The 144,179-nt window shown below is 34.9% G+C and overlaps 9 protein-coding genes and 1 long non-coding RNA gene across 22 annotated transcripts; 5 read left to right on the top strand and 5 right to left on the bottom strand.

The window, feature by feature from the left end:
- Positions 1-12,296: 12,296 nt before the first annotated feature.
- LOC104894040 (hypothetical protein) lies at positions 12,297-13,562 on the bottom strand. The gene is made up of 3 exons (XM_010680206.4): positions 13,386-13,562; positions 13,116-13,177; positions 12,297-12,740 (listed from the first exon to the last, which is right to left on the bottom strand). The coding sequence occupies exons 1-3, from the start codon at positions 13,474-13,476 to the stop codon at positions 12,603-12,605; spliced, it is 291 nt and encodes a 96-aa protein (XP_010678508.1). The 5' UTR covers positions 13,477-13,562; the 3' UTR covers positions 12,297-12,602.
- A 6,665-nt stretch (positions 13,563-20,227) lies between these two features.
- Positions 20,228-21,040, top strand: LOC104894086 (uncharacterized). The gene has a single exon (XM_010680251.1). It carries the CDS (start codon positions 20,228-20,230, stop codon positions 21,038-21,040), a length of 813 nt encoding a protein of 270 aa, XP_010678553.1.
- Positions 21,041-42,115: 21,075 nt separating this feature from the next.
- LOC104894039 (cyclic dof factor 3) lies at positions 42,116-45,414 on the top strand. Of its 3 annotated transcripts, none has more exons than XM_048644291.2 (2): positions 42,116-42,442; positions 43,832-45,414. In XM_048644291.2, the coding sequence occupies exons 1-2, from the start codon at positions 42,317-42,319 to the stop codon at positions 45,020-45,022; spliced, it is 1,317 nt and encodes a 438-aa protein (XP_048500248.1). In that variant the 5' UTR covers positions 42,116-42,316; the 3' UTR covers positions 45,023-45,414. The 3 variants fall into 3 exon arrangements, with proteins under 3 accessions (XP_048500248.1, XP_048500249.1, XP_010678503.1); XM_048644292.2 differs by having other exon boundaries at positions 42,118-42,442; positions 43,815-45,414; XM_010680201.3 differs by having other exon boundaries at positions 42,119-42,442; positions 43,823-45,414.
- Positions 45,415-62,696: 17,282 nt separating this feature from the next.
- LOC104894038 (hypothetical protein) lies at positions 62,697-76,943 on the bottom strand. The gene is made up of 4 exons (XM_010680200.4): positions 76,530-76,943; positions 71,478-71,516; positions 64,477-64,561; positions 62,697-63,213 (listed from the first exon to the last, which is right to left on the bottom strand). The coding sequence occupies exons 1-4, from the start codon at positions 76,896-76,898 to the stop codon at positions 63,125-63,127; spliced, it is 582 nt and encodes a 193-aa protein (XP_010678502.1). The 5' UTR covers positions 76,899-76,943; the 3' UTR covers positions 62,697-63,124.
- A 4,327-nt stretch (positions 76,944-81,270) lies between these two features.
- On the top strand, positions 81,271-90,760 carry LOC104894037 (plant cysteine oxidase 3). The gene is made up of 5 exons (XM_010680199.4): positions 81,271-81,630; positions 87,696-87,847; positions 88,445-88,607; positions 89,785-89,985; positions 90,074-90,760. The coding sequence occupies exons 1-5, from the start codon at positions 81,513-81,515 to the stop codon at positions 90,190-90,192; spliced, it is 753 nt and encodes a 250-aa protein (XP_010678501.1). The 5' UTR covers positions 81,271-81,512; the 3' UTR covers positions 90,193-90,760.
- An 814-nt stretch (positions 90,761-91,574) lies between these two features.
- On the bottom strand, positions 91,575-97,146 carry LOC104894036 (protein NRT1/ PTR FAMILY 2.8). Of its 5 annotated transcripts, none has more exons than XM_048644294.2 (5): positions 96,588-97,146; positions 96,469-96,486; positions 95,057-95,213; positions 94,504-94,721; positions 91,575-93,314 (listed from the first exon to the last, which is right to left on the bottom strand). In XM_048644294.2, the coding sequence occupies exons 3-5, from the start codon at positions 95,157-95,159 to the stop codon at positions 91,848-91,850; spliced, it is 1,788 nt and encodes a 595-aa protein (XP_048500251.1). In that variant the 5' UTR covers positions 95,160-95,213; positions 96,469-96,486; positions 96,588-97,146; the 3' UTR covers positions 91,575-91,847. The 5 variants fall into 5 exon arrangements, with proteins under 5 accessions (XP_048500251.1, XP_048500252.1, XP_048500255.1 ...); XM_048644295.2 differs by having other exon boundaries at positions 96,632-97,146; XM_048644298.2 differs by lacking the exon at positions 95,057-95,213 and having other exon boundaries at positions 94,548-94,721; positions 96,632-97,146.
- An 82-nt stretch (positions 97,147-97,228) lies between these two features.
- On the top strand, positions 97,229-98,526 carry LOC104894035 (uncharacterized). Its single transcript, XR_002040013.2, has 2 exons — positions 97,229-97,908; positions 98,005-98,526. It is a non-coding gene; the product is annotated as an uncharacterized LOC104894035 (long non-coding RNA).
- A 13,956-nt stretch (positions 98,527-112,482) lies between these two features.
- Positions 112,483-120,169, top strand: LOC104894033 (agamous-like MADS-box protein AGL65). Of its 7 annotated transcripts, none has more exons than XM_057395193.1 (13): positions 112,483-112,802; positions 113,066-113,112; positions 113,254-113,518; positions 114,114-114,173; positions 114,263-114,281; positions 114,397-114,461; positions 114,552-114,567; positions 114,657-114,718; positions 114,882-114,978; positions 115,379-115,426; positions 115,527-115,654; positions 116,133-116,520; positions 118,438-119,695. In XM_057395193.1, the coding sequence occupies exons 3-13, from the start codon at positions 113,334-113,336 to the stop codon at positions 118,561-118,563; spliced, it is 1,194 nt and encodes a 397-aa protein (XP_057251176.1). In that variant the 5' UTR covers positions 112,483-112,802; positions 113,066-113,112; positions 113,254-113,333; the 3' UTR covers positions 118,564-119,695. The 7 variants fall into 7 exon arrangements, with proteins under 7 accessions (XP_057251176.1, XP_057251175.1, XP_057251177.1 ...); XM_048644299.2 differs by lacking the exons at positions 112,483-112,802; positions 118,438-119,695 and adding exons at positions 116,597-116,694; positions 119,722-120,169 and having other exon boundaries at positions 112,814-113,112; XM_057395192.1 differs by lacking the exon at positions 113,066-113,112.
- Positions 120,170-120,331: 162 nt separating this feature from the next.
- LOC104894032 (chlorophyll a-b binding protein 4, chloroplastic) lies at positions 120,332-121,736 on the bottom strand. The gene is made up of 3 exons (XM_010680190.4): positions 121,386-121,736; positions 120,872-121,287; positions 120,332-120,671 (listed from the first exon to the last, which is right to left on the bottom strand). Exons 1-3 carry the CDS (start codon positions 121,589-121,591, stop codon positions 120,535-120,537), a joined length of 759 nt encoding a protein of 252 aa, XP_010678492.1. The 5' UTR covers positions 121,592-121,736; the 3' UTR covers positions 120,332-120,534.
- Positions 121,737-128,824: 7,088 nt separating this feature from the next.
- Positions 128,825-132,719, bottom strand: LOC104894031 (expansin-A10). Its single transcript, XM_010680189.4, has 3 exons — positions 132,457-132,719; positions 131,390-131,702; positions 128,825-129,612 (listed from the first exon to the last, which is right to left on the bottom strand). Exons 1-3 carry the CDS (start codon positions 132,590-132,592, stop codon positions 129,306-129,308), a joined length of 756 nt encoding a protein of 251 aa, XP_010678491.1. The 5' UTR covers positions 132,593-132,719; the 3' UTR covers positions 128,825-129,305.
- Between the last annotated feature and the right edge of the window lie 11,460 nt (positions 132,720-144,179).

Here is a 144,179-nt window from a genome sequence, read left to right as displayed (position 1 = left end):
GATTCAGAATGTTATAAAGAAGTTGTGAATTCGAATAATTCATCTGAGTGGGAGTTAGCCATGAAAGATGAGATGCAACCCTTGAAAAATAATAAGACAAGGGTGTTGTCTAAGTTTCCTTCATAAAAGAGAGTACTTAGAAACAAATGGGTCTTTAGATTGAACAAGGGGTCTGATGGGAGTATTAGGTACAAGGCGATATTAATGGTTAAGGGGTTTATGCAACATGAGGGTATTGACTACAATGAGATATTTGCTCCACTTGTAAAACTTACTACTATTCGCATTTTGTTGGCTACTATTGCTTCAGAAAATTTGTTTCTAGAACAAACGGATGTAAAGACTGCGTTTCTACATGGTGATCTGGAGGAGGAGATCTACATGAAGTAACAGGATGGGTTTAAATTTCTCAGGAAGGAGAATTTGGTGTGCAAGATGAAAAGAAGCCTTTTATGGTTTGAAGCAAGCTCCAAGACAATGGTACATTAAGTTTGACAGCTTCATGAGTAGTAGTGGATTCGTTAGAGCTGATAGCTATCATTGTTGTTATTTTGAGAGGTATGAAAATTATTATGTTTAGTTACTTCTGTATGCTAATGATATGCTGATTGCTGGTATAAGTATGGTGGTCTTAATAGTGTAAAGGAGAATCTGTCAAAGAAATTTGAGATGAAGGATTTGGGTGCAGCTACATAGATATTAGGCATGAGGATTTTCATATATGGTTCCATAGGTATGTTGAATTTATCTCAAGAAGCGTATATTTAGAAGGTGCTTAATAGGTTTAATATGCAAGATGCTAAGCCTAGGAATTCCCAGCTTCTGAGCGATCTCAAATTGACAAGGGAGGATTCATCTATAACAGATGAAGAAAGTGAGCAGATGGCCTCTCTGTTCCTTATGCTTATGCAATTGGTAGTTTGATGTATGATATGGTTTGCATCAGGCCCGAAATTGCTTTTGCAATGGGAGTTGTGAGTAGGTTCGTTTCTAATCCTGGATTAAAACAATTGGGAAGCTCAAAAGTGGTTACTCATATACTTGAAGGGTACTTTTAGTATGGGGATTTGCTTTTGGAAGAAAGGAGTGAAGCTTGAGGGGTTCGTTGATGCTGATCTTAGTGAAGATATCGTTACAAAAAATAGCACTATGAGGTACATGTCTATTGTTGGTGGTACTACAGTTAGTTTGAATGTTTGATGCCCAAATTACAGAAGTGTATCTCTTTATCTCCTACAAAGTATGAGTATGTGGCTATGTTGGAGGCGAAAAAAAGGAGATGAAATGGCTTATTTGTTTCTTTGACGAGATGGGAATATGTCAAGAACGAGTTGTGCTTTTACAGTGATAGTCAAAGTGCGGTGCATTTGCCAAGAATCCTATGTATCATTGTAAGACCAAGCACATTCGATATCGCTTTCACTACATTCGTAGTTTGGTGGAAGAGAAGGTGTTGGGTTCTAAGAATCCAACGAATATGTTTACCAAGAGTGTGACTGCTGACAAACTAAGGTTGTGTAGAACCTTGATGGCCTCTGGTAATTGTCGAAGGAGGTTGTGCATTAAGAATTGAACAGATGATATGATGGTGATTATGTTTATATTTGATGAGTTTGTCTCCACTTAGATCGATCTCCAAGTGGGAGATTGTTGGGTATTAGAGTGTGTAGGGTGTGCACGGTCAAGGACTGACGGCCCGATGGACCGGAAATCTTGTATTTTTTGGACCGAGACGAACAAATTTCGGTCCGATCTAGACCAGTTTTTCATGGTCTGGTCTGGTCCAGTCTTGGACTTGTTAATTGAACCGAAATTTATATTTTTTATAGTAATGAATAGTAGGTTTTTAACTTACTAAATTTCTACCTTTTGAAACTTTATTTAACCTATAAACTTTTTTTTTACTAAAATAATAGAATTCTGATCCAACTGGTCATGACCGGAATTTTTCGAGTTTGGACCGGACCAGACCAGGCTGAAAACTCGAAATCATGATTTTTTTGGACCGAGGACCGAACCGTAGATTCCGGTCCGATCCTGGTCTTTGCACAATCCCTAGAGTGTGGAGATGGTAATTGGAACATGAAGGAGAAGGAATGAAGTGGCGTGAGATTCATTGCATAGAGGGAAAATATGTGGTGTGTGTTTGTGGCAAGACGAAGCATGGATGAAGGCTTTGAGCTCATAGCAGCCCGCAGGTTTGGGCGAGCCAATTAAGAGCTCAAAGAATCTGGCATCCCGAAGGTTATGTTCCTGCCGCCACATGATTCCACGCCCCGCACCCGCGTGTAGCAACTAGGCCAAGATTGTGGGCTTGGATTGTATGTTGTACGTTGCTTAACATTACTTGTTTTACTACTTTTCCTATTTCTCTCATTAACATATAAATATGTTTAGAGTTTATTCATCATTATTACTCTAACATTAGAACCAAAAGCTTTATGAAAAATCCTTAAGACCTTGTATTCAGCATCAAAAACTTATTTTTCATTCCTAGTGTATATTCGCGATATTTCTCTCGGTTCTCGGATTTTCACGTTAAAATTCCTTTGTGTCTATTTATTGCTTTCTTTAATTTTGTTGTTCTATTATTGTTTGACATTGATTCTAGATTGATAGGCATACATACGTTAGAATTTACAATAGTAGCACCTAGCCATATCAATAAACAGATCAAAAAAGTATTCTAGAGGTTTGATAAACGAAAAGATAGAAGGAGAGAAGGACTATAAATGGTGTAACAAATATTCACAATTAATAATAATTATTAATATGATCAATTAATTTATCAAATTAAATTAGTCTCTTTGAAATGTTAGGCAATTTACCATTTTTAATTACTCCCTCCGTCTTTTTTTATTTGCTACAAGCACTTTTTCACAAAGACCAAGGAAAAGGGTGGGGACCACTGTGCAGAGGGTGTGCAGTTGGTGATTTAAAGAAAAGTAATGGTGCTTAATTAACTTGTGATAAAGCAGATTAAAAGGCAAAAAAAGCAGTTGGCCCACATTCTTTTAAAAGTAGGCGCCACATATATTGAAGAGGGATTTCATTTCCCTCCAAAATTTTTATACAACAAAGGAACTAAAATTTTCTGTTACAATTATACAACCAAAGGGAACTAAAATTTTCCCTCCAAAATTTTTAAGCTAGATTACATAACAGGGTTTGAAAATTTCCCCAAAAATTCGAAATTAAGGGGGAATTGAATTTTCCCCCAAAAAACATGAAAAAAAATCCTAACAAACTGTGGACTATATATACACAACACTTTTGCACTTGCATTTAATTTTTTCACCACTTCCATCAACCAAACCAAAGACACCAACCAGCAGCCTAAACCACCATAAAAAACACCAAACAGTAGCCATTTCCTTGGGGGGGGGGGGTTGGGTAGATTAACTCTCAGATAAATCATCATAGAGTTTTATAAGCCATTTCTGATTTCATAGCTTCACTTGAGGAAGTGTGGAAGCTTTCTCAGCTTGAACATGTCTGGCATCCATAGCTTAGCTATGGCCCCCTAGACAGTTCTATTGATAACACTTCAACACCATCCCCATCAGCTCTTAATTCACCACCAAATTACCCAACTTTTGATCTGAATGACCCACTGCCAAAACCAAAACCAAAACCAGTACCACAACCATTACCAGAATTACAAGTTCAACCACAACAAGAGGCTTTTGCTTAACAGAGCACCAGCAGCATCAAGGAAGAAGAAAATTTCTTCACAACAATGGAACATGGAAATGGTGAAGATGAGGTTGTTGCTGAGTGGTTAGATGATGACTCAGATGTCACGTCTCAGAATATGATTGGACAGATAGTGAATCAGATGAAGAACATGAAGAACAGCAACAGCCAGAACAAGTGGTCAATAGGACCCATTTTTTGCACAACCATTCAAGATGTCATGTTGCAAACAGGCTACAACAAGTAGCTTACACAAAAGTTAATGGCAGATTCACTATACCTCAGGGGGTTGTAAAAAGAATTGCAATTGAATTGAATACTTCAAGGTGGACAATTGGAAGAATATGGAAGAATGTAAGACAACAACTTCAAGAAAATGCAAGAATAGATGTGAATCACAGAAAAACAGGGAGGGTAGGAAGAAAAAGAATTCAATTGGATCCTCAAAGGTTAATGGCAATTCCTCTAAGAAAGAGGACTACTAAGAGCAACAGCAGCACCTAGGATACACAGGTCTACATTGCACAGGTTGGTGAAAAGGGGGCAATAAAAAAACACACTAATGCCATAAAACCACATCTGACCACAGCACATAAGGTTGCAAGGGTGTGTGGTGTTTGGGTTCTATCATACCAAACACTATCCAAACAATACCAAAATTCAGCAACATGTATAATTTGGTTCATGTGGATGAGAAATGGTTTTGCATGAGCAAAATTTCTCAAAGGTACTACCTAGCTCCGGGTGAAGTGAGCCATATAGAAGATGCAAAAGCAAGAGGTTCATAGTCAAAGTCATGTTCATAGCTGCACTAGCAAGGCCACACATTCATGGATGGAGAGGTCAGTTTTGATGGGAAGATAGGAATCTTCCCATTCATAGAAGAGGTGGCAGCAAAGAGGTCAAGTTGTAACAGAGATGTGGGTGTTGAAACCAAAGCTCAATTAAGCATCACAAAAGATGTCATAAGGGAGAAGTTCATAAAGCACATACTACATCTATAAGAGAAAGTGGCCAGAGGATGGATGCAAGCAAATATGGATTGTCCAAGACAATGCAAGGCCACACATAGCAAGTAATGATGAGCAGTTCATGTTGGAAGCACAAAAAGATGGTTTTGATATCAGATTAATCAATCAGCCAGCACAGTCACCAGATATGAATGTGTTAGATCTTGGTTTTTTTAATGCAATTCAAACCTTAAAAGATCAAATAGCACCTAGAAGTGTGAAACAGTTGGTGAAGGCAGTGAACAAGGCATTTGACAACTATGATCCTAAGCTATCAATCATATTTGGTTAACTCTACAACAAGTGATGAAGGAGACTATAATAGTTAAGGGTAACAACAATTACCACATACCACATATGGGGAAGAAATCACTTGAGAGGAGGGGTGAGTTACCAACAGTATTGTCATTAGCCCACAATTAGTAGAAGAGAGCAGAAAATGGGCAGAAGAAGGTCATCTTAAGATGACAAGAAGAAGCAAACTATGGGGATGAAGATTCAGATGATGGTATTGGGATAATATAAAGCAAAAACAGCAAGCAATGGGCATTTGAAGGCCATTTTTTGGGCATTAGAGTGCAAGAACATTTTGTAAGTAAAATACAACATATATAGGTTGTTAAACATTTTGTATATGTAGTTAAAACATTTTGTACTAAACTTTACATTTATAATATGTAAACATTTGGGTTATGTTAAGTTAAAAAAAAAGAAAAACTTCATATAACATCCATAATAAAAACAGTTAGTAAAAAAAAAGTTCAGTATGTAGGTTTAAAAAACAGTAGTGATGTAGTATTTCATGTTAAGTTAATAAAATAGTTCATGTGAAGTTATGGTAAAAAAAAAAGGTTCATGTGAAGTTAAGAACAAAACAGGGTATCATTGTATCAAACAAATGATTGAGAAAAAAAGAAAATCAAATTAAACATTGTTGCAAGAAAAATTCAATTAGATTTCATTTTTTTCTCAATCATATTTAAGACAAAATGATAATGAAGGCCAATTTTTAAAAAACACAGTTAAGGCATGATTAAAGTTCCTCTCAGGGAGTCCCCACTCATCCATAATACTCAACACATGCTATTAAAACAGAAGAAAAGTTGAAAAGAAGAGCACAAAAAATTGGTGGCAACATGAGTATACTGGTCTTAAAAGGCATAATGTCCAAAGTATAAATCATCAGACCTCATTTATCATTGAGGAACATAGTGCACCTCTCATGTAAACTTTCTATATGTCATTAAAACTCTATTGGACAGCCAAAAAAAAAACCAAAATATAACACATATGCCTCATCAATTCTTTATACTACTATTCTAATCATTTTACCACTGATTAAATGCAAAATGGAGTAAGAATTTGGATGTAACATCCTATTTCATCATAGAGGATCACACCAACACACACACAAAACTATTAGCCCAACTAATACCCAACCAACCCATGTAATCCCCCAAGACCCCTATTTAATCCCCCAACTCCCTTTATAATCCTTCCCTCCAAACACAACATATAAACAGAACAAATGAAGGCCAAAAATAACATGTTTTAACAGTTCAAGGCAAACACAACATATAAACAGAACAAATTAAGGCCAAAAATTACATGTTTTAACAAATAAAGGCAAACACAACATATAAACAGAACAAATGAAGGCCAGAGAAATAACATGTTTTAACAGATCAAGACAAAGACAACATATAAACAGAACAAATCAAGTCCAAAAATAACATGTTTTAACAGATCAAGACAAACACAACATATAAACAGAACAAATGAAGGCTAAAAATTACATGTTTTAACAGATCAAGGCAAAATAACATATAAACAGAACAAATCAAGGCCAAAAATTACATGTTTTAACAGATCAAGGCAAACACAACATATAAACAGAACAAATGAAGGCCAAAAATTACATGTTTTAACAGATCAAGGCAAAATAACATATAAACAGAACAAATCAAGTAAAAATAACATGTTTTAACAGATCAAGGCAAACATAACATATAAACAGAACATATCAAATTACATGTTTTAACAGATCAAGGCAAAATAACATATAAACAGAACAAATCAAGTAAAAATAACATGTTTTAACATATCAAGGCAAACATAACATATAAACAGAACAAATGAAGGCCAAAAATAACATGTTTTAACAAATCAAGGCTACCTAAATATATTTTCGAACAAATCAAGGCAAAATCAACATGCGTATGAACAAATCAAGGCAAAATAACATTTATATAAACAGATCAAGGCAAACCTAAACTTATTTTCGAACAAATCAAGGAAAAAATAAACAAATCAAGGCTACATAAACTTATTTTCGAACAAATCAAGGAAAAAATAAACAAATCAAGGCCAAAAATTACATGTTTTAACAGATCAAGGCAAAATCAACATGCGTATGAACAAATCAAGGCAAAATCAACATGCGTATGAACAAATCAAGGCAAAAACAAGTAAAAAACACAAAAACCTATACATGCAATCTAATCAAACGCAACCCCACAGGCAAAGCATGTTAAAAAAGCTTCCTAAAATTGTAAAAACAGAGATTTAAGTTAAGGAGTGGACCGGTCTGAGCCAAAATTAGAAAGGGGACGCTGGGAAACCATTTCGAGATGGTTTTTTACCAACAGAGGTAAGATCGCCATGATTTAAAGCCTTCCGGTGGTGGATCTTGCGAGTTTTCCATTTTTTTGCCCTCAACTACACCACCAAATTGAAGATCTGGTGGTTTTCTTGAAGGCGCGCCACAAGCCCAACAAAACGAACCAAAATCCAAGGGTTTTTTTGAAACCCTAGATTTTTTTGCCTCAGCATCGAACTCGTCCATCAAATCAAAGAGCCGTTTCTTTGAATTCGGAGTTAACTCATCCATCATATACCCAAAAAACACAAGAAACAGGGGACTCGCTTTTCTTAAATCACTCAAAAACCACAAAAACTAGGTTTATAATGATCGCAGAAAAGAGTAGAGAATTAATCTACTGTTTTTTTCAACAAATTTGGAGTGTAAAACCCTAGATCTAAGGGTTTGAAGAAGAAGAAGAGAGAGGAAAGTGAGCGTCAGAAGGAGAGAGAGAGTCAGAAGGAGAGAGAGGAAAGCGACGGAAGAAATGAGTTTAGGGTTTGGAGGGAAGGATTATAAAGGGAGTTGGGGGATTAAATGGGGGAGTTGGGGGATTTAATGGGGAGGTTGGGGATTAAATGGGTTGGGTGGGTTTAGTTGGGCTAAATATTTTGGGCTGATGTTTTGAGGGATTTGGTTTATTATCATTTGTAGTAAGATTGGCAAATGTAGCAAATAAATTGAGACACCTCTAAATGGCAAAATGTAGCAAATAAAAAAAGACGGAGGGAGTAGTAGCTAATGCGGCCAAAGATAACTTAAGAATATACTTCCTCCGTCTTTAATTAGTTGTTATATTGTTGTCATGTTGTTGGCACAAGTATTTAGGAAAGGATGAAAAGTGTGGTGGAGACCATAACTTTATGGAAAAATGAAAAAATATTTGAAAGTTATAGGTAGGAAAATGACAAAAACAAAATGAAATATTGGTACTTTTAGTGGACCATGATTATCAATAAAGAAATATAGTATATAAAAAATGACATTTATTTATGACAAATGTAGCAAGTAAAAAATACCGAGCTATGAGTACTTGAGAGAGCTTAGTAACCTAGTGCATGGATACAGGTAAATGCACCTTGCACCTTGCACCTTGGTGTATGATGATCAAAATCTAATAGATTTAACAAAAGCTAAGTAAATTATACTCCCTATGTTTCTCAATAATAGCACTAATCATCTGACTTTCACGTTTGTCAATGTATCTCTAAGATTAATCCGACAATATTTTACTTAATAACATATGTAGCTTATACTTTATGATAAAAAAAAGTTATAATCAAAGTTAATAGATGAATAGTACGAAAATCAAACAGTTGCAGGTATGAAACTAAGAAAATTATTATTCTTGACAAGGGATTGCTCATTGACCAGTTAATCTGTTAAAGAAATAAAGTTGAAGCCCTTTTATACTTGATAGTCAACAATACTATAAGCAAATGAAAGAAGTCAATAATAATCATTATGAAATTATTCATAGTGGCAAAAAAGATGAGGGGAGAATAATTACAATGTAATTCCTTTCAAATTCTTTGACATGTAATTCCTTTCAAAAACATACTCTAAAGACATATATAGTGACAAATAATAATGAATCAAAAGAGAGACAAAATGACTAAACTTTAGCAATAAAATTGCAACTTTAAGCATGCTCTGTAGCTGTGGGCTGCCTAAACTTAAACTGTTGAGATTGTCATTTTCTTCACATTTGCTGGCAAAAGCTGAACCGTTCAGCCCCACTAAAGAAAAGGATTCTTAAATTTATACAACTTTATAATGGTTTTTGCATGTGATAGATACAAGTTTAGTGAGTGAGTACTGAGTGGCCATAAAAATCCTTGAGACAAAAAGAAGTAGAAACTTGTAGTGGTCACACAGTGGATTAATACTCAATTTCCACTTCTCCACTTACTTCATAAATTATGTAATCACAAGAGATACGTTTTCAGATATTTTTACAGCTGCTTGCTTTCAAACCACTTTCATTCAGATAGTCTACGCGTTAATTTCGTATGAAATTTCGTCTGAAAACTTTACATTGTGCTATCGCTATCCATGTGCATTATGAGCAACTTATTAGAACTATATGTAAAATGCGTTATTGTTTACAAAGTACCATAATTATGAGAAACGTATGATGTTCTAAGTTCTATATATATATTTTTTTTTGACAACGGCAAAGCGTACAATAAAAGAAAAACCTAAGAACAAACCAAACCGGAACTTAAAAACCTAAGTTCTATATTATGCTTGTACGTGTGTGCATATATATATTAGAAAAGTGGGCATCTTTACAATGCCAAATCGATATGTATGACGGACCCCTAAGTATAAAATGTATTATAGTGTGCAAAATACCATAATATGTTCATTTAATTAAAACCCCTCATTCTACTTATTTGCTCATTTAGAGCGACAATAGTTTGACTAATTATGAAAAATGTATAATGTTCTAATCTTTATATGTCTGTGGGGGTGTGCACATCACATATATAAATGATGTGTTCCATACACTCTTAATCAATGAAGTTATTTGCTAAAACTTACCACCTTCGTTTATTAATACTTGCAACCTATTCCATTCACAATACTTATAACATTTATCTTTTGGATAAATTTTCATACTAGTAACACGTTATTTCATTGTTGATCATATCACATTGGTCATGTCTCACTTAATAATGTAAACCATTTGACAAGAGTTGTAGCATAAATCATGTCGTTTTCTTTGTCTGAACTTCGGTCTAGTTATACCATTATATGATTTACGGACTCTACTGTGTGAGAAAATTATTGAACTTTGCGAAGTTGTAAAAGGTGCTACCTCTCACTCAATTAGATTTTCTTGTTAATGTGACTTTTTCTTATCAATTCTCTTTTAGCTAGTATTGTTAAGTTATTAGACTGTACCACATCAGCTTTCCACTAACTTTTACCTACTTTTTATTCTTCAGAGTCACTCCAGACTCATTCCAGTTTTACACTCTATCCCTCAAACTCTCTCCGGACTCTCTACCAAAAGTTTAAAATATTATTTTATATTTAATCATTTCATGTTTTTTTTTTCTATAACATTATAAACTTAATATATGTCATGAGAATATATAGTGTAAATATTTACCGATCATTATAACATTAAAATTACAATTTAATTATATGGTTATTTATTTAAGATTTTTAAGGTTATCTTAATCTTATATAAATTATGGGACAGAAATTGAGTACATTTGAAATAATGACATAATTTAAAGGCATTCATAAACATTATTAGTTGCATGTATAATTGATAAAACATAAAAGAAGTACAGCCACACGAAATAGAAAATCACACACGAAATTTAATTAAAAGCAACCTAGTCATCAAAAGTCCATCCATATAAAAATATAATAGATGAATTTTTTTTTAGATGATAGAGAGAAAAGGAAATTTGATATGAGAGAATATAGGATAATGTAAAAAAAAGGTGTACATAGAGTTATTTATAGGCATTATTACAAATTATTATATAATAAATTATACAAATTATGACCTTTTTTATTAATAAAATTTATAATTGTTGCAATTTGTGCCATTGAATTTGTGCAGTTGGAAGGAAATATCCGTTGCATTTGTGCTGGTGGGACATGGCAATAGTGCCATCAAAGACAAAGTGAGTCTTTGTTAGAGTTATGAAAACCAAAACTCTATCCAAGACTCATTCCACTTTTGTTGCACATTATCACATGAGACTTTGTCAAGTCTGTGCTTCAAACTCATTCTTCAGACCGCGATAGATACATTCTAAATTGTAGGATTATCAACTTAATATTAGCTTATAGTCTATGAAGATAGAGCTGAAAAAGATTGACCTGACCTATCAACATGACCCAAATCTAACCCAAAATGACGTGTTAGGGTTGGGATTTTCTGCCCAGGTAAGTAATAGACACGACTTTCCCGTTTCATTAAATAGGTTAGCTAAATGTTGATATTTTCAACCCGAAATATCCCGTTTAAAGCTGCTTAACTAATTTTTTACATATAAATTTCCTACAAAATTTGTTGAGATTAGTGAAAATTTAAGAAATACTAGTTGTAGAAAACATTTACTAATAACAAACTCTAATCACGTATACTTTTAGGTGAATTTCTTGTTGAAAAATAATTACTTAATTAAATTTTAATAATAAGGAATATATAAACGGGTTAAATGAATGAATCGTTGAATAAACAAGTCATTAGAGTTGAGTTTTTCAACTTGTTTAATAAACAAGTTAGATTTAGATTGAAACATATATAATATTCAACCTATTTATTGTCAACCTGAATTCAAACCCAACCTCACCTCACCTCATCTCATCTGTTAACTAGCTCTGATGCAAGGTGATATATCGTATAATCATGTTGCTAGAGCTTTTGTCATAAAATAAGGCGGTCCGAATTTGTTTCCTCATCAATAATAAATATAATTTTACTTCATAATAAACTAAGATGAAACTCACTATAAATTAAACAGTTTCTTTTCTGTCTAAAGGTCCTTCCCGAGTTCCCGAACACATGCAAGAAGTGTTAATACTTAATTGTAGTTATTAAAATATAAACGTACAAGGTCTTACTTGATGAAAATTATTAAAGTACAAGTCGATTATTATTAGATTTTGTTAATTGATGCAAAAATTGTACCACATTACAATTTTTGATTAAGTAGTACTAGATATTCACTGTCAATTATAAAATAAAAAAATAGAAAAATAATCCGAAGTCTGTTAAAGGATGGAGGGAGTAATTAGATAGAAGTAGAATTAGGGATGGATGGGGTGAGTAATGGGATAGATAGAACACAGAAGTATGAATGTAGATAAAGCAAAGTTCACGCGCATGTGAGTTGTGAGAAGAAGGGCATTCAAAATAAAGCGGCAGTATCAACAAATTTTCAAGCCAAGAGTAAATTGGTAGTAATACTCGTATATAAAGAAGACAACTTCTCATACCAAACTAGCATAACCTTACGCTGATTAACCTGACAATTAGAATTAATACAAAAGTACAGGTCATTTTTTAGACTCAACCAACAATTATTATTTGCTGATAATAAGTAAGAACATTTCCCTAATATCACTTCATATATATATATATACACATATACTATACTAGTATCTAACACCGTACCATACATAATAATATTGATGGTATCAAAAATCACTACTACAATAAATTATTAATGCATCACATAGTAGAAATAATTATAAAGAGTAGTCTATTGAGGTATCAAACTCTAACAATCAACACACTCTCTAGACCTTGGAGTATGGCGGTTGTTAGCTCCTGAACCAGGGTAGTCTTGAAGCTCGATGGTCTGCTGCATCTTTCTTTCCTTTAATATATTTCCGTCTTGCATTGCCTCTACAGCATCCTGCTTTGGCAGCATGTAGTTTCATTAATACTCGTATAAGAGGTATAATACATATATATACTAGTCCTATATGCACGCGATGTATGCGAAAACAAACAAAAGGTCAATTGCGTAACAATATATAAAAAATAAAGTTTATTATATATTTTTCTTCTGTTTTTTGAAAGCCAATAAATGAATAATAGAGATTGAGGGTAATTAAACTTGGGCTTGTCATATTTTGGTGTCCTATCCATCTTCACATATATAATAGATATATAACCCAACACACAAAACTTTTTAGGGTTTATGAATACTTTGTTTTAGTTAAAATTAAACAAAAAGAACAAGCCCTAATTTGTGATTAACAAAATAAGACTAAGGAAGGAAACAAACCAGGTGAGAGTTCCTTGAAGCTCGGAAACTTGCAAGATTTCCATGCATTAGACTCTTTGTTCCTACAAAATGATATAACATTATCAATGACAATGAATGATGATTAAAACAAACATGTTTTCAGCTACAAGAGGAGTTGTGAAATCTATTACATGAATAACTCAGGTTTTGATTATTTCTAGTTTCATTAGAATAAAAATGATTATGAGGGTGAAAAAATGGAAAGAATAGAAGTAATAAAATGATGTCTGAATAAGAAGAAATTCTTACTTGTAGTAGGGACAGCATTTATGCCAATTATGCATGAAAATCCTAGAAGAACTATGACAAACAAGCGAAGAAGAGATTTTGCCAATGCCATTTTGTAAAAAAATATGTGTTGGCTTTGGTCATCTTAGAGCAAAGTAGTTCAATTTATATACATGCTACATATGTGGGTTAAAGAATGTGTATGTTTGTGAGGTTGGGGTAAGCAATCAATATCATGAAAAAAAAAGTCAATAAAAAGTTGTGATAAACACAGCTAATGAAAAAGATTGTCTTAAAAAATCAGACATTATACTATTTTTCTTGAGTTGATCTTTTGCCAAATCTAGCTTTTTATGAATTGTCGTCTCTCTTTACATATTGTACGCACTAAAAAGGTCAAAGATGGGTGTGAAACTGTGAATGTGTTAAAAAAATCATCATGCCTAAAGATGGTGAAGGAGGGCATCAAGATGCAAAAGTAGTCACTATTCAAGTGGATCCTGACAAGAGCATGATGATGGATGCATAGCAAGTTGTTCACAACCTTGATTTCTCTATTCCACGCTTAGAATCATTTTCTTTTGATCTTATTTGATTTCTTATTCAAATTATCAACTTCTATGCTGTTATCTCTAATCAAGGTACGTGGATCTAATTAATCTAAATTGGGATCTTTTTCACTGATAGTTTGATAGGCTGTAACGAAAAATGATAGTAGTATTGCTTGGTTATAGATTCATGAGTATCTTTACAGTTCCCTCTAGGGTTTTCTTGTGAGGGTTTCTAGGCGATTGTTAGGGTTTCCGGTGGTTTGGTTTCTCGAGGCTAACTCGAGTTGTGGGCGTCGCTTTTGAGGCTATTTTGAGGTGTGGGTGCAGGTTTTTGACGACGCTCAGGGTAGGGGGGTTTCCTAGGCCCTCTACAATTGTGTGGAGCAATGGATTTACGGGACAAGGAGAGGAGTTGTACTAGGCCTGGCAATCAGGTCGGGTTGGGTCAGGTTCGTGTTCGGGTCACCTATAATCGGGTTGACTAACACCTGACCTGAACCCGACCTGTTTATATAATCGGGTCAAAAACAAGAACCCTAACCTGATCTGCAACTAATCGGGTCGACCCTAACCTGACCTGCTTGACCTGATTTTTTTAACGTACTTTTTAGTGGGCTAACCTGAACTGATAGACTTGTTATTATTTCAATTTGACCCGAACCCATTAACACATATAACCTGATTTTAGGCTTTTCTACTCTCTAAAAAAAATCAAACAAAAAATATTGTTGCTTTTTTAGAAGATTATATACAAAAGATAAACAAGTATCTTTAGAAAAAAAAATGGCAGAACTTGAACAAAAACACATAATATTAGTACCAGCATCTGTAGGCATAGAATTTACAGAGAAAAAAAAAACGTAAGTTAAAAAATACAGAAAATTCAATATTGAACTTACTACTTCTTGATTACTTCTTGTAAAATACATAAAATCAAAATAAAGTAAAAGAGTAGTATAAAAAAATGAACACAACAACACAAACAAACACTCTTACACTCATACATAGCAATTTAAACATTCTTTAAACGGAAAAAAAGGAGGAGAATTGCTATGGTCGATTGAAGCAAACGAAACAAGCGAAGCTTCTTGAAGAGCAATCGTTTGAAGTGCAGCAAGTTGTAATCCGAAGAGGAGAGAGTAGATAGAGATACTGAGTGCAAGAATTAGCGCAGAAGAATTAGTTAGGTCATATGAACTTCTTCAATCAAGATCTGCGCCTTCTCTCTAGTTTCTACCTCTCACTTCACGCACATCAACGACGCTTAATTGACGGCGTTGCAGCGGTTTTCATGGCGGTCATATAAGCATAAAGGAGAGGAGGGGCTGAGAACTGAGAAGGAGAGGAGGGGCTGAGAACTGAGAAGGAGTGGAACGAAGAGGAGAGAGAGATTGAGAGAGTGACGGCTTTTTGATGTAAGTTAGGTTAGGTTATTTTTCAAGAAATATGAGTAAGAGATTTGGCTGGTCAAATGAGGCCCAATTCTAGCATTTAAAGTTTGACTCTTAAAAAATTCAGGTTAGACGGGTCAATTTCAGGTTGAAAATTTCGACCTTAACCTAACCCATTTATTTTTCAGGTCGGGTTCGTGTCGACCCATTTAACTAATCGGGTTGAAAAACTCAACCCAAACCCGCTATTTTCATGTCGGGTTCGGGTCGGGTTATCAGGTTGGGTCAACTTTTGCCAGGCCTAAGTTGTACTGACCAAAACAATATAGAAAAATAATTCTTTGATCATTGATCAATCCACTACAATCCAGAACCCTACGGATGACGCGATTGAGTGGAAAGAGGATGATGGAGAGGACGAAGAGGCTCGAAAAGAACTCGGGCTTGTGGGGAAGATATGGACAAAGCGAACTATCAATGCTACGGCCTTCATGAATAACATGAAGAAGTTATGGCAGCCTATGCATGGATTGGACATTAGTAGTATAGGCGAGAATACGTATGTATTCCAATTTCACCATTGGAGAGATAAATTAAGGGTTGTTGAGGACCAACCCTGGCATTTTGATCGTCACGCTATTCTGTTGAGTGACATAACAGGCAACACAAAACCATCCCAGATGGAGCTATTCGAATTGCCCATGTGGGTTCGAGTCTACAATCTCCCCTTCAAAGGAAGGCTGCAGAGGGAGAACGTGGAAGCCATGGCTAAGAAAGTGGGTCGCTTTATAAAAGCCGATATGTCGGGATCGGTGGGCATTGACAAATCCATTCGCCTTCGGATTGGTATTGATGTCCGGAACCCGTTGGTGCAAAAAATCAAAGTCAAAATGAGGGGAGGGGAGAAAGAATTTTTTGAGGTTAAGTATGAGAAACCGCCGCTCTTCTGCTTCTTCTGTGGCCGAATGGGACATGGTGTGAAGGACTGTTTGGAGTGTAGAGATGAGGAGGAACCACAGGAAAAATTCGGAGGATGGCTCAAGGCTTCACCATGGAAGCGGGTGAGTGAAGGATGGGTTGGCGGTAGTAGAAAAATGCCGAGTAAAAGCGCACGAAGCCTGTTTATCACGAGAGCAAGGCAAGCACCAAGTGTGAAGGTGTGTGCTAAGGTAACTGAAGTTGAAGGTAGGCTGAGAGTTTGCGGGATGGATCAAGAGGGCAGCGGGGGCAGCAGGGAACCAAGTAGGGATGGTGGGACGCATGTCAGCGGGGACAAAAGCGGATGTAGTGAAGTTTTACAGAATAAGAAGGCAGTGGAGGAGAGTGATGAGGGGGACGAAACTATCCTGGAGCTGCAAGAGGCAAGCAAAAAAAATAAAGGGTGGAAGAGAAGAGCTAGAGAGTTGAGTGTAGGGGGCATAGGGGAGCTGAAGGTGAGTGGGGCTAGAAGAAAGTGGAGAGATGGGGAGAATATACAGGAGGAACTTCAGGAGGGAGAAACTTGTGGTATCAAAAAAAAATTGGGCTTGATAGCTCGATATTATGCATTGACCCGGGAATGATTGCAGCTGTTGAAGTGGCGGGCCCCACGGATAGGGCCCTCGGTGATCAATGAGTCACATCCTCGCTTGGAACTGCCGGGGGTTGGGGAGCATGCCGGCAGTCAATACGTTACGGCGCGTTGTGATACATGAAAAACCTCAGATTATATTTTTGCAGGAAACAAAGCTCCATCAAGCTGAGATGGAATGTATTCGGAAGAAACTGAAGTTCAAAGGGATGCTTGCTGTTGATTGTGAGGGGGAAGGGAGACGGAGAAGGGGAGGCATTGGCTTAATGTGGACGGAGGACTGTGAGGTTGACATTCGAACATTTTCTCTAAATCATATCGATACTTTGCTAAAGATAGATGGGGGTCACCAATGGCGTTTCACGGGAATCTACGGTTTCCCCGAAACCGAGAACAAAACAAAGACGGGAGAGCTGCTGAAGGCTTTGAGGAATATGGAGGATATGCCGTGGGTGTGTGGGGGGGATCTCAATTTGATGTAATGGTCGACTGAAAAAAAAAGGGGGCAACGATTTTGAGTTTGAAGAAGCTGTTATTTTAAGGGAAGCTTTACAGTACTGTGGACTTGAGGATATGAATCATGTAGGCTAATACCCTTATACATGGACAAACAACCAAGGGGGGTGGTGGATAATATTCAAGAGAGGTTGGATCGCTTCACTGCTAACCTGAGCTGGATGGAAACATATGAGGGATCCTTTGTCACTCATCTTGAGAAAAAAAAGTCTGACCACCTCCCGATAGTGCTAACTATTCGCACGCGGCTTAATCCTGCTACGGGGAGGACAAAAAAGCGATTATTCCGCTTTGAAGAAATGTGGACAAGGGAGGAGGAATGTGGGCAGGTGATTGCGGAAGCGTGGGTGCGAGGGGAGGGTGTGCTGGGCAATATGGCGAAGACCACTCGTGAGCTTCGGGAGTGGAGTAAACTGAGGTTTGGTGATTTTGCTAAGGAAATGAGGCAGTGCAAGCAACAAATGGGGGCCTTGATGGAGGCGGAGCCCACTTCGAAGGTGATAAACCAAATGAAAGCGATTGATGCTAGGATGGATGAACTTGAAAGAAGGGAGGAAATTTTTCGGAAACAAAGGAGCCGTCTAGAGTGGTTGAAGCATGGAGATAAAAATAAAAAATTCTTCCACTCCAAAGCGAAACAGCGAGCTCGCCGTAATGGCATTAACAGGATGAAGGATGAGGCCGGAGTAATTCACGAAGAGGAAGCGGACATAGCTGAAGTTCCGGTGAACCATTTTGAAACGCTCTTTAGTGCAAATAATGAGATTGACGCGGGGCCGGTTGTGGATAAAGTGGAGTGCCTACTGCCACCCGAAATGAGTGAAAGGCTGGCGGAGCCCTATAGAAGAGAGGAAGTCACTGAAGCCTTGAAGCAAATGCACCCAACTAAGGCACCTCGGCCGGATGGTTTGTGCGCCATGTTCTACCAGCAATATTGGGAGACGGTGGGCGAAGATGTAATGACACAGACTCTCGATTTCCTGAATAATGGAGGTAATATCAATTCGGTTAACCATACTTTTCTCGTGTTAATACCGAAAAAGAAAGAGTGTGAGACTCCCGCAGATTATCGTCCAGTTAGCCTTTGTAATGTTATTTACAAAATTGCCTCCAAAGTGCTTGCCAATAGAATTAAAAAAGTTCTCCCAAAGATTATAAATGAATCTCAGAGTGGTTTTGTCCCTGGGAGACTCATTACTGATAATATATTAGTTGCATATGAGTGCTTTCATTATTTGCGGAAAAAAAAGACAGGGAAGGAAGGGTTTATGGGGATAAAACTAGATATGAGTAAAGCATACGATAGGGTTGAATGGAGGTTTCTTGAAGAAATGATGCAGAAGTTGGGGTTTCCGGGAAATTTCATTCGACTCATTCTGGAGTGTGTAACTACAGCCTCGTTCTCGATATTGCTCAATGGCCAACCCACGCGCCAATTTCGGCCAACCCGTGGGCTCCGGCAGGGAGACCCACTATCACCCTTTCTTTTTATCATTTGTGCAGAAGGTTTCTCTACACTTCTAAGGGACGCAGAAGCACGAAAAGAGATACACGGATTAAAGATTGGAAAAAAAGTGAATGTCATATCTCACCTTTTTTTTGCAAATGATAGTCTGTTGTTCACAAGAGCAAACGAGGGAGAGGCCGAAAAGATTCTAGAAATCCTAACCACCTATGAAGCGGCTTCGGGACAAAAATTGAATATGGAGAAATCGGAGGTGACTTTTAGCCGAAATTTAGAACAAGAAAAGAAACACTTGCTTCAGATGAAGTTATCCTGTAAGGCCGTGGAAAGTCATGAAAAATACTTGGGTCTACCTACATTTGTTAGTGGTTCCAAGAAGAAGATTTTCAAACATATTCATGAGCGTGTGCTGAAGAAGCTAAAAGGGTGGAAGGAGGGTTTTATGTCTCAAGCGGGACGAGAAGTGTTGATCAAAGCTGTAGCGCAAGCACTACCAACATATGCCATGCAGTGCTTCAGATTACCTGTGACAATGTTAAAAGAGATTGAGGGCCTGTTTCGGAGCTTTTTCTGGGGGGTAAAAAAAAGATGAAAGGAAGATGGCTTAGGTAGGGTGGACAAAAATGTATGAGTCAAAGAAGAATGGCGGGCTAGGTATGCGAAACCTTCAGGTCTTTAATGAAGCTTTGTTGGCAAAACAAGCATGGCGTATATTACGTTACCCTGATTCATTGATGGCCAAAACGCTGAAAAATAAATACTTCCCGAACACTAATTTTTTGGAATCCAAACTGAGCCCGACAGCTAGTTTCACGTGGCGTTCGATTTGGTCCGCTCGAGGCCTACTGCAAAAAGGTGTGAGGAAGGTGGTGGGGAGGGGACATAATGTGGACATCTGGAAGGACCCATGGGTTCCTAGCTTGATAAACTTTCGACCTATGCCAGTGGATAGCGAAACTCCGGAAGTGTCGCAACGAGTGTGTGAACTTATGTGCAATGGGCTGTGGGATACGAGCAAACTGCATTCCCTCTTTCCACCATGGGAAGTAGAGGCCATCATTAGCATTCCAATACCGCATGTAGTGATTGAGGACAAATGGGCTTGGCATTTTACGAAGCATGGCTAATACACAGTGAAGAGCGCGTACTTCCAGGCGCTCGAGGGAGAGAAAGTGGCAGCAGCCTCCTCCTCGACGAGAATTGGAGGCAAAGTTTGGGAGAAGCTGTGGAAAGCTCAATTACCCACAAAAATAAAAAAATTTGGATGGCGAGCCCTTCACAATGGTCTTGCGGTGAAGGACAATCTGTGTTGCCGGGGTTTGAGCGAAGATAATCGATGCCAGGTGTGTGGAGAGGGACCCGAAACCACTATGGACACCCTCGTGATGTGTGGTGAAGCTCGGATGATATGGCGACTCTCTACCCTCCGCCTGGAAATTCCAGGGGATGAGAGGAGGGATTTCTCTCAGTGGTGCGAACACCTTGCGCAAGCTGTGGGGGAGGATAGCTGGTGGGATATCTTTTGGAGCTTGCTTTGGGGAATTTGGCTAAGACGCAATGCGTGGATCTTTGAGAGTAAACGAGTTGAAATACGGGAGGTAATAGATCGAGCCCTTAAATGTACTAATGAGTTTAAGGAAGTGAATGTGTGTAGTGGAGAAGGGATGGGAGGAGAAAGTAAAGGGGGCAAGAAATGGCAGAGGCCTAGGGAAGGCACTTATAAGCTCAACTTTGATGCAGCAGTGTTTGAGGAGGGAAGGATTGGATTTGGCGGAGTAATCAGGGATGCTATGGGCACTATAGTGCTGGCGTGCTGTGGTACGTTGGTGGGAAAGTATTCGGCTGATGTGGCGGAGGCATTAGCAGCTCGAAAAGTGCTGACGATAGCGGGGGAGGCGGGAATTCGTGTGGATTCAGTTGAGGGAGACTGTCTCAAATTGATCGTGCACTTACAGAAGCAAACCGCAGAACTGTCGAGCTTTGGCAACTTAGTGCAGGACATTCTAGCTCTTAATGTAGTAGGGTCTTGTCCAGTTTTTCAGCACATTTGTAGGAATGGCAACAAGGTTGCTCATTGTCTTGCGAAGCTAAGTAGATCTTTTAATACCAGCCGTGTTTGGTTGGAGGATCTCCCTAGTGAAATCCAGACTTGTATTTCGGATGATTTGGTGATTGATGAATAAATGTGGTGTGTGGCTTTTCCCGTCAAAAAAAAGATTCATGAGTATCTTTGTTGGTAAAGTATGTGTTTATTTCAAAAAATAATTATTCACAATAGATATGAGCATGATCTTAATGAATGATAATGGATGTTTGAATTAAAAAGAACGACTATGGAATAATAGACGAGTCTTGTCATGGAAATTGAAGTGCGATTTTTAAAGAAAATAATATACTTGATTTGTTCTGATATATTTTCTCCATTCAGTTTTAAATGAAATAAAGTCTTGATACGGAGATTTATGAGAAGAGAGATATAGAGAAAGAAAAAGAGTGACATTTTTTATGAAGAGAGAGATAGAAAGAAGTAAAGTATCAATATAGTAAACGTTTAATTTAATTTGAAATGGATTATAATAATAAGTGTTTAGTAACTTATATATCATATCTTCTTGATGTATATTCTCACTATAAAAATGTCTTATATTTTTTTTATCTAAAGATAACTATAAATCTATAATATCCAAGATGAAAGATGTGTGTGTCTTATAGACTCTAAAAACTCTAACATTACATGTAGTGTTGAACAAAGGAAGCATAAAGTAATTACCACTCTATCGATATTTAACGGGTATCAAATGAGATACAAGTGGCCAATGGGAGGTTTGGCCGGGCTAGGCAGGCTCGTCCTGGCCAAGACCATACCACGAGTTTCGTGGGCTGGACTGGATGGTTTGGTGGGTCGGTGTGCTCGATGCACGACAATCTCGTCTGAGCTTTCGTGATTCATGGATTAGGTTAGGCGAGCCATGGGTTTGATGGGCTGGATTGAGCAAGCGAATTTTTTTTTATAAAATAAGATTGTTTAAATAAATTAATGAAGCATGAGTAAATGAGTAACGTTAATGATATATTAATATATAGCATTTATTGTATAATCTTGGTCTTAATAAATTTTGTATCATAATATTGAGTGTTTTAGAGTTGGAAGTAATTTAAATAAATAATGATTAGTAATTTTCATGATTAATAATATTTATATTTATTATCATTACATCTTACTCATTAAAATCTATTTTCATCGTGATTTAAACAAAAATCAATAGAAATATTAAAGGTTTTGAGGGTTGGGCGGTTTTGCCAGTGGCCTTTCATGGGTTGGGCTAAAAAATTCAGCTTGTAGCCCGACCAGTAATTTAATGATTTTCACGGTTTTGAACTGGGTTGTTCACAAATGGCCCGCACGGTACATGAGGAGGCCTAAGCTGGGTGGGCTGGTTTGGCTCGCACCATTGACCACCTTTAGAATGAGATAGTAATTGGTGTGTCATTTGTTTTAGGAGGAAGACATGTAGGATTGTTTGAACGATGTGAAAGTATCTACAAAACACGTCAAAAGATAACCTTGGGATGGTATTTCAGAAAACCTTTGTTGGTGCCTAAATCAAAGTATGATCTTCTTAGGTAAGTGTGTTTGAGGTGCTACAAATGATTAATATCTAATCATTAAATGTATCTAATAAAGTTTGGGTATATAACCAATAGTACTTATGCATAAAAAATAGTGCTTGTGTATAAAAATGTAGTGTTTATGTTGTTTTTTCTTACTTTGCTACTTTAGAAGTAAAAACAATATTTTATTAAGTACAAAGGTTATTTGTTTACACTCAAATTATATTTGTTATTCAAACAAACTTTATTATGTGTATCAAACAATTAGGTGTGTATAAATTCCTCATAAATTGACATAAATTGGCATCTTCGCATACAAGGTGCTTAGTGAGAAGAATTCTTTTCCAACTTCGGGTGTATCATGTCTGACACATGGTACAACCTACCAATCATACGTTAGTTTGAAAATTGAGGTTAAATCCACATTCTAAATTTTGCGAAAAAATATCTAAAACCCTTAATTTTTTTTTGTGAGAAAGAGGGCAAGGACCAAAAAAAAAACAAAGGAAAACTATTCCTTACAGAATTGTGAATATTTTGCAGTTTGAAGGAATTTTTTTTACTTCATAAGAGTGAAAATATATACTTACACGCACCAAAGAAAAGCAAACAAAACAAAAGCAAATAAAATCAAGGAGGAACCAAAGAAAGAATGTGATTGGTGGATTGTACCACTTGTTAAATTGTCCACAAATATATTACTATATGTGGCCAGCCACATCTATAACTTTATGTATGACTGGCCCATATAACAAACCTAGGTGGAATAATCGAGGCTTCTACTTCGCTCCTCTAGGTTAAGAGTTTAAGAACCATATTACATTTGTTGTCATTTACTCATTTTCCATTGATTGTGAGTATGCGAAATAACATTTTCGTCTCTCAACACTTTCAATATTCTTCTTACTCGATCACAAGTCACAACCCCAAACACACCCTTAAAAAAAACCACCATGAACAAACAAAAAAAGCTTCAGCATCACTCTAGGAAGAAGTTGGACAAGAAAAAACAGCAACAAATTTATCTCTAACTCATCAACTTCTGCAATTCATAGATACTCGTTTTTGTCTTTACAATTACTCTTGATGTCGTTGATTCTCAACAGGCCAATCACCGGGAAAAGGTGCAGGGAAGGGAGGAGTAGTAATTGCAGGAGAAACGTTGAGTGAAGAGATTGGTAATAGTAGTAATAAGAATTGATAATTACTTTAGTTCTCCTGAGGAATAGAATCATAAAATGATGAGATAATTAAAAGGGGAATTCGTCTCTTTTGGTAAATTATGGTATGTGGTATTGTGGTGTACGAGTTGGATGAGATTTTATCTAGACTTACTTTGTTAATTTAGGCTCACTAGGTAAAATCTAAAATATTTTCCTTTCACTACTACCAATCTTGGCAAAGTGACCACTAATAAAAGACAAACTTAATCTAACTGTGGTTATTTAATAAAAAAACTAAGGTTATTTAATAAAAAAAACCTTACTTCTTGAAAATGAGGTATCTTATAATATAAGGAAATAAACCTCACCCACACAACTAAAATAAGAAACCTTCATTGACATAAAAGTGGTTTCTTTGATACCTCTAATTTAAAATTAAATATTTATAAAACCATCCCCTCAAAAAAATAACTCAACTAAAACCCTATATGGTCTCGAATGACGACACCAAGGCCTGAACCACAGTCCCCAAACATTGCACCATCCGTGTTGATTTTGACAAAATTATCAAGAGCGAGCTGCCACATTACATTTTCCCTTCGAAGTAAAAAAAAATAGATTAACAATTGACTAGAGTGATAATGAAGTCAAAAAATAAGTCATGATTAGTGATGGCAGGTGGGTATAATTTGGCGGGTTTCGCACCGCATCCGCCCTAGTTGGGGCGGGTATGGATATGACTTTGGTGGGTAGTGGGTGGGTATGGATACGAAAAGTCAAATCCGCCATGGGTGGTGGGTAGGTGGTGGATATGAGGTCACATCCGCCCCAAATCCACCCGCCCCCAATATCCGCCCGCCCCGCCCCATATCCATCCGCCCCGTATAATATTACTAATTTACCCTTTATAAAATAAAGAATTATGTTCATAAATCTAAAAAATTGTAAAAATAATTAAGAAATATGAATACTAAGAATGTGTATTTTGTTTTCTTTGAAATGGATGTTTGTAATAACTAATTTATATAATAGATTATATATAAAATAAATCAGGTGGGCGGGTGGAAAATCCACCTAGGTGATGGGCGGGTATAAGTGGGTAATGGATATCCACTTGGGTGGTGGAGCGGGTGTGGGTATAACCTTATACCCACGTGGGCGGAGGTGGATATGGAAACTTGTACCCGCCATGGTTGGCGGGTAGGTGGTGGGTATGGAAAATTTAGGTGGAGGTGGGTGTGGATTTAGGGGTATCCGCATTCGCCCCGCCCATTTGCCATCCCTAGGCTCATGATTGAAAAAAATGAATAAAAGGAAGGTAAAAAAATAATTTAATTAAATAAAAAAAAATTAATAATAGGATGCATCTTAGAAAATTAAGAATAGAGTGTGTATCTTGTAAAAATCCAAAAAAAAAAAAAAATTAATGAAACTAATTAAAATTTCCAAAGCAATTGAAGTAGTTACCAGGAGTAAACAATTCTATTATATAAACGTATACTAGAACCCATTTACTAGTTACTACCTTGAGAGTTTTTCCCATGTTAAACCCACATTTCCCATACTCAAAAGCCAAAACCCATAACACAGTTTTTTTCTCTGTTTTTCGTTTTTGTTTTCTCCCTCTCCAAGTCTTCAATGGCTACTTTTACAAAAACTTTACCATGTCTGTATTGATGTATACAAACATTTATTTTGTTACCTAATCTTCCACCTTTTAACTTCCCACTCCATGATATTAGACATGACGTCAATCTAGGAGTCGTTGATGTACAAACACAACAATCCGGGGAAACAGTTTCCGATACTTCTTGGTTGGAGACCGCGGACTCCAAGTTCATGCTGTACTCCAGTATTCTTGGAATTTTTAGAGGGTTCTCTTTATACCTTTCTGTAGTAGTGTGTATATATTGCCTACAAATACCACAATACTAATAAAAATCATAACAAGATCTAATTAAAAGAAACCCCTTTTATTTATAAGGCTAACTCTTTTTACTATTATTATGTAACCTTAAAAAAACTATATGATAACGTCATTTATTTATACTAGTAATTTCACTTAATCATATGAGTGATTCTATTTTGTTTTCATAAGTTAATAACTCCATTTTATTTATAAGAGTAACCCCTTGTTACACGTAACTATATATAAAACATTAGATGAGTAATCTCTTTCTTTTCTTAAGTAACCTCGTTTAATCCCATGAGTAACCTATTTTAATCATATGAATAACCTAGTTTATTCTTATGCGTAACCTCATTTATTCATATCATTAACCCCGATTGTTCACAAAAGCAACCCCATGTATCAACAAGTAATCTTATCTATCTATTCATATGAGTAACTTCAATTATTCACAAAAAACAACTCTCATTTTTCAATATGAGTAACCCTATTTATTCATAAGAGCAACCTCATTCGTTCATAAAAGTAACATTGTTTAATCATACGATGACGTTATATTATCATACAGGTAAATCCAATTGTTAACAAAAGTAACCCCATTTATAGATACAAGGAACCCCATTTATTCATACGAGTAACCAGCTTGTTTAATATATGAGTAACCTATTTAATCATATGATTAACCTAATTAATCTTATGAGTAACCAATTTTAATAATATGAATAACCTAGTTTAACCTTATGAGTAACCTCATTTGTTCATACCGATAACCCCATTTAATCATATGAGTAACTCCATTTTGTTCAAATAAGTAACCCCATTTTGTTTATAAGAGTAACCGCTTGTATTGTTACATGTAACCTTAAAATATTATATATAAGTAACCTCATTTGTTTTAAAAGTAACTTCGTGTAGTTTTTGGAGTAACCTTGTTTAATCCAATGAGTAACCTATTTTAATCATACAAATCATCTAGTTTAATCTTATGAGAAACCTCGTTAGTTCATACTAGTATTCTTATTTATTCATACCAGTAACCCCATTTTAGTCATATGAGTAACCTCATTATGCTCACATAAGTAACCGATTTTGTTTATAAGAGTAACCACTTTCCTTTTTACATGTAACCTTAAAATACTATATAAGTAACATCTATCGTTTAATTTTAAAAGTAACTTCATTTAGTTTTTGGAATAACCTTGTTTTATCCTATGAGTCATCTATTTTAATCATACAATTCATCTAGTTTAATCTTATGAGTAACCTCATTAGTTCATACTAATAATCTCATTTGTTCATATCAGTAACCCCAATTATTTATAAAATTATAACCTCCATTTATCAATATGAGTAACATTATATATTCATACGAGTAACTCAAAAAGTTCAAAAAACAACCATCATTTATCAATACGAGTAACCTTATTTATTCATAAGAATAACCCTATTTCTTCATACGAGTAACCTCATTTAATCATATAATTGTTCACCTAAGTAACCTCATTTCTTCATACAATGTAACCTCACTTCTTTAATCATATGAATAACCCAAATTATTCAAAAAAAGTAACCTCATTCTTTCATACGAGTGATAACCTAAATCATTCAAAAAAGTAACCTCATTCTTTCATACGAGTGACCTCATTCGTTAACATGAGTAACCTCATTTAATCATTAATCATACGAGTAACGCCAATCATCCACAAAAGTAACCCATTTTCTTCATACAAGAAACTTCATTCGTTTATAAGAGTAAGCCGGTTAGTATTCCCTTTTGTTATAAAAGTAACCATATTTATATATAGGAGTGACACCCTTTTATTGTTAAGAGTAACCATATATCCCTGCAAGTAACTTCATTTGCTCATAAAAGTAACTTCATTTGTTCATAAAAATTAACACACAAAGGTCAACTTCAAAAGGTCATATCTCATAGCACACTCGATATCTTTGGATAATTCAAGTTGGAGATAAAAATCTGGCTCGATATATTTCCAACGATTGATCAAAAGCTCAATTCGGATGAAAAACGAGTAATATATGACTTTTTGAAAATAAGTTCGCTGGCTAACAGACGTGGCCATGCTGCCACACCCAAGACGCACTGTAAATTGTCATGGTACAACCAAAGCTGCAAAAAACTTCTGCTTGGTGAGCCTATTGTTCAAATGGGCTTTGAGATGTAAAAGTCCAATATGGAAACCTATTTGGCACCCAAAAGATACGCCTCAAACTTGATTTATTTAATAAAATGGGCAAGTTTCTTGGTAGGTTGAAACTTGAAATAAGACCCTAATGGCCAATATGCCTTCAATTAGTACTTGTGCATGTATTCTCCCGAGTATAAATTTTGTCTATTAGGCTTCATTCGGGACATGAGACAATTTTTTTATTTTGAGGGGAGCCATGAGAAATTTGGACATTGATTTATATGTACAACTTGGGCCATCAAACATTTGGACATCATCTATTTTGGACAGACCGCATAAAGATATATAGTTGGGCTGCTTTAATAAACATTTCGATTTGTGAATATATTAGCCCATCATCCATCATTTGCATTGTAGTATTATATCCAAAGGCACGCATGGCGACATGGGCATAACCTCATATATATTCCATTAGTTTTTTTTTTTTTTAACATATATTCCATTAGTTAGATTACCCGATACTAATAGAATCTATACAAATATATTAAAAGGCGTGCATAAACAAGAAACTGTGTCATGTGGCGCTCTTCCTAGGGAATTTTAGCTCATGTAATCCATGTACAATAAAAAATTTAGCAATCCCATAGTATAGGGTTTGATCCCGAGACCTCAAGTACATATACTAAAGTTTTAACCACTAGACTAAGTTGTATTTAGTGTTATTATTATAAAGTATTATATTAATAAATGAAATTTTTTCTTACCCGCAGCGTAGCCCGAGCCTAATAACTAGTTTAATATAAAATAAAATCCAACTTAAATTTACTTTCGATTATTGATGATTATTACCCTTGTAAGTTTTAAATTTACAATAACCGCTTTAACAAAATATGATAAATGTTAGCATTATTTCAAATGACTAATTTAAGGTTAAGCAAAAGTCCAATTCATTCAACTCAAATTTGAATGCACTCAATATTTGCTAAGAACTCTAAACGAGTTGAACTTGAAATGGTCCACATAATAAGTTGAGCTGACCTGGCTCAAATTCAACCCAACTTGACTTGAAGTGAACTTAATCTAGGGAATATGAGTGGATTTTGTCAAATGACTAGAATTGTTGACGACATTAGTTATGAATAACATATGGTGAATTGTGACGAAATTGAAGGGTGTAAGATGAATTTTGAAAAGTGTGAAAATATATGGTTAATTGATAAGTGCGTTTCTAACGCACTTTATGACCTCCTTTTGGTTTATTTTGGTCATCCTTATTCTCTTTTCTCCCCTCTTTTCTCCTCATTTCCCTTTCTACTTCCTCACTTGATCATTGATTGATTATAGTGACATTTTGCTAGATTTTCGATCTGTTTTGATCGAATTTCTAGTACATATGCTTTCACCATGTCTTCTCGTGTTTTTATTGCAGGTATGACCCTTTTCGGGGCCGAATAACTCGAGATATAGTTTAAGGGGGCGAGCTAGAGAATGCGATGGAGCTTGAGGTGCGCTTGGAGACACCCGCACACAATGGTACGCCTGCACATACAAGTGGTGCGCCCGCACAAACAAGTGGTGCGCCCGCACATACAAGTGGTGCGCCCGCACTTCAGCAGTTTCAGAGAAAAAAAAAAAACAAACCACATTGGTGCGCCCGCACCAAGCATAAGGTGCGCCCGCACCATTTGACGAGAGACGCAAAGTTTGAGGCAGAGAGGTTAGGTGCGCCCGCACCATGCATTTTCGAAAAGAAAAATCGCGACTTTATTAAATGATAGTTTTTGTTTAGTGGACACTAATGCTTTTATTCTTGTTTTTAGAGAGTATTTTTAGGGTTCATACTAGAGAGAAAAACACTTGAGTTTTATTGAGATTTGAGATCTAGTAATCGTAGTTCGTGATTCCGATAACATTGAAGGTACTTTTCATTGAATTTAATTTGAAGATTCAGTTTTTAATTCATTTTATTCGTCTTTGTTCTTGTTCTTAGTTACTTTTAGATCTTCATTCTCATATTCTCATAATTGTTATTTCTATAGCTTAATTATCTCTTAATCATGTTTCGACTTAGATTAGTCATAGATTTTGTGTAATTAATTGCTTAGAATCCATGATTAGTGAGTAGTTTCATATCTAGGGTTAGGGTGAAAGTATGAATTAGGGTTTTAAATGTTTTGCTGATGAGATTGTGATGTTCTAAAGAAAGTTATGCATTGATCTTGGTGCTTTGAAACCTTAGGATAGATATTAATCGCATTCATACTTTGGTATTTTGAATTCAAATATTCTTAAATCGAATTTTGAACTCTTTTATCATCCCCAAGAATCAACTTAATTTCTAGGTCAAGATATTGGGTAGAAATTAAGGGGATCCTTTATTAGGGGTTTTCCGAATTTATTGAATTTCTTAATCAATTGACTAAAGACCATTCGAGAGAGGATTTAGTAAATTGATTAAGTGATTATTCTTGAGGATCATTTGATAGAGGACTCGAGTATTTAAGAGGGAAACTAAACCTTGCATAATCATCTTTGTTACATCACAATCGCATTAACATTCATTGTATTCCATTTTTATTCATACTAGTAACCTTAACTCTAGTGTTTTCCTATTTGATATTTAAACTCGTGTTATTTGCTAGTTCTAGTTTTTAGCTAGTCATAGTTGTTACCAAACCTTTTCAAACCCCAAATACCCTTCAATTAGGTAAATTAGACTTGATAAACTTTAATTAATCTCATTTTTCTATGGATCGACCCTTGACTTGCCCTTACTATTTTCTTAGTAATTGCTTGTCAGGATTTATAAATATTATTTGAAAAGTAATTTTTGGTGTCTTAACGACACACTAAAAACCTCTTATCATTAATAAAGAAAATTATCGAGAGTCTATGAATCCGAATAAAATATTAGTTGTCACCTCTAAAATAATGCTTTTTTTTCAATTCAAACTTAACAAGCTAAGAACTTTGTATTTGGGGAATATGAATGGATAGGAGACGATAAGTATAAAAAGGGTAAGACTATCAGCAACAAAAAGCTACATTTTTTATCACTTTGTCTATCCTATCAATAATTTCAAACTACATTTCCATGTTAAATATTTCTCAAGCTTTTTAATTTAACACATATTCCCTCCGTTTCTTTTTTCTTTTTAGTCTATTTTTTAAATTTACAAACTATTACTTTTTCTATTATTGGTAACATTTTGTTTACTTGGTAAGAATGAATAACCTCTGGCCCACCCTAACACAAGGCCCAATCCAAAGGTCTAGGCGCTTGAAATGACGGGAGTTGTATGTAAGGGGAACTCTACTCCAAGTTTCCCTCATTTAGTGAGATTCGAACCCCTAACCTTCAAGTCATGAGGTGGAGTTTCTGTCAAGTGAGTCAAGCTAAGCTTGGTTCTATTCTTGATAACATGTCACATCTACTTTCTCCTCTTTTTTCATACATGTCATCCACTTTTTAATATTTTAACTCACTTTTGTCTCTCTTTCTCACTTTTTTTTTCACCTTTTTCATTTTATCTATTATACTTTTGTACTTTCTGATTAATTATCCAAAAAAAAAGTGAGTAAATGAAAAAAACACAAGGAATACTCATTATCCTTTATCCACAATAACAAGAACTAATGAGATGCAAAATCCAGCCAAGATTGGCCTACCTCTTAGGCTCTAGCTCATCCTTGACCACTAGTATGCCAAAACTAAATCATTTTGCATATTGAGATCTACCAACAAGTATGACAATACTTGGTTCACATGGGTTCTAAGTTTCAAATAACCCTGTTCATGGGATTTTGACCTAAAGCAAATGCTTAATTAACATGTCAAGATCAACTTTTCCTTTTTCATTTACACCAACTACACAAAGCTTCAGCCTTAAAGGCCTGTGCCTTTAATAACACACTTGGCCATCTCTTATCATCTATCTTAATTTTATCATAATCTTTTCATTAAAATATGATTATGTGAAATTATAAAGGTATCTTTACACTGCTTATGTGGAAATCACTTTTGGACTTTGGAGTTACTATTCTCTTAAAATATACTTAATTCCTTCATGATCTTTGGATTATATTATAAGTTATGATATTCATATAAAATTTTGTAAAACTTATAATTACGCCACGATGAATGCATCTTTAAATGCCCAATGAGAAAAAGATTATGGTGACACTTTATCAACATTGGAGAATATTTTTTTTTAGTGGAACATTAGAATTATTGATTAATGCAAATGCAAATTCTTACTGTATCTTTCAACAGGGACACGTGTCAGTCCACTGTGTATGTGTTTTGGCTGTGACTTGTTCTTTGTTAGATATTAAACACTTGGATTAAATGTAGACACGTGTATTCCGATGGATATATTTTTCCAGGTCGATTGAGTCTTTGGAGTCTTCCTTTTTATATTAAAAGTCAGTTTCAAAAAAAAAAAAAAAAAAAGGTCATTTTCAATTGTTGAAAAAAAGAAACAGAAAAATGGAACAAGGGGGTCTTTTTACTCTTTTTACAGTTGGGGCGGCTTGGACGCTCACAGAATTAGGTTAGATGCTTAGGTGTTAAATATATTTAATTGGGTCTTTTTATATTTATACTATAGCGGTCAAGTCGGTTATTCAAGTCGGGTTCAAGTTAGGTCATCTCAGATTTCAGGCCATATTCTGTCAGGTCGTGTCAGTTCATCATACCCAACAGGTCGGGTGCGGGTTGAGAACGGTCGTAACTCGATGAGATCTGCCTCGTTTTGTTTCTTCGGTCGGGTTCGACACGATCAATTTTTGTGTGGGTCATCTTTCGTGTTCATGTGGTGTCGGATCGGGTTTGTGGCAGGTGCTTTTAGGTCATTCGTGGGTCGGATAGTTATGAGGTCAAAACATTAACGGTTTGGGTCATTAACAGGTCCGAGTCAAGTTCAAATCGGTAGTTATTGGGTTGTGTTATAATTGGGTTGTGTCATAATTCTTTTGGGTCACTTTCGGATCGCTTCGAGTACAAAACGAGCCATAAAAAATGTGTGGCATTGCTTCACATTTGTATCATTATCTAAGGTTTCATTGAAAATCAATGTTTGAATAGTTCATCTAATTTACTAATTAAGAAACCACTTAGTTAGAAACTGCTTCCCAGATGGTCTCTAAGGACTTTTTAGGGGATCTTCATATATGCATTTTTCTATTAGTGTTAGTTTATGATTCATGTTAATTACTATATGGTGAAGTCAATGACAAGTCGAGTTATCAACTATACGTATGTTTGTTACTTTCTACGTTTAATTCAATTCCTAAGTCTCAACTATTCTACCACTAACATGTATTTTGACCATAAACTGATATGTAGTTTCTCCAAACCTCATTTATCTAACCCGAAACTCGCCCACCCGATCCATTGGACAAGCCTCATGGCAGCCTCTGCTTAGATTAATTTATGGTATCTAGGGTTTTGAAGTGAAAGTAGAGGGGGAAAAAGAAAAAAAAATCTAAGTTGTTTATGCTTGCATTTGATTGTATCTCGTACTTACTTCTCTTTCTTATTTATTATAAAAAAAGATAACACTATATATTTTTCCTCATCCACACAACATATCTCTCTTTTCCAGTTTTTCTTACTTTACCTACATAACACTAAATCTATCCTCTTACCATAATATACATGCAAATAGTAACTAACACTAATTTAAAAGAGTAAAGAGATCATATATATACTCATTACACTCAGTTTCCAAATAATCTAAACGCTTGGTCTAACATGTTTTCTAAAAAGGATAAGTTGTTATGTGGTTATGAAATGTTATTTTATTAAAATATAGGTGTGAAAAGAGTTAGTGAGGTTATCTCTATTATATAAGGGAAGGGGGAAGCAATGATGTCCTCTTTTGAAATGCCTATTTTGCCTCCCTTTCCTTTTTAAATTACAAAAGGAATGTCAAAATCAAAATCGGCACTCAAAGAAAACTACCGAAAATTAATTTACAACACTCACTCACAAATCACTTACAAGAAGAACCTTTACAAATCACTCATACAATTGACAAAATCACGTTATAAAAATCACGCAAATCACTCAAATAATCAGGAAACTTTATTAAAACTTTAAATTAACATACAAACTAAAAATAATAACCTAGAACGTCAATACATACAAAAACATTTACAAAAATTTACTTACAAATCACTATTCTCAAGAACCATTCACAATTAATGGCAGGTCATGATAAAAAAATAGAGGTGTATTTGTAGTAAAAAAAATTAGAAGTTAGACAAGGAATTAAAAACATTATTTACTTTTTTTATAGTGTTTCCTATATATAATGAAACTTTTACATATATTTGGACCTATCTTTTTCTATTATATAATAGCGATTAATTATCAAGGTAAAAAGATTTATGTAAAATGTCATTCAAGAATTAAAGTACAACATATCTCTCTTATATAAGGAAAGGGGGGAGCTATGGTGTCCCCGAATGAAGAGACTATGTTACCCCATTCCCATTCTAAATTACAAATTCACTTACAAATCAAAGGAGCTTCAAACAAAAATACCAAAAATATAATTATAACAATCACTCACAAGTCAACTAAAATCATAAAATTGCATAATTTACGTTATGCAAATCACTAAAATCATAAAATTGCATAATTTACGTTATGCAAATCACTAAAATGAGAAAACTTTACAAAAACTTAAAAATTCACTTACAAACTACAACCTATGAAAAAATCAACTTGAAATCAAAGTGCCCACTTTCTTTACAATTTATGAAGTACTGTACTTAATTCAAAAATCAACTAAAAAATTATAATATTAGAAATCATAAATAAATTCAATAAAATTTCTATTTTGTTCATAGAATTTGACTTTGAAAAGTAAAAAAAAAAAAAAAATCAAAATGAATGGTGAGAGACTTAAGTGACATAAACTAAACCAATCAAAGTTTGCAACTAAAAACAATTATACTTCGTATGTCTAATGTTCAAATTTTGACTCTTATGCCGAAGAAAATCGAGTTTCGATTTTGAAAAAAATTCAAGCACGCATCGCGTGCAAAAAATTATAGTTGTTTCTTCTGTTGGAAGGTGAGAAAGTTGGATATTTTCTATTGAAAAAGATAAAGTATCCATGTAATTTTACTTTTGGGATAAATGAGTATTAGAGCATGTCCAGCCATGACGATTCACCATCCTTATGGCACACTCTCTCGATCTCTCCTCTATAATTAAGGAGATTCTATTGATAAGGGAAGAGGTGGTAAGAGCAAGCACACCCATGGGGATTTACCAAACCTCATGATGTTTATCTCTCCTTCCCTCCTTCTAACACCTCACTTTGTCTCTCCTCCTTACTCCTCTTTTCTTAAGGATATCCTTACATTTTCCTCATTCACGAGGATCCTCATTGCATTCTCTCTCCAATTATAAACATATCCTACCACAAAATAAAACCAACATGAACTCTACATGAGTCCAACAATAATTGGTAGTTCATTCCATTATAAAAATGTCCATTTTTCCCATTTTTGATACAAAGGTCGAGCAACACGAATTCTCCAAAAATAGAGAATCCCCTATTTTTTCTCCTCCATCCTAATGAAATGAGTATCCTCATCAACTCTCCCCCATCCATGAGGAACTCCTCATATAGGAGAGAGACTGCCATGAGAATGGTAAATCCTCATGGTTGGGCATGCTTTAAGGACCCTCATGAAATGAGAATGGAGGAGATAAAGAAGAGGATCCTCCATTTTGGAGGATCGGTTTTGCTCGGTCTTTATGCCAAAAAGTGGGCCATGTGGGATTTTTATTTTTTATAAATACCCATTAGTTGTGGATCCATATGGAGAAAATTCATATTTTCATTTGTTGTGGGGTATGTAAGGAGAGAGAAAGATAAAGTGTAAGGAGGGAAGGAAAGAATAAAGTAGTGTAAGAAAGAGGGAAGAATAGAAAAACACCATGAGGATGGGTAAATCCTCATGGTTGTGCATGTCTTATAAAACTAATAGTTTCTTCATTCTGAAATAAATGAAACGCTTTTTTTTTTAATGTGAGAGCTTTTCTAGGGAACCATATCATTTGTTTCAAAAGGGAGAAAGTATAGCAAAAGAGGAACCAAGCCAAATTGCTAAAGTGAACTTATTCAAACTAATATAGGACAAACAAAAAAAAAAATATTCAAACTATTTTAGAACGGAGGGAATATTTGTTAATCTCCCCTTATTGGATTCCCACTCGACTATGCTTTATTTTCAAATTTGGTTCATTATCATCATAATTATATTGTGGAAATTTTTTATTTGATTGAATTAGATCATCCTTCATTTTCTTTATTATTGATTATAGATGTTGCATAACTTTCAATTAATTAATGAAATATATCTTTTTCATTAAAAAAATGTTAGTTAAGATAGTGGCGGATCCAGAAAATTCAAAATAAGGTATAACTTATTATTACAATTAGTGAAAGAAAAAGTCGATCTCTATATTCATAGAAAATGAAGGGTTTCGAGAGTATATTAAAATGGGTTTCTGTTAAAGATCTAAAAATAAAGGTGTTGGTACTTTATTTTATTTTTTGCTTAATATTTCTAAACGGTTTTTTCACCAAATACCCCCGAGTTTTCGGTTTATTCATGAGGTACGCTCGCACTTTTGAAAATACACGGGGTACTCCTCAGTTTCATAACAATACATTTGATAGGCTGTCGTACACCCGTCAAAAATAATTCCTGCAAAACCTTGTAACATTGTAGTAGGGTAAGTAGGGTCGAATCCACAGAGAGATGGTCGTTTTAATCTAGTTTATAAGGTATAGAGAAACTAAACAAGATCACAAATATTTGAATTAAAGTTCTAAACTAATCAAACTACGAAAATCAAACTAAAAAGGATCTAAGGCAATGGTTCACCATGTTTATAACTATAATCTATCAAAATATCATCAATGGTTCAATCAATCATATATCTAGAGCTCAGATTAATCCTTGGTCAGGCATTAACACTCTCAAATCAACATATGCTAGTAAGGTCGCTCAATATAATCAGATTTGCTAATTGTAGGTAAGCCTCTAAAGAGTACTATCTCTCGATATATGACTCTATATTAGCAAAATTTAATCAGACAATTGATCAGATTGCAAGATTAACAATAAAATACTAATCAATTAGATAAATCAATAATTAATCAAACCATGAATAAATATCAATCAATAATCATATCATATAAACATGTATTCCCAAACCCCTAGAAACTAAAACTATTCTATCATGAAATAAAGAATAAAACTACATCTAGAAAGAGAAAGGAAAACATAGTTAAAAGAAATCAATGAAAGAGAGAGAATGAAATAATAAAACTAATGAATTAAAGAAGAACATGAAAAACTAGGGTTTAAACTAAAGAGAGGGAAGGAAAGGAGAAAACTAAACCTAGGACTAAGAAAAATAACGTGAGAGAGGGAGGAGAGAGAAAAAGAATGAAAACCTATCTAAATGATATTCAATAACCTAAAATGACTAGGAAAGTAATTTTGCAAGATAAGGAAAGTCTTAATTAAATCATTAATGGGCAGAATAGTCATCCGCCCGTACGCGTGGCAGATTCCAGCAGAAACAGTGCAATCTTCCGAAAGGCATAACTCCTTGACTAGAAGTCTCCTCGGGGCGTGCCACCTATCATTGGAAAGCTCTTCAAGTCTAGTTTTCAAATATGCTGGAATTACTCGATTTTAAGGAGCACATCAAAAGTTATGATCAGAAGAGTAGACGTGACTCTTTTTCACATTTCTTCTAATGATTTTCCGCTTCGTTTTTGCTCAAACTCGTACTATGACAAATCCATACGATCCTTATGCATTGTAACTCCTTTCCAAGTGCTCGTAATCCTCAAATTTAGCTAATCATAATCCAAATACATTCTCAATGCCTGAAATTCATCAAAAACAAGAAAACATACCGAATAGGAGTAGAAATGCAAAACTTAAGAATATAATGCAATAATGAATCTAAATATGAAACTAAATGCTCTAAAATGCAACCTAAATGCACCTAAAAACTATATATATAAATGACTTATCAACAGTCAAATACCCTTAATGACTAACGGTGGTTAACTCTGTTAGTCATTAACCCTTATTTTGGTATTTCAACCTAATTAACCACTAACACTAACCTTAATCCTAACACCTACCCTTAAACCTAACCCTAACACCAATACACCACTCCTCCCTATAGCCGGCAAAATTGGCTCGTACTCGTCGACCTGACCCGAAATACCTGACCCAAAACCCATTTTCACCCGAAAATAACGTCCCGAATATGACCCGAAACTCGAAACAACCCGACCCTGAATTAAAATAGACCTGAATACGACATGAACCCGAATCCCCCCAAACCCGAATCTACCGGACCCAAAATTGTCTCGATAATGATGACCACAACCTGAACCCGACCCGAAAAGTTGTCATATTAGTTACTTTTTAAACAAAATTAAGGAAAATATTGTCATGAAATATTATATATGATTTAGCCACTGTACATTAATTATTTAATTTACTCTCATTAGTCTTATATGTGTTTTATGTATTTGCGACATTGAAAACTCGATCTAACCTGACACGTTCTAACCGACCCCGATATGACCTAAAATCTCATGGACCCGATATTAACCATTACCTGAACGAACCCGACCCGAACAAAAACTTGACAAGATTATGAACCGACCCGTTGAATCGTTTGCCACCTCTACTCCTCCCCCACCCTCACACCAACCCCGCTACCCCCTCCCCCTCCCACGCAGCCCCCCTCCACTACCCATGTCGATTTCCGCAGCCTTCCCCTCCCCCATCGATTTCCGCAGCAAACTCCCTGCCCTGCCAATTTTTGCAACCCACAGCAGGTGGGTGAACCGACTTCCGCATCCCACAGTTGGTGGTTGCGTTTTAGGACCGATTTCTGCAGCGTGAGTAGAGGAGGGAGAGAAGAAAGTTGCACCAACCGTCGAGGGTCGATGGGAGAGGATAAAAAATCTGGGCTGCGTTTTAGAGTTGATTTCTGCAACGTGAGTAGAGGAGAGAGAGAATAAAGCACAACCAACTGACAAGGGTCGAGGGGAGGGGATCAAAAATCGACGAGGGTCTGGGGAAGGGAGCGAAATTCGATGGGGGTGGGGGGACATCTAGTGGGGGTTGCGAGGGGGTGAGGGGAAGGGCTGCGAGGGGGTGGAAGGAGGGGTTGTGGGGGTGGGGGTGGGAGTGTTGTGGTTGGGGGGTGGGAGTGTTGTGGTTGGGGAGCAGGGGTGGGGGAGGAGGCAGGGGTGATGGGGTAGTGGGAGGGTGGGGGAGTGTGTTGTGGGAGAATGGGTTAGGGTTACGGTTAGCGTAGAGATGATCATGGGTCGGGATGAGGCCAAAAAAATTTGCCCATTAAACGGGTCGGGCCAAATTCGGGACGAATTTTTGTGCCCAAAGCCCGCTATTTCGGGCCGGGCAAAAAAAATAGACTAAAAAGTCATTTTTGGCTTGCCCAAAGCCAAAAAAAATTTGGGCCGAGCCGGGCCCGGTCCGGCCGCGGGCTAAAAAAATGTGTCCAAAACGCGACCCAAAAACGGGCCGGGCCAAAATGATCAACTCTAGGTTAGCGGTAGGAGTTAGTATTAGAGTTTGGATTAGGGATTAATTAGGGTTTAAAGTAGAAAATTAGTTTTAATGGCTAACTGCTAACGACGGTTAACGACGTTAGTTATTAAGGGAATTTGGGTGTATTATTGTGAAATTGAGGGGTACCCCGTGTATTTTCTAATGTGCGAGGGTACCTCGTGAATAAACCGAAAATTCGGGGGTATTTGGTGAAAAACCGATTTCTAAAACATGGCTATCGGGAGATTTTCAATGTTTTTTCCTACTTTGAGTAATCAACAAGTGTCCCCCAATATATGATCTCCAAATTTTTAGCATCTTCATTTGATCAGAATTTTAGAATATGGGGATGTAGTTACTCCCATGAGAGCTACATAGATCCCCCATGGGACAAGGACTATCATCCAAAAACAATGAAACAAATCCACACCCACAAATGTACACTCACTATAGTAGTCAGGATTGGAACTAGAGGTGTAAGTAGATTTGGACTGAATTTGACTTGTCAAATCCAAATTCAGTCCAAAGTTTTTTGGACTCGAAAAATTGAGTTCAAATCCAATTCCTTTTTTCAGTTCAGTCAAGTTTAGTCCAGAAAAAATTTCTTGAGTCCAAACCCAGTAAGTCCAATTTAATTATTATACAACATATTAATTTTTTTTTCCTATATAAGTTCATAATATTTTCTTAATGATTGAATCATTGATATTTGAAAAATTATACTCATTACATTCAGTGCACAAAGTATAATCTTTAAAGTCTTATAAAAGACAAATTGCAATATACATACGTCGACAAAAAGATTAAAGTAACTTTTGTCTTTTTAGTTCTCAATTTGGACTTTGGGGGGTAAGTGAAAATTTTAGCACTAGATACAAGACTTTAGAGCGGGAATGTTGAAAAGTCAAAATTTCAACAAAAATGTTAAAGAATTTTGAACTGAATTGGACTTATTGGACTCTGAAGAGGTGTGTCCAAATCCAATAAAAAAATATTTAGACTAGAAAATTTAAGTCCGAGTCCAATCCTAATATTTTTCAATGCATTCCAATCCAAGAAGTTTGAACTGGTTCACAATAGTATCTAGCTTTGCCCAATCATAGTTAAAGCAGATTGGTTATATCAGAGGTATTCCATGTATTTCTCTCTCTACCCTAACATTTTATTTTTTAATGCAAGATAAAGGAGACTCACTTGAGGGGGGAAGATGAGAAATCTTCAAATGAGTCCCATAAAGTTTGATCCCAGACTTCAGGAATATGAGGTGTGAAGCGATGCCACTACTCCATCAGCTCAACCTCAACTCTACCCTAACATGCTACTCAATACTAAAACAATGTTAGGTGACACATATATTATATTACTATATTGTCTATATAGATATATACATAGATCTCATTCCCTTGAAAAAGATCAAAGCAAAGGATTAATTAATCGACAATAATCAATTTCTAGATACATCAAACCAATTAGAGACAAAAAGAATTGAATGTATAAAATAAATTAGCTATTTTCCAACTTATGATTACGTACTACGTCCTATGTTAACCATGCCTTTACTTCACACATACACGACTCACCTCCTAGTGACCTTCCAACCAATCCAAAAACCACTTAAACGAAAATTATATATATATATAAATTATATTCAATTATTGTAAGTAAAACACAAAAATTATATATATCAAAAATTATATTCAATCATTGTAAGTAAAACATTACTACCATTCCCAGATTTTTTTTATTGTTATACTTTGATATTTTACACTATTCACAAATTGCACTTTGACATCGTTTGTGATTTATACGTGAATAAAAACATAATCGTGAAAAATCTTGTTAGATTTGTCTTAGTATATATTTTATTAATATATACATTTTATCATCTTTACAAATACAAAACTAAAGATATGCATCTTCAAAATTTTGCATTAACATGCGTGAAGTGTACTAACAATTAAAACAAATTGATGGAGTATCTAAAAAACAAAAAAAAAAAAAGCATTTAAATATAGAAAAGATATGAAACCAAAAAGGCCAATTTCATCTTTGATGGGCCCAGTTAGGCGGTGCCACGTCTACCTCAAAGGGACTCAACAATTTAATGCTTCAAAAAGATTTTTATTTAATATAAGAAACAAAAAAAGCAATATCATAAAATAAGTAGATACTTCCTCCGTTTCTAAATAAGTGCAACATTTCTTGTTTTCACGTTTGTCAATGCATTATTTTAACCATTAATATCTTCAATTATCAATAAGTAAAAATTAGAAAAAGTTGATATTAAAAAAATTCACATTCAGACGAATCTAACAAGATCCCACATGACTATGTTTTTCCTAAAATGTAAATCACCAAAGCTAATTAAAGTTTAAACTGTAAATAGTAAACACTATGCAAATGTTGCACTTATTTAGAACGGAGGAAGTATATGATACTCCCTCCGTCCCATAATATAGTGCCTATTTCATTTTTGGTGGTCAAACTTTAAAATCTTTGACCGAATATTCTCATTTGTATATATAAAAAAACATATTCATGTAGGATCTTGTTAGATTCGTCTCAATGTGTAGTTTCATAATATCAACTTTTTATATTTTTTATCAATAAGGAATTGAAGATATTAAAGGTCAAAGTTACGTTTTGGAGACCGTGAAAAAAGAAACAAGCACTATATTATGGGACGGAGGGAGTATAATACTACTAACATAGAAAAGTAAAGAAAAAAATACATGTGGCTGAGAAATGGCACATAAGCTGACATGGCATCCAACTTGATTTTAAACGGATCAAAATCCCTTAACCTGAGAATGCCAACTTTGCAATACTTCTCTCTCTTCTCCTTTTCTTTCTCTCTCTCTCCTTCTTCTTTCTCTCTCTAAAATCTTTGTTAAACGACGAGCAAACACTAACGAAACGACTTCTTGAATAGTTTTTTCTGTGAGGCGCGAAATATAGGAGAGAGAATAAGGGCGTGTTTGGTTGATGAAAATGATGGATCCAGCTTTTAAGTTATTTGGGAAGACGATACCAGTTGTTGGAGAAGTTGATGGAGAAGATTTTCCCCCTTATGAGTCTAATGACACCTCTAATTCTGATCTTGATGATAAGGTATCAATATTTTCTATGTTTTTCTTTTGTTTATGTGAAAATGAACGATTAAGTGCAGTTATATAGACGGGATTTGATTTGGAGTCTTGAGTACTATCTCGTACGGCTTTACCAACTAAGTTAGATGATATCTATTTTTTTTAAATAAGAGGGAAGTTACTTTTTAAGTGGTCTGAATCTGGATAACCCATTTTTTGTAATTGTGGTTTAATTTGTGGGTCGATCTTAATAAAAGTATAAAACAAATGGATTTGATTTTTGTTTGCTAATTGAAGTTCCTCTAAACTAAGTTGTTTTTTATCACATGAGCCACGAAGGCGCTACAAGAGATTTGAACCTGTAATCTATTGTTCACAGTACTTCAATTTTAACCAGTAAGCTAAGTTGTTGACGCGCTTAGATAATTAATAATAGTAACTAATTTCTTTTTGGGGCTAATTTTGAAACTAATTCATTACTTGAACTAATCTGTCATTTTTCTGTAACTTGCTTAAATAAATGGTGATACTATTTCCAAATATAATCCACGAATGATGTATAGTTTTCCTTACGAATACGTACATCGTCTGGGACTAAAAACTAGTTGAAAGGAGTTAAAAAAAAAGTTTTGAAGTATTTTCAGCTGGAATAATTAATTCTATACTTAGGTTAAACATTATTTAGAAATTCAATAGTGTAGAATATCACAATTATTATATATATTTCCTCATTTAAAATTTCCATGAAGAAATTAAAAAAGCCAAAAAGCAGGAATTTTTTCTTTAATTCAAGCACTAAAGATTCTTTTTTTTTTTTGTACTTAATCAATAATTAATATGATCTTACTATAAAATTTAAGTAAGAAGTTACTAGGAGTATAACTTAATCAAGTTTATTTAAGTTATGTAGTACTATTTGATAACTTTTGCCTAGTTGGAGGATCTATGATCTGTGTTGAAGATGGAATTTATGCTTAGAATCCATAATTGTTTGATTTATATGTGATTTACAGCATAATTACTTGCTTTGTGATCATCTTTCAGTGTGTACTCCAGAAAGTTCTTTAATCTGAAAAAGTTGGCTTTATAAATCTATTGTTTGGTTGAACCTTTGACATTGTCAATTTGTCATCTGTTTACACTTTTTCCACGGAACATATCCCCCCACCTACTATTATAATATTTTCCTTCTAAATTTAGATGATGTTATTATTTATATATTACTGAGTTGTTCACATATCAATATATCATTAACAATTTTAGGCTTAAAAGTTATTAATATGAATTAGAACCATAATTATGTGATTAGCTTCATTAGACAGTTTGGATGATTTTGAATTATAGTCTATAGGTTAGATTTTTAATAGCAATTAATATTGCTTTACTAAAACAAGGATGACAGGAATTTCAGGAACTAGCAGAAGAAGCTATGGAGATGGAACAGTCTGGTGATTCTGCACCACCACCTGATGAAGACTCCACAAATCCTTCAATAGTGTCAAATACTAGTGACAATGAAAAATCACCTGATTCTGAGAAGGATTCTGAAGAGATGGATGAGAAGGAATCAGACGATCCGAAGAATTCGCAGCAGAAAACGTTGAAGAAACCGGACAAGATAATCCCGTGTCCTAGGTGCAACAGCATGGACACCAAATTCTGTTACTATAACAACTACAACGTCAACCAACCTCGACATTTTTGTAAGAGCTGCCAGAGATACTGGACTGCTGGTGGTACTATGAGGAATGTTCCTGTCGGTGCAGGTAGACGGAAGAACAAGAGCTCTGCATCGCGATACTGCCACATCACAGTTTCCGAGGCTCTACAAGCAGCTCGTTTGGATGTATCAAATGGGGTCCACCACCCAGGACTGAAAACTAATGGAACAGTTTTGACCTTTGGACCTGATAACCCCCTTTGTGAATCTATGTCCCCTGTGCTTAACATTGGTGATACGAAAGTATTGAATGGCACCCCTACTAGGAATGATTTCCATGTTATTGACCAGGTGGATGATCGATCAAGTGGATCGACAGTCACGACAACGAGTTCAATGGATGAGAACGCAAAGGCAGGCCCACAAGGGCATAATTTGAATGGCTTCCCTAACCAAATGCCCTGTTTTCAGTGGCCTTATATGTGGAACCCGGCAGTTCCTGTACAGCCATTTTGCGCTACTACTTTCCCTATGTCATATTATCCACCACCTCCTTATTGGAATGGCGCGATGCCTTGGAACTTTCCTTGGATACCTCCATGTTCCCCAAGCCCGGGATCCAACCCGACTTCCCCAACTCTAGGGAAGCATTCCAGGGATGGAGAAATGCTTAACCAAAATGAGAACGGAAGGAGTTCAGGAACGCGTACTGTCTTGGTACCGAAAACTTTGAGGATTGATGACCCAGATGAGGCTGCCAAAAGTTCTATATGGACTACACTTGGGATTAAGAAGGGTGATTCTCAAAGTAGAGGAGGTTTCTTCAATAACTTACAGTCAAAGAAGGGTGAGGAGAAAATTCACATGATGGATGCTCCTCTTGCATTACAGGCTAACCCTGCAGCTTTAAGTAGATCAATGAACTTTCAAGAGAGTGCTTGAAGCTCAAATCAGATCTCAATTAACGATGAGTTTTGGGGAATTTCACCTGTATTTATGGCTTGGTATATTTGTCGACGAGCCTATTATAGAATATTGTTAGTGATCACCAATCAGGGAAGTGGAAGAAGGGAAAGATTTTCTGATTAGAGTAGGGTTGGAGCAGAAGCAGCAACCAGATGCATGCCATCATCTTGTAGAATTATGCAGAGATTTTTTTTGGCCTTTTTGCTGTATTTTGTTATCTCAAACTATCTTGTTGTGATCTTGTACATAAGCTCTTTTTGCAAGTGTTTTGAGCTATAAATAGAGTGGGTGTGCCAGATACATTTAGCTATACTTAGGCCTCTCATTGTAATATATTCAATCCAATAATGGAAAAAGCCCTTGTTTCACTCCTTTTTCCTTCTTTAAGTGTTTCCGAAGTGTCACAACAAACAAATGTCCAAATTGAACAACTGAGATTGCGTTCTCTTCACCATAAAAAGAAAAGTTTTAGGTCTATAAGTTTAGTTAGGTTTATATGAAGTTTTAACACCTTATAAAATGAAAATAAGTTCCAATAAATTCAAATAGGTTCAATTAAATTCAAATAAGTTTAGGAGAATTCTAGTGAAGAGAACACATCCTAAATTATGTCAAAATTAATAATACTTATTTGGAAGGAAAAATAATACTATTACATAATTACACTGAGTCTAGTATATCATAACTCATTCTGTCGGTTTATATAAAGTGATTTTTTTTTTTAATAACTAGTTTGTCATTTAGGATATTCATTTGGTAATCTTGGATATAAGATGGACAAAACTGTTATCCATACAAGATAATGTTGCCTGAAAAAGAAGAAAATTAGTGAATATCTAGAGAGATTTAAGTAGCCAATAAGAGTAGCAAGAAGTACTTAGAAGTTAGAAAGATGTTGAACAGTCTGTCGAAAGCTGCCAAATGAAATGGGATGTCAACTTATAAGACCTTTTTGCAGGGTTTTGCTCGATATAAATGACAAAACATGGTCCCTGCTGGCTGCTATGCTGTATCTGTATCCTGTATGCCTGATTGCCTCTACATACTTTCTCGTTTATTGTATGGGAAGTGCAACATTTCCAAAGAAGTGATAAAGCAATACTCCGTTTCTTTTTGATTTACATACTCTCTTCTTTAGTGTTTCTTTTTAATTTACACACTGTTGTTTTTATTTTATTTTTGGTCATATATTACATCTACGTTTTCCTCTTTTTTCATTCATGTCATTCACTTTTTAATATTTTAACGCACTCTTTTGTTTCTCTCTCCACCCTTTTCAATTTTTCTCTCATACTTTTGTACTTCCTCCTTGGTTCTCCCCCAAAGTGAAGTGAGTAAATTAAAAAAAAAAACGGAGGGAATAGTAAGTATCGGGGTTATTATGCCCGACGCTAACACAAAATATATAAAGTGTGTTTTATTTCACCCTAAAACATAAATTTCAAGTGTAATAAGCTCAGTTCAGATAAATTTAGATTTTCTCATGGGAAGAAAACGTACCCATACTATGTGTTTGTTGATAACGTATATTGTTTTTGATAAGGTAAACAATTCTCTCACTTTTGGTAAAGATTTCTATCTTATTTTATTGTTTTGACAAAGTGTTTGTGAATTCGCAAAAATTTCTCACTTTTGGTAAATATATCTATCTTGTTTGGTGTTTTCACAAACAATATATATTATCTGCACAAACACGGTATTGTAAAACATGAACACTTGTTGTCAAAAAAAAAAACAACATGAACACTATATAGTTTTTATGTTAGTGCCTTAGTGGCCACAATGACCGCTACTAGTTAGCGCTTTATCATTTTTCGGAGCTTTATAGAAAGTACAATAATGTATAATAGTTTGTTGGCAACAATGTATGAAGTGCATAAGATTGACAACCAAACAATTTTTGCCACTTTTTAGGAATTAGAGTTTCAAAGAAAAAATAACTTTCTAAAAAATACTACTTCCTACAATCAACCAAAAAACACCTTAGTAAAAATAAAGATACAAAAGAGGAGTGATGTTGTTTTGGTGACTTGGATAATTCTTAGGTGGTACATACCACTATGAATTATGATGATGAAATTCTAATGGTGCAAAAAAATTTAGAATTGGAAATTATGTTACTATCATTATTAGATGCTTAATAACATTTATTGTGCTGGTACATTGTATTAGACCTCAAAAGGTTTAATCTTTATTCTAATATAAAGGCCCAATCATAATGTAAAATCCATGAAAGAAAGTCAATGAAAGTCAAGGTTTTCAGGAGATGGAAGTCAAGAAAGAATAAGGGCACGCGCAGTTAAAGGAATGATCATGAAATGAGCCACATAAACAACAACGTGTGCAGTGTAGCACCAAAAAACATTTCCCTCCAAATATGCGTGGAAGTTACATAGCATATGGGTTTATAAATACAAGAAAGATCATCAAGCAAAAAACAACAAACACAACACACAACAACTTGCAAAATACTTTTCTAGCGTAGCCTAGCCTTAGCCTAGCCAACCCCCTTCTGGGGTTATAGTTTAGTTCGTTATATGTAGAACATGTACTAGCGCCAACTTCGTTAATTCTCCAGTTGAAGCAAGAACTCATGGAGGTAATGATCTTCGTGTTTTCACTTTAGTTGTCCAGCCTAGATTATCCTCGTATGTGTTGTAAAACTTATTCTAGAAGCTTGTGATATGAATGAGAATGTTTGGCTATAACTAATAGATTAATTATTGCATCTTGTTCTATTTATTGTTTTTCACTTGAATTTATTAGGCGTTGTAGTTTAACCAATTAGATTAAAGTATGTTAACAATATTTTATCATTAAAACCGGTAACCATCAGGGACTAAGACTCATGTGGCATTCAGTATTAAACTACTAGATGTGCATTGACTTGTTTGCAAAGTCAACCAACTGATTTTGCACCAACAATTCCCAAATAATTTTGGATACATTTTTCATGACCATGATTAGTATGATCACCAAAGATTCATCTCATAGGAGAACAATTTCTTTAAATACTTTTTGTGCAAATAGATGGGTTTGTAAATTTTTTAAAATTACATGGAAATTTTTTCTAAGAGAAAAGGTAAAAAAGAAAAAATAATAAAGTAATACATTTTAATAAGAAGTGAGAAGAACATAAATAATAGGCATACTTGTCAACCCACTCACATTTATTAATGAGAAGTTTGTTCATTTGACTCTATTACAACTTTTAAATAATTTTATTTTCAATTTGGAAGTTGTTAGTTAGTACTACAACTTATAATTAGTATCAATAAAATTATTATCTTTTTTTACTACTATATTTGTCTATATCACATAATTTTTACCATTTTGTAAGATATTGATGTCACGATCTCTTGCTATTAAGTTCCTCGTCATAAGCTACATAAATAAAAACCAATAATTGTCGATTGATAGAAATAGAAAAGGTTGGCAGAAGAGGAATTATAATCATGAAAAACCTTATGAGTAAAACTAGTGACATGAACATAAATTAGTATATCAATTATTTTTAGAAGTGTTGTAATAGACGTGAAACAAACAAAAAAAGGAGATTATTATATGACAAAAGAAATGTTAAAAGGTATCGTTTTTTAACTAATAAAATAAAATTCGAACTGTCATATTCTGTCTTTATTTTATCTTCTTTCGAACAAAAAATTAGAGATTATTATTCAACCTGAAAATAATGAATATTCGACTAGAAAAACTGTGAGGCAGAAAAATTGATATGCTAAATGATCTTTTTGATGCGCTGGTGTGGTGTCATGGTGTGTGACCCAAATTTCTCATCAACTACAAAACAGATTGAGATTTTTTGAAGCTGCAAAGAAATGTAAGCCACAATTTGGTTTCAAAATATTGTGTTATGGGGCCCAAGCACAATAACTTATTCATAAGTGCTTTGGCTTTTTATTTTACTTTCTTTCACTTTCTTCTTTTTCTCTTCTTTTTCAATAACCTTTTTAAATAGGAATTGTGCCCTTTCACCATCATGGTCCATGGATATATCAACTGTCCACTCACTATCTCTTTTCTTTTCTTTTTCTTTTCAATATTTCTCTTACAGTTTTTGCCCTTTTCTTTTTGTGCATTTTTTGTTGGAAGTTTGCCAAAACCTTAGGATTGTGGAAGAAAGTTCAAGAAACTTTCGGTTGAAAAATATCTGTGTTTGGAACTTTTTTTTTTCTTGATCTTACCTAAACTTTGTTTAGTTTACTTGAGGATGCCTATTGACCAAAAAAAAATGAACAAAAATGTCTCATTTATTGTCGTATCTTGTGACCAATGATATCAATCACCCTTTATATAAAAATTGAAATTCTAATACTTCTTTCGTTTTTTTAGATGTCACACTTTTTGAATCACGGACTCATAGGTAATTTTTGGAGAGGAGAGAGATAGATAGAAAGAAAACAAAAAGGTCCCATGTGAATATGTGATAGGAGAGAGATAGAGAGAAGTTATTACCCAAAATAAAAGTGTAACATCTCATTTAAAACTTCCTAAAATAGAAAGTGTAGCATCTAAATAAAACGGAGGAAGTATATCAAATTAAAAAAAATTAGCATCTGATATGATCTAAAATCTAACTAGAAACAAGAAACTAGTACAATTTTTTTTTTTAAAGAAGAAACTAGTACTATTGATGCATCTAACATGATAGTAAATAAAATACGAGGATATGAAAACTAGATACTTCCCTCGTTTCGAATCAAATGCAAAAAATCTACTTTTATGCATGTCGACACATTATTTTGACTACTAATGTCTATAATTGCATATAAGTAAAAATTATATAAATCACATTTTAGGAAAGTACGTCACTAGACGAATCTAACAAGATTCACTTGACTATGATTTTCATTATGTATTAATCACAAATCTTAATCAAAGTGAAAAGTATAATTAGTAAAAAAAAGTAGATTTATTGCATTTAATTCGGAACGGAGGAAGTAGCAAATGTCAAATATGCCTCTGGTACTCTATAGAGACCATTCTCTTGGTTAATCCACCCTATAAATCGAACGACAAGAGACACTAAATAAGTAGTCGAGCCGATTCACCAGATCAGGATAATTACCATTCTTCACACTTCCATGAACAAAATTAAACACCTAGAGGCTAAGACGTGTTTTCAGGCCCACTCTTCTATTCAACTTGTTACTTGTGACTTGTTACTTGTTAGGCTTGCACAAACAATAAGTCCATATTTGAGCCGACAGTGGATGTCCTCAAAAGTTAACCGGACCCCCTTTATTTGATTACTTTTAACTGTTATAGTGTTACTCCCCTTATTATTATGACCCCCCTTTATTCTCGCAAATAACTCCTACAGCTAAAGGATAATCTTGGCGCCTTGGATGGTACTTCACTTGCTAGCTTTGCCATGTCACTGTTTGTTACTCCATAGTATGCTGCTAAAAGAAAAGACAAAAGTCATATTTAACCATTGTATATGTACAATCCAGAAAGTTCCTCAATTTAGAGGAAAGAAATCAACTTAGGAATGATGTTACTAAGTAGAGTGGTTCTTGGGAGTTAAAGATCATGTCTTCCATTTAATAATGTATGAATATATGATCATCTTCTATTTCATTCTTATTTAATTTTGATACTTGTTGAGAGTGTAATCCACATGTGTCCCACATTGGAAGAATTGAAAGTATATGACTAATATATAAGCTAATGGGTTACTCCACCTATCACCATATGGTTTTAGGATGGAACCCCATTGGGCTTGTATGTGGTCATACTCTTCTCTTGTGTGGGATTGTGTTGAGCCCATCGAGATTTGTCATGGTATCAGAGCAGACGATCCCGGCCCCAAGTAGGGCCAACGAGGTGTATGTGACCTATCCAATTGCACCTTTAGGTGGCACACATGTGAGGGGGAGTGTTATAACTACTATAACAAAAAGTAACTACTTTATTACAATAGAATGAATAGACTTCATAATACTTCATCTATCTAAAATAAACTACTTTAATTAAGTGAGTGTAGTAGTAAAATGAGAATTATTAACTCGGACACTAGATAAGACATACATAATATGGGATAAATAATCTTCTATTGGGTTTTTAGGGGTGTGCAGTAGGGGCTACCTCTGAGGCCCCTTCTAAAAGATGGATTTGTGACCATAAATTATCGCTTTTAAAAGTATTGAAATGTTTTGATCGGAGAAACATAGTCATGTGAGATCTTATTAGATGATCTCAAATTGTAGTTTTACAATATTAACTTTTTAGAATTTTTACTTATAAGGAATTAGAAACATTAATGATTAAAGTTATATGTGAGTAATTGTGCTCGAGAAACATTCCAAGTAATATGAAACGGATGAAGTATATTGGTTGCATTATGGCCTATCATCTCTGAGCCAACCATGACATAGAGATATTTGAAGTTTTCAGGAGCATGCTAATCACTAGATTGACACAAGAAATTCACACTTGAGCAAGCTAATGATCAACTTTGTTGAGGTTACTATAACAATAGAGCAAAAACAGGTCTGGATTACTCTCTTTAATGGAAGAGAGTTTGAATAAAATAATAAGTTCAAATAAAGTTCCATCCTAAAATCAATTGACAATAGAACGAGAACCTCCTATGACTTATAAAATTGTTCGCATACGTCTATGATCTATTGTATCTCTAGTTACTACTCTCTTCATCACTGACAATGTTTCACTAAACGGAGGGAGTATGTGTGTGGAAACTGGTGAAGAAGGTGGCTCACACTTCACAACAACACAGAAAAACCATGATCCATTGTGTCCTATAAAGGTGCTTAATTGTTAATTTTCATGAACTAAGTTATATTTCTGCCATGAAAATATCAGTAAGCTTTCATAGATGTTGAGAGAGAGAGAGAGAGAAGAGAGAAATTATTGATTGTGTAAAATCAAAATGAATGTAATTGTATTGTGTTGAATAATTTACAAGTTGTGATTCTACTTTTATAGTAGAAATTGTACAAGGGAGGGAAAACAAACTAACTACTTTCGGTTACAACTGGTAGGAGTTAGTTACAAGCAAAAGTTGAGCTCGCATTATAACACAACAACATATAATCTTAACATCCCCTCAAGGTTGGCAGGGTTAGAAATCATGCCAAGCTTGGTCAGTAGAAGTTGAAAATGATAAGTAGGGAGCACTTTTGTGAATAAATTTGCTAGCTGTTGCTTAGTAGGTAAATAAATTAGTTCAATTAGACCTTCCATCACCTTCTCTCTAGTAAAGTGGCAATCTAGGTCAATATGTTTGGTTCTCTCATGGAACACATGATTCCTAGCAATGTGTGAAGAAGTTTGATTGTCACAATGAAGTATGACTGGGATGCACCCAAACCGCAACAATATTTCGGTCAAATAGTCAACTTTTTTTTCAAAAATTTTCATGTAGATACTATATTGCTGCGGTTTTGGGCCAAAGCCGCAGCAATATCTTTATTTTATATTTATCTTTTCTTTTCACGTGCTATATTGCTGCGTACGAGTAAAACCGCAGCAATACCACCGCAGCAAATAGCATTTATTCTACTAGTGGTGAGATCAAGTACTTGCAGCTCTTGTTGCAATCTAACCAAACAAGTGATCGAAGCAACAACACTAGCCATGACCCTATATTCTGCTTCTGATGATGACCTTGAAACTATAGCCTGCTTCTTGCTTTTCCAACTAACAGAGTCTCCTAACATGAGCAAGTAACCTAAGAGCGAGTGATCTTCTGAAGTCAGGGCAAGATGCGCAGTCTGAGTCAGAGAAAGCTTGAAGTTTGGGAGTAGGAGCACCCTTGAATAGTACGCCATGACCATAAGTGTGTGAGACGACATAGGACAAGACATGATATATATATAAAGCATCCTTGTGAGCAGTACTTGGAGAGTGCATAAACTGACTGAGCACTTAAACTGAATATGAGAGGTCTGGCTTGGTGTGGGTGAAAAGTTCAACTTCCCAACTAAGCATCTATAAGCAGTAGTGTCGTGAGAATGTCACCTGAGGTGGACGATAACTTAAGGTTGAGAGGAAGTGGTGTTACTGCTGATTTGAAAGTGGAGAAGCCACAAGAAAGTAAGAGCTCTTTTGTGAATTTCTTCTGAGTCATAAGTAATACCCTCAGGAAGATACGAAATTTCGTAGCCCAAAAAGAAGGTTAACTCACAAAGATCTTTTATACTAAAAGCTTGATCAAGATGGCGTTTCAAGTGATTGATGTTTGCAATATCATTGCTTGTGATGATCATATCATCAACATAAACAACAACAATAGTGATAAATGAGCCATGAACCTTAGTAAACAAGTTCTAGTCATTCTTTGACTGAGTGAACCCTTCAAGAATAAGAGCCAACTTTGCAAACCATTGTCTGGAGGCCTATTTCAACCCATATAGTGACTTTTTAAGTTTTCACATCTTGTTATCAGGGTTAGGATAGCCTTGAGGTAACTTCATATACACTTCCTCATTGAGGTCTCCATGTAGGAAGGAATTATTGACATCTAGTTGGAATAACTTCCAACCTTTATATGCTGCTAATGCTATGAGACACCTAACTTTGGGCATTTTGATGACAGTAAAGAATGTCTCCATGTAATCAATACCATATATCTGATTATAACCTTTTGCCACTAACTTGGCTTTATATCTTTCAATTTGTGCATCTGCCCTTAGTTTTCCATTTTGAAACAATTGGTGTCTTCCCTTTTGGAAGATCAACAACATCCCAAGTATGATTTTGTGCAAGAGTTGTAAGCTCTTTGTCCATAGCTGTAACCCATATTGGATCAGAAGCAGCTTCATAGTAACTTGTAGGTTTAGTGAGGTGTGTAGAGTTAGCTATGAAAGCTTGAGAAGAGATAGTTAAGGCATAGAAGGATACAATATTACATCAATGTGAGGAGGTTTGACAGACATAATCTTGTAACCAAGCTGGAGGTTTAGAAGGTCTAGATGTGTGTCTAGATGGAGGTTCTAATATAGGTAAATAAGGAGAAGATGTAAGTGAAATGGATGTAGGAGTGGCACTATGAATGATAGAGGGAGAGGGAGTGTCAGGAGATGTAGATGGAGTATTGTTATGTGAAGAAGAAGTAATGCCAGAATTAGAAGAAACAGAAGAAGGAAGTGGTGTTTTGTGAGAATAAATTCAAATGGATCATAGAAAATATGATCATTATTGACAGTAGGAAGAAGGAATTGGAAAGGTAAGTGTTTGGAGAGGATTTAAAGTGAAATGGAAAATGTTGTTCATGAAAAACAACATCCCTAAAGACAACAATTATGTGAGTGAGAAGATTGTAACTTTGCAAGCTTTCTGATGAGGTGCATGGATAGCTAATGAAAACACAGGCTTCAGCTAGCCATAGAGTCAAATTTTGTTTTGCCAGTTTTAGAGGTAAAAACAAAACACAAGCTGCCAAAAAAGTCTTAGGTAAGAGAGATCAGGAGCAACATTATGAAGTTTTTGATATGGCGAGACATGTTTAAGGACGGTAAGAGGCATCCTGTTGATGATATGTGTGGCTGTGAGCACACATTCTCCCCAAAGGTGTATAAGAAGATTAGACTGGAAGAATAGGGCTCTAGAACACTCTAAAAGGTGTCTATGTTTCCTCTCAACAAGGCCATTTTATTAAGGGGTGTTAGAGCAACTTTTCTGGTGGATGATACCCTTAGAGAAATAGAATTGCAGCATAGGTCCCTCACAAAATTCTTTTGCATTGTCACTTCTGATAGTGTTGACAAGGCAAGAAAATTGATTCTCCACATATGCAACAAAATAAATCAATATATGCACACATCAGATTTGAATTTAAGAAAATGAACCCGTGTATACCTTGTGAAATCATCAACAATAGTGAGGAAGAACTTACATCCATTCATGGTATATAGGGTGTTTATAAAATCCCCATATGTCAATGTGCAGCAGTTGAAAAGGTCTATCGATCAATAAAAGTAGTACTAATAGGGAAACCGTTTCTGCAGTGCTTTGCCTTTGGACATACTTCACAAATGCAATCAAGATCATGAGTATTATTCATGTGTGGAAATACATGCTTGAGTTGATTGAAAGGTAATTGTCCCAATCTTAGGTGCCACAATTTGGCATCATAAGAAACAACAGAGAGAGCATTATTTTTATACGATTCTTCATAAGCAACATTTGAGACATAATTAGAGCAAGAAGCAGAACCATTGTAGCCAGGAGCAAGAGCAACAAAGTAAAGACCATACCATTATGCAGATTACCAAGAAGAATAGGTGTTGTCGGGGAAGGGCCTTGTAAGATACAAGAGTCATGAGTAAATTGCAAAGAACACTTCATTGTTGCACATAATTTGAGCACAAAAACTAGGTTGAACCAAAATCCAGGGACATAGAGAACATGATCCAAGGTAATAAGATCAGTTAATTGAACAGTCCCGATATGAGTTATTTGATCTCTTCTGCTATCAGGAAATTTATTGTGATTATTGTGACCATTATCAACCAATTTGTAATTAGAGAACAGGAAAAGAAGATCACAACAAATATGGTCTGATGCTCCACTATCAATTATCCAACTAGAAGTTAAAGGTGAAAGTAAGCAATGTTTACTAGCAAACAAGGTTGTTGGAGTTATCTTAGGCTTGGGGTCTCTACCAAGTAGACTGATCAAATGGTTGTACTGATCTACTGAAATAGAAGTTGAAGGGGTGTTGTCTTCAGGAGGAGAAAATGTTGGTTGAACATTAGTGGCAGCAGCAAACTTCTTATGAGGATTAGGCTTTCGATCAGTAGGGTAGCCATGTAGGCTGAAACACCTTTCAACACTATGGGCAGGTATTTTCCAATGAGTACAATAATAGTGAGATCCCCTCTTTGTTCCTGATGTATTACCAGATGGAATAGGTACCTAATAGTTCTTGTTTGAATCTGAATAGAACCTCTTGTTCACAGCTAAAGCCATAAGATCATTATCTTGAGTATTAAGAACACTCAACTCTTTGTGTTTCTGTTCTTGAAGAAAAAGTATGTAAGCCTGAGTTATAGGTGGTAATGATTCCATCATCAAGATGTTAGTCCTAACTTATTGATAAGCCTCCTTCAGCTTCATAAGAAAGTGAACTAATCTCTTATTTTGTTGTATCTTCAGGAATTGTTCAGTAAGACTACAAGTACATTTTCCACATTCACACCATGGAATTGGTAGAACATCGTCTAATTGATCCCAAAGGACCTTCATTTTAGTAAACAAAAAATGATGAAACATCATGATTCTCTTGATTCAGGTTGGCTAATTCTTGTTGCAGTGAATATAGTTGAGCTACAGAGGAATGACCAAACCTCTCCTCTAGGTCTAGCCATATAGCTCGAGCAATATGTAAGTGTAAAACACTTTTCACAATCATAGATTCTACTGACTTTAGAATATAATCCAGCCACAAATCATGTTATTTATAGCATGTCCCCATGCTGTTGCCTCCTTAGAATCAGTAGGTTTAGGTAAAGAACCATCAACAAAACTCGGTTTATTCTTTGAACTAAGACCTATAACCATAATTATTTTTCAATCAAAATAACCAATTCCATCAAAAATAGAAGATAGTAGCTGTTGAGATGTGTTAATAGCAGGTTGAATATAATAGATAGAAGTAGGATTATATGTAAGCTCCAGTGTAGGTGTATTAGACTTTTTGAGAAGGAAAGAAAATGAAGAATGAATCATGTTATAAGAAAACATAGAATAGAATTCAGAATTGAAATCAGAAATAAGAAATTGATCCTAATTTTGAAGTCTAAGATCAATTTAAGAGCAGAATTACAACAAATTGTAGATGAAATCGCTAGATTTCTCATAATTTCAATCAAGAAAAATTCAGCAATATAGAAGTTCAATCAATCTCAACTTCTAATTTTCAGAATCAGAATGTAACAATATTAAACAACGAATTTCAGAGAATAGAATAGAAGAGATGTTCATAGAAAGAGTTTCAGAGAAATTTTCAGAGAATTTAAGAATTACGAACCGGAATCTTCGATTAATCAGATGAAAATGCTAAGATCAGCTGAATTGCGGAAGAAAAAACGAGCAGTAGCTCTGATACCATGTTAATCTTCATGAACTAAGTTCTATTTCTGCCATGAAAATATCAGTAAGCTTTCATAAATGTTGAGAGAGAAAGAAGAGAGAATTGATTGTGTAAAATCAGAATGAGTGTAATTGTATTGTGTTGAATAATTTACAAGTTGTGATTCTACTTTTATAGTAGAAGCTGTACAAGGGAGGGAAAACAAACTAACTACTTTCTGTTACAATTGGTAGGAGTTAGTTACAAGCAAAAGCTGAGCTGGCATTATGACACCAGCAACATATAATCTTAACATTTATAGTAACCAGTTTTAGCATAATTATTAATCCATATATATAACTATTCATAATACAGGTAACACTATTGAATTGCGAGAATGTAGCCTTCGTAACTCGACCTGTAAGGTAATAATAGCAAAACCCTTTTGTGCCAGGAAGCTTATTGTTTGATAATTATTCTTTCAATGTCCATGATGTATATTATAAATGTTGTTGGAAATGAAGAAAGTTATCACGGGTTCTTCAAATACGACCTCAGCCACTCAACGTGGGTTATGGTAAAGTCAATATACTTCATATTTGGAGTTTTATTGAGGCATTTAGATGTAAGTCGGTACTAGATAGTAGCATGTAATCAAGAAGACAACGAACTTGGTATGTTGTTTTTCTTGTAAAATTGTAATTGAGAAGACAAATGACTTGGTATGTTGTTTTTCTTGTAAAATTGTGCTCATTTTGTTTTTGTTTGCTGCGTTTCCTTTTAGAAAAGCAAACTGTCAAATTACTGATTATTTTGTTATTTATTACCGAGATAGCTTCGGACATAACTAATATCTAAGTCTAGTAGCCACGCGATAATCTATGTCAAATCCTCTTATGATACTATTGCAAATCACTAATTGATTTTAAAAGTTCCTATATATATTTCATATTTGTGTTGGCCTCCCCTTTTAGCACAGGCTTGTGAGTGGAGCTCTACCCGCTACTAGCTGTAGGGGTGTTCAATGTCGGATATCGGATATCGGATCCGATCCGAAAATTTCGGATCGGGGAAATTGCGATCTGAATCCGATCCGAAATTTTTCGGATATCCGAACTTTTCGGATCGGATCACCGGGTTTTCAGATCGGATATCGTTTTTCAGATCGGATCACCGGATTTTCGGATCGGGTCCGTTGAAATTTTTGAAAAATCCCGATCCGTATCCGATCAGAAACCTGAAATTTTTTCCGGATACCCGATCCGAAATATCCGAAATCTTAAAATCGGATATCCGAAATTTCGGATCGGATCGGCGGGTTTTCGGATCGGATATTTTTGCACACCCCTAACTAGCTGTTAGGAATATTTTTCTTTCTTAACATTCTTTTAACGGTTTGTTGACTCACAAATCTCTAATATATAAGTGAATGAGGATATAGATAGAGTCCACCTTACAAAATATCTAATATACACTTAATGAATTTAAATTGCCATATATATTAAACAATATTTTTTTCTTCCTACTTGCCATATATATTGAACAAGTTAGCAATGAAATTGGATTTGAAATTTCAATTAAGTATTAGATTGAGGAGAATGATTTTCTCTTCTTACATATGTGCTAAAAACTCTGACAAAAAATTATATTGATAATTTAACTTGATTGATACAATCAGAAGAAAAAACAAAAACTTGAATTTCATATTAATAATTGTACTGATAACATTTTAAAACCTAAATGTTGATTATTATTCGGTAATCTCTATTATATAATCAAACTCTTTTACTTTATTAATATTCAACTATTAAACCTGATACACAAATTCTTCCATTTTGTTTGAGTACAAGGTTTCTTTAGCTTTATATTTCATTCGATCTCTTAATACTATATTTGAATAATGATGAACAAATAACTAAAAAACCAACAAAATATTGATTTATGAAAAACATATTTAATAAATAAAAAGTAATTATAAGTATGTGTTCGAATCAAAATTTTTGTAACACTGGTGAATAACGAATTGTGAAAATAAACGTTAATATGACACGCATGCATAATGTGCAAAAAATAATAGTGTTGTACTCCCTCTATTTTTTTATCATTCTCTCGTTCATGTGCGCGTCTCCTTATGCACATCTTGGAACTTAAATATCTTTCATTATATATTAATAACAATTATAATAATTGAATATTAGTATAGTTTAATTGAGACGAATCAAACAAGACCCTATATGACTATATTTTTTCTTATAAATTGAAAAAAATTAAGAAAATTTTCTATGAGTAGGAATAATGTCAAGATTTAAAGTGAGAAAGATAAAAAAAAAGTGAAACTATTGGGTCAGACCGTCTGACCCAATAGGTTCCGTCGGACGGGCTGAGCCCAACTTAACGCGCGCGGGTTTTTTTTCATTTGTTTTTTTGTCTGTTTACTTTGTTGACTTTTTTGCTTTGATTGTGATTGATGTTGTTGTCATTTAGTAGCTGTATTGATTTTATTTAGTTAAGTGTTTTTTCAGTTGGTATTGTTGTTTTATCATTTCGTAGTGTTTATGTTGTTTTTCATTTTATTTGTTTGTTGTTTCATTTAGATATGTATTTGTTTCTTTTTATTATGTTTTTGTTTCAGTTGATGCTGTCTTTGTTTCATTTACATATTTTGTTTTTTTGGTGTGTTTTAATTGTTGTTTTGTATCATTCACATATGTTTTCCTTTCAATTGATGTTGTTTTTCTTCCATTTAGACATTTCTACCTTTCATTTGGTATTTTTGATTTTGTTTTTCTTTGAGTTTTTGATGAATTGATTATTGTATTCTTTCAATTGATTCTTGTATTCTTTCAGTTGGTGTGTAAATTCTTTCAGATTGTTATTGAATTATTTAATTTGTTTATTTGGTTTGTTTAATGATTCATGTGATTTTTTTATGTGTTTCAGTTGTTTAGTATTTAGCTTCTAGCTTCTTTAGTATTTACATATTACTACCTTTCTTTTGGTAATGGTGTATTTGTTTTCAGTTGATTTTTTTTTTCTTTGATTTTTTGATGTTTTCAGTTGATTATTGTATTCTTTCAGTTGATTCTTGTATTCTTTCAGTTGGTGTGTAAATTCTTTCAGTTGTTTTCTATGTGTGACGTCCGACGAGAATGGTTTGTCAGACGAGTCTGACACAATACCATCTCAAAATTTTTTTACAAAGGAAGTATATTGGAAGAAATATATTAGTGTTACACAATTGTCGGAATATGGTTGGTAGATGATATGTTTGATATAAAGCATTTGCAATTTAATAGTATAAAATATTCTATTAATTGAGCAGCAGGTGATAGTTTAGTGAGGTTGACATCACCTTCGATCCTAGAGATTTTGAGATCGAGTCTTACCCCTTGTAAGGAGGGATCCCAATTTTCTCCTTTTCTTATAAGGAATTTCATTTTACCTAAAAAAAAAATAATAATTTATTAATTTATAGTTGTATACTTACATTCTATCTATCGCATAAAATATTAGGGAAGAAACGTTGATAGTTCTTAGAAATTAGAAATTTCTCCTCTCCTAAGTCCTAACAACATGATTAGAGATGGCCAACAGTGCGGGCCAATCCAGCCCATCCAACCCAGCCCACCTCGTGGGCCGTGTGGGTCGGGCTCGCAAAAAGCCCGGTCCAGCCCAGCTCGAACCGTGAAATTGGTGGGTGGGCTGTGGGCCACATTTCTTGAGCCCAGCCCACTAAAGCCCGCTACTAAAACCGCCCAGCCCGGACCACGAAATCGGTCCAGCCCAACCCATGAACCAGACCAGCCCAGTCCAAGTTATTATTGAACCAAATTGTGTATATTTTAATCAAATTGTATATATTTTAATCAAATTGCATATATTATAATTCAATCAAATTTTAAAATAATGAAATTATTCATTAATTTTAATAATTGTATATATTTTTATTCATTTTAAAGATTTTATATAACAATAATGAATAATTTCAATGATTAATAATTTTGAAAAAAAATATCTCATGCCGGCCCGCCAGCCCCGTCCAGCCCACTAGACCCACGAACCGCCAGAACCGCTTCTCGAACCGTGAAAACCGGTAACAGACCGGTGTGGGCCAAGACTTTTCAGCCCGCAGACCAGCCCACCCAACCCATGAATTTCACGGTCCGGTCCTGGGCCGTGAAATCTCAGCCCAGCCCGCTACGGCCCACGGTCTGGCCCGCCCAGCCCGCACCAGTGGCCATCACTAAACATGATGGATCAATTTAGTTTGCAACATATTGGACATGTCTTCCTTTTCCTCGAAAAGGGAACAGAAAAAGAAAATATAAGAACGATACCGTGTGAGAAAAGAGATCCCAGAAAGTCAAAAACTTGTGGTGGAGAAATGACGACATATCCACCCAGTGAATTATTGATGGTAATAGAGTGAAGCTTGGCAAATGACAAGTACTTAGACAATTAAAAACTTTCATATATCCCAAGTAATGATAGCATTAGCACGTTGATGGCTTAAGGAATTGCTTATAAATGCTCCACCAAGTGAATTATTGATGGAAAAGGACACAATTAGATAATAAGGTTTCAAAAACTTCTTCATCCATAAAAAGCTCTTACAAAAATATATACTTTTTTCGTATTTTTTTACTTGCTATGCTTCAATAAATTATTATTATTCACCATTTTAACTTGTTTGGTTATCTATTCTTATCTATAAGGAAAAATATTGTCAAGTGAGATCACAAAGGGTTTTGGTTGGGCTCTATACTCCAACCTTTTTCTCTGCATTTTTTTCGCCTAAATATGTAATTTCTAAATATCAAATTTTTAATTATGTATAATTAAAGATATTAAGAGTCAAAATAGAGCGATGGACGATATGAAAAAGAAAATAAATAAATAGCACAAATAAAATCACCTGCAAAAATACTATGCCACACTTTTAAATTTTAACCCATTAAACAAGTTAACAAAAAGAGTTAGACTATAAGATAAAATACAACCAAAAAATAATTTTGAGTATATAGCAATAATTAGGATTGTTGAAATTAATTTTCCATTTGAGCACAGAAAGAGAATTAGTTAAATAATAATTGGTTTGACCATAAGTCCATCTATCCTCATTAAAAATGCCACAAGTCAACCACAAGTCAACCACAAGTCAACTCAGTTTAACAAATTCTTAGAATAGAGAAACTACTACATAGGTGATAGGTCAAAGACTAGTAGTAGATTTATTTTTTCTTTTTTTGTAAAGTAAAAATAAAATAGAAGAGATAAAGTTCAAGTAGTGAAGTGGATACTCAAAAGTAAAAACCACATTAGTGTACAAAATGCACTCTTTAATGATTAAGAAACTTCCTTGCGCATTTCGCAATATTGATTAGTGCGTCTTTTTTTGACGAACCTTAATTGTTAGTTATTAGATTTTTCTAAGTGCTAGGATTAGGATTTGGTTAAGTCTTAAATTCGACAAGAACCTAAGAGATTGATACTTATTAGAACGAAACTATGTCTTACTAAATCATTTTGTACTAGAGTACAAGTTTTATTTGTAGGAAGGCATATCTTGAATCAACCGTCACTCGAAAAATATACCTAAAAACAGACAATAGAATAGCATATAAGTTGATAGTGAGAATACGTCAATACAACATAAATAAAAAGCGCAAGTGAGATTTTTCAACTATTTACAATATAGAGATTGCTTAATTAAGTTCCCAAACCATAGATAGCTGGACTTTGCCATGATTTGATTCTTTGATTGTTTGAAATAGTGGTTTTCGCTTCGCTTCTTCCCCAGATAGTTCTATTTCATTTTACCCTGCATCTTTTGTTGCACCTCTTAGTCCCTGATATTTGATGCATGTATGAAGTATGAAACTCTTTTGTTGGTGCCTTGCTGTTGGTTTTCAGCACATGTACTTCGTTTTAGATGAGGAAATAAGCACAAGCAAATGAGGATTAGAGTGGAACTAATACGAGATGGAATCACAGGAGAGTTACAGGCACCATAAACGTTATTACTGAATCTTGCATCCACCTGAACTTGAATCTTCTCCTCGACGGACATTACCATATGCCGACAGTTCAAACAGGTCCATATCACGACCTGCAAATTTGTTTCAGAACATGAGCAGTTCATGAGCTTTCAGTTATCTACTTATACTTTGATTCAACGGACTGAAACCCAAGAAAACTCGAGCATAACAAGGAGTGAGACAGAAGTCACCAGAAGTACTGAAAATGAAGAAAACGAGTTGGCATCTCATTAAGATTTATAGTTCAGTACTTTCAAAGTAGTAGTTAGCACCTAGCCCGTACAGGAGCAGCACAGACAATTGACACCATCACAAACACAAAAAAATATTTTTTATTGAATTGCTTAAAAGAAAAGAGGGAGCACTTATATTTCCCATTAATTTCCTTATCTCTATTGTATCGCTAGTCTATATGAAAATTTAGGCTTCTATTCTTTTGGACTGAATTAATGAAAATTCAGTTCAATTCAGTTAGTTTCCTCTCAAAGTTTTCATTCACTTCAGTTTAAATCAGACAAATTAAGTTTATTTAGTTTAGTTCAGACAAATGCAGTTCAATTCAGTCCCAAACAACACAACATTAATATAAGTGAATATAGTAACATAGTTGTAAAAGTATGTTTAAGCGATGATGATGATCCATTATTTTCCTAGTATTACTTTGTTTTAGATGTATGAAACACTTTGACATAATAACTCTAACTATTAATAACTTTTATTATCCATTAATAAAAATTACATAAAAATAAAGTTGATATAATGAGAATATACATTCCAATCCAACAAAATCACACATTTGTTTCAAATATACTAGTATAATATGTGGTCAAAGTTAGTATATTAATAGTGCAAACATGAAATCGAAGCACTTATTCATCATATGGATGAAATTCTTTGTTTTTAAAGGTAATTTTTATTTTTAAAAGGAATGTCCCAGAGGGCAAAACTTAGCATTAATCAAACTCACGTCTCTCGCCAAAGGCAACAATATATGGCCTTGTGACTTTCTTTCCTGTTCTTGTTCATTTTTTCACCCTTTTACCAAGATTTTCTGTACAGTGCTAAAGATTCTAGTTGTAAACAAAAAAAATGCCATCAAGTTTCTCAAATGTGACTACAACTTTCCTATAAGCATCAATAGAACATCAAGAACACTCATTTGGCGTGTCCAAGCAGACATATTTTGGTGTGTCAGACATGTGTCTGTCTCCAATATGTGTCGGACACGGGAAACTCTACCTATTGTGCAGCCTAGTGCAGCACCTAAGATCATACAATGTAATCTCTGCAGATAACCAGATTAAATTATGTCGATTAACAGACAAGCAACACACCTGAGACTCGGCAATATGAACTTCTTTGTATGAGATCTGCCCTGGATATGTCAGTTCGATTCCCTTTTGAACGATTAACAGTAGCCTGATACAATGTTTACAAGACCAGTGAGGTTAGAGATAGTGAGAAGACTCTGAAGAACAAAGATTCTGATAAACTCGTTTCCAAATTTCAAAACATGGAATTGGAGAAAAAAATGTAAAGGAAAGTAAGTGCATAAATGACGAAATGTATATAATTTTAGCCACCAGTCCCACAACAACAATACTTCTTTGATCAAAAGAAACCACATGACACAAAGAAACATTTATGAAGCTGCCAAAATGAACCTATTGCCATCAATTTACTTAAGGTCAAATGTTTCCTTTTTTTTTTTTTTGATAAGGATTAAGGAGAACAAACTTAGACTAGCACCCTCCCCCCTTCTTCCAGATGAGGGTGCTAGTCTAAGTTTGTTCTCCTTGTCAAACAAAAAAATGTTTTCATTTTTGGTCTTCTTATAATGCACATCCACAACTGGTACAAATCACCGTAGGCACCTCTGTGCTACTACTACAACTACTAGCCTTATATGCACGCCCTGTGTGCGAAATCGTTATCAAAGTTAGATATTTATATATTTTTATCTTAATCCAACTATAACTTTTAAGGACTAATAAAAATATTATCAAGTTGTTTAACAATGAATAATAACCTTATAGTATGGGTTATCATAGAGATTTGACATATTTTATATTAACTCAGTTTTAACCTTTGAATATCTTTTATTTTGTTTATATTATTCTGAATGCAATTTTATAGCTTTATAATATTATTTAACCTAAACATTTCGTGTTTTATTTGCATTTTATAGCAATATAATACAATTTGACACCACTAAATATAAATACCTTTTTTTTCCGATTATACCTATGATTTTAAGGATCAATAGCTTACATCTAATTATTTAAGAATGGTTAGTAACCTTATAACCAACAAAAACCCTAGAAATCAGGGCTTTTTGCATTGAAGTTTGTTTGGTGAAATTGAAAAGTGCGACAAACCAAATTGGGTACTAGTTTAGCGTATTTGGTGTTGAAGTGCATCACTTGATCCCCTTTGAAGTCAGATGTATAAACTTCACATTCCTACCTTCTTCTGATATAGCTTGAATATATTGTTCTAGCTTCATTTTTAGGATTATTGAAATTATTATTGGTGCATATATATGATTGGAATTTTAGTGTGGTTGGTAATTGTTGGCTATTATTGGTAGGAAAATCGCATTATGGTTTAGTAATTTTATGTTTTGTTGTAGTTTGAGTGTGGAGTACCTATGAGGCTTGTGTTTGTTGAATTAGAAGGCGTTACACTTGTGAACCATGCCACCAAAATCCAAACGTACCAAAACAGTTCAACTGGGGAAGGTAGCACTTCTCAAGCGACCCCTAGGGTAGATACGATGGGACTACGTAACCTTACTGCCAAGCACCGTGGGCATGTCTAATGCAGCCTAACCGTCATATCAAGGTTACTAAGTTCGTTGATTATTCAGCACATGAGACATTAGGATTAGGTGAACCCAGGGAAAAAAAACGCGGTCGCGGTCGCGTTCTCGATAACGGTCGCGTTTTCGCGGGAACGCCCCGTAACGGCCAAATAGAACGTTTCGCGGTCGTCGCGGCGTGAATTTTGTAAAAAAATTCACATAGGCAGCATTTTAACTTTGTTTTGTTATCAATACAACATTTGGGGTACTTTTGATGGAAATTACTCTTTTTTTTTTTGGTGCAATAGTAAAGGTGTGACTAAGTGTGGGAATAAAAAGAAAAAGAATAAAAATAGGGGACAAAAAAGAAAAAGGGAATAAAAATAAAAAAAAAAGGAAGAAAAGAAGACAGAGAAGTGGAGAACAAGCGAGATATTTTATCTCAGTTCTCACGTGACTAGCAGTCACAAAATAAAATGAAAAAGAGAAGAAAAAAGAAGATAGAGAAAAGAAGAAGAATCCTCATATCCATAAAAGAGAAGTAACCTACTTCAACAACGGCCAGCATCCACCGGCGGCTACGATGCCAGAAGCATCTAAAGGTATATCGCCGGCATTTTCTGTCATGACCGGTGAAGCAAGGGCCATCATTTTCCTCCCATACGCATATTAGGGTTTCTTTAAAAATTAGGGTTTCTTTAAAATTAGGGTTTCCATTTTAGACTGCAATTTGAAGTAATTAAATGAAATTACTTGAGGGTTTTGTGTCGAATTAGAGCATGAAGAAGCCTGGTAAGATTTAATTCAAGAAATTTTAGTCCGATTTATGCTTTTGTTCTCCTTTTACCTTCTTTGCCTCGCTTTTTAATACAAAGCGGCCAAAAAACCGTTCTAGAACGCCGCAAATCCGTTACATAACGGCAGAACGGCCGAGTTTGGTGTGAATTTCCTTCCACCGTTCTAGAACGGGTTTTCTCGGAACGACAACTCTCAAACCCGTTACAAAGCGCCCGTTCTAGAACGGAACGGCCGAGTTTTTCTTCCCTAGGTGAACCAGTCACCCAATTACTTCAAAAAAATTGGACTTAAAAGGTTTTGTGAGTAAATGGGCGCCAGTGTTTTACTGTAGAATTCATATCTACTCTGAAAAAGACCGAGGGTGAAAATCTTGGGATTAAGTTCCACTTTAATGACAAACCTTATAGCCTGACCATGCAACAATTGAAAACCATATTTGGTTGGAGACACTTGAATGGAGTGAACTTTCACCGCACCAATGATTACAATAAGGATAGTTTTTGGCACAGAATCACTCAGTTGCTTAAGAACCCCAGTGACAAGAGCTCCTTCTTGTGCTTCCCCCTCTTCGTTATGTGCACAGATTATTGTCTATGGCCGTACTTGGGCAAGGGGAACCCACTAACCTCCCTAGCCTATACTCCTCCATCCTTATGTCAACCACGCCGGCAAATGAGAAGAGTAACTTTTCTCTTTTTTTAAAAAAAAATCTTTCATTTTGCCTAGGAGCTCTTTCAGATTATCATCCTAGGCTCCTAGCCACTCCTTTTTTTTTTTTGAAAGAAAAGAGTATAAACAAGCATACATGCAAGGTAGATGAGACATCCCCTCCCCGTGCTTAAAAAAAGCATTGTCCTCAATATAAAAAAGACAGAATGAAGAAGGAAAGGGGAAGAATTCACCAACTAGGATCCAGAAGGCCCGTTAGGATCACGAGTCCTGGATGCACGCTCCTTCATACGCTGCTATCGCCACTGTGAAATCTCCATCTTTGGATCTATATATGTATTTAGATAGGTGTGTAGATGGAAGGTGTTAAGTGAAGACATCATGCAGTGGAGATTGTCAAGTTGGTCCTCGGTCCCGTCTAAGCGCAACAAGAAATCATCCTGCCTTAATGCAAACTCAATCACCGCTCTTCATATGATGCAAAAGAGGGCGAAAGGACATGTGTGTGAGAAGACCTAACTTGGCCATCAAGAAGACCTAACTTTGCCATCATGGCCACCAATAGGGATGGCAGCGGGCCGGATCTGGACCGGTTCTTGGTGGTACCAGATCCGGATCCTTTTTTGAGCTTGGACCCAGATCCGGACCGGATCCTACGGATCTCAAAAGGCAATACCTAGATCCAGATCCACTAGATCCACGATTCTAGGATCTGGATCTGACTGTTTTCCCAAAAAGTTGTACAAACAATTGCCAATATTTTATCACTAAATGATATAATTATTATAACATTCACCAATCTACAATATAACAACATCCCAACATTTAAAATATTCAATCTTATATGAGAATGAGATAAACAGTGGCCTTAAGTTACTAATTAAAAATTAAAATATTCAAACAATAAAAAACGGGTCTACGGGTCGGATTTGGATCCTCTCCATAAGATCCAGATCCGTATTTTTTGTGTGGGATCCGGATCCGACCCAGATTCGCAGGGTCCAAAATGCTAAGATCCAGATCCTTTAAAACGGATCTAGATCCACGGATGTGGGATGGGTCCAAGATCCATTGCCATCTCTAGCCACCAACACCTCTGTCTTCATGTACGGGCTCCAGAATATGGGCCTCATCCTCATCAAACTCATCATCCACTAAGTGGCCTCCTCTACTCCCGAGTTTGTGAACATTGTAACTATTGAAACTCAACACGCACCACCGCTGCTAGGGAACAAGAGAAAAAATGTTGTGTTATGGCATTGGGAGGAATAGCTATTCAAGCAAGTTGAGGTAGGGCCATGAAAGTGATATGTCTACCCCATAGTATCACACAAAACAACCCTTAACCCCTGCAAATGATATCACCTTGGCGTTAACCATTTTCACAAGTCATACAAGTAGGAATCATCTGTCAACACAAGAACGTGATCATTTAGCCTCCCGCCAAAGTGCTCAACAATCAAGGCAATCATGTCATCCACACTGATTTTCCCTTTGTGTAGCTCAAAGAGCTCTAGGCTTCCAGTTAACCATATCGCAACTAGATCAGGCTTGCTGGTGTCATAACCCATAAAACATTCAACTCTAGGCTAGGGAGGTTAATGGGTTCCCCTTGCCCAAACACGGTCATAGACAATCATTTGTGCACATAACAAAGAGGGGGGGTGGCGCGAGAAGGAGCTTGTCGCTGGGGGTCTTACGCAAGTGAGTGATTGCGTGCCAAAAACTATCCTCATTGTAATCATTGGTGTGGTGAAAGTTCATTGCATTCACGTACCTCCAACCAAATATGGTTTTCACTTGTTGCATGGTTAGGATATAAGGTTTGTCACTAAAGTAAACCTCAATTCCACGATCTTCACCCTCGTTGTTTTCCGGAGTAGATAGGAATTCTAAGTTGAAACGCTAGGTGGGCTCCCATTTACTCACAAAACCTTTAAATCCAATTTTTTGGAGTAATTGCGTGAGTGGTTCAGCTAATCCCAACGTCTCTAGTGTTGGATAATCAACGAACTTAGTAACCTCGATATGATGGTTACGCTGCATTAGACGCGCCTAACGCCCATGGTGCTCGGTAGTTAGGTTACGTAGTCCCATCGTATCGACCCTAGGGGTCGCTTGAGAAGTGCTACACTCCCTTGTACGTTTGGATTTTGGTGGTATGGTTCACAAGTATAACACCTTCTAATTCAACAAACACAAGCCTCAGGTACTCCACACCACACTCCAACCACAACAAATTCGCAATAAAACACAAAATTACAACTACAATGCAATTTTCCAACCAAAATCACCAATAATAGCCAACAATCACCAACAATTACCAACCATAATAGAATTCTAATCATATATATGAACCGACAATAATTTCAACAATCCTAAAGATAAAGTTAGAACAATGCATGTAAGCTATATCAAAGGAAGGTAGGAATGAGAAATTAATACTTTTAACTTCAAAGGGGATCAAGTGATGCACTTCAACGCCAAATATACCAAACTAATACCTAATGTGGTGTGTTGCACTTTCCAGTTGCACCAAAAAAACTTCAATGCAAAAAGCCCCAATTTCTAGAGTTTTTGTTAGTGGATTGATTGTGTGGGAATTTGGGTGAAAATTAGGGTTATGAGAGGGTTGCGGTAAAAGTATGTAGTAGAGGTGGTTGAAAAGCGTAGTGGGTGGTGGTGATGCATGTAGTTATGGTGTTGGATGAGGTGAAGGGAAGTTTTGTTTGAGAGGGAAGAGAGAGAGGGTCGAGAGAATAGAGTGAGGGAGGAGAGAGAGGCGCGGCTTAAAAACCTAGATTTTCACTTACAAAAGAAAAACAAAAAAAAGAAAAACAAAAGAGAAAATATAAACCCGCTAAGCTGAAAACCCGAAAAGGCGGCTTAGGTAATGGTAACTTAGGCAAAAAAAAAGTGGCTAATTCAAGCAAGAAAGTGAGTAAAAAAAAAAAGAGTGGCTAGGATGAAAACTCGAAAGGGCTCCTAAGCAAAATAAGAGATAAAAGAAAAGAGAGAAAAGTTACTCATCTCATTTGCAGACGTGGTTCACATAAGGATGGAGGAGTATAGGAGTGTTTGGGTAGGACTAAACTCAATGGTTGTTGTGTGATATTTATGTCTCACTTAGGATGTTGGAGATTTGATTGTAGGGGTTGATTGGTTCAAGCATGAGGGTGTCAACTTGACCCCTTGTGATTGATTGGATATACATTTGTGGTTTTGTCGTGGTGGTTTGTGTACATAGTAGTTGTGTTTATGTTCTTTGAGATATTTCATAACATGATCACACATGACTCTATTTTTGGTTAAGCATGAGGAAAGTGTGCTTAGGAGTAGTGGAGTTGGGTGTAGGTTAGTGTTATTTTGGAGTATAAGAAAGGCGCTAGAGTGGATACTTGGTGATGTTGGATGTGGATGATGTTGGATGTGGATGATGTTGTTATTTGTTGTTTGATTGCATGTTATAGGCCTTGTGGGGTTACCTTTTTGTTCATTGCCTCTTGCTTACTCGAGGACGAGCTAAGTCTAAGCGTGGGGAATTTGTTAATCCCACAATTTACACTTGATTTGGCGCATTTTGAGGAGGATTTTGTTGTGATTTGTTTTAGTTCTAGTGGATATGTGCTCAAATAATAGAAATTGAGGAGAATTATGAAATTATGTGAAAAGTTATAGATTTGTGGCCCTTTTGAAGGTTTAGTAGCAACATGGGTATAATGTCGGGTCCGAGTTGGAAGTATATGGGCTTTTCACAAGGTCAAGGAGGTTGAGGAGTTCAAAAAAGGAAAGGGATCTTCGGAGCTAGCACGAATTGCAATTTAGGCAGCAGTTTGCGGACAATTCCCTGTTCCGGTGCGATGCAAGTTATGTGACACTGATCCAAACAAAGGGATTCAATAACAGAAAAGAGCAAAAACAAAGGATGATATCTTCTAATACATACACAGACTGAGTTCAACACAAGTTAGGAAGAAGAAGGGAAAATTCATGTATATTTATATATGCACGAGATTCGACAAAAAAACAATGTAAACTTCCATAGACCCAGGAATAGAGCTGTACCTGTAAAACTTGACAGTTCTCTAGCGTACTCTTTCCACCCTGAAAGAAAGAGCATGTGATACAAAAGAATCAACTATAATTAAAGAGGAAAAAAAAACTTTTATCAGATAAGGTTCACAATAAACCAACTGCTGATAGACACCAACTAAAGATAGGTATCACCCAAATAAATGGCAGGATTAATTCTTCAGACAAGAAAGAAAATAGTTGGAAGAAGAGAAGATAAGCTAACACTGGAAGCTATAACGTCCCTCCTTCCATAGTCGAGCATAACTCAGATTAGTCAACTCACAGATAACTTTTGATTGTGAAAACATTGGATTCCGTCTAGCACTACCATACATCTATTTGTATGCTTGAAGCACTAGAGCACTTAAGATAGAGTGTCACGTTATTGAAGAAGTGAAGATTACTAAAAACGTATTAGAATTTGAAAGTGAAATTTTAAAAGACCCAGAAAATGCATTGCTGTTATACCACATAATAATAACTAGCAAAAACCTATTTGGAATTTGGACAAGTATAAGATAATCCTAGTCTTCATCGTCTCCTCACCTCGACGTTCCAGAAGCACTTCGGCCTATCGCATGGCATGTTTGGAGCATGTCGACAGATCAGTTCATTGGCTAAAGATTGGTCTAATGATTAACGAGCATCTCAATCTCAAACTCAGCTCGTAGATGTAGATCAAGTCGATCTTTGACTACTGATGGCGGCCTAACTCACAATAAAGTTTCACTAGAAACATAGAGTTTCTCAAACTCAATACTCAGATCAATTTATTGATTGGTTTAAGATGTCGGATTCACGTCGGCCAAATTCAGATTAGCCTGATAATCCTGACAATCACATTACATCAGAAGCATAAAGTTCTCAAACTCAGCTCTTACATCAAGTTTATGATTGGCTAAAGATGTCTGTTAATTTAGCTCAGCCTAATTGCAAAGGGTCTCACAAGTCACATACAACTTGCATCACGAGTGCAAAGATAATCAAAACTCAACTCTTAGATAAAGCAAATGATTCAAAAAAAATGTCGACCTCATTCGAAGCGACCTCATGAACCGTGAGGCGAGTCATTAAATCTAGCTCTAGATAAAAAGTTGACATAATCATCCAATTTCATCACAAGCACAAAAGCCCTCTAATGGAGTTCATTTTGGATCAAGGAACTTTTAGCCTGATCAAGATAGACCTCATTAATCAAGTTGCATCATAAGGGCAAAAGACTCAGATCCTAGAACAAGTTGATCATTGGCTAAATATGTCAGCCTGACTCATATTGACATCATGATCAACTTGCATCACAATTCACAAGCTCTTAGAACAAGTCAATGCATGGCCAGCCTAATTCAGATTGACCTAATGATCAAGTTACATCACATCTACAGGATTTCCTACCAAATGTTGCCATAATGTCGGCCTAATGAGTAATGATCAGCATGCATCACAAATGGTCATCTCATGGATCAGTTTCAAGCTTTCCTTTGGCTAAAGATGTCTCCTGATTCTGGACAACCAAATCTGAATCGACCTCACAATCATTAGTTTCACAAAGGAGAAAATTCTTAAGCTGGATCTTGGATCTAGTTGAAAGCCTAACTGTATTCGGCCAGATCCAAACCAGCCTCTCAATCAATTCATCACAAATGTAAAGGTTTTGTAACTGACCTCTTAGATCAGTTGTTCATTGTCAACCTAATTCTGCTCAGTGCATCCGGTATGGCATAAGTGTTATGCCACTTGATCAAGAAGATACCACAATTAGTTAGCCACAAGGCCCACAACCGTATTTGCTATCCTTCTGCGCACACTATGTTCCTCACAAAAGCAAAGGCTTCTTCCTTAAAGCAACTTGTTTAAAAGAGACTTTAAACTCTAGATTGCATCTAATAGGCTTACCAGGAAGTTTTAAGAACCAAAAAATATATTAAACCTTAGTATTCTAGAAGGACCTAAATAGGCTATAATCAAGTTGCTGAGTTTACTCCACTAGGCACTACCAGACAATAGACACTAGAAAAAGGAATCATTTAAAAAAAAAAAAAAAAAAGAGAGCCCAAAACACCAGAATTCCCTCTCAGCTGTCAGAAAATTTTAGAAAACTCAGTCTTTTATGGAGATTGAAGTGATGAGGTTGGCGTCTCGGACGTTCTTCGCATGTTTAAGAGGATAACCCTTTCAATTAAACCTATCTCAAATCTCAGACTCAATAGAAGCATCGCTGCGGTGCTCATCCCCACGACCAAGCCAAGTATGTTTATTCAAAACTCAAAAGGATAATGTTAGATTTCAGATTTTAGTAGCTATCCAGTTGGCGGATCTCAACGATGCAAATTCAGAAGTTCTCCACTTATAAGGATAACAAAATTGTATTCTATTACACAGTTAATTTTTTTACTCTCTTCTATTGTAGTTGTTTTATATTTTTTTTGTGGATACTAATGACAATATTAACTGATCAAAATTAGATAACTTTCACTATAATTGCTAGTCTTTTGAAAAAAAAATTGTTAGTTAAATGTTTGTTAGTGTTGTACTGTTGTTTTATAGGTGAAGCACAAATTGAGCACTCGAGCTCCGAGTCGAGCAGCGATAATGTCAAGCGAGCACGAGCTGAGCAAGGAATTGTCGAGCTTAGAGAGCAAACGAGCAAAATTTTTGGAGTCAAAGAGCAATCCTCACCTTGTGATTGACTCGCTCAATTAGCACCCCTACGCATTGCTAAACAATAAAAGAGCCGACTAAGAATAGTTGAACAAAGTGCCATTGGAAATTTATCTCTTCATCTAAAATGTTAGCATCCCTAATTTCTAATATTAATTTCATGATCTTGTTTTCAATTTTCTAATCATTCAATACATGCATATCAGCTATATTTACAGTTTCTTACAGTTACATCTTCATATTGTTATTTCTTCTTGCAGATATCGAGAATTTTCTAATACTTCGTTGCCAAAAGTTATGTTGACACGCTAAATCTTAGGCAAGTAGTCCAAAGTTTATAGCAATTTAATAATGTGTCATAATTATTACAAAATACGAGGTTTAAGTAAATAATTAACCAAAAACACGACAAGTATTGTTAAACAACCATTTTGAATCACACCCACTAGATCTATTTTACTTCACATATTATGTAATGTAATATTTGACTAGATATACATTTACATAGCAAAAAGTTAAAACTAAAACATTAAAGCTTATAAATTAGTTAGTAGCCCGTATGAATCTAACGCGGGTATGTCTTGATGAGCAATCCTTCATCAATGGTATCCACTAAGTCAAAATTAGAAAAGATCCATATCCCTTCCATTGATCAAACAGATCATTTATCTTTAGAAGCGGGTACTTATGCTTAATAGTCATGTTTTTCAAGTACTTCTAATCTACACAAAATTATAGACTACCATCCTTCTTCTTTAACAAACAACATAAGTGCTATCCCATGGTGAGATACTTGGTCTAACGCACGAACGTACCCCTTCTCAAGCAATTCCTCCCGCTGAGTTTTTAATTCAATCATTTCCGCAAGAAAAAGGAGGCATTCCTAAGATTTCTTTAGAAAATGTCTTAATATTTGTTCACTACTATAACATCCTCAAGTCTCCTTTCCTTCTGTATTCTTTGGTCACAATAGACATAAAATGGAAATCCTTTGTGTGCATAACCTTTCAGTCTCAAGGTAGAAATAATGGCAACTCAAGGCTTAGAGCTAATCTTTCTAAAATGTGTCCTAGCTCCAAAATCTCTCTTATGCAAACTTCATGTTCCTTTACAATCAATCTTATCCTTGTATTATTTTAGTCAATCCATGCCAAGAATCACATCTAGGTCTCCAAATTGGATTCCTAGTACAGATGGAAAGTCAGAACAGCCTACACTAATTGATACATCCCCATATAGTCTTTCACAATTGATAACCTCTCCATAAGTTATACCTATCTGAACAATTATCATTTAGTGGGACTTGAACTCAATTTGGTAAGAAAACAATTATATATAAAAGAAAATGAAATCCCTTAATCCCATAAACTCTAGCATGGATTGAGTTGATAAGAAAAGCAACACAAAAAAGTAAACAACTTTGGTGGGTGCTTCAACTTCATGATCACTCATGAAGTACAGTCTTTCCTAAATGTTGTCAATCTGGTTCCCTTCACCACTATTGTTTCCCTCATTTGGGTCCTATTTGCTTGGCCATTACCCCTATTCTAGTTCCCACGATTCTTATCACCATTACGGTTTTGATTACTACCTTGGGGATTGTTTTGGTTCGAGTTTCCCCTAATATGTATTCATCTTTCCCTTGGAGTAGCACTCATAAGTCATAAGCCCTCGGGCCCATCTTGTCCCAATTATGACATTCTTCAAGGTTTCCCTCACGATCTTCCCCGGTTATAAACCTTTCAGCTTTCCCTTGGTTACCCTTGTTGCCGAAGTTACGACATTCTAATCTACAAGATTTCCCTCTCAATCTTTCCCAATGAATCTTAATGTAATTTTGTAGAAAAAAACTAATAAATCCATATAATGAAACTTCACCCACACAATCAAGTAATCAACACGCATTTATTTTTTTACCACTCAATAGAGCTTCTCGAGTGGTAATAGATAGTAATGAAATTTTAGAAAGAAAAATGATTTTCAGGGATAAAGTAGCATTCCCATGGATATCAACATGGGAATTTCTTTACAAATTTTACGCTAAAATGAATTAACATTACCATCATCTAAGACGCATATATGTCACAACCTAATCTTATTCATAACATAAACCCAGAAATAATTAACCAGAGGTCACAATACAATTAAAATTCCACCAATCCCATATCTACCTAAATTCCAACTAGTTATCAACTTATCATACCATGTATAATATTATCAAAAAGCAACCAACAATAATCCAATTCTATCATACACCCAGTACTATGAATCCCATGAATACCAACATTTCAACTAACATAAAAGAATTAAACTTTGAAATTCAAAAATAGAGTCAAAAAACTGCTAACAAAATAAGGTCTTTATGTTATTGTTTATTTGGGTTACCTTGGAATAAGGAACAATATGGTCATAATCATGGCACAAGCAACCAGGACAGCCAACAAGCTTACGAAAGACCATGTTCCCAAGTGGGTCCCTCCTCCAACGATCTGGGTCCCTTCCTTTAACTTTCTCAGCTTTTGCCCAACATTGTTGCTTCACACTGTAAGGAAAGCTTCGTGGGTTGTACTCAGAATTGGATGTGACTCGGAGTTCTTCGAACTCAGTGATGAACTCGGTGGTGGAAAGGTCGGAGAGAGAGGCTGAGGGAGGAGAACTTCGGGAGGCGCGTGAGCGTTGTGGTGATGGTGGGGTGCTCACTCTGCCTTTGGGTGGAGAGGAGTGTGCTCTTTCTTCACCCCTTTTTGGCCTCATTTTCCCCCCAATAAGAAAAAAATGTGAATCTAATCGAGTACTAAAAAGTTCATTTTAGCACTTCTTTTTTTTTTGACAATGGGTAAAAGAAACAAAACAAGGAAAGAAAAGAAGTTAGCTTTTTCTAGCTTTAGTAGCTAGATTATGAGCTAAACTGATCTCTTCCCTCTTAACTTTTTTATAACTAACAAAATTAAAGCTATTAGCACTTCTATTTACGTATTATATCTAGTAGTTGACTCGAACGATATTCGGGTTGGTATATGGATTATGGTTCTTTTTTATGAATCTATATAATACTATAAAGCAATAAGGATTTGCTTATGTGTCAAGAGCAAATTGAATTGCTGATGTGTCAATCCTTTGTAATATCTTTTACAATTTTTTGACACGTGTATTTGTCTTTAAATATTTCTGTTATGCATTACTTTTTTTAGGTATATAATTGGAAAGCTATTTAAGAAAGTTCTCTGTTATGGAATGTAAATCAACTAAATTTTAGGAATCGATTGCTATTAATTAGTAATTACTTATGCATCATAAAACTGCCAAAAAAATATATCTCCTAAATCCGATAATTTAGGCACGAATTAAAAAATCATATCCCCTAAATACGGTATTTTAGAAAATAATTAAAAATTCATATCCCCTAAATTCGGTATTTGAGTTATTAATCATATATTTTGGCACTAATTAAGAAATAAATTTATAGCAAGAAGCTGATATTTTAGGTACTACTTAAGGTATTACAACTATTTAAATGAACATGTTGTACTCTCTTCTTAAACCCTAATTAAAACAAAAATCTTAACAGATTATAATATTAAACTTAATGTTTATCAAGGGATGTATTAATCATACAATAAGTTGTATTATAGAGTTTTTTAAAAAGTTCAAATTATAAGATCATTGACCACATATCCATACCATCAAAATTATAAGTTCATTGCAAACTATAAAATCGTGGGCCGTCATATTACAAAGACTACGGTGTATCCCATAAAACGATGATAATTATTAGTGAGTTACAATGTGATTAGCAATACAAAACACGATACACGATAAAATCAATAATAATTGATATTAGCACCTCATTTATAACACAAAAAATAAACATCTTATGTATTAACACTTAGCTTGCATAAAAGAATAAACATCTTATGTACTAACACTTAGCTTGCACAAAAGAATAAACATCTTATCTACTAATACTTGCACAAAAGTCTAAACATCTTATGTATTAACACCTAATATTAAACTATCAACTAAAAAACGAATTAGCCAATATATAAATAGATAAGAAAAGATAACAAAGTCTCAACAAAAGTTAACTTTTACTTGACACATGAGGCTTGTAAAACTTAAAGGAGGGTAGCCTAATTGTAACAACAAGCATGAGATGTCTTAAAGTTTAGTATAATAATGGGACCCTTTTTATTGTACAAAATATCACATTGCAGTATTTAAAGTCCGCTAGGAATATGCTATCTTAACTGGTAAATGTATGAAATCTCTATGTAAGCTTAGAGATTAAAATTACATATAGAACTTATGTGAATTTTATTGTCCATAATTTTAGTGTAGTTGTATCTTTGTGAAGTTTATAAGTCATATATATATATTTGTTCAGTTTATTCACAACAACCGAATCACAGCTATAAAAAATAATATTACCATACATATGAAATTTGAGAGCTCATAATTTATAGGTGTTCATCTCAAAGAAAAGATAAAATGTCATGCAATATATTTCCACATATAAATTGATTTTTATTTCTATATATTACCGTTCATATGGAACAAGCATTATTGACCTGGGTCAGTGGGCTAATCACAAACTCACAATAAAAATGAAAAAAAGGGTGAATTGTGCATGTAACAACTAATTGACAATACAACTTATTCTATATTTTACTTTTCAAAATAAATAAAAAAATGGGTCAAATAGTATGAAACTTACAAGCTTTAAATTCTAAGAGAGGTGCATAGAATTTACTTCTATCTAGAAGCCGAATAATAATCTTAACAAAATCTAAGTTTGCTAATAAAGTTCCAAAATGTAACAAACCCTTGCTTAGAACTCTCAGTTTTCACTGCCATAAAATTCTGTCTTTTTCCATCTCAATTTGAACATCTAGAAAGTGAATCATCATCTCTATAAAAAACTTATGTAGATCACATCTGAATCTCACACATCCAATGTTAATGGATAAAAACACAATCAAATTCATTTTTTCTCCATTTTCGAAAATATCAAGTGTGTTCGATGAATCTATGGTCAAACTTTTTGGATAACATTTTTCGAATAAATCTGGAATTGAACGGAATTTTTTTTTCTTTAATAACATAAGATTCAATTGATCGAATGTAGCATTTATTTGAATAAATCTCCAATTTATTTAAATATGATATTGCTCAAATTCAGAAGAAAGGTTCAATCAAATATAACAATTCTAACTATGTTTTAAATCTCCATTTTTGATTTGTAATTTGCACATGTTCAGTTTGCCATTATAAGAGTTACCAGCATTAGGGTTTGAAATTTTATTTGTGATAAAGATCACGGGATCTCAAGACAACAAAAGAGTGAGGGTGAGAGGAACTGTGGAAAGTAGGGACGGCTAAAAGTGGGAAAAGAAGTGGTTGCATGATTGAATCCCAATAATGGAGCGAATTGTGATTTTATTTGGTCCTCAATGTGAAGCAATGGGTAGAGCAAAGATTTTTTCAGTCAACGCCGCACAATAATATTAATTACATCAGTCATTGAACGCACGGGTTATAAGTCAGTTTTAAAATATTCCTCATAAACGATATGATTATATAAAGTTTAAATCACGATCTAATATTCACCCCATAATTTTGGGAGATCGAACATCATAAAGTCATAAAATTTATAAATAAAAAAAATTCCGTGAATTTTGCACGGGTCAAAACCTAGTTTGACCATATTAAAATATATTGAACCTTATTGTATTCATATTACTAGTTATGTTTAATTATATGTTAGTAAGAATTTGTGAAAGAGATCTTTAAAATATATACGATAAGACAAATCCAACAATATCTCATGTGAGATTAGGCCATACCATAAGAGTTTAGACCAACTCACCTTATTTCATGTGAAGATAGCATAGCTTATGTCTTAAGGGAGCTCATTTGGTAGTCTTTTCAGTACTAACAAAACAATTCAACATGCGATTCTAAAAATATGAAGAAAGGCATTCTTAAAGTAAATAAGTTGATTAATGTTAATCCCAATATTATGAGGTTTGATATGATAAATTTTTCACTTAAATTGATTTGTATAACCATTTTGGAAGATTTGCCATCTAATTTCAATCTAACAAGCCATGTTTTGACTGGAAATTAATTTGAGTAAATTACAAGCTAAGTAAGGCTACCTTTTCACCCTTTATTACTCACTTTTTGTTCAATAATATCGAGAAAAGGATGTATATCAAGCTATAATAAATAAACTTATTTATAGTTGAAAGCACTGATGAGGCTATAATCATCATTGCCAGTTGGGTTTGGGTCATGAAACTTTTTTGTGTGCAATACCACCTATCATGAGAGTTGAGACACTCATATAGGACCAGGACAACCCACATCACCACATGTGGCATCACAACTAGACTTATACCCTAACTCTAATCATAACAATGATCAATTATCCAACAACATAAAAAGTAAAAACCACCTAAGCTTGATAAATCGTCATTTCTTAAAAGATTGGGTCGTAAATTCTACCTTCGCTTTATAGTTGCAACAAATGCTTTTTTGCACAATTGTTAAGGAAAGAGGCGAGAGAAGTAAAATTTCACTCAATTGCCCATGTTTTATTTTTCTTGCATGTTGGGTAGGTAAAATGAGGATAAAATAAACAATTTATCCCAAAACCTTTACTAAGAAGGAAATATTGCATCCAAATAAAAGCACCTAAAAACGAAAATTGTTGCAACTAAAGAAACAAATGAACTATAATTTTGAAAACAGAAAAATGATTTATTCGATCCTCAATACTTACTCTGTTTTTTTACTTGATCTGTTTTCCTTGAACACACATGTCAATGCACTAATTTAAACTTTCATATGTCTAATTATGAATAAGCAAAAATTACAAAAACTTGATATTCTAAAATTATACATTGAAATGAATCTAACAAGATCTCACATGACTAAATATTTTCTTAAGTACAAATCATAAAACATAGTCAAAATTAACATATATTAACAGTGTCAAAAGTTTAAATAAGTCATCTAAAAAACAAAGAAAATACGAAATTTCAATTACCAACACACTCAAGAATAGCTCTAAGGAAGATTGTAATTAATCGAGTGTCCAATTACATAAAAAATAATAAATTTAGGCGAAGAGAACATACTAATACACCAATGTGGTAATTCGGCCAGAAACACTGTTATCTACCGGAATGAATATAGCCCACAGGTTAGTTTTCCAGTTTGAAGCGGTTCAACACTGCCCCCATAAACAAAATTGAAAGAAAATCTTCCTAGTTCCTTGTGGAGAACAGCTCAATAGAAGAAGAAAATCATGGCATTTTAAGAATCCCCAATCTGGGGAATTGTGCACCATATACGAGAGTAGATATGACAAACAAGAGCGCAACTATTCAAACCATTTACGACCTCTGCAAGAAGACCTTTTCGCCCACAATTACACCTCCACCATCTTCTCCAGTCGTCCACAAACTTTGTTCTCTTTTGGGTAACTTTTCATTCTTCTTTCCCTTCATTTGGTTCTTTCAAATTTAGTTTTACCTCTTTTATCTGGGATCTTGATGTCATTTTCGGATCTATTTTGCATATGGCGTATGGGTTTTCGCTATTTATATTGGAGGCAATGAGTTCATATATGTAATATGCTGAATTAAAGATTGTATTTTTATAGTTTGTTTCTAGTGTTATGGAGTATTTTGTTAAATCTTGTTCAATAAATATCTGATTTTTGCATGTGGGTATTGCATATGAGTAATAATGTGGGAAGTAGTATTGACTAATATGATTATTAATGTGCGGCATACTGAATTTTAGTTGCTTTTTTTGGTTGTGATGTGTGGGATTTCTATATTAGGTAATATACTGTTCAATGGACTTTAATTATTTCTGCAATTGCTTGCTGAAATTGTATATATATTTGGATTTCTGCGAATGTCTGGATGAATGAGAACCTTTGATAACCTGAATCTAAACTAAAAGATAAGCTCTTCCTAAGAGACTAATCAATGATGATCCTCCATAGATTCGCCTATGTAAGCTGCGGCTAGATTGCAAAAATAAGAGCCTGAGTACCACTTGTAAATGATCCAAGAAACATGACAGGTGTAGGAACCTCTAAAGGATGTTACATAACATAGTTCAATTTAAATTATGGTAATATGGTTTACGCACTGAGAATTTGGGACCAGAATGGAAGGGTAAGGAAGGGACAAGAAAGTACGGAAGGATAGATATGAATGATATAAGCAGAAGAATGTACTTGTGTTTTAATGTGCTCATGTTTGTTCATAGAGGAAAAGTTGTTGAATGTGGTAAACTTTCTTTCTAGGTGTATGCCTTCCCATTCTTTCCAAATTTGAAGTAGAAATTGGAATGGAAATTTCAGATGAAATGGACTAGAGATTGACTCTTTTGCTGCGTGTGTTGATTGATGATAGTGTTCCACAAAAGAGATTTTTTCGCCTTAGTTGATTTTGCGCAAATTAAAGTGTTTCACACCTACCCTGCGAGTCTTTACTCTTTGTAACAATACCTCCTAGAACTGACACTTCATTGGGATAGAATTATATTGCTTTGCGTACCTTTCTTCTTCACTTCTGGTGTTTGGAGAACAATCTAGCCTTTATCTCCTTTGTCTACAATGAGTACACACCTTCCAGTTGGTTGTTGGGTTTGAGGTTATATGAAGTTCAAAGGTTATCTTTTTTTCTCTAGGAATGGATTTTGTCAAATTGAATTATGTAAGCCATCGTCACAGAGCTGTTTCACTTCTCTTCTGTTGTGAGCATTTTGGGGTTCATATCATGTTTAACTAAAGTCTTAAATGAGGAGACACATGTACTGTGTAGAGCAAATGTCATAATTTGTAATATGGAAAACATCTTTAAACTATGCTTCTCCGTTGCTCTGGCTACTACTTTTAGGAGTTTGCTTGAACTACTTCAATATAGCGAGTAATTGCACTTCCTTTCTTGGGGACTCTGGATAACGAGATCAAGGGCCTCTGACTAACATGGTAGAACTGATCAAGTGTCTCCAACTGAGATGTGTGTGCTCTGCATTAAGCATCATTGTTGGAAGCTCAATGCAGTTCTGTGCAAATGGTTTGATATGAAGACTTCTTCTTCTATCTGTCTAGTTAAAAGCTTGTTGTACTTGTATATTCATGCAAGACTATCAGTAGGAATATTTTTGTTGAGATTAGCATATGAAATGGAATTTTGACTTATCAAGTGCTTTATATCTTCATGTCCTCCTTTTCATGACCTGAAATGGCACTTAATCTGTCAATGCCACGCCAAAGTATTCGGCTCGCTTTAGTGTTTGCGAATGGATCTCTTGAAGGTTCTAAATTATAATAATTCAGAATCTAATACTATTGTAATGCTAGAATGGTGCGTTGGCTCAAAGGATGAGGGTATATCTAATGATCTTATGGTATGAATAATGAATAATTTGGTGAAGATCTTTGGGTGACAAGATAAATAGGTTTTCTTCCCACAATATAAATTTATGCTTTATGGACCTTGCATGCTTTGCAATTTAAGAGCACTAGGTAATGCAAAGAATCCCTAGGTTAGTTGATGAAAGGGAATCATTAGGACATTGCTTCTATACATGCAAGACTCCTATGCTGCTGCTATTGTCTATTAGAATAAATATTTGCTTCCTTCCACAGATAAATTCCTCTTTGATGGGAGACACGCATATATTAAGAGTAAGTAGTAATCGAGTGTAGTCGTTTCTGGTAGATATTTCTAAATTAAGATTTAAGAACAGAAAAGGAGAGAGGGAGAGGAGGAGGGGGAGAGGTAGAGTGGGGCAGAATTTCCATTCAAGTTGACATGGGTTGAACGGGTAGAATCTCCATTCAAGTTGACATGATGGAACAAGATAGTATACAAGACACTTTGTGGACGGAGTATAAAATCTTAAGATATATTAGGATAATATATGGGGCAATTATGGTTGGAGAAAGTTAGGTGTTGGAGTTGGCTTTTAGGCTAGGTAGGTCTGTCTGTTACTAATTGTTAAAGCTGTGGCCATCCCTCTTTTTCTCAAGTATGCCATGGCTCTTGCATCTTCAACTTCCCATTCAGTAGTCAATGAGTCTATTGGTAATACAAGTGTTTGGTTTTTAGCTAATCTAAAGGGTGCATATACCCCATCGTTGAAGAGTGTGATTTTCAATCTAAGAATTGCAAAGACTGCTTTATGCCAAAGTTTGATGAAATTAGTCAACTATGTCATTTTCCTAAGTCAACATGTCTCCTTTGGTATCTCCTCTTCTTCCTTGTAGAATTCGATTTGAGACATGCAGATGCAAGTTATATTTTAAGAAACCCAAATCATGCAAGACATGGAAAAGAGAGATTCGGGGTCTTGCTGGAAATTAACCTGCATGCCCTAAACTTGGAAGAAATTACAGCTACTCAAATTGACTTAATACCCCTTATAACCTTCGCATACCATTTGCTTTGTATAAGGAGAAGAAGCATCAAACTTCAGAATTGTGCTGCTTATAACAATCAGTCCGTCCCCAAAGCAGACTGTTGATGCTAACCATGATAAGTGGGAAATTTGAGGTCAATGAAAAGAAGAGTTAATGGGAAAGATATAAGATCTAGGAGCATTTCCATCTTTGCCACCAACTTTCATGTAAGATTAGTGTGCACTTGAGCTTTGGAGGGTTGGGTGTTGTAGACTTGGGTGTTGGAGAGTTTGGAGTTGGAAGAGAGAGAAATGTTTGGATTAGGCCATAAGAAGATTTGAGAAGCTGAGGAACTAAGGATGGGGACATGGAGTTGAAATCATGGAGCTTATTTACTTATTTGGAGGGGAAAGTGATATTATGTCTTATGTGTTTGTCTTGATAGAATAATGTGGAGTATGAGAGCAGCAGTTTTTGTTCTTTCTTGGGAGACCAAGGGAGGGAGTTGTCAATTGCATTTCCTTTTCCTTTTTCTTTGAATTGTTTTGGCTTTCATCTTACTGATAATAAGCAAAATTAAGTTGTCTTTCTCTATTCAATGATTAGTGTGAACAAGAAAGGTCAGAACTTTTACTAAACATTTCTATTCAAATCATATTCTTGATTGATCATTATTTGAGATTAGGGGTGACTATCACCTCACTAATCTTGAAATTTTCTATGGAGACTATAAACTTTGTTGCAGTAAAACATGAGTATAAATAAATAAACATGCTTAGGTTTTTGTGTGTCCTTTTTCTCATCTGAAAAAGTAACTTTGTTAAAACGTAGCTATTACAATCAACTACTAATCAAGTGTTTATACAATGAGCTATAGCTTTACTGTTATCAGTTACTTCTTAATAGGGCATAAATCAAGTTCATCGGGTTATCTAGGGCTTGATGATTTCCCACTTTTTGGTCTAAGCAAAAGGTTTTATCAGCTGTCTTTTACATATATAATGTATTCTCTTTCCTTTTCATTTCTTCTGTATCTTTCTTTCCCCCTTCCGTAAAAGCAAATTCAGGTCATTATTGATTATGCAGAAGCCATGAGTGACACTACATATACGGTAATATCTTCGTGGGATTTTGATTGTTTAGTTTTGGGGGGAAAATTTCCAGAAAAATTGCTTTCTTATGTTCCCTTTTTTTGGTTGTACAGGTAAAAATAGTTTTCCTAGAGGTAGATTATAGTTCTCCCACGGCTGGAAACCTTTTCCTTTTCAAAGGAAGAAAGACCAAATTTCCCCTCTCTTTTTCTTACCCCCCCCCCCCCCAACCCAATCCATCCTCACCTTTTTTCTCTACCATCTCTGCTCTATCTAAACTATGGAAAACTGATCTATGATTTCTTGGCGGAAAATCTTTTCATGGATAATTAATTTCCAGTGAAAATGTTTTTCGTCCAACCAAATGGAGCCTTTGGTTTATAATTGTAGATTATTTAATAAATCGTAAAAACTAGTTGGAGACGAGGTTTGCATCACGCAACTTATGTTAGGAAGTGTTCAGCACTGAATACCTAATAACCCTCTAGAGAAGACTTGTCTTTGTTATTTTTCTAAAATAGAATTGCTAGCATTATGGATTCTTGACTTTAGATGTACACAGCTAATCGCTGATGTTTTGACTGCAAAATCACCTGGCTCTTTTCTCCCATTTATGTTGCTACTGAAATTCAGCTACTTTTCATCCTTCTTCTCTGAGCCACTAATAACACAACCTTGGCTGCTATTGTGTATAACCCAAAAATTCTCAAATGATGACAAACCTAAATTTTTAAAAGATAAAGAAATTGAAGGCTTCAAGGAGTTTATCGATTGTCCTTACGTTACATTGAACGCATTACTTGATGGACCAACATCCCTTCTTTTCCTCTTATAACCGGTTTAAATCCTCCCTTGGCATTTGCCAACTGAAATAACAGTGCTTTTCCTTTGTTCCAGCTTTTCTTAAACTCTTCAGTTGCTTGGATATCTTGAATAAAGAAGTGAATGATTTTGATGATTGAAATACTGTAACGTTATGTTATGGGTTAACATATTAATATTTTGTACTCATACTTGGTCTGAAGACATGGTTGCTTGCGTAAAGACAGGGGACCGGTGTCTTTCTTTTGTCCCGACATCAAAGGATATATGATATGCCTGGTTTAGGGGGGAGGTTTCTTTTTGTCATCATCCAATAAGATACCAATGTACCCTAAAAGTTCAATAGAAGGAAAAACAAGAGGCATTTATGCAGGCAACAGCTTCTTCTTTCCTCTCTCTGTTATAATGTTGTGTTGTCATCAATGGCTGCGGACCCAAAAGGTAGAGATGCATTCTAATTAGAAAAACTGTTTGCTAGTTTACGGCCATTTGAGTCTTTTTTTCCATCTCCTGTCCGAGATGACATGTTTTTCTTATTGATATCTACAACTTCCTTTAGCTAATTACAAGTTCACAACCCAACTCCTATCAACTTTTAGGAATTTTTTTTTATAAATAAAGTTGATGGCTCTTGGTAAAACTAGGCTGTTTATCTATCTCTGAGAATGTACCACTGATGTATTTGTTAGAGTGTGTGTTCTAGCGGGTTGCATCTGTTTGTCATAATAAGGATTCACTTTATGTAGAATTTTTAACTCCAAAATATAGTATGGCGTGGATATGGTAGTGTCTCTTTAAAATGAATTGACTTGCAAAATGTTCTCTGAGGAACTTTGTGAAAATTCACCTGGGTGGGTTACGATATCAATTTCAGAACATTGATTATTACGCTGGAAGCAAACCAAATTATGGGGTCTGACTCTGACCTGAGTGAAAAATACTGGTATGATTTTGGATACATATATATTTGTTCTATCTAATAACCTTCGTTCTTCTGTACAAATAATGAGTTTACCTTGATTCGCATTTTCTCCTGCTTAACTAATTTTTTGAAAAGAGATGAGGGTATTAAAATGTTCATAAATATATATCGTGTGCCAGATGGCATCCTTTTTGCAGCATTTGAACAGTTGGACACTTTTAGCTTCCACTTTAAACGGCAATTTAGCTTTAGAGTTGTGATCAGTGTGATAATGTTCTCCTTTGCAGACACAGTGAATCCTGCTGATGTTGGTCTGAGAGAAGAAAACGTGGATGATGACCGAGGATATGGCCTTTCTTTGCTGAACCCATTCAACCGAGCACCTAGATGGGCCCAACCTATAACGTATTTGGATATTCATGAGTCTGACAGTTTTACAGTAATGTCATATTCTTTTCTCTATCACTTTATTGTGCCATTAACTTCTCATGCACCTTCCACTATGGATACTATTTAGAAATCAATTCAAGTAATAGTTCACAGCTCTATACAACATGTTTTACTTTTTTTGCTTGAAAATATCTTCGTTCATCTGGTTCAAATGCGTAATACTTTGCTGTAATTTCACTCTTCTAGCTGACTTACCTTTTGTCTCGAATCAATGTATTATATATAGCAACTACCCTGTAAAAAGAAGGAATTGACTTGTACAGTTTAAATAAAGAAAAAGGTTATCGTTTAGCAGACTGTCAGGTCATATAAGATACATTGCTTATAGTTATAAGAGGTTCATGGATTTTCTGAAGTGCTTACTCCTTGTTGAAGAGATCGGGCTTCAGTAATTTACTAGTTACCAATCATCATAAAGTAGTTTTGTGTTGTCACTATGTCATAGTCTTCCATTTACTAGTGTTACTAATCATCATAAAGTAGTTTTGTTATTCTGGATACATCACTTTGTTTCTCTTCATGAATCTGTTAGTACTGTCATTCCAGCCTCCATTTGGTGTTCTACACTAACTTTTTTATTGGCCAGATGTGCATATTTTGCTTCCCAACATCTGCAGTCATTCCTCTGCATGATCATCCTGAAATGACAGTCTTCAGCAAACTTCTGTATGGATCCTTGCATGTGAAGGCCTATGATTGGATTGAACCTCCACAAATTGCAAAGAGCAATGCACCTGAGTATTCTCAAGGTATGCCATGTATTGGATTAATCATCGCACATGTTGGAGGATCTTTAGATTTTAAGAAATGCTAATCTGAAACATTGTTGATGGGGTCTGTCAGGCTGGAGTACAGCTGCATAGAAGGTTCATATTACTTTGGCCCCTTATGAAGGTTGTGAAAACCTGCTGTTGAGAAAACATGGTTGTTAAATGTCCACCTCAGGTCAAAATAATTCTAATTTTGACGACCCCTTTTTATTTCCAAGTGCTGTTATTAATTACCACCACTGATAATTACTTGCTGTTATTAGTTACCAAGTTTAGTGAGGTGTGCATGTCAACCAATTTATAGTTTACATAATCATTTAGCCTTTGGGAGTACTTGGGACAAAGCAAGCTAGAAACTCGGGAAATCTTTAAAGCATGTCAGGACGTGGGTGATTATAGTTTTCTCAGTTTTCTTCCATAAATAGAATTTCGATGAATAAACTCTCTGCAATAAGTATGTGCTTATAATATATAGAGTTGTAGCCTGTAGGAGTTTTTGGTAGGAGGTTCAAAATTTTGGAACTCAATAGTATTCATTTTATCAAATCTTAGCCTCAGTATTACCTATGATTTCCTAAGACTGTCAGATGAGTTTTTTTTCTTCTTTTATTTGTCTGCGTTACATGTCATACATCCTCCTACGCCGGTTTTGTTAATAATGAGACAAAAGTTTATCTGAATAGGTGGATCCCTGTTTTTTAGTAGTATTCTATCAGCTTTGTCTCACAACAATGTACAATCTCAGCTATCTCAATGCAGTCGACTGGCAAGGTTTATCTCTCTTGTGAACGCCGGCTTGCATTTAACCTCTTACTAACCATAAGCATCTGTTACATCATTGTCTGAACCCTTTTGTGATTATAGCATGAAAAGATGCACAACCACAAGCAAATTTTGGTTAGTATCCTTTTTGTCAAAAGACCAAATTTTTGGGAATTAAAAAGTCAATTTGTTGAGTATTGAAAGTTTTTCTTTCTTGAACCTTTCTTAATCCTCAGGGGATGGGGGTAATAAGAGCTTGACAATTCAGTTTTCCCTTTTTTCCCTTGATTTTCTTATCCACTGTGGTATGTAGAATGTACCTTCAATATATTTTTCCCATGTACAATATATTTTCCCCCTTTTTTATAATTATGATATTCGTTTTTTTTTCCAGCTAGGTTAGCGAAGTTGGTTTCTGACAAAGTCCTAACAGCACCTTGTGGAACCAGAGTTCTATACCCCACAAGTGGGGGAAATGTACATTGCTTCACAGCAGTGACCCCCTGTGCTGTGCTTGATATTCTCACACCACCTTACTTGGAGGATGCAGGCAGGAGATGCACCTATTATCACGACTATCCATATTCAAGCTTTCGTAAGTTGCTCGGTTTCCTCCGTGATATTCAGAATCTTTGTCCCCAAGCCATTTGCAATGTCAACCTTTTCTACTTGTGTCATTGCAGCTGGACAAGGAGTTATAAGTGATGGAAAAGAGGAGGATTATGCATGGCTTGCCGAGATAGAAGCACCTAATGTCTATATGCGTCCTGGAAACTATGCTGGCCCCTCTCTTCAGGAGTAACAGTGAGTTAATCACTAATCAGCCGGTTTTCTTTGATACTGTCGAATCCAGTCTTGAAGTTGAATAGCTGCTCGTGGAATGATCTTTGCTTGCTGTGAGAGAGTTTGGTGTAACATTATGGGTGAATTCTTCCACTCCAGGGCATCGTGATCAAAACGTCAAAAAGTGGGCAAAGTAGAAAAAACGTGCAAAATATAACACGCGTCTTTGAATTCTCACAGTTGTAAGCTGGTAAGTTCTTCCCGAGACATATTTCGCAGTTGTGTAAATTTTTAGCATCCGACATAGGTCATAGGTGTTAATAGATGAGGATGCTTAGTAAGTTGTGAGGTTTTCATTGTCCTAATCTCGTTTCGCAGAAGTGCAATATTGTTTAGCTTAGGGATGATAGTGAGAGGGGTCTGAGTTTTGAGTCTGGCGACGCTCAACTTGAGCTTACCAACCTTTGAACACAAGCTCTTGATCGTCATTTTTTTTTTCTTGTTTAGTCTTGTAATCTGGTTTTTTCTGATTAAAATTGTATTTTATTAATTGAAACTCATATTAACCGATTCTTTTTTATCTTTTATTTTGGAGCGTCAAGTAGGTCAATAAAACATTAAACATGTCTTCGTCGTCTTTAAACATAAACTTTAAAACCAAAGTTTGGACTATTTACCTTGGCAGGAAACAGAATTAAGCTATGTGTTTAAAGGACTTGCTAGAATATAGGAAAAATAGCGAAAATATTTGGAAAATATTTTGTTCATTATCGGTTTTTTGAAAAAAAAAAGCAATCAAGGCGAACTTGTTGAGAGATAAAAGATCATGATAGATTATGAAAGTGAATAAAATAAATTGACTAACTTCGTACTAGCAAACTCAATTGAAATGAACATCATCTTTTTATATGGTGCAATTAACAATATCGTGTACAACATCTAGTATACATAGCAAATATAGTTTCCGGAACATAGTAAATATGTAACATGTAATGGTTTTTTTTAAGCACAATGGATATCCAATACACACTAATACTACCCACCTATAGTAGATGAGAAATAATTTTTTTTTTGTTCTTCCTGTTTAGAATCTTGACACTATTTACAATTGAGAGAATTTTCTAAATTACTTTCAACATATGATAAAAAAAAAATAGTCATGTGTGGTCTTGTTTGATGCGTTTTAATGAGTACTTTATTAATATTTAATTATTACAATATTACTAATACACAATGAAAGATATTTAACGTCAACGACGCACATTGACAAACGTGAAAGTCAAAATAGGAAGAACAACAAGAAACAGAGAGAGTAATAATCATTTAATGGATTATACGAGCTAGTCTTTTAAACTTCAAATGCAAAATCTTTTTTTATTTATTTATGATAAAGCATTAAGCTAACTAAATTAAACAATCATTAATGACAAACACTAATCTTATAATCATACAAGCTAAGGGAACCTAATCATCCTACTTATTTTTGAAAATTGATTAGGAACATGATAATCTAACAATCCTCTACGCACTAATAACACATTACACACTAATAAAAATCAAAATGGATAATAAGCTTGTTTAGACATTTTCATCAAGAAGCATCAAAGGTGAAGAGAAACAAAATAATGATAGATGAGAAACACAGGCTAAAGGAGCGTAACCCTTGTTGGCTCTTTACTCTAACCTTGTATGTATGTTTGTACTTGAACATGCTCCTTCATTATTAGTCTTGGCGCTGTTATCAACAAACACAAACTTGGAAGCAAAGAAGCTGAAATAAAAGAAGTTCAACACTCCAATGCAAGCAATAATAGCATAGAAGTAGTCAAGATGGTTCTTATTAAGATCATGTCCACCCAACCATGCATATCCATCATTCCTTCGAGTGGCGCGATATATGATGTTAACAATAAGCGTGGCTAAGTAACTTGCCATGGACAAACTTATGAAGAAAATTGAGCCAGCAATGGATCTCATACTTTCAGGCATTTGTGTTGTAAAAAACTCCATGATTGTAACCGCGGCAAAGGCTTCAGTTAAGCCAGAAAGGATAAGTTGTGGGGCAAGACATCCTACATGAATAGAAGACACAAAGGAGTTGTTTCTTATGGCGGTGTTTCTTCTCTTAGACTCAACAATTGCAGCAACAGACATGCATAGAATTGACATAATAATCCCAATTTTAATCCGCGCTTTTACAGACAACCTTACATCACCCTTCTTCATTACTTTCCTGGCTACTGGTAGAATGAGTCGCTCATATGATAAGATCCAGAGCGAGAGAGCAGCCATGCCTGCAAACCCTATCCATGCAGGTGGGATCAAAAACCGCGATCCTAGCTTTCGATTCATCTGAATTGCTTGAAGGATGCCAAAAGTGTTCTGTTGATCCATTGATACAAAACATAGAATCCCAGTTAACCAAACTGGTAAAATTCCAATTAGGCTTTTCAATTGTTCCACTTGTTGTACACTACAAAGTGTCCAGTTGTTCTTAGCCATACCTCCTTCATCAACTTCTTGAGCACATTGGTTTATCAAACAAGCCTTATCTAAGAAGTTTAATCTGTTGGATCTGCTTAATTTAGGCACATTTAACAACTGATCATCATCATCATCTTCAATAATAATAGGAGGGTCATAAAAACTTTGATTACTCATTTGATCTAGTAGAGTCAAGTTTCTTTTCCTGTAGGCTGCTATAGTTACCTTAAGCATGTCAATAAAGATGCTCCCTTGAGGTTTCTTGTAAATGTAGGTTGGGCACCCAATTAAGAAAATGATGCTTGAGAGTGCAAAACACGCGGTTGGGATCGCAAATCCGATGGTCCAACTAATGTTGGTTTGGATATAAACTACAGTGGTGAGTGCTACTAACAGAGAAATTGTGAAGGAGAAGTACCACCAATTGTAGAAGCGCGCTAATAAGGCCCTGCCTTTCTCTGTTCTTGGGTCGAATTGATCAGCACCAAAGGCAATGTTGCACGGTCTTATGCACCCTGCTCCCATTGCTAGTAGTAGGAGAGCTATGAACAGAACTGCAAGCTGCCAACTTGTGGCTGCCATGCAGTTTGATCCTGCCTTACAAGCTAAAGGCCTTAGTTTTTGTACTCCAGCACCTAAAGTCATTGCTCCCATTCCCTGTAATATTACATGCATCTTATTGATGTTACAATCAATTCTTCATTTCTAACTTATTATAGTAGTAATGTGTTTAGCATGTAACATCATCTCATTCTATTCATTGGATCTTGATTAAGATTTTTTGTTGGCTTCAAATGTAATCGTCACTCTTATGATAGTGGTAAAAAGATGGAATTAGTTTAACTTCATTTCCAAAAAAAAAAAAAGTGAACTTCTGGTGTGTATCAAATTGAAGGTGTAAACCCATTTGTGTTTTTTTTGCATAATTTCAGAGATATGACCTGACATTTGTATAATTATAGTGAGATGGTCTATTTAAATATTATTGTGAAAATGAGAATCAATGGTTATTTGTGCCAATATAGTGAGAATTATGTGTGTTATGTTTGTATTAAGATTTAATGCTCGTTTATTCTAAGATGTATTATTGATTATTTAAATTATGATAATAATTGATAACATTTTAAATGGTCCTCATCGATTTTTTTTAATCATAGAAAAAGTTATCTTATTGTTGAGTTGCTTATGTCTTTTTTTGCTTATTGCTTTATGACAGATTAAACATCTTTTTGTGGTGAATAAGGGTAGGATTACATAAAATTATTTACAGGACAACTTGAACATTAATTGGAATATAAACTGAAAATCAAGAAAGCATAATAACGTTGTTGTGACTTTATTGTAATGTTCTTCTAGAGATCATCCACACTCCCTAGACCCTAATAGACTTCAATGGTCTATTCCTTAGATCAACGGTTGACAATGCATGGAGAGGATGACAAAGGAGTTTTTAGTTTTTCAAACATTATTAAAAGAGACGGTCTAATTTTAATATAAAAGTAGACATAGTTATTAAATAAATTAAATTAGTCTCGAAAGAAATGAACCTAGTCACTATTTGGAAATAGTTAGAAGGAATCGGAGAATATTCTAGTACATTATAGGAATCAATTAACATTCTCTTATTACTAGATTTCTCATTTGTATATTTTGACAAAAATTATCCCACTACTAGTCCATTTTTATAGTCATAGATAAAATTTAGTGGTTGATGAGCAATATAGTACTTCATTAGTGGATCAAGTGTTGAACAGTTCAAAACTAGCAATCTCACTTCTATAATTAGAATAAATCAAAGTTGCATGCAAGGAATTAAAAGCGCATGCACCATAAATCATAATCTTACCAGCATAGAAACTAGGGTACCAAGAAGCAAAGTGCAGAACCTACCCAGGTAGGCATCAGAAAGCAAAGCACCTGGGAATGTCAAAAAATTGCAAGATCCAGACCATAAGTTTACTACATTAACCAGTAGTATGCCATCCATGTTGTATTTTGTGCGCAAATACACTGTTATGTTTGTTACCAAACTCATTGATGCCAGCTTCTCAAATGTCTCATTAGCTGTAAACAAAGTTTTAAACTATATTTAGTACTACTATAGAAAATGTCATAAACATGCATGCACTATTATAATAAACAAAATTAAACCCCCTCGTCTATTATACTCCTTACTCAAACACATGAAAACATATTAGGCCCGATATTCGATATAGGTTAAACCTAACCTAGCTAATACGTTGTTACATATAATAATAGAGAAGTGCAAACAATATAAAATCATATATACATACTTCATTTCGTTTTGAATGCAACAAATGAATATTTTATATCTCACAAATAATTCCTTTTTGTTGCATTTAAAACTAAACGGAGGTGGTCGTAAACTATAGTATTACCTAAAATATATTTTACAGCTGTCCATCCTCCTTTCTTCCTTCTATTATTGTTTATCGAAGAAGTTTGAGCACCCTTCTCTTCATCTTTCTCTCTATTCATCATTAATGGAGAATGGTGATTAGAGGAAGAAGAGGAGAAGAGTTAGAGAAGGTAAATCTGGAGAAAGAGGAAATTTATTAAGTTTGGTTAACTTTGTGTTGTTATATAAACAATTATATGAAATTATATTAATATAAATAAATCAAAGGAAGGTGGATGGGATCCAAGAAATCCGCAATATTAGTCAAAAACAAACTCTAAGAGAAACATGCAGCCAACTAGGAAGTGTGGTTTTCTTTTGAAATCCAACTTTTATTATAGTAGAAATCAACTTTTTTAAAGACTGCTTAGGATACTAATTATAGTTAAATTGTTAAGGTGAAATATCATGTCTTTCAAAAAAAGAAAATATCATTGTTAAATGGAGAACACATTACTAGATTACGTTAGATATTCTAGGAGAAAGTTAAGCAAAGATGGCGACGTGATCTTTGGTTGAAATATCCCAAGGGTGGCTCCTCAACTTTTTTTGCAAAATTCTTATTAGTAACTTCATGTCAAAAAAAAAAATCATGTTTTGGTATATATATAATATATATATATATATATATATATATATATATAATATATATATATATATATATATATAGGGGAAGGATCCGCTGAAAACCACTCTTAGACTGAAAACTGAAAACAAAGTAACTTTTAACTCCTTTAGGGTAACTTTTAACACTTTTAGGATAACTGTAACTTTTGTCAGTTTTGGGGTAACTTTATTATATTAAGGATAGTTTTATATATTTCAAGGGTAACTTTATTCATTATAAGAGTAACTATTACCACTTTTAAGGTAACTTTTTACCTTGAAATATATGTTAGTGAGAGGGGGGGTAACAAATAGCTTTAAAACAGCAACTAATCACAATACTTTGGCAACTAATAACAATACTTTGTATGAATTTCGCCAAATATATGTTAGTGAGAGGGGGTAACAAATAGCTTTAAAACAGCAACTAATAACAATACTTTGGAAACTAATAAAACACTTGATATAGGGTAACTTTTAAGTTTTCAACAAATCTACACCAAAATAAAATCCACCAAAATCCACCAAAAATTCACAAGTCAAAAATCAAATCACCGACAACAATCACATAATTTGACAATTACAATTAGAAGATTAGAAGAGTATGCTTTATTTTCAATATTCGAACTATTGAAAAGTAAATAACATTTAACAAGAATAAAAGAAAAATCAAGAAGAATGAGTGTTCATAGCCTAAAAAAAAGCATCTAATAAGAATCCAAAATTGAGCAATCCAATAAAAATCCATAAGAATAAAGCTGCTGAGATTTTGTTTCATCTTTGTACCAGAGGCAGAGATGGAACCTGCAAATAAATAGCATCCATAAGGTACGATAACAAATTTTGAACTATACCATCGTCATAAATGTGTTAAATCTAATAAATTGAGTAAAAGAGTAAATTACCAAGATAGTAAGAGAGTGAAAGAGGAGAGAGATTGAAAGCCAACCATACAATGCAGCAGCGAGTTCCGGCACAACGAGGCCGGATTAGGTGAAGGTCAGTGTCCAAACTCCAAACTCCAAACACAAGTTTCGTAAATTTTATTTTTTGTTCAAATTCGATCTGTTCTAATCGAATCTAGTAATTGTTTAACAACAGATTGAATTTGAACAAAAAATGAAGATCTCTTCACAATTTCGATCGAAAATTACTAGATCCAAAAATTTAGTTGGAGAGCAAAAATGGCGGATTCGAGATTATGGAGAAATAGGGCTGCTATGGAAGTTGAGATGAGGAGAGAGAAAATCGCCGGTGAGAGGTAGAGATGAGGGGTAAGAGAGAGAAAGTCATCTGCTTGGAGGAAAATGGCGTTTCAAGAGATTAGGAGAGAGAATCTGTTTGAGAATGAGGAGTAATAGAAAGAAAATCAAGTGGCACACGTATGGTTAAATCATGGCCGTTCAAAATATCATTTTATAAATCCAACGGCTCAGATTAACTGTTTTCAGTTTTCAGCTTAATTGTTGTTTTCACAAGATCCCATTCCTATATATATATATATATATATATATATATATATATATATATATATAGGAATGGGATCTTGTGAAAACCACTAGCTAATCTGAAAACTGAAAACAAGCAATCTCAACCGTTAGATTATCTATAGTATAATCTAACGGACGAAATTCACAGATGATTTTGAGCAAAAGATCGAGCGCTTTCTTTCTCTCAAAATTCCAGATCAAACTTTCTCTCTCCTCTTCTCCTCTCTCTCCTCCGTTTATCTTGTGAAACTCATAAACTTTCTCTCTCTCTCTCCTTCGTTTATTCCAGATCAAACTTTCTCTCTCCTCTTCTCCTCTCTCCATCCTCCTTCGTTTATTGCAGATCAAAATTCCAGATCAAGCGAATTCCAGATCAAAATTCGAGTAAGATTTCCTCTGTTTTTTGGTTTTAGATTTAGTTTATTTTCATTTACAATTTTTGGAAGTAAAATCAATTGAGATTTTATTCTGAAATTGATCGAGTTTTCTTGAGGTTTCATCTGAAATCTATTGTTGATTGAATCTATATTTCTTGAGTCTAAATTTCAAAATGACTACATCTACTACTACTCTTGCGGTTGATCCAACTGCTATTCTTGGTAGTGTAAAATCGAGGTTTTGTTTGCTCTTCATGGTCGGATCTGGACAACTTCGCGGTGGTGTTGTTTGTTTTGGACGGTGCCACGGTGGTGCTCATGTGTTTTGGGTTAATTAACCAAAAGTTACCCTATAAATGGTAAAAGTTACCCTAAGAATGGTAATAGTTATTCTTATAAGGAACCACATAAATGATATCCTGAAACAGATATATTGAAGGTGCTTCTCACTGCAGCGGCTCGATGAATTTGCTGTCTTCAGTGTCTTGTACTTGGTGACTGGCGAGAGAAAGAGAGGCAAGCTAGAAGGAAGTGGGAGCCTGAACATCTTGTTAAGATTGTGAATTGCTCCCTTTCTCCTTCTCGTCTGTTTTTTTTAGCTTTTGTGATTTTTGTTTGCATTTCTTGTTAATGTATGGTTGTCTAATTCTGTATTTATTTGTGTGATTATTATGTTTGAACTTTTGATTTATCACTAATTACTTTACTAATTTAGTGTTTTTAGATTTATAGTTCAGCTTTCTGATTAGTATGAGATGTTAATACTTTGGCTTTCTGACTGGATTGTTTTTGCAGTATTCAACATTAGTATATTATGGCGCCTAATGGAAAGACTAGTAATACCATCCAAGAATCTTTGTTTTCATGTATATGTATTCGGACTAGTTGGGAAGAACAGTTCTTCGTGTATGTGACTGTATTTTTTGTAAGCCGAATTTGTATATCTGGTTTACTAATGGACTCTGCTAGTTATTTCACTCGTGCATTTTAAGGCCAGTTTATGGAGATTCAAAAAAAAAAATAGTTACTCTCATAATAAATAAAGTTACCCTAAAAATGGTAAAAGTTACCCTAAAAGTGGTAATAGTTACTCTTACAATAAATAAAGTTATCCTTGAAATATGTAGAACTACCCTGGATATAATAAAGTTACCCCAAAATTGACAAAAGTTACCCTAAAAGTGTTAAAAGTTACCCTAAAGAGGTTAAAAGTTACCTTGTTTTCAGTTTTCAGATTAAGAGCTGTTTTCAGCGGATCCTACCCCTATATATATATATATATATATATATATATATATATATATAATAATATATATATATATATATATATATATGGTAACAAAAAATAATAATTTATTCTATTAAATGACTATCTTATTGTCTATTACATAGATTAATGACAAAAAAAAACTCTTTTTTCACTAATTACACTCTTTTATAGTTAATTAATGTTAAATAATTTCACTAGAGCACAAATAAACATAAATAATAACACAAAAACATACAAAAATATAATAATATATAGCCATTGGAATCAATTTTTGTGACAATTTGTGTTTTTATGATGCAATTTTATTTCTTAATTAACTTCAAAAGAGTATAATTAATGAGAATGTAAATCTAGAACAAATTTCATCGATATTGTCACGACTATAATACATATTCATTTTATTAAATAAAAAAAAGGAAAAATGGAATTTAATAATCGAACCTTTAACCGATCTTCTTAAAACAGTCCCACTTATAAGTTATATTTGAATAATCCAACCTTTTGGGGTTATCTTCTCACAATGGTCCATGACTTGTTGTGACCGGTATAACAAGTCAGGTGTGACACGCGTCACAATATCATTGGTCAGCCTATTTTCTCCCTCCTCTACCTCTTTTCCTTCACAACCACCACCACTTAGCCACCACTAGCACCATCCTACACCAGGCCTTTACCCCCACCCCAAGCCCACCCCACCATCACCCCACCCCACCATCACCCCAAGTCCCTGCAGCCTCACCCCAGCCCGCAACAACCCACCCCACCCTAATTTTTTGCAGCCCCACCCCATCCCTATTCTCACTCCCAACCTGCTACAACCCCGGCCACCATCACCCCAAGCCCCTGCAGCCCCACCCAGCCCGCGACAACCCACCCCACCCTAATTTTTTGCAGCCCCACCCCATCCCCATTCTCACCCCCAACCTGCTGCAACCCCACCCAATCCCTTGCAGCCCCATTCTCACCCCAACTCACTACAAATCCTAAATTTTGCCCCCATCCCAGCCCCTTACTGCTGGTTCCGACCCCCACATCAACCTCCCTGCAATCCCTCCACACCTCGCAAGTAGCCAACCCTGTCACCCCTCCCCCGTCTCCCCTAAGACGACCACACCACTATTGTTAACGAAGACGACCACACCACCATACACAACCACCTTAACGGTGACAACGAATACACACGATTCGAGAAGATAGAGAGAAAGATGAGAGAGACGGAAGCAAGAGAGAAGCAAGGACGGAGAGAGAGAGCGGGGGTGCGGGCCCGTGGTGGGGGGTGGCCTGGTGGCTGGGGCGGGAGCGGGGATGGGGCCGATGGAAGGGATGGGGGGTCAAACTAAAGATAGGGAGGTGAAGAGGGGAGGAGAGAGAAATGAGTAGGAGGAGGCGAAAAAAATTACCTGATGTTTAGGTTGCAAGTCACTTGGGACCATTTTGAGAAGATACCATCAAAAGGTTGGGTTATTCAAAAATAACTCATAAGTAGGACTGTTTTAAGAAGATTGGTTAAAGGTTGGATTATTAAATTTCAATTTTTCTAAAAAAAAAGCTTAATTGCCAATTATAACTTGCCAAAACACAGGGTAACCAGTAAGAGAGGAAGAAGGAGGAAGTATTACCCCCTAACTGGTAGGGGCCAACTTTTCCCATACCATTTACTTGATATGATTAGATATCGCCCTGATATGATATAACAACTAACTGATATGATAAGTTAGTGTTAAGATATGATATAAGATTTCAACTAATAATCTCCAAAATAAAAATATATGAAAAAAAATAAATTATATTAAGGCGATATTTTTTAATTACATATATTCAAAAATGTGATGAAAACATAAAACTGAAAAAGACCTATTTAGGACCAGTGGACCCGCTACACTTAGCAGATATGGGTTTGGGTCCAAAAAATCTAGATGTAACGGATCTGGGGCGGGTTGGGTCTGTGAAAAATAAACGGGTCTGGGTCCAGGTGGACCCGACCCATTGTCATCCCTAACTAGGGCTGTGAAAAACTGACCCAACCAATTTACTTTGATATAAGTGAGTTTGGATTGAGATATTTGACACCATTTAAGTAAATGGGTTGACACGACTTATCCATTTTAAATGTCTGATAGAGGAAGCAATCTTTTCTCAACTAATGGATCACGCGATTTTAAATGCTTTTTGCAGGATATGCAGGTTGTCGAAATCCCTCCTTGAATGGGAATTTTACTTGGTTTCGGGGGCATTCCAAGAGCAAATTAGATAGATTATTCATCTCTCCGAAGTGGCTTACGAATTACCCTTCCTTGAAGATGTCTTCTCTCAAAAGGACGATTTCTAATCACTGTCCTTTACTTGTGCATTCAAAGGAGAAAAATTAGGGACCCCTGTCCTTTTAGATTCCTTATTTGTTGGTTGTGGCATCCTAGTTGCCCGAAAATTATTAAAGAAACGTGAAGCAAATACCCTAGTCTGTCGATGGTAGAGAAATTGAGGAAAGTCAAGCAGCAGTGCCTACATGAATGGAACACCTCAGAATTTGGCGAAATTGATGACAAAATTAGGATGCTGGAAAATAAGATTCAAGATCTTGATAAGGCTGTGAATGAAAGAAGCCTTAGTGATACTGAAGTACTTGAGAGGAAAGAAGCACACATAGGTCTTTGAAATTGGCTAAAAAGAAAAAAGTCATATTGGGAGCAAAATTCTCGCTCAAGATGGTTTAAAGAAGGTGATAAGAATAGGAGATACTTTCATACTGTTGCAATGATGAAAAAAAGGAAAAATAGTATTGAGAAGGTGGTTGTAGGTGACGAGGTTATTGAAGAGCCTTCAAAAATTAAGCAAGAGGTAGTAAATTTCTACAAAGAAATCTTCAAAGAAGAGCATCACAACCATCCATTTTTCCAGGATATCAAGTTCAACACTTTGAGCCCCTCTAAATATCAGAAGCTTGTTGAGAAATTTTCGGAAGATGAGATCGACCAAGCAGTAGCCTCTTGTGATGCATCAAAAGCCCTGGGTCCGGATGGATTTAATTTTAAATTCATTAAAAACTCTTGGGATGTGATAAAATTGGATGTGTATGACTTGGTTCATGAATTTTAGGAAACCTCTAGGCTACCTAGAGGGTGCAATACATCCTTCATGCACTTATTCCGAAATTCGACTCTCTAGAAAAATTCAGTGATTATCGGCCTATTAATATGGTAGGATGTGTTTACAAGATCATATCCAAACTTCTTGCTCATCGACTTCAACAAGTCATGGATTCTCTTATCAGATATCAACAATCCTCCTTCATCAAAGGTTGCCAGATTCTAGATGGGGCTCTCATAACAAGTGAGGTCATTGATTTTTGCTAGAGAAATAAAACCAAAGCAACACTGTTGAAGCTTGATTTCCACAAAGCGTTGGATAGTATATCTTTGAGTTATCTTGATTGGGTGTTAGGGAAAATGTTTTTATCTCCTCAATGGATATCATGGATAAGATCGTTCATAATGTCGGCCTCTGTATTAATTCTCATAAATGGTTCTCCATCTCCTACCTTTAAGCTTCAGAGAGGTTTAAGGCAAGGCGACCCCTCTCGCCTTTCCTCTTCAACCTCGCAGTGAAGCCTCTAAACTTGCTGCTACAGAAAGCTACCTCTCTTGGGCTTTGGAATGGTGTTGAGATATGTAAAAAAGAATGTAAAGTGTCGCGTTTGCAATACGCATATGACACTTTAATTTTTTGCTCCCCGAAAATTCATTCTTTGTTGAACATTAAGAAAACACTAATTCTTTTTCAATTTTCTTCAGGTTGACAAATCAACTTCCACAAAATTTCGATTTATGGAATTAATGTAGAACAGTCGTGGCTTCTTGAGGCTGCCAACGTGTTGCTTTGCAAGGTTGATTCCTTGCCCGTCATCTACTTGGGCCTCCTAATTTGGGGCAACTTGTCATGCAAAAACATGTGGGAGCCCATTCTTGATCGTCTAAGATCAAAAATTTCATCTTGGAAAGGAAATCTCTTGTCAATTGGTATGGTGGCCGAGCAAGCCTCTTTATCAAGCTTGCCCTTGTACTATATGTCACTTTCCCCTCTCTTATGGGGGTCATTGAAGAGATAAGAAGAATCCAAAGACGTTTCTTCTGGGGCGGTGATTCTGAAAAAAAGAAACTCGCACCTATAGCCTGACATTATATCAAGGCTCCAAAATGTTTGGGGTGTCTTAGCATTGGAAATCTACAACAAAAAAAAATTGGCACTCCTCGCAAAATGGATTTGGAGGTTATTGAATGACTCCCACTCATTGTGGTGTAAGTTGATTCACGAAAAGTACAAGTATGATCCAACTTTTTCTATCATGTATCTCTTGGCAATTCAGCACATGGAGGAATATCTACAATGCTCTTCTTTCTTACCCTCAAGCAAATGTGATGCTAAAATCATTAATCATGAAGAAAGTTGGAAATGGGCTTGAATGGAAGTGGGCCTTCAAATGGACCCAGTCTCTTCGTCCCCATAATAAGCTCGAGCTTCATAACCTGCAGTCATTACTGTTAAATGTTAGCTTATCCCCTAATGATCAAGATGGTCTTGTATGGATCCCGCACAAGAAAGGATGTTTCACAGTCAAATCTTTCAACTTTGAACTTGCAAAAATGGACTTGAACTGCTCTCACAAATCTCACTGTGACGTATGGGATGGCCTAGTGTCGTACCGAGTTCAAATCTTTGTGTGGCTAGCTATCTAGGGAAAACTCAACATAAAAGATAAGCTAATCAAGCTGGGTATTTTAGACTCTTCATCAAATGGCTGCACATTTTTTAATACTACCCTTAGACATGCGAACACATGTTTCTTCATTGTGCATTGGTCCGAGACATATGGTCTTGGTGATTTGGCCTTTGGAAGCTCCATTGGTGTATCTTGTATGCCTCTATCTGTCCAAGAAGCACTTGATCAATGGGCTTATCCTAGATGCGGAAGATTTTTCAAAAAGGTTTGGAAAGCAAGCTTCTACATCATCTTATGAACTCGATGGCGTGAGAGAAATGGGCGTAGCTTTGATAATGTCTCATTCTCACAATCTCATTTTCAAGATCTATTTCTTTTAAGAATTAGTTGGTGGATCACTGGTTGGGGAGAACATTTTTCCTACACTTCCAATGACATTATTAGACATCCTCACTGTCTCAAATGGGAACCTACTAGTCTCAAATTGTGTAGTATCCCCTTGGCCATCGAAAAATAACTATGGGTTCCAATCCCCATATCTACATTCAAATGGAATGTAGACACCGCTATGAAGATCACAAATTCAGAATCGAAAATTGGTGGTGTATTCAGGGATCATCAAGTAACTTCATATGCCTTTTCTCAGGCCCTATACCATTCATGGAGATCAACCGTGCATAACTTTTTGCTATTTAGAGAGCACTAAAAACTTCAATGACTCTTGAAAGAGATCGTAACAGTAAAATTATTGTGGAATCGGATTTGGCAAATGCGGTTTTATGGTGTAATGGCGAAAATAATGGGCCTTGGAATATCACCTTCACCATTAACTTAATCAGATGTGCAATAAATAGTGGAAAGGGTGTGGAAATCGTCTACAAGTGCCGCGAGTCTAACATACATGGTGGCTGATCTTTTGGCTAAGCAACGCCTTATTATACTTGATGAGTTCATAGCATGGTTGTAATCTTCCTTTTGGTTTCATGCATTGTTTTCTCTTCTTATAAGACTTGGTGAAGTCTTGAATTTGGTTGTAATTTTCTCCTTGGTTTCACCTTGCTGTTTCTCCCCATAAGACTTGGTGAACTCTTAAAACTGATTGTATTTGATATTTGCGAAATGGAATAATAATACAATCATACTTATCAAAAAAATAATCATGTGCTTCATTTTTATTAGCCCGAAGTTCACTCTTAAAGTATTGGAGATCACTTTAGTACATTTTATGTATATTATGCTTCAATATTTTAGGTTATAGAGTTTATTTCTTACACCTCATAATTCACTTTTAAAACAACATGTCAATTTTGAAGTTTACTTGTTGATACAAATTTCTCACTTTTAACACTATTACACCTCACTTGTAAGACAAAATAATTAACAAAACTAAGAAAGTTCTACAAATAAAAAATTGGCTACATAGCTTTTCAACGGATGGTCACAAGCCCAATTACGACAAAAAATGAGTAAGATATGGTCATTTGAATTAGATGCACCGTCGGTCTAACTCGCTCGGGTCAATATGCGAAAAGTTTAAATTCACTTATGTTATACTAACCCGTCCAGAGTCATTCTCAACCCGAGAGCAAAGGTCAGTCCAAACTGCCCAAGTCGCTTGTTTTCCGGAAATCTTTCTATTTGAATGAGGGCTAATTTGTAATTACGCTTAATTTATTTTAGCATTATATAAGACAAATTTTTGTCATATTCTAGAATATAATTTATAACTCATCTCCTTTCATTTTGAAGAGAGCTTTTTTAGGGTTTTAAGTATGGTTAGCCTCCATAGCTTATTTTAGAGCAAAAGTGAGAAACTCAAAGAGAAATTGAAGACTTTGTGATTCAAGGGAACAACTTGTATTGAAGTTTCAATAATTAATCCATGAGAATTTTTCATTCCCTCTCCTCTTTTATTACATTATTTTATATGTTTTCATTAGATTAATTTGTTCACGATTAGTTCAATTATTTGTGTTTTGTTTTGCTTTGTTTAGCTTAATGTCTATTACCATGTTCTTTAGTCTTTAATGTTTTTATCCTATTATTTCTTTAAGATAGTTGTTATATACTAGCCTAGAGGGTATGTTAGCTTGGGGAGTACGACAGATATATTATAAATAGAAAAGATTAGATAGAGAAAAGGGTATCAAGAAAATATTGAAAAGTTCAATTTAGGGGTTAGTTTAGGAGTGTGTCAAATCACTCGAAAACTTGACACCAATCTATCTTTTATTTTCCGTAATTTCCAGTTTCAATCACTCAAATATCATCATATTCCTCTTTGTTTTACTGCACAATTTCAGTCCATTACATATGGTATCTGAGCAGTACAATCTTAGGGAGAGTAAGTTGCTAACTTTTTTCTGTTTCAAGAAAAAATATGCCAAGGATGTTGTTGGAAGTCCGATTCTAAACATGAAGGAGTTCAAAAATAATTTTGATGAGATCACAAGGAGGTTGTCAACAAGGTTGTCTGAGGACATATGGCGCATAATTGTAAGGACCATGAGATTACGATCTACCAAGCCTTATATGTTTGCTTGTTTAAGTTCATTAAGTTTATGGATATGCTTGGTTGATAGCCCTAGCCTCGAATATGTCTTCAATAGGAGATTAGGCCAATCTATATCAATTTCCCCTCAATTGAACCCCATTATTGATTTTTCGTTGTGATTTCTTGGTTTCTAAATGAGTTGATTGGTGCTTATCCCTTCCCAAGGTCTTGTTTTTTCATCTATAAATACTCAAAAAATAAAATTGGACTAGCTTATTAGAAGTTGATACTTGTTGGTGCTTCCCTTAGTTCTTGTGGATTCGGCCTTTTTTGCCCTACACTGGCTGGGCAGTTTAGGTTATTTTGATGTGTTTACAACGAGCGTGTCAAATTTTGGCACCATTTGCAAAAATATCGTGCTCAGAAAAAAACCTCAATTGCAAAAATATGTGCACATCAAATATATGCATACTCATTTGACCTAGGGTGTGTTCACAGAGCTATGTACACAAGGTGTATAGTTACTTCCCAAATACTATTATATAAAACTTATTTTGCATACATAAAACACTTTTCTTATATAATAGTTCGTAGACAAATGATATTTGTGCTATATATGTGTTTATAATATATATATATATATATATATATATATATATATATATATATATATATATAATTTTTTTTTACTTTTTATTAAACTTACAAGATCTTTCTTTGTTTGAAAATGAGCATACCACTATCCTTGTTTCCAGATTTTGTTGAAATTCGAAATTGATATCTACTAACGGCCGATGGTTCACTAATAAATGAGTTTCTAACTCACTTTAGCTTCTTATTATCCACCATATTTTGTGCATATTTCTTTATTTTCATTATAATTTTCTCCATTTTGTGAGTTTCAAGTTTTAGGCATTTTTTTCTCTATTTGGGTCCTATTTTGCTCCTTGTTTTGGTCCCCTTTTCCTTGTAGTTATTTTTAATGCTTTATAGAAGACTCAAGAGGTAAAGATCTTGGAAATTTGAATTCAATGAACTGCCTACGTCCCTAGTCCTTTTGGAGAAGTCACTTGAGAGCTTAAAAGGACAACCAGCGCTTTTATATGGAGCGGGGATCCGTATATATTGGAGCAGGCTCTTCGTTCATTTTCATCGAGGCAGTAACATTTGTAGCTGGAAGTTTTATATGAAGCAAGTGCTCCATAAGATACGAAGTGGGCGCTATTGTCGTTTCCCCTACACCCAACTCTAGCAATTTTTATATGGAGCGGTCGCTCCATAACATACTGAGCGGGGGCTCCGTTATTATTTTTCGTGATTTCCAGTCTTCACTTCCCGAAATGTAATGGATATACTTGATCAACGTGAGCTCGGCCCTGCTCGATCCGAAAAATTCTCGGGTTTGGGAAGATTTTTTTTGGACCAGAATTTGGGCCCAACCCTTTTTTTGGTTTGGGATGGGTTTCGAGCAACATAAAAATGACTTTTAGTCCAGATTTTGGTCGGCCCGTTTTTGACCTTAAAAAGTGGGCTTTCACAAAATTTTGCCCAGAAATTTGGCATTGCCCTGCCCTGCTCGACTAATGGGTAATTTTTAGGCGCAACAAGATCCTGAATCGGCCTGACCCGCCATTTGAGCACCTCTAGTAAGGGGTATAAATACCCTCTTTCTAGTCGTTTTAGGACATGAACTCTTAGCCTTAGCCACTTTGTTTAAGATTAAGGAATACTTTACTCTTATCGAGTAGATTTGGAAGGTTTTGGAAGAGAATATCTTGAAATAGGGGCGGCAATGAGTCGAGATAGCTCGCGAGCTACTCGAATTATGAATTTGAAGTTCGAAATTGTATGCTAATGAAGAATTGAAATCTCTAGCATAATTCTTTATCTCACTTTATCTCTTCTTTATTTTACTTTGTTGCTAGCTTTTAATACTTATTGTTTATGCTTTTGCTATTGGTTTTGGCTTGAAACTTCTACTATTCATACCTCATATATGATATTGAACCATTTGTTTTGTGTTGCGAAACACATAAATAGTGAGTAGTCTCTTTCCTAAAGTATGGGGTGAAACCCTCATAAATGTCATGAATTCTTCATTCTATTTAAGGGCTTATTTTGGTTAATGGTTTTTTAAATGAGCACTTGGGGCTTTTATTATTAGTTTTTGTGGTTGGCTTTCATGGAAACTTAAATGATAGTCATTTCAATGAAGGATTGAAAGATGAAATTGAAGAGTTGACTTCCCATATGTTCACTTAGCTAAACTTACATGAAAATTGAGATTTTAGCTAAGGGGTTTAATTTGTCATCTTGGCATTCATGTTCTTGAGTTGGAGTTTTTGTACATAAAAATATCCTCGATTTAAGTAAGCCTTCTATTAGCTTGAAAGAGTAATTAGCGATTCATTAGATGACCCATTGATCCATTGTCAATTGATATATCCTTATTAGTTTTTTGAAGATGATTAAATTGAATGGTGAATCTCATATTCTTGTCCTTCTAATATTATTGCAAACCCTTAGTTGTTGTTTAGTTTAGTTATCTTTTAGTTAATCATTTCATTGCATAAAAAACCCAAATTTCAACCATCATTGTCCTAACTTAGATTATTTAACTTTAGCTTATTGGTGTTTAATCTCATCTCACCGTGAATTCGACCCTTGCTTACCCTTTTTATTTAATTAGAGAGATCGAGTTATTAGGTGTATATTTGTTAGCCTCGACAACAACCTATCATTCACCACTACACCTCTTTTGTATAGCTAGATTAATAGTGTGATTGTGTTTTTTTAGGCCTAACTCGTGCGTCGTGCCAAGCCATGGCCCATGCTTCCCTCGTGTCAACCCGATCATGCCTATCTCATAAGATCTCATATTTTAAGACATTGTCAAGTATAAAAAGATTCTTCTTGTGTTTCATATAGCTTGAAATATTTCTACAGAAACACTTGTCAATATATAAATTTAACATTAATATATGTAAATCCTTATAAGTTACAGTTTTAAAAAGTCGATATTTTTAACTATATGTCGAGATGAATATAACAAGATCCCACATAACTATTTTTTTCTTACATTAAATTTGCAAACCGCGGTCAAATGGGAGTGAGTGAATAGTGTAAACGTCAAAACGTTTCATATATATTGAATTGGAGGAAGTATATATATATATATATATATATATATATGTTTAAGTTCATATGAGAACCACCCTTATGGTTAGAACCGTGAGAACCACTTAATTTCCCTCATTTTACGAAGATTTTGATCATTTCATAATATTTTTGCTCATTTTTTGTTTCACTTATTTTATAGGTTTGCTCATTTTTGCTCATTTTACGTTTTGCTCATTTTACTTTTTTCTCATTGAACTTTTTTATTATGCTCATTTTACGTTTTTCTTCTTTTACATTTTTGTTCATTTTACGTTTTTGATAATTTAATGTTTTCTACTCATTTTATGTTTATGCTCATTTGTTACTTTTTTTTGCTCATTTTAGGAAGTTTTTGTTAATTTTAAGTGGTTCTCACCATAAGAGGGTTCTCATTAGAACCCAACTATATATATATATATATATATATATATATTATATATATATATATATATATATATATATATATATATATATATATATGTATGTATGTATGTATGTATAGGGGCGAGATCACATGAGAATGATCCTTACATGAGAAATGAGAATAAATCTCAACCACACGATTGGATTAGAGTTACAACACTTGTTCATTAGAGTTATACCTCCCTAAAAAATTTTGCCCAAAAAAACAAAAAAATTTGAACTTTTTTTTCTTCTTATATTCATTTTTTAGAGTTACATCACTTTTTCGTTAGAGTTACATCACTTATTCATAAGAGTTATATATATATATATATATCTTCCAAAGCCACTTTGTCGAACTTAGAGCTGGCAGTGTTCTGGGCTCTGCCAGTCCACATATTGAGCCAACGGGCCTCATGTTACATCTCGTCAAGGAACAAATGTGTGGTGCTAAACTTGTGCTACTAATTGAAGACAAAGGTCCATACACCACCTCACTCTCGTATAATATTTAGCTAGGTCTTGGACAACAAAATTCTTAAAACTTTACGTTTTTTTCCTTTTTTATTTTAAAATAAGTAGGATGATATTCACTAGAGGTGTGCATGGGCCGGGCCAGCACGCGGGCCGGGCCGGCACGAGCCCACTCGAAGCCCAACTCGGCCTGTTGTCCGCTACATGGGCCGCGGGCCTATCACGGTCAAGAAATTTTATTTCAGGCCCGCACTGGCATGAGCCCGCGTGGGCCAGTCCGTGGGCCGAACGCTCATTTCCTTTCTTTTTTAGCCTAAAACTGTCAAAGATACAAAAAAAAAAAACGGGCCAGGCCCGCAGGAGGCACGAGCCTAGGCCGGGCCGTTGACAAAATCTGAAATTTTTAAGCACGGGCTTGGGCTCGGCCCGACCCGCCATTTCTCCAAGCCCGCGGGCCGAGCCCGTGAACAGGCCCGGTCCGACCCATGCCCAAGTCTAATATTCAGGTGTTTAATTGTCTCCTCTCAATTCACAAGTGTACCTCTCGTGCTGTGCTAGGCTCGTTTATTTCGAGCCTAACTCTTGTTGAGTAGGTATGGCAATAAGCGGATTATGCGCAATTCAACTTCGACCTTACAAGAAATCAGATTTTCGGTTGTGACAATCCGAACCCAACTCGACTTCAAATCCTATGCGCCATTATTTTATAGAAGGATCTTAATGCAATATAAATAATCTAATCAAAACTATTTATCATAAATGATATGATGTGTGCGGTTATATAACTTTTGACACATACATTTTACATACCATACAATAAAATAACATTACATAAAAATAAGACCTATTGCCTCAAAATAAGAGTCAGAATATACATACTTTATACAGTTTCAACCAAATACGCAGTTCAGTTTAGACACTACACAAGTTCAAACCAGCTTTAATGACAACTCAACACAAAACCTCCTAATGCATACAAAATGGTGAAAGGCACAATAGAGCTATCCTGTAACACATACAAAGTTGAGTAAGCCATCATCACTAAATTTTTATAATTTGCATATAAAAAATCCACCTGATTATATATTATGCAAAGTGATACTTATTCAAATGGAAATGAAGTCATTCAACAACATACAAACAATTGTTTGTATATATTTATGTAACTAATCAAGCATTTTGGAAATTGCTCTTGCAAAGTAAATAATAAGAGATGCATATTAATATCCCTTCACTCAAAACAAACAAAATTACAACATTATACTACTATCTTATAAAGTTTCAAGTCCTATGTATAATCATTGATGCAATATACACAAATGCAACATCCTTGACCAGATTAGCAATGAGATATACCTAAGTTCTCCAAAGAATACCGTCGGCTTCTCGATAAGAGAAAATATTAGCAAAACAATGTCTATGTCACATAAAATAACAACTCTTTGACTTTCTTTATAATTCTGGTATGCCTTTTCGAATAAGTTACTTGACAATTGATACTGCTTTCCAATCTCTTAATTTTCAGTTTAACTCTTCCCATTCTTTAAGCTGATCAGCAATTGCTCTCAAGCCAATCAACCTTAGGCCGATTAGTTTTGCAAATTCTCAAGCAATAATTTTAACACATTTCTGAATGAAAGATTGATCGTCACTCCTCAAAATTTCAAAAGAATACTTTGTTATAATTTTTAACCATTAGATGAGGTTAGATACTTTTATCTATACTAATACTAGACTAAGTCATAAGCCAAATACAACTCCTATTGGGTTTAAACAAGCCCAACTTACACACTCCACCATGTAAAACCGTTATCTTGTAATGGTAAAATCATTAGTTTATGAACTATTAAAATATATAGTATAAGATAAGATTGTAACACGTGGCTATTCAGTAAGCCAACTAATATAAAATATAAACTTTTGTCTAAATGCAAATAAATTAAAGTTAATATAGACCAACATCAAAAAGACAACTTATTGAAATGGTGCCTTTGATTTTATATCAATGGTGTCAATGTTTAAAACTTGAAATATATATGTACTTTTAATGTACTTAATAAACGGACTAATATTATCTTCATCATATATGGCGTGCTTGGTATATGAACTGAACCACCACTAAATATTATGAATATTTTTATATATTATATACTATTAAATTAAAATTGAAACATGTTTATACTCTTGTTCTATCAATAAAGGGTCCAATATAATCTTAATTGAACGGGCATGTACAAAGTACGAAAAGAAAGGAATAAGGGATTCAAACCTGTAACATCTTTTACAAATATTACAACAATTCAAGCTTAACGAGTAGGTCAAAACATTATTGGTATCAATGGTGCTTTTTCAAATCACACAAAAACCTTATCTCCTCGGTAAGGTACAAATGATTTTTCACATTCCATAATTCTCAAATCACATTAACAATACACCAAAAAATCAAAACACGTGACAAATCAACACCCAATTCCCAAATTCTCTCCCCTGTTTCACTCTCACCAGGGCACAAACATTCTTACATCCCCCGATTCTCAAGCCTACTCCGTAATCACAGCTCTGCCTGTCACCCTTTCCTTCTTTCTTCCAACCTCCCACTTTCCTTTTTCTCTCTCCTCCTTCTTTACTTTTTTTTTTCCATCTTCATACTTTTGATTTCATTAATATCCCATTTTTGGGTTTCTAATTTTTCATTCCCCTTTTTCTGGGTTTTCCCTTTTTTGGCCATCTTGCTATGGTATGTCCCGTTTTAACTATCTTTTTTTTTTTTTTTTCAAAATTTTGCAAATTTTCCAATTCTGGGTTTTTATGTGTCTCACCCAATTTGCATCTGGGTTATTGTTGTTTTATTCGATAACGATTGATAAATTCAGCTTCTTATAATCGTTTTCAAAAAAAAAAAAAACTTTCTTTATCATCATACATTTTGTAACAAAATCCATTGGCTTAAAACATGGCAATTTGGTTAAATTTCCCTACTTTTATGTTTTTCTTCTACAGAAGAACAATATGGGATGATGATGCTCTAATAGTTTCTGGATTAAGTGGTGATTAACTTATTATAATTGTTGTTTATATAGTTGATTATTTTATATTGTGGGTTGTTTCCTAATATTGCAACAACTTTTGTGGAATGTGGGTACACTGTATGGAAAAATGTTTGATTTTGCCAAGTTTGTGATGTGAAGGAGGCCTAAGACAAAGAGAATTTGCAAAATTGATCGGCCTAAGGTTGATTGGCTTGAGAGATTGCTGATCTGCTTAAATAATGGGAAGAGTTAAACTGAAAATTAAGAGATTGGAAAGCAGTAGCAATCGTCAAGTAACTTATTCGAAAAGGCGTACCGGAATTATAAAGAAAGCCAAGGAGTTGGCTATTTTATGTGACATAGACATTGTTTTGCTAATGTTTTCTCCGACCGGGAAGCCGACAGTATTCCTTGGAGAGCGTAGGTATATCTCATTGCTAATCTAGTAAAAGATGTTGCATTTGTGTATATTGCATCAATGATTATACATAGTATAATGTTGTGATTTTGTTTGTTCTGAGTGAAGCATTATGAATATGCATCTTATATTTATTTACTTTGCAAGAGCAATTTCCAAAATGCTTGATTAGTTACATAAATGTAAACAATTTTTTGTATGTTGTTGAAGGACTTCATTCTCATTTGAATAATTATCACTTTGCATAATGTGTAATTAGGTGGACTTTTTAGGCAAACTATACAAATTTAGTGATGACGGCTTACTCAACTTTGTATGTGTTATAGGATAGCTCTATTGTGCCTTTCACCATTTTGTATGCATTAGGAGGTTTTGTGTTGAGTTGTCATTTAAGCTGGTTTGAACTTGTGTAATGTCTAAACTGAACTGCGTATTTGGTTGAAACTGTATAAAGTTGATAGTTCTGCAGCATGCTGATAACACACACCGTGTAGAGCAAGAGGCTCATTTAGCTGAGCTTACTGAAATTAGACTTCGTTAAAGCATGTTTTATCAATATGCTTCCGAGTTTCTAAAGTGGTGTGCCTGTATGCATTTTCAGCAACCTCGAACAGGTCATTACCAAGTTTGCTCAACTAACTCCACAAGAAAGGGCAAAAAGGTTTGAACTACGTTATGCAAAATTAGTGCTCTTATGAGGCTTTAGTATGAAAATTTTGCTTCTGAATGTTTGCATTTTTGTTGTAACAGGAAATTGGAGAGTCTTGAAGTAAGAATCCCTTTTTATTCATGTTTTGATGTCTACTTGCTTTTTGTATTGAATGCTCTGAGTTTAAACTTACCCTTTTCTTTTCTTTTTTTGTTTTTCCCTCTTTTATCCATAGGCATTAAAGAAAACTTTTAAGAAGTGTGACCATGATGTAAATATAGAAGAATTTGTTGCTTCAAGGTATGCAATTATGTATTTGTTGTATATTTGTATAAAGGACAAACCTTGAAAGGATCTAATGTTTGTGTTCATGTTTTTTCTCTCTTGCAGTAGTCAAACGGCTGAGGTACAATTAATTGCAGTCTCTCATGATGAATGTTTTACATGAACCTAGTTCTTCCATTGTGGTTAATTTACTACATGGCATTTGAACAGGAGCTCACCAACCAAATGGGGCTATTGCAAGCACAAATTACAGAAGCACATAAGCGACTGAGGTTCACCTCTGTCTTTCATCTGTCCAAGTATTGCTTTTTTTAGGCATTTGGTAGCACGAACATTCTCATATTTATTTAGCATTTGCTGAAAAAAAAGTGCAGTGTGCACTATGTGATGAGCATTTCAGTCCATAATTACCTCCATGATACATGTATTGGACAGTTGTTGGAGTAATCCTGATAAGATTGACAATGTGGAGCATCTACGACAGATGGAAAACTCCTTAAGTGAATCACTTAACCTAATTCGATTACACAAGGTATCAAGTAGTTGTACTTTCACATTTATCTACTACTTCTCCTCAACATTGTTAAGTTCAACTATCTTTCTCTTTACCTTGATTTTTAAATATTAATAGAGGATGGGGGTGATTTTAGATGAGATAGGAGTTCCTAATGCCATAATATATTGATTTTGTGCTATGTTTATTATTGCAAATTCCTTCTTACATTAAGTTTATGAGAGATGTAACTTCAACAAGAAAGGAGAAAAAAATTCCTTACTGGGAGTCTAGAGAATGTTAGAATGAAAAAGACCTGAACTCTCTATAAGTGTTGCTAATTTTGTTGATAGGCCATACGACTCGTAACTAATCTTATGAGCACACTGCCGATTATTTTGTTAGTAGTAAATTAATGCCTGCAATTTTCACCTAGCAGGAAAATATGGGGAAACACCAACTTATGTCTCTAGACTGTAGTAGCCAGGTGCGAAAATAAATAACTGTCTATATGACATTGTATCTTTTTCTTGGCTGACATGCTTTCTTTTTATTTAGTAAATTTACAATCAGTGTTCATGTTTCAGTTCCAGAATGGAATGCATATGCCTTTAATGATGGGTAGTTTGCAAGACTGTCAGCCACTATCATGGCTTTCCAGTAATGAAAGTCAACAATTGATGTTACCTGACGACTCAAGCTTTTTGCCTCACAGGTGAGAACCCCCTGTTCCTTCTAGGCTTATACATCTATGATGATAATGTGTAAGATAGTAGTTTTTGTGCTTCGTGCATATCTGTTATTAATTGCCATTATTTTTTGTTTAGCCTGTGCAATTAACATAGCATGTTTGATTTTCCGGGATTTGCCCATGGTGATCCTGTACCGTAGGCCACCATTTTGCAAAACAATCCTGAATAATATGAATTCTTTAACATAACCTTAAACTAGAAAAAATCACTGCTTTATTGACCTTAAGGGTTTTATTAGAAATGTTAAACAGGTCAATGAAATAGTGATATTTTAAAGTTCATGTTTTCTGGAGCATGTCAAAGAAGTGAGTGTGTTTTGGATAATGGCCTATAGTATAAGGTTACTATTCCTTGCTTCTTTTAACTTTAGCAATATTCTCTTATGCCTTTTTCTTCTATAAAATGGAAACTTATTTGTTCAATTTTATCAATGACTTTTAGAGATATGAAGTGCACCACCGATGCATCTCTTTCTGGATATTCTGGATACTATGGCGATGTCAAAACAGAGATAGATAATGCCAGACAGTGTGAGAACACAGGACAAGAGTGTGGTACCTTAAATGAGCTGACTACAAATGCATGCATGGGAGTTCAAATTGGTGAGCAATATCCATACTCCCCATATGGAAACATAAATCTGCCTGAGGAGAAGAAATTGATGCCAGATAACAACGGGGTCAATTTTCAAGGCAATAATCCGATCGATTACCAAATTGCTGGTCATTTTGATTTGCCCCGGTCTATTTATGATACAAGGCCTCAACCATGGATTCCTACTGCTTTGCCATGTCCAATTCCTATGTTTAATGAAAATTCATACCCAGAGGTTAGCCTTCATAACCATCTAATATTGTCTTTTCTGATTCCATGTCTGATACCTGGATCTTTGCCATTTTTTCTAGGTTCTTGTTAAAAGAGTTTCATTAATGCTTTTATTGGTGTACGATATTGCCGTCTTAAGAATTGTCTTGGAGCTCAAATTCTGTCATATGGCTTTCCGGTTTGTCTTCATAAAATTCCTTTGTATAATATAATCCTTTCTCCTGAAAATCAAGCCTCTCTATCTGTTTATGGAAGTGCAAGAAATGTCGCTTTGGCAAGTCACAACAATTGCCATGCTGTCTTGCCTTTCTGTGATAGTCATGTTTATTATGTTGCTCACTGCTCACTCGAGACAACAGGAATAGATTGCCATCAAATGACTTACATTAAATATGCTGGCCACATTTTCTTTGACTGTAGACCGTTATTTTAGGCTTAAACTTACTCATTATACATTGCTATTCTTTGTTCTCTAATCGCCAGTTGCTCACTTGACATTATTTTGATTGGTGTATAAATATTTATAGCCACAGTAAAGAATACAGTAGACAGAAATGTAAACTTTGGGACAAGTAAAGGTCTAGTCAATCCAAGGTTCCAAGCAATTTCTATACTACTGTAGATTGGTTTTTCTTTCTTTGGTTCCTTACAAGAAAAGTTCAGAGGGAACAGAGAAGAAAATGGCATTCCTTGTTTTGAAAAGAAAAGATTTTCCACCCCTAGGAAAATTATTTTTCACTCTTCATAAACCAATGCTTTGAATTAACATAGCTTAAGCATCATTAATGGCAGAAAATGAGGAAGAAGAAGAAGATTGATTGATAAACGGAAAATAGTCAAAATACAGCAAAGTGTAAAGATAATTACAAGCTTTCGAGAGGCTTGTTCTCTCCCATCGAACTCTTAAAAGCTCACCCAAATCTCTAATCAATGTTCATCATGCCTTTCTCACTCTAAGTTGCTCTATATTTATACTACTTTACCTAACAATTATCTAACTTATTCCCCTAGTTAACTAATAAAGGTACTACCTAAATTACCCTTCTCCCTAATATATCAGTTCTTAGCAACCAACAAAGAAAAATTGGAAAATCACATTTCCTAGAAAATTATTTTCTCCCAACCTTTACACTATTAAAGGAAAAATTCTAAATGGAGAGTAAATGATGAATGGAAGCAGAGTAAGAGGAAGTTAGGGAATACAGAGGATAATATGGCATTCCGGCCCTAAAGAAAGATGATGTTTTCCACTCGTGGGAGATCTATCTTCCACCCTCGAAAAAACTATTTTCCTAGAAAATGTTTCCTCCCAGCCGTATACTTTCATATAAAATGTGTTTGGTTAGCAACTAAAAGAGGAAGGTGAGGGAGGACAGGAAACAGGTACTAAAGGGTGTGGAAAAGTGAGTGGGCTTGCATTTTTTTTTGGTTAACTTGGGATAGCAAAAGTTAGTGCACCATAGTAGTCTTAGAGTTTAGTGACATATTGACTGGTGGAGCCAACATATACATTGCTCCACAAAATACATTGCCAAGTTCTGCTAAAGCAATATCTTGATTGATCTCAAGAAGGATTCACATTCACTGTTAATCACTCATTATCCTAATCTTCCTACATCTCATCATTCTTCCGCTGGTTTGTTCGCCTCCTTCACAAGGTCCCTCATTGCATTCCATTCCTATTATGTTGTTGTTCTTCTGAGGATCCTGCAGGAGTGGATATCTGAGTATGTCTATGTGTTCTACTGTGTTTCTTATGCCTTCTATTGCCACTTTGAAATATGAGCAATAGTGCTATTGTTTCAATTGTTTGTTCCAGCCCATCAAACTGTGACCTCAATCGCTATAATCTCTGCAACGTTTGTGTAAAGTTTGTGTGCATGAAAAAACCCTTTAATTAATTACCTTGATGGATTTATAGGCCCTAACTACTCCTCTATTCCTGCAACGGCCGCAAACAGAAGCATCCACAGATATATTGTATGAAAAAATTTATGAAAAGGAGATGTTTTGGGGATTTTTGAATACCAAAGACTTTGGAGGCTGAAAAATAATATATGAGCCATAGAGTTGGCTTCAAATTTGGCAAAAAGAATGTCCTTCCTTTGGACTATCTAACTGTGTCTTGTAATTCAGATTCCTCAACATGTTAAGAGAACAGAAAGTAGGCCTTGGAATGTCATTGTTTAGTGGTTTCTCACAGTTTTTCAGTGATAGTGGGCTTGCATTTTTGCTTTTAAATCTTTCAGACAACCTGGTTTAGGAGAAGAAAAATGTTTCCCTTACCATCCCTTTCCTCCTCTTCCCTCCAACTTGCCTCATCTAGATACAATGTTAATCAATAAGGTTAGCTTACCACATTAACAAATGAAAAGCGTGCTGGTTGCTTGTGCAAGAACTCGGAAATTTTCCTGAGAAGTTAATTTTTAGGTTTTTATAGTTCCATGATAAAATGAATTTTTCATTCATGCTCTTTCTCATCCACAATGTTATTATTATAGCACCCTTGAATGTCGATCTCTCTAGATATTGATTTACGTTTCCATAGTTCATTAAAAACCTCTTAATGTGAATTGAGAGGATACTCCATCATGGTGAAGAAATAAAAGACCAACAAATCCAGGATACATACTCATAGTGTGTGTGCGTAAATATATATATATACAAGAACCACCCTTATAGGGTGCAAATTACAGAACCATTGGGATGTAATTCAAGGGTCGAGATCGTGCGCAACAGAGACTGAAACTGCTAATTGACCACTTAGAACTCAGTTAGCGGATTTAGGTTGTGTAGCAACTCGCAAGCGATCAATGTCATTCGTTTCACTCCATCCATGGCTGCAAATTGCAATAAGGTAAACCCTACAAGGGTGGTTCTAACTGGAAATATAAATTGTACTTGTTTGGCAATTAACGGATAATTGATTGCATTCTTTGATAGCTGATTACCTGAATTCATTTTATCATTATCAAGATTGCTCATCCAGTCCTCTAGTATATCGAAACTGCTGATCAGTCCTCTAGTTTCCAAACACCAACATGAGAGGATCGTCAAATCCTCTAACATGGATCAAAACCACTAATTAATGCTCAATTCTCTGTATACCATACATGGCCATATTGCTAAGACTATATAGTCTATATGTCTGTGTTTAATGTCTACATGATGCTCTTCAACTACAGATTATTTTTCTTTGCTGCAGCCTAACTTATGATTGAAGTATCTGCACCTTCACGAACGACCAAGAAGAATCGAGTGCACAGTAACACAAGCTTAAATTCGCCATGAAAGTTAACTGTGGGAGCATAATTAAAGCTCAATTAATCAAATCTTACGTTCTGGATCACACATTTGAGGATGTCGGATATGGTAAGTCGTCTGGCTACCACAAATTTTTACTGTATACTATGTATAGAAAGTATAGGTGGAAACATTACATGTAGCACATTTTTGAAAAAATATGTCGATTGTGAATAGGTTTTTTTTTTTTTCCTTTCATCTCATCTTTTGGTTTCTCTTCCCATTATCTGGGCAATTTTGCTGAGTTTTTTAGTGCCTTATTCTGTAAAATAGAACCCTGCACTCAGAGAGTTCATTGTAACGTAAATCTGTACTCGAGATCACAAGAATAAATTTATATTACTTCAATATCTTTCTTGCTGATATATTATGGGTTTTGGTCTTTTTCTGCAATAATTTTTAAACCCTTGTAATTTCTTCATAGCTAGTTAAAGTAGTCACAAAATGGGAGATTATGTCGGACTTCGACGTATGAGAGGCTGACAAGCTCAGGGAGATGAAGAATAATGATGTGCTAAGCAAGTAATTAAGCAGTAAAAATATGATAACATGAAAGCTAAAGATTGGAAAAAATAGTAGTGCCAACTTCAGTTGCTCTGTACATTGGAAACCCTTTAATAATTACCAGAAGCTCAATATCACATAGTCCACAAAAGATATGATTGTTACAAAAGAACTATAACGCAGTGTTTCCTTCTAGTTTTTGAGATGGATCTTAGTTACCACCGAATGTCTGAATAATGGTGTTGTGCCATGGGTCTGATAGATGCTGCAGAAGGTTATCAAAAGGCCCCTTTCCAGTCACATTGTGTTGCACAATGAATCCTAAGAATGCCAACATTGCCAATCTCCCTGACATAAGTAAAAAAACACACAGGTCAGGTCTCAGTTGGTGAGTAAATTCAATAAGATCACGTCTATTCGTGCAGGTCGCTACTTATGCGACAAGGAATTTCGCTACCTTAGGACAGTTAGATAGATTATAAGTTTAATTCCTAACATGATAGTGTTACGTGTGAAAGTTTGTAAGAGCAAAAGAACTGGAGGCATACCATTAGCAAGCTCCTTCTCCTTGGCCTCAGCAGTAGGTGCAAAGTTGAGAGGGTTAAAAATGCCACCAGGGTAACCAACTTCATTAGGAGGCAAGCTATATTGCTTGAAGATAGGGTCTTGGTTAACACTTCCTGGGTTCTTGATGTCCTGCCATCTCCTTATCTCCACATAGTGGAATAAGATGAACTCAATCACAAACAAGGTCGATGATGAGGCAAAGTACTCCTGTTTCCCTGCATCATACCATTTCGGAACGTTGATGATTCCGATCTGTGTGAACACCTCTGGAAGCAACATTCCAGCCACCCCTAGCATTGCCCATCGGCCGTTCACCAGCTCGGCTTGCACAAACCACTTCAAGTTCTCTGGGTCCTCAGCTAATGCCAAGGGATCAAATCCGTTGTCTCCTGGAAGACTGTTGCATTAAAGTGTTAACTTACATATTATTAAGAGATAGTGCACCCTGTTGAAAAACAACTTTAGCAAATGAAATGAAATGATATGCATGCTTACCTCCCATTAAGATAGGCAGGGGAAGCCAAACCAGGCAACCACTCTCCCTTCTTAGCTTCAACCTTCAAAGAATTAGTTGATGAAGTTGAGGGCAATCTAACACCACATTCCTTGTTTAGTTTTCCTGGAGCACCCGTCAAGAACCTCGATTTTGATGCGCATGGCCGGAATCCGGCAATCGAAGCCTGTGTTGTCACTGCTGCCATCTTATATTTTGGTTTCAACTAAGAAATTTAATTGAAGGGAAATGATTAAGAAGGAAGAGTGTTAACAAAGTTGTGATGGCTTTGTCTAGTGTAACGCTCTCCCTTGTATTTTCATTTCAATACAAGTCTTGTGGCTCTTGTTTATTTAGGAGTTATTTGGAACTTTAGTGAGTTGGATTTTTTTGTTGTTGTAGGGAAATCAAGGGCTAGATTGGGTTTGAGAGTTAAAGATTAGCCAATGAGAAGTGTTTTTCACTATCCTTATCTAATGCCATATCCATATATCTATTCCTTTGTTTCTGTTGGCTCTAATAGATCATATGGGTCCAATTTAAATGCCATGTTGGAAGATTTTTCCTAAGTGGAATCTTAGCTATCCATCTAGTGGTTGACAGGTGGTAGGTTGTTGTGTTTTCTTACCATGATATATCTGGGAAGATATAGCCGAGCCCTTAGTTATAATGATGAAAGATTGGTAGGATTTGAGTCATCTTATGCCCAAGTAAAACTTATGGTGGTTAGGACTTAGGAGCCATAAGGCAAGTGCTATAGACAATATTAAGTTTTAGGTTAGCTCATCTTTTTAGAAAATCATACCGCTAAATTAATTGACATCTATTACACGAGTAAATATTCAAACAAAAATAATTGAAAAAAATTATTACGACAAACAAATAGATTTCCGCTATATTATTTAGTTGATATTTGTTAGTTGTTCGCTCCTATTCCGATAGTCTCTAATTGACTCAATGTTGTTTTGGAGGAGAGTACTATTAATTGACCATTATGATTGCTAGTGTATAGAACTAGGTAGGTGAAATATAGAACTTAGGCTGCACATATGTATCATTTTTGAAATTTTGGTTAAGTGACATCAAAAACTTTTCGGTTTGTATAATGGTTGAATATGTTTTGCTTTGTTGATATTATGCTCTCCAAATCTGAAATAAGGCGCCTGGAGTTTTATTTCAATCTATAAAAAGGTATAGTATATATTCATACAAGATATTGTAAGATTCGTATTTATGAACGATTCAGAAGAATGTTGATCCCTTACTGAAAATACGGTGATGGAAAGACTAGCTCCTCAAACTTATTCCCCTCTTCTCCAAAATGGGACAAACCACATGTGGTCAACAACAAATAGTTCTATATAAAACTCTCCATCACATGTTAGTGCTCTTATGTTTTATGAATTTCATTAAGTCAAAACATCCATGTTTCCCTTTTCTAGATTTCCAACCTGAGTTTAGATGTTACTGTCAATAGTATTACTATTAGCTTTGATGGTCCGAGTGGGGGTGTAAATGATGCGAATCGACTTCGAATTTGGGCTAGCTCGACTCGACTTGTAAGCATATCAAGTCGAGCTCGAATTAAATTAAGCTCACTCAAGTCGAGTTTTGACCTACTCAGGATTTGATCGAGTAGATCTCAAGATGCTTGCAAGTGTCCCGCGTTAAAAGCAATCATAAGGTAGAAAATATATCAAATTTAGGTATTTTGCTATAGGTAATTGGTTATTCGAGTTTCTCACGAGTTTTCGAGTTGCTCAACTCGACTCACCAACATCTTGATTCGAGCTTCAACCGAGCTGATCTCGAGTAGCTCACGAGTTGTCTCGTCGTATTTACACCCCAACCTACGAGTAGATCGTCAAATCTTCTCCATCTTCTATTCTTTTTTCTTCTTAGAACTAATAATGAGTTGGGATTTGAGATCTATATGTGCTTTATCACCGACCATGTTAAAGTTTAGGTAAAATATAGAACATGGACTTAAATTATACGAGCTAATTTAGGAGACTTCTTACCACGTATAAATCTAAAGAAATTCCATCCTAAAACCAATTCGTCATAATAATAGGCTACTCGAGTAATCAAGTTTAGATAGTTACTTATTGCTTTTATCTACTCCAATGTATAGCAGGGGTTCAACATTCCTTGAGCATACCATCGACATTGGCTGTTTCCTTTCAAACGAAATTATACCTGGCACTAAAGAAAGATTATGATAAACGCCATGATATTCATTGAGTACTGGGCCTGGTCAAGACCTGTGAGTTTCTGGAACAGATGAGCACAATATTCAATGCCATCATATTTATTCATAGTATTGGGCCCGAGTCTTTTGACAGACTTTTGACCGGGCAGTATTAAGAACTTTATTTACAATATAAAATAATATGTACACAAATATATTAAAATGCGTGCTAAAAAAAGCCTATGTATCATGTGGCACTCTGCTCAAATTTCTAATGTAAATATTTTATGTCTATGTGTACTCTTCATTTTAAAGAAAAATGTAAGTGCAAAGGTATCGAACACTTGACATTTGAAATGAAAAGTAAGAGCTTAACCATCAATAGACTATTACTTTGTTGTCTAATGTTTCAAATAAAATAATAAATATGATAAAGTCTTGTAATAATTATAACACTCTTATTACGTAACTTACAAGAGAATATTGATGTCATATTCTCTTACCACGGTTCCTTTTAAGGGGAGTATTATTTTCAAACTCGAAACTTTCAAAAAAAAATTACTTATCATGTCGTGACGTGAATTTTTCAATTTCTTAATGGACAAAAAATACGAAAGTAGCAAAATAAATAATGAAATTTAAAAATAATAACATATTTATTTATTGTAACTGACCCGAGGCATCGTTCGGAAAAAAAAACTAGTAAATATATTAAAATACGTGCATAAACAAGAAACTGTGTCACGTGGCGCTCTCCCTAGGAAGTTTTAATTCAGGTAATCCATGCACAATAAAAAAAAATTAGAAATTGCGTAGTATATGGTTTGATCCCAAAACCTCAAGTACATATACTAAAGTCTTAACCGCTAGACTAAGTTGTATTTAATGTGATTATCATAAAAAATTATATTAATAAATAGAATTTTTTCTTACCAGTGGCATAGCCTGGGCCTAATAACTAGTTAATATATTAAAGAGCGTACTTAAGAATTAAGGGTGTTCATGGGTGGTTAACCATCCCGAAACAATATTTCGATTCAGTAACCGTAAGTTTCGTTTCGCTCTTTTAACGAACCGTAAAAGTCTAGACCGGTTACCGCTTAAGCGGTTAACCGTTTTTTCGGTACGGTTTTTCGATTAACCGTTAACCGTTATTTAATTTCTACTTTATGTTTTACTTAATGTACTATATATTTTCATCTTTTTTGTGTATATATTTTAATATTATATATACTCTAATATAAATTGTATTATAAAGTGGATAATAAATCCTTGAAAAATATGATTAAGACTAATAATAACTTCATTTCCTAATTATAGTGCTTATACTAGTACTAGAGTTAAATTACATACTTTTCCTAATTGTTGTAACTTAGGAACAAATATTAGAATTAGTGTAATTGTTTGAAAATGTTCCACAACAGTTAAATAGAGAAAAATGATATTTCAGTATTTCGGTTAACCTTTTACTCAAAAATCATATCCGTAAGACCGTAACCATATCGTTAAACTGTTAATTTTATCGGTTCGAAAACCGTACAGTTGAAACTTTTTTTTATCATTATGGTAACCACCCATTTAGACCGATTTTTCAGTATTTCGGTACGTTTTTTCAGTTTCGATTTTTTATGAACACCTCTTTCTCATATGTTATGTGAGAATTTGAACCCACAACCTCAAGTATGTAAGAAAGTGACCCAACCATCACTCCACCATACTATTATTGCTTATTTAATCAAAATTAATGATGATATAGAAATGATTTTTTAAAAAAAATCCATATAATAAATGAGATGATTTTTTAAATAGAGTATGAAATGACTTATTACTACTACTAAATTGTAGCACAGAGAAACTCGAGACATTGCCTCGAATCTAAATACTAGTTAACTCTTATTATACGTGAGTTTTGGAATATATCATAGGCAATTTGGTAAATTACAGCTATTTAGATATAACATTAATTATAAAATGCAATTATTATAAATTAATGAAGTACTTCCTCCGTTTCATAATAAATTAAACACTTCTCTAAAGAGAGATGTGTTTCACTTATTATGGGACGGAGAAAGTATAAAACATTCATTTATAATTTAATACATGATTACCTATAAGATAGGATAGGGACTGATCGTCAATACAACAATTTATCTACAAAGTATGGCATTAAAGTTTAAATATATTACATCTATAAATTAAAAATACAACATTCATAAATTGATATACAATATTTATTAATTTATAAAATATAATTCAATTTATATATGACAGTACTACCTCTGTTTTTATTTAGTTGCAACGTTTTGACTTTCACGCTTGCCAATGTACAATTTCAAATCGTTTTATCTCTAATTTTATGTAAGTAAAAATTATAAAAATTTGATATTATGAAAGCTTACATCGAAACGAATCAAACAAGACCCCACATGACTATATTTTGTTTAACATATAAATCAATAAATGTGGTCAAATAAGAGAACATGAATAGTGCAATTTGTCAAACGTTGCAACTAAAAGAGAACGGAGGTAGTACTACTTATGCGTTTTCTTGCATAACTATTTTACTGTTGACATTTATTCTCACAACTCCCAATGTGCTAAACTAAAGCATCGAAGTCCGAAATGAGCTACGTCGAATTTGAAAAATATAGGTAAGACCAGAGTCCTTTCTTAAGGGTTGCCTACATGTTTATTACTCCCTCTGTCCCAAAATATAGTTCCCATTTCCCTTTTTTCACGGTAATTTATGCAAGTTGGGATAGTAAAGATTTTTTGTTTATTTAAATAAATGTTATATGGGAAAAGATGATTTTAGGAGAGAGAATGGAGATAATTGGTGAAAGAGCATTAATTGTAACATTTTGGTTGAATAAACAAAGGAAAAAACAAAGTTCAAGAAGCAAATAAATGACGGGACGCGTTTTTTCTAGCAAATTACGGAAAAATGTGGAACTAAATATGGAAATGGGAACTATATTTTGGGATACCCAAAATGGAAATGGGAACTATATTTTGGAACACCCAAAATGGAAATGGGAACTATATTTTGGGACGGAGGGAGTATATCATTATTTTTTCGAGGGGATACATGTTTATTGTTTTTTTTTTTGGTGAAATATGAATGCATAAATGTTTAAAGGTTAGTGGCTTGGAGCCTTAATACAAATTCTTCCCAAATGTTCAAAAGGTAACTAGGGGGAGTGGGGATAGACCTAGTTACATTCATTTCTAGATCGACTCTTCGACCATTCCGAGCTATAAGAGTAATATTCTGTAGTAATTTGTAGTAATGTGAATAGTTTTTTACGGGATATATAAGAGTAATAGAGTATTTTGTAGTAATGTATCTTATTAAAAAAAAATTGTGAGGATATATAAACCTAAATTTAAGTTCTGTTAAAAGGTACCAAAAACACTATTTCTGTCGAGAAAGTCAAAATTTTGGCCTTTGACTTGCTTAAATATTATGTTTATAGCGCATAATATTCAATTTCTTCTATTACATCATTTCCCTCCAACTTACTCATTTTCACTTTGTAGTTAACTCGCGAGTTCCTACCAAGTCAAAGGCCGAAAATTTGACTTTCTCGCCAAAAATAGTATTTTTAGTACCTTTTAACAGAACATAAATTTAGACTGACATACCCCTACAGAAAAATTTTGCGAAATATATTCCCACAAAATGTATTATCCTGGTATATCCCCACAAAAAAACTCTAATTTGAATTCTGAATTAATCAACACAAGTACATACAAGACTAAGACTGCTTATCAGTCTGACTCCAGCCCAGCTTGAAGTTTACTTGGCTTTGTTCATTTATATTTAATCGAGCTCGAAGCTTAACGAGCCGAATTTTTTCAGTTGAGCTTTGACCAAATGTTAAACGAGTCGAATTCGAACTGTTCTCGAACAAACTTGACTCTTTTTCACCCATAGTTTTTACATGTTTTCTTTGTTTTTCCTTTTTTTAATATTTGAAATTTATAGGTTTTCTTTTAGACAATAAAACTATTAACTTATTATTATTGCGTGATATCTAAGCTAATATATTTATGTGTATATATATATATATAAACATATTATTTTTCTATATGAAAGTATATTCGAATCGAGCTTTTGCCTAGCTCAACTCTGCTCATTAAGGTTCGAGTCGAGTCTGAATCTAAGCCGATCCACCATAACTCGAGCTTTGACCGAACTATAATTGAACAGATCCCAAATTATTCGCGAACACGCAAGACTGGTTATAAGACTTATAACACGTCTCAGACAATGTATTATTATCTAACTAGTGAGTATCCCGGGCAATGCTCCGGGTTGTTTCCTTTCCTAAATTTTTGTCTTGTGAGGAAAAAAATTGACCACAATAGTCTATTATCATTACCATTAATGTGTTAAGTATCTAACTACTTGTGTAGTCTTTTAATGAAATATAATTACAAGACATTATTATATTTTATTTTGATATATTATTCAGTGATGTTATGTTGGATCAATGGTTAAGCTCTCATTTTTCCTTTCAAAGATCACGTGTTCGATACCTTCTAACCACACAATATTATTTTTTTTGTTTGAGAGGTCGTTTGACATGAAAATAGAGCATATGCATTAGAGTCTTAAAAGAGAGTGCCACATGGCACATAGACGTTCTTATGAACGCCTTTTAATATATTACTCCCTCTGTCCCAATTTATTTGCTACATTTTGCCATTTAGGTGTGTTATAATTTATTTGCTACATTTGCAACTATTTCCATATATAATACATTGGTCCCACACTTTATTTACAAATTTGCCATCACTCTCTCCTTGGTTTTTGTAAATATTTTCATATATAGTACATAGGTCCCACAATTTACCCCTTTGCTTTTTTGTTAATTCTTGTTATGGCAATGGTCCCCACTCCCTCCTTGATCTTTGTGATAAAGCAAATGTAGCATAGTATAGAACTATAGATTAATTGAGAAAATAATCTATGCTTCAATAAATCACAAACAAACTTTAGTCAAATGTAGCTTGCCGACCTATTAACTATTCACGTGCCTACCATCTCATCATTCGGTGTTGTTCTTGAATCATTACACGGGATCTTCATGCAGGCGTGCACATTGACAGGTAGAAACTACTAGAAACCACAAACCCAACACCCTTTTCTTTTAAGGTAAAGTACTCCCATAATCATAAATCATAAACCATAGTAATCATATAAGTATATAACGCATAAAAGAATGAAGAGAACAACTTCAATCATTAACCTAACAACGTCTCTTCATAAATTTAGTAACAAGTATTAAACACACACTCGCAAAGTACATAATTCTAACTGCAGAAGCAGTGATTACACTTGATTTCGCTTCAACACCAACCAAAACACACTAATTACTACTAAACTTCAAATTTCAAACCAAACCCTAATAATTTCTCCAATTTCCAACCCGAAAAAAAAAAAGATAAATTTAAATGGGCGGGTGGTAAAAGCCCACCCCGGCCCAAATTCTGTCCCATAAAAATACAAGGACAGAAATAAAATGACCCATTACTGAATAAAAAAACAAGAAAAAAAGATATGGGCTTAGTGAGATAAAAGAAAGCCCAAATCAATTTTTCTTTTTTAATTCAGGACTGACTGATATACTATGATAAGGGTTACCCTAAAATTAACCCTTAATTTGGACCCACACAAAGAAAATCTACACTTAATTATCTAGTAAAAATATCTAATATTTATATTTTAATGGAACTGGCCACCGTGATAGGTCTGGCCAAAGGACCAATTAGGAGGAGCCACGTTAAGAGCGGTGACGGTGCGGCCGTCACTGGCGGTGACCTTAAAGGAAAGGCTTTGACCGTTAAGGAAAGAGTTGCTTTGCCAATTTTGACCCCAGTTTCTGGACATAGATTGCCAGTTAGTTCTAGACCCTTTGATTGAAACTGCATGAACATCACCTGCACCTCCGACGTTGGTGATTAATACCAGGTTGAAATATGAATGACCGTTTATTGTGAATCTGATTCCCCCCTTCTTTCTGCATGGTACCCTGTAACCATTTACACTCGATTAATACTTCTCCAATATTGGTGCAATAGTATTTTGACAGGTCATACAAAGAAATTAAATATATGGGTACACACTTATCTTTTTGAAACTCGACAGGTAATATTGAGTGGTAATGAAATTTATAAATAAAAATATTTCTATCATTCTATTTTAAATGAAATATTGGGTGAAATGATATTATTCATCGATCAAATTTGACTTCAATTTGTCGAATTTATATAAAGAAAAACATAATCACATGAAATATTGTTAGATTTGTCTCGATACATACTATTAATTTTTTTTTTATATATTTTTCACATTTTCACAACTAAAGATATTAATGATTAAAAAAGAGCGTTGAGTTGCGTGAAAAAACAAATGTTTCATTTAAAACAGATTAGAGGAAGTATATATACTTTCTCCGTTTCAAAATTGATGATGTAGTTTGACTTTTATCCTATTTACACATTTTAATTTCTTTGACCTTGTATTGTTTATGTCACGAAAATATAGTCATGTGAAATAGATACTATAAAATAACAATATTTTATAATTTTTAAGTGCATGGAATTAAAGAAATCAATAGTTAAAATTATGCATTGATGAATGAAGATCCATCACCATAGCCGATAACCCCATAAATATGGGTATCAAGTATCAACATGACATACACATGAATAAATTCATTATCTTTACCATTATTTGTTCATGTCTACCAAACCGTTAAGGAACATGAAAGATTGAACTATGTTCATCAAATTGTATATGTAATCAATTATACATAAATTGCTATTTTGAATAAATTAGTTAGCATGAATGTAACATGCCAAACTTTCTGAACAATAATTATTTTCCCTCGCAAAAAATTATAAACATGAACCACATAGCCACATAGGAGTAACATGGAACTAAAGTCTAAAAAAAGAGCTAGCAGCCTAGCACTACTAATCTTTCTACTAATACTAACTTACTTTTTTTTAACGGTCCTAGAAAATTTACTTTATGAATACAATATTATAACATGCAGACATCAAACAACAGAAAAGCAGATACAGTACTGTACTAACTAGTTAACCAGACATGAAACACACCCCTGCTTTATAAAAGCAACCTCCCGAAACAGTTAAGGAAAACCAAAAGTTATGGCCCATCAACAGTTAAAAGTAAAGCATGCATACAAAAATAATTAATCAACTAACCCTTTTTTGTAAAAAGAAAAAACTTACTTCCCTACCTTGTTTTGAACTTTTGATATCCTTGACTTTTTCTTGTAAAGTAATTAAGTAATAGGAAAATTTGTAAAAAAAAAATTTTTAAATGTTCAATATTTGCAAGAGAAAATATTTTTTTCGAAAAAAAACCACAAACTTAAGTTTTTTTGTTGCAAGATGAAACTTATTATTCTCATGCTTTAGTATAGTTTTTGAAATGCATACGAGTGGTATTGCACTTAATGAAAATAGGAGTTAAAAAAAGATAAGAGTTATCACAAGAATTGAAAAAAGCACACCGAAACATGAAAATATGTTTATTTTTGCACGAAAAATTAAGTTTGTGGTTTCTTTTTACAAATAATGTTTTTTTTAAGTTGAATTTTAAAAGGTTTTTTTTGACAATTTTTTCTAAATAATAAGGCTTCTTTTTTAAGGGAAAAATTAAACTGAACTGATTTTGAACTAAACTATGATACACTGAACTAAAAATAAGTCCAAAAAAAGAGCCTAACAAGCTTAATTTCATGAGATTTTTTTACAAAATTAAAATATAAAACAAACCTTCTAAAGGAAACAGGGACAATTCCAGCCTTGTAATGAGCAATTTGCTGAAAAACAGGCTGAGCAAGGTCAAAGTGCCTCAAAGGAGGGTTACACCAGCCTCCTGCGTTGTTAGGTAAGGCATTGTTTGGTGGGCAGAAATTGGTAGCAGTGACAACAATTGAGCCAGGTAAACACCATTTTGCGTCACTTACACACCGCATCTCGAAACAAGCACCGCAGCTCAAGCCCTGGTTGAACAGAGCTGTGCTCAACGCTGCAGTGTTTGTGCCGTAGCCTTGGCTATACAAATTCCCGTACCCACATGCTCCTCCTGCAATAGTTGTTTACTAGTATCAACATGCATGTCCCTTGTAAATAACAAATTAAAGTATGTTTGTGTTTTTACTGGCATGAACATTTACACTTTAAACGTCAAATCTACAAACTTTGACCGTAAATTCATGTGAAATCGTGTAAGATTTATCAATGTATAGTAACATCATTAAACATAATTAATAATATTTACACCTTGTGTCTAATAACATAAGACACATACTTTTTGACCACAAATATCTATTACTTACTCCATCCTGAATTAAATGCAACAATTTCACTTTTTACTATTCACACTTTTGACTTTGACTAAGATTTACAATTTATTTATATATAATAATGAAAAAAAATAAAATCTTGTTAGATTCGTCTCGTAATGTACTTTTATAAGAAATAATTTTTATTTATATGTAATTATAGATATTTGTGGTCAAAATAATACTTCGACATGCATGAAAGTAAGTAAGTTTGATGCATTTAATTCGAAACGAAAAGTATAATGTGAAACAAAATTATAAAAATTATACTATTAGGTTTGTCTTAAAATACTACAATGATATTATTACTTTTTATAATTTTTAATAACATAAACTGAGAGTAATTTACGGTCAAAATTTGACCTTAAATATCATAAGTGTAATATTTTGAAATGGAGTGAGTAATATAATGCATTGGAGACCGTGAAAATGCAAGTATCAAGTTACTTTTGAAACGGAGGAAGTATATAATTCGACAACTAAAGAAAGACTTACCCATTGTGCCAGAGGCGTCTCCGCCACCGTAGAAGGTGGCGTGAGCATCTGTCCAGCCTCCACCGACGGGGTGAGCAACGGAGGAGAAGGAGAGGAGAGAGAAAATAGTGAGGACAAGAGGAATAAGGTTAGACATGTTTGGTTCCTTTAGTGAAGTGTACTAAAGGAAGTTTAGAGGTTGGAAGTTGCAAAAGAGGTGAGAGAAATAAAGAGGATTTGTGATTGTGAAATGAGGTGAGTAAAATTGAGAGCGGGGTAGGCGGAAATAAATAGAGTGAAAAAGTAAGGGGAAGACTGAAGAGTGGGGGTACTGAGGTTTGGTGTTTGGACTAAAGAGGCGTAAAGTTGGAAGTTAGCTAGAGCGCGCGCACACACGAGGCAGATGAGGTAAGAGTTTTGAGATCCTACTACTATGATTACTTATTAGTGATTAGGAGTGTTGTTTAATTTTTGAGAAATTGATTAAATTTAAACTTCAATTTTCTAATTTTGGATTGTAAAAAAGATAAAGTATTATATTTTTGCACTTGTTAAAGGAAAGGAAATCAAATATATTTGGTGCATTATATCGTTTCCTTTGAAATATTATATTCGATCTTTATAAGTTTACCCGTATTTCGTTTTTGGGTGTCCCTTATTAGTTTACTCATTTATTTTGTTGCTATTTTTGAAATGGGATCACTAACTTTACATCTCACATACATTTAACTTTTGACATAAAATAATAGTTTCTTTTTCTTTTTATGTCTCACAACATTGTTTTTCCTAAAACTTTGTGCAAAAGAAACGGGTAAATTAATAAAGACCGGAGAGAGTAGAGATTTGGGTACCGAAATTTAAAACTGTCAAATTTTGAGAATCATCGATTCTAGATCTTATAATCATTACCACTTGGCACTCCAGTTTCTTACTATAAAGCAAGTTAGCTAAAAGAAAATTTGGGTTCAGAATATAAAGAATTTTATTTCTACCACACGAATACAATATAAGATGCCACTTCAGACTAGATTACTATCAAGGTAATTATTCGCTCTTAGAACCAAAAAAAATTAAACTAAAGTTTAAATTCTTAATATGCATAAAAGTAATTTAGATTAATTATTTTTGGAAATGAAGGGAGAAAAATAAAATCGACAATAATACTAACCTCGTGGTAGGGGATTTTAATTGTATTGCACATGTGGTTAGTCTAATATTGGAGAAGATGAGAGAAAATAATCTTACAAGCATGATGTGCTACTTTTTCCATTGGTAATTAGTTTTACTATGTAGCCGTATTTAGGCTTGTAATTAGATCGGATTATGTTCTTCATATCGCTCCAAACATGTCGTTATATTAAAATCTTTAACGTAATCTATTTCATATTTAGTTATCCATCAATTAGAGGTGATCATGGGTCGGGCTTTGGTAAAAAAAAAGTGGCCCATTTCGGACAAAAGCTGTGGGTCGAGCCGAGGTTCGGACTAAAAAAAATCCGCGTCAAAGCCTGATATTTCGGGGATTCTAGCGGGATTTTCGGGTTGGGCCGAAAATTGGCCTATTTTTTCAAATCTAGATTGCCCATAACCCAAATTTTTTGGCCAAAATCGGGCCAGGCTAATCTTGATCACTCCTCCCATGAATTAGATGTTTAGTTTTAGTTTTTATTCTCAAGTTTCAATGCCACCTGGGATTGAAACTATGGGCTATTTGCTAGCTCTCTATCTCCGATCCCATAGTCCTATTTTCAAGAAGATTTAGAGATAACCAAGTTGAATGCGGCCATCTATGATTATGAACAACGGTCCCCAAACAAGGACTAGTTGCCACAACTAGCTTACTCTACCTTTCATTTCTTGTCTGTCTCTTCTACCCTAAGATAAATGATAAGATTATATCACTATGACATATTTTCTGTTGTGATATATTTATGGGAATGGATACTGGAAATCTGTTTCGAGCTACGTAAGTCTTCTCTATCTCTTTTTTATTTTTTCTAAAAAAAAGAACATTTTGCTTAATGATAAACTTCCATTGTACAGCAAGAGTGTTGGAGTAATGAAATAAACAATATAATTATGTATCACGCACCTAGGTTGCAAATAGACGGATATGGGTGCGGATTCGGGTACGGGGACAAAAGACGTCAAAGATTTTGAAATTTTAGGAAAGGGTACGCGTACCCATATAGGATATATATCGTATCGGGTACGAGCGCGAGTACGAGTACGTGACCTAGAAGAAGTACCCATGCTATATAATATATCACGATGTATAATGGATCTGGATATATAACCATACGGATCCCCTAATTAGAGATTTGAGGCTGATTTTTTTTTTCATTTAAGGTAGCTACAACTAAAGGTCTATTGATCCAAAACCTTCCACTGGTGAATTCGGTTTAGGTTAGCGGACTTGACAATTTGGAAATAGTTGGGGAAATTAGGGAATCCCACTTTTAAAGTACTACTAGTCAGAATTGTATAGAATTATCATTAAAGTTGGAAAGTTATCTCTTTTCCACGGAAGAAAATTAACTTGGTGAGATTTGATCAGGTTGATTGGGAGAATGTTTATCCAATATAATTGGGTGTATCATGTATGTGGTAACTGGTAAGTATTGTAGCCTTAAACTATATGACTTATAGGAAGGATAGTGTTAACACCTTAATCATCAGTGAGCATCAGTCATGCATCGGCTGCTGTTTGATAGAAAGTGGCCTTTGGATTCTGTTACATTTTGCATGAGAAATTGAAACGTGACTTGCCTCTTGTAACAACAACTGTTGCTAAGTGCAAAGTGAAATTTCGACATTTTATTAGCATAGGTTCTACTTGGCCCACATTTGGAATACTCTGCACAAACTCAAATTTAATCTTGCATCGTTACATGGATATGTAACTTCATGGTTCAATTCGAACTAAAGTCATAAGAACTGGTTCACCATTTTGTATTGTTTGTTTGTCCTTGTTATAATACCTTGTACTTGTAGTTTGTGTATATGAAGTATTATGTTCTATTCCTGACTCTTTCCTTACTCACTTGCCTAGAATAACCTCGGACCATAATTCATTGCTTTTATCACTCCACTCTAATCAAAGACCTAGTAGGAAAAAATCATTTCGTTTTGAACCAATGTGGTTACAACTTACAAGACAACGCCTTTAGGACCTTTGTCCAACAAAAATGGGAGAAAATTGTCCAACAAGAATGGGAGAAAATTGTCCAACAAGAATGGGAGGAAATGACCAGTGCCATGACAATTAGTGGTAGACTTACATCCTAGGTCTAGTTATGGTTGATTGGAATAAGTATAACTTCGGTAATTTAACTATAGAAAGAAAATAATATTAGCTAGACTAAAAGGTACCCAAAAAGCCTTCCAATTGAACCCCAAACTCTCACTTCTTGTTCGTCCTTGAGAAAGAGCTACAAACTGAACTAATAAATATTTTAAATCAAGAGGAAGCTCTATGGATGCCTAAGAGCCATGTAGAAAGATTGGGGATGATGAGAGAAATAGACGCTTTTTCATACAAGTGTAATCATAGAAAGAAATTCTAATAAAATCTTAAGTTTGAATGACAATGTAGGTAATAGGTTGTCGGAACCTATTGACGTTAGGAACCACATTTCAATTTTTTTTAGAACCTATATACCACTAGTCATCATTCTAGAAATGCCCAAAGGACAACCAACCCATGTACCCACAAACTTAATGCGTTACAGCGTTGCCTTCGGATAAGGAGGTTAGGACTACTTTGTTCTTCATGCACTTCCCTAACAGAACCTCGGATCTTGATGGCCTACACCCAATTTCTTCCAAAAAATGTGAGATATTGTGGGGGAGGAGGTTTGACTAGCCATTAGGGATTGGTTTAGACAAGGAGAGGTCCCTGACACCCCTGTGTGAAGCCTTAATATGCCTAATCCCGAAGCAGTACCCCCCATAGGTAGTACTTGAGACCTATCAGCTTGTGTAATACATTATACAAGGTGGTCACCAAGATCTTAGTGAATAGGTTGAAACCTCTTATGCCTGAATTCATATCTCAAAACCAAAATATCTATACTAAGAGAAGAGGACCTGATACTAACATAGTAATTGCTACGAAGATCTTGCATTCTATGTCAAAAGAGAAGGGGGCACGAGTTGATTTGCAATAAAGCCTGACTTAGAGAAAGCCTATAATCGCGTGGAGTGGGGGTTTGTTCTAGAATGCCTCATGGGGGTATACCTAGACTAGAATACAATCAAAGATCATTTGGACTGCATCTCAAATGCTTCATCATCTATTCTTTTTAATGGAAGAAAAGGAGAGAATTTTCATCACACTAGAGGCTTGAGACAAGGGGACCCTATGTCTCCCTATCTGTTTAATTTGCTCTTAGAAAACCTCACACATAAGATTAATGAAGCATGTCTGTAACACAGATACCACTTTGTAACACCCCCAAATTTCTCTCTTTTGGAAAAGATATATTAATATAAAACTCCTTGAGAAACTTGAGAGTATTACCGCCACGTGATAACGTTAAAGGCTTTAATACTAACTACTAACTAAACTTTAAACTAATGCAGCGGAATAACTGAACTAACTTCTCTTTATAAATATAAACTTTATTGTATGTATGACGACAATAATAAAGAAAATAAAATAACAACTCCTTGACTAATTATGATTCCTCACTAGCTCCCCCATATGAAGTATGCATCAATCAACCTGTAAAATCTGCTCACCAAAAGGGTCATCACAGGGACAAAGCCATAAAACAAAACAAAACAAAACAAAAGCGTGTCAGTAAAAATACTGAGTACATGTATATGCGGAAATTTAAATACTTTACTAAACATTCAAAATCTCATATAAACCTTCCTTGTATACTTGAAATAATTTGTATAATAAACTCCTTGGATACTTGTATAATATAAAGTATATAACCTTGATAAAAATCCTTTTTCCTTGCCTAGGTACCTTGCCTAAAGTGTGCACACCGCCCAAGTTTAGTATTCCTTACTGAGTCTATTACGAGGGGAACTACCTTGTCCACATGACTTATACAAAAAGTACATGGGTAAATAATATAATAGCTACCGTTCTTGTTAGTAAATAACAAGCCATGGCTTCTTTATAAATTGTGATCATAAAAGATCATATAACTAATAAAAATCCTCCTGAAATAATCATCCTTTAAAAAGAATAATAATTCTTAAAACTTAGCCATACAAAGGCATAAATAAAATAACTTGCTCAAGGGTTAACCTTTGAAAAATAATAGTAGTTCAAAAACACTCCTTTTTAAATATTTAGACATGAATCTAAATATCAAACTCCTTCTAAAATATTTGAATATAAATTCAAAGATAAAATTATAAATATATTAAATGAAAGACATAATTCAAAGTTCATAAATAAAATATATAAACTTTTAAATATGTTCCTATTAAACAGATGCAATTCATAACAAAACTCATAAAAACTTATATTTCAATCCAAAAGATTTTCCTAAAAACATAATACTACACTTGCAAAACAATTATTAAAGATCTACAAATACACGCACCTTGAAAATTAATAATAACTACTATGAAGAAGAGAAAAGGTAGGCTAAGAGGGAGAGAAAGTTTAAACTTGAGAAAAGAGATTTATTTCTCAAATTTGGTGTGAAGAATATGATGGGTGGAGACCCCTATTTATACTAGTTGGAAAAGTAGAATCGGAATAGGATTAGGAAACTAAAAGATAGATTTAGGGAAAAAGATAAACTAATCTAACTAAGATATAACTAATAGGTACACTTATCCAACTAAGATTAGGAAAATATATAAATTATCCCATATACATAATTATCTAAGATAAAATAACTAAAGATAAAATGAAAAGTACAATTAACAAAACTTAACAAACATCTTCACTAAATGGCGTGCTTCTTAGCTCCGCCGGATTTTTTTTTTTTTTTTTTTTTTTTGCAAACCTTTTTTTTTTTTTTTTTTGGAATTGTTTTTAAAACATTTTTAATATTTTGTTACCAAAGTACTTGGGTTTTAAAACTAGTAAACTTAGGCCCAAATATCTATTTGGGCTAAAATTTATTTTAAATACTCAAAATATTTCTAAAAAACTCTTTTAAAAGCCTTTTAAATATATAAAAAGTCTTTTTAACAACCAAAACTTTTCTAAAGATATAAATATTAACTTACTAAAAATACGGAGTATTACAATGTCTCTCCAAGGCATGGACCCCTTTTTGCGAATGACCTCCTGTTGTTTGGGAAAGTCGAGGAGTATATAACATTCTCGGTGAGAGATACCCTAAAAACTTTTTCACAATGTTCAGGGTAAAAATCAATGAAGACAAAAGTCGCCTCATTTTCTCTCCCAACACCACAAGCGAAATGAGATCCTTGTTTCAACAAACCTTAGGAGTGTCCGAAAGTAAAGACCTAGAGATGTACTTAGATCTTCCATTGTCCCATAAGAGACATACTAGAGCCCAAATGCAATCTTGGTGGAAAAGGTAAGGAAAAACTCGCAAAATGGAAAACTAATTACCTCTCAAAAGCAGGAAGACTTTGACTCATCCAATTCACTTTGGCAGCTATATACAGGCTACGTTCATATCATCCTCTATACTAATAGATATTGACAAAATTTGCAGTAATTTCTTTTGGGGGGAGGAGGAAAGGAAGAAAAAATTGCACCTAATTTCTAGGGAAGACACTTTCCTACCCAAGGAGAATGGGGGATGAGAATTAGGAGTCAAAAGCCTTCAATGTCCCGACTATGGCCAAACTAGGTTGGAAACTTGGTCATGGTCCAAATAACCTAGCTAAGGCTTGCATTTTCTCAAAGTATATCCATCAATCACACATAACAAAGTTCAAAAATGGTTCACCTCTATGGAAAAGTGTTGGCAAAGGGTGGGAAACATTACAAGAAAATAGTGCGTGGATTATAAGGGATTGCATGACCATTAGCATTTGGGAAGATAGGTAGTTAGGTTTATGCATCCTACGGTCAACCTTTTGTGGCCCGTTGAACAATCATGAGGGGAACCTTCGCTTGGCGCACCTTACCATGAATAGCGCGCAAGTGGAACCTACCATCCTTCCAGGTCACATCCCAAATGATATTTCGGATTGTATTTAGGTGATTAGAGACATTAGACCCATCCCAAACTTGTCGAAAGGCCCCGAGGCTATCTCCTCACACTTTGTCTCTCACACAGGTTTCGTACTGGCTAGCGCTTACAAAGCAAGCATAACTAACCTACCACATACCACACTAATGTACAATGAATTTGGAAATCCCAAATGCTACCCAAAATTCGTTTCTTTCTATATGGTTAACCTGGAGAGATAAACCCTCTCATAATGTACTTATCTTAATTAACAATATTATTGTGTCTCCGGCATGTGAGTGTTGTACCCATATGAGAGAAGATAGCAATCATATCTTGTGTGAGTGCCTGATCCCTGACCAAGTTTGAGCGAACCGCACCCCTCTTCCCCCCACATCTTCGAGATGTTCCCTTCCCGGATTGGCTCCTAAAAAATCTTACCAACCCCCAAATAGTGCAAGGTCTATAGTGGAGCATTCTTTTCCATTGTTTGTGTTTCGAAATCTGTAAATCTAGGAATAATCTTATCTTCAATCATGAACCTAGGAAGATGGAAATCACAATTTTATTGGCCAAGAAACAAGCTTGGGAATTGAAAAAAAAATTGTCTACTTAAACACACCCCATCAAACGAGTGTCGCACTCCCTACTCCTCTTGCGCAACCTAGGTACTCCCTCATAATTCACACTGATGCTTCATTTGTGGAGGAACATAAACCCACGGGTCTGAGAGAAATGATGAGAAACACCAACGGAAGATGGATCCATGGTTTTGTAATATGCACGTATTCTAGCAGCAGCCTTATGGCTAATTTGTTAAGCATTAAAGAGGGGTTGGTCCTTTGTATTAAGAGAAATATTCTTGCTTGCTTGATATGTTTGGATAACCAGGTGGCAATGAGCTTGTTATGTCATCCTACTAACCATTGGGGTACCATTGTTCCCCTAATTCTAGAGTGCAGGGAGCTATGGCAAAGGCTTGATGGAGTGAAGATAGAGCATGTTAAGAGGGAAGATAACCAACTTGTAGATTGTCTAACAAAGGAAGCTAGAGGTTTAGATGCATGTATAAATATAACTAGGGCCCTTCCCCACCCCCACCCCCCTAATTTTTGTATGGTTAATTACATACATCTCGGATTGTAATAACTCTATATTTAACATTATTTAAATGCATTCCTATTTTCAACAACAAAAAAAGTATATGTTCTTTAAGAGAAAGTGTTGGTATTTATATGTGAAATACTAGGCTCTGTTCTTTTGGACTTATTTTCTGTTTAGTTCAGGTAATTTCAATTTAGTTTAGTTCACTTCAGTTTCTCTCACTTCAGTTCAGTTTCACTCTGCAATTCAGTTTCTCTTGATTCAATTCAATTAATTTCAGTTTAGTTTAATTCGGATCAATTTAGTTCAGTTCAATTCAAATCAGTTCAGTTCGGTTTCTCTCAATCCAAAAAAAACGGGACCTTATTAATATATCTATGTTTGCATTTAGAACTCTTGTAATTTGGTACAAAAATAAAGCTTTAATTGGTAGTAATTAGTTGAATGAGTACCCAAAATTCTTTCAATTGGTACTCATATAGTAGTATAGTACAACCAATTTGCAGTTTTGGCGGCAATTGAAAGAGATTTAGATCGTCCTTATAAAATTTTTTTGTTGATAGTCCTTTAATTAGGGTCAGGTCATGTTCATGTTCGGGTCAATTACAAATTGGTCAAAAATCCCTCAACCCAAACCTAACCCATTTAATTAACATGTTGAAAAATTCTACCCTAAACTGACCTATTTAAACAGGTTACCTATATAACCCGTTTAACCCATTTAATCATAATTATTTTTTTTAAAAAAACTAAATGAGCAGGTTCACTATTGTTAGTATGCATGTTTAGAGTTTCTTAAAATAATCATTACCTAATTTAACAATATTTTACTTTCTTTTAACCAATTTTTAGATTTATCAATATAATTTTTTCGAGAATTTTCTATATGTATTAGCTAATTAATAAGGTCAAAGCATATCATTATTGGGCCAAAAATGTCAATCCGAAACTAACTCGTTTAATTAAATTTATTTACCTAAATGAGTCAAAAACCCAACCCTAACCCGCTTATTTCGGGTTAGGTTAGATTCGTGTCGGGTTGTTGGGTTGGGCCAACTTTTGTCAGCCGAACCTCTAATGATGGAATAGCCATTTATAATAGAATGAAGGTATCTACAACTTCTATTAATTATTTTTAAATTGGGATTGCTGATTTCAAAGAGGGGAAATTGAAATTGGGAAGATATGTGGTAATGTTGTCCAAATACTTTTATTACAATCCTCTATTGTAAGACGCTGCTTTTTCTAGTGTTATCAAATTTTGTGGTAAAACTATGGAAAAACCTAACATTTCCTTTGCAGAAAATTATAAAACTTTTCTGCCGCAAAGCTTCAACCCCAGAGGGGCTCGACTGTCGCGTGAGCCACCTCGGGCTCTTCATGATGGTAGTCGAGCCCTCCTAACCCCCAATATTTTGTTCCTTTATCCTATTTAGTATTCGTCGTGGTTACTTTATGTTACTATCGTGGCCCTTCTGCCTAGGTCCTCCGCAGTTGATATCTTCTTCCCTACCCCTGGTTCGTCGTTCTCCCTCCTTAACCCCCTGTTTGATTGTCGTCCCCTTCTCCCATCCCCTGTTCGTTTGTCGTCTCCTTCACCCTCCCCTCCCTTCCCCTCGGTTCAGTGGTTCAAAGTGACTAGTTTAGGCTTCCTCTCCCCCGTTCCCCGGTTCTCGAGATGCTTAGGTCGTCCTAGGTTCCCCTTCCCCGCTACCTTGTTCTAGTTTCGAAGTGATTAGGTCATAGCCTCCCTTCCCCGTCCTTTGTTCTAGTTTCGAAGTGATTAGGTCATAGCCTCCCTTCCCCGTCCCTTGTTCTAGATTCTAGTTTAGTCTTAGAGTTCCGTTCCCCGTCCCCCGCTTGTGTTAGTTGTTGTTAGTTTGGTTAGTTTGCCAAGGAAGCAATCGTTAGGTAAGTGAAGGTTACGTGTAGTTTGAAGGTAGCTTAGTGTTGTTGTAGGCGTGGTTTTATAAATTCCAGTGGTCGTTTGCTTCGATTTTTTTGTTTTATTTACTCTGTTTTAGCCTTAATTTAGCGTGGTTTTATGATTCTGGTGGTCATTTGCTTAGTTTTTTTCGTTTATTTTCTCTGTTTTAGCCTTAGTTTAAGTTTATCTAGATTCAATTACTCTTTCCCTTGTGAGTATGGTTGTGATTGGGTGCTTGTTAGTAAGGTAAGGTGGGCAATAGAAGGTTCTAGGATTCTTTGAAGAGGAGGTTCTCAATCAAAATCTGTTATGATTCAATCTTCTGGTTCAGAGATTGTAAGGTTGGATATCCGAATTTGTAGTTCGTGTGAATTACTTCATTGTAATTCAATTCTCCCCAAGTTCTCATGATGACTTCCGAGTCATTAAACTTAAAAAATGCATCTTGTGGGAAAGCCTCTAATTTAATTTGGGGCAAGTTTCGGCTTCCACGTATTTTGAGTTTCATTCTTGTGAGACACTCCGGAAACCCTTGCAGAATGGTCAAAAGTCACTAAAGGACGTGATTTCTTTGCTACTTCAATCAGTAGAATCCAAGGAAGATATTTTTGTTCAAGGACATTGGGAATTATCATATCGTCTAGCTAGCTAGCAGGCATTATCGGCTGCTAGATGAGACATGGCAATCTAATTTTAAAGATCGTCAGAGTTCCGTCCATCAACAAGTTGCCATTCATATCAAGTCTTCTTTAAGAAGACATACAACCTAACCCCAGCTATCATCGCTCGAGACAAGTTTAATTTGGACTGGGCATGTAATTGTTTGTTTTAATCCAATACTATAAAAAGTGGTAGAAATCGTTGTGCACCACACAGAGCCAATATGTTACGAATATATTCTGGTGATTCCTCTATTGCAAAAATTACACAAGACTAATTTCCATATTCCCGCACCCAAAATAAATTACAGCACATAAAGCTACGCACTTACAAGAAAAGGCATTCATTTGTTATATTATCAATTTTTTTTCAAGAAATAAGAAATTCCAGGTTGTGAGTTTGTGACTGTGATTCTGTGAGAGAAGTATACATATTCCCTAGTCCACACCTCCACAAAATGTAAATGGAAAATGACTTGAAATGCGGTAATAAAAGTGAGACAATATGATGCTCGCTTTTATTTCCCGCCTCTGTAAAGCAATTTTCATGACTAATCATTCTTTACTTCATTTTTAGTGACCTTTACGTGATCCTCTTCGTCAGGCTCTTACCAGCTAAATTGCTTTTTTTTTCCTTCTAATAATGTACTAATTAAACTACTATTTTCTCTGTCTTTTTGGCCTTTTTTCTATATCAAGTTACACAAAGAAACCTTAGAACCAATGCTTTAGAATTAGCATCTTCTAAAATGACTGTCATTATTTTTCCGTCTTTTTTTTATTCTTTCCTTTTGGACCGCAAAGTTGTCAACTGTCAAAACCGAAAACCGCCTAATCCATTTGATATGTTGATATAATTTTATGTTCAGGAATCAGGCCTACTCAATATTCCATATGTTCAATTATCATAATCACACCTTCGCAAAAAAA

This window comes from Beta vulgaris, chromosome 5 (assembly GCF_026745355.1).
Source record: "Beta vulgaris subsp. vulgaris cultivar EL10 chromosome 5, EL10.2, whole genome shotgun sequence".
Lineage (NCBI taxonomy): Eukaryota > Viridiplantae > Streptophyta > Magnoliopsida > Caryophyllales > Amaranthaceae > Beta > Beta vulgaris.
The sequence above is the reverse complement of the archived record's forward strand: the minus strand, read 5'-3'. Positions and strand labels throughout refer to the sequence as shown.

Excerpts from the sequence above, each read along its gene's own strand:
- LOC104894040 (XM_010680206.4), bottom strand. The coding sequence starts at position 13,476 with ATGGCATTGGCAAAATCTCTTCTTCGCTTGTTTGTCATAGTTCTTCTA. Across the intron at positions 13,178-13,385 it reads AAATGCTGTCCCTACTACAA|GAACAAAGAGTCTAATGCAT; the intron begins GTAAGAATTTCT and ends ATCATTTTGTAG. Across the intron at positions 12,741-13,115 it reads CTTCAAGGAACTCTCACCTG|GATGCTGTAGAGGCAATGCA; the intron begins GTTTGTTTCCTT and ends CTGCCAAAGCAG.
- LOC104894086 (XM_010680251.1), top strand. The coding sequence starts at position 20,228 with ATGGACACCCTCGTGATGTGTGGTGAAGCTCGGATGATATGGCGACTC.
- LOC104894039 (XM_010680201.3), top strand. The coding sequence starts at position 42,317 with ATGAAAATGATGGATCCAGCTTTTAAGTTATTTGGGAAGACGATACCA. Across the intron at positions 42,443-43,822 it reads ATTCTGATCTTGATGATAAG|GAATTTCAGGAACTAGCAGA; the intron begins GTATCAATATTT and ends CAAGGATGACAG.
- LOC104894038 (XM_010680200.4), bottom strand. The coding sequence starts at position 76,898 with ATGAGGCCAAAAAGGGGTGAAGAAAGAGCACACTCCTCTCCACCCAAA. Across the intron at positions 64,562-71,477 it reads AGAACTGTCAAGTTTTACAG|GCTACTGTTAATCGTTCAAA; the intron begins GTACAGCTCTAT and ends ACATTGTATCAG. Across the intron at positions 63,214-64,476 it reads TTCATATTGCCGAGTCTCAG|GTCGTGATATGGACCTGTTT; the intron begins GTGTGTTGCTTG and ends ACAAATTTGCAG.
- LOC104894037 (XM_010680199.4), top strand. The coding sequence starts at position 81,513 with ATGACAAACAAGAGCGCAACTATTCAAACCATTTACGACCTCTGCAAG. Across the intron at positions 88,608-89,784 it reads TGCACCTGAGTATTCTCAAG|CTAGGTTAGCGAAGTTGGTT; the intron begins GTATGCCATGTA and ends TTTTTTTTCCAG. Across the intron at positions 89,986-90,073 it reads CTATCCATATTCAAGCTTTC|CTGGACAAGGAGTTATAAGT; the intron begins GTAAGTTGCTCG and ends GTGTCATTGCAG.
- LOC104894036 (XM_048644294.2), bottom strand. The coding sequence starts at position 95,159 with ATGATGAATAGAGAGAAAGATGAAGAGAAGGGTGCTCAAACTTCTTCG. Across the intron at positions 94,722-95,056 it reads AGCTGTAAAATATATTTTAG|CTAATGAGACATTTGAGAAG; the intron begins GTAATACTATAG and ends CTTTGTTTACAG. Across the intron at positions 93,315-94,503 it reads GTACCCTAGTTTCTATGCTG|GGAATGGGAGCAATGACTTT; the intron begins GTAAGATTATGA and ends GTAATATTACAG.
- LOC104894033 (XM_057395192.1), top strand. The coding sequence starts at position 113,334 with ATGGGAAGAGTTAAACTGAAAATTAAGAGATTGGAAAGCAGTAGCAAT. Across the intron at positions 115,427-115,526 it reads CTCTAGACTGTAGTAGCCAG|TTCCAGAATGGAATGCATAT; the intron begins GTGCGAAAATAA and ends TTCATGTTTCAG. Across the intron at positions 116,521-118,437 it reads ATGAAAATTCATACCCAGAG|GCCCTAACTACTCCTCTATT; the intron begins GTTAGCCTTCAT and ends ATGGATTTATAG.
- LOC104894032 (XM_010680190.4), bottom strand. The coding sequence starts at position 121,591 with ATGGCAGCAGTGACAACACAGGCTTCGATTGCCGGATTCCGGCCATGC. Across the intron at positions 121,288-121,385 it reads CCTGCCTATCTTAATGGGAG|TCTTCCAGGAGACAACGGAT; the intron begins GTAAGCATGCAT and ends TTAATGCAACAG. Across the intron at positions 120,672-120,871 it reads GGAGAAGGAGCTTGCTAATG|GGAGATTGGCAATGTTGGCA; the intron begins GTATGCCTCCAG and ends TACTTATGTCAG.
- LOC104894031 (XM_010680189.4), bottom strand. The coding sequence starts at position 132,592 with ATGTCTAACCTTATTCCTCTTGTCCTCACTATTTTCTCTCTCCTCTCC. Across the intron at positions 131,703-132,456 it reads AGACGCCTCTGGCACAATGG|GAGGAGCATGTGGGTACGGG; the intron begins GTAAGTCTTTCT and ends CAACTATTGCAG. Across the intron at positions 129,613-131,389 it reads GTCCCTGTTTCCTTTAGAAG|GGTACCATGCAGAAAGAAGG; the intron begins GTTTGTTTTATA and ends AAATGGTTACAG.